Genomic DNA, 135,115 nt, shown 5'->3' on the forward strand with positions numbered 1-135,115 from the left:
CTGTTTTCTCTCTCCCTCCTTTTTTAAAAAGTGGGGTTACATTGGCTACCCTCCACTCCATAGGAACTGATCCAGAGTCAATGGAATGTTGGAAAATGACTGTCAACGCATCCACTATTTCCAAGGCCACCTCCTTAAGTACTCTGGGATGCAGTCCATCAGGCCCTGGGGATTTATCGGCCTTCAATCCCATCAATTTCCCCAACACAATTTCCCGGCTAATAAGGATTTCCCTCAGTTCCTCCTCCTTACTAGACCCCCCGACCCCTTTTATAACCGGAAGGTTGTTCGTGTCCTCCTTCGTCAATACCGAACCAAAGTACTTGTTCAATTGGTCCGCCATTTCTTTGTTCCCCGTTATGACTTCCCCTGATTCTGACTGCAGGGGACCTAAATTTGTCTTTACTAACCTTTTTCTCTTTACATATCTATAGAAACTTTTGCAATCCGTCTTAATGTTCCCTGCAAGCTTCTTCTCATACTCCATTTTCCCTGCCCTAATCAAACCCTTTGTCCTCCTCTGCTGAGTTCTAAATTTCTCCCAGTCCCCAGGTTCGCTGCTATTTCTGGCCAATTTGTATGCCACTTCCTTGGCTTTAATACTATCCCTGATTTCCCTTGATAGCCACGGTTGAGCCACGTTCCCTTTTTTATATCTATGCCAGACAGGAATGTACAATTGTTGTAGTTCATCCATGCGGTCTCTAAATGTCTGCCATTGCCCATCCACAGTCAACCCCTTAAGTATCATTCGCCAATCCATCTCAGCCAATTCACGCCTCATACCTTCAAAGTTAGCCTTCTTTAAGTTCTGGACCATGGTCTCTGAGTTAACTGTTTCATTCTCCATCCTAATGCAGAATTCCACCATATTATGGTCACTCTTCACCAAGGGGCCTCGCACAACGAGATTGCTAATTAATCCTTTCTCATTACATAACACCCAGTCTAAGATGGCCTCCCCCCTAGTTGGTTCCTCGACATATTGGTCGAAAAAACCATCCCTTATGCACTCCAGAAAATCCTCCTCCACCGTATTGCTTCCAGTTTGGTTAGCCCAATCTATGTGCATATTAAAGTCACCCATTATAACTGCTGCACCTTTATTGCACGCACCCCTAATTTCCTGTTTGATGCCCTCCCCAACATCACTACTACTGTTTGGAGGTCTGTACACAACTCCCACTAACGTTTTTTGCCCTTTGGTGTTCTGCAGCTCTACCCATATAGATTCCACATCATCCAAGCTAATGTCCTTCCTAACTATTGCCTTAATCTCCTCCTTAACCAGCAATGCTACCCCACCTCCTTTTCCTTTTATTCTATCCTTCCTGAATGTTGAATACCCCTGGATGTTGAGTTCCCAGCCCTGCTCATCCTGGAGCCACGTCTCCGTAATCCCAATCACATCAAATTTGTTAACATCTATTTGCACAGTTAATTCATCCACCTTATTGCGGATACTCCTTGCATTAAGACACAAAGCCTTTAGGCTTGTTTTTTTAACACCCTCTGTCCTTTTAGAATTTTGCTGTACAATGGCCCTTTTTGTTCTTTGCCTTGGGTTTCTCTGCCCTCCACTTTTCCTCATCTCCTTTCTATCTTTTGTTTTTGCCTCCTTTTTGTTTCCCTCTATCTCCCTGCATTGGTTCCCATCCCCCTGCCATATTAGTTTAACTCCTCCCCAACAGCACTAGCAAACACTCCCCCGAGGACATTGGTTCCGATTCTGCCCAGGTGCAGACCGTCCGGATTGTACTGGTCCCACCTCCCCCAGAACCGGTTCCAATGCCCCAGGAATTTGAATCCCTCCCTGCTGCACCATTGCTCAAGCCACGTATTCATCTGCGCTATCCTGCGATTCCTACTCTGACTAGCACGTGGCACTGGTAGCAATCCCGAGATTACTACTTTTGAGGTCCTACTTTTTAATTTAGCTCCTAGCTCCTTAAATTCATTTCGTAGGAACTCATCCCTTTTTTTACCTATGTCATTGGTACCAACGTGCACCACGACAACTGGCTGTTCTCCCTCCCTTTTTAGAATGTCCTACACCCGCTCCGAGACATCCTTGACCCTTGCACCAGGGAGGCAACATACCATCCTGGAGTCTCGGTTACGGCCGCAGAAACGCCTATCTATTCCCCTTACAACTGAATCCCCTATCACTATCGCTCTTCCACTCTTTTTCCTGCCCTCCTGTGCAACAGAGCCAGCCACGGTGCCATGAACTTGGCTGCTGCTGCCCTCCCCTGATGAGTCATCCCCCTCAACAGTACTCAAAGCGGTGTATCTGTTTTGCAGGGGGATGACCACAGGGGACCCCTGCACTACCTTCCTTGCACTACTCTTCCTGCTGGTCTTCCATTCCCTTTCTGGCTGTGGACCCTTCTCCTGCAGTAAGACCAACTCGCTACACGTGATACTCACGTCATTCTCAGCATCGTGGATGCTCCAGAGTGAATCCACCTTCAGCTCCAACTCCGCAACGCGGACCGTCAGTAGCCGGAGGTGGACACACTTCCCGCACATGTAGTCGTCAGGGACACTGGTGTTGTCCCCGTGTTCCCACATGGTACAGGAGGAGCATATCACGTGACCGAGCTGTCCTGCCATGACTTAACCCTTAGATACACTTAAATTGCCGACAACAATGTTAAAAGTTACTGACTAATAAAGAAAAAGAAAAACTACTCAGCAATCAGCAGCCAATCACTTACCACGTTGGCTGTGACGTCACCTTTTGATTTCTTTCTACTTCTTTTTTGCCTTCTCTCCCAGCTGGAGCTGCACCGGTACGTCTCTCTCGACTCCCGCCCTCTCGACTCCCCGGACTGCTGAGCCTTTTATAGGCCGCTGCCTCTCTCGACGCTCCCCGGACTGCTGAGCCTTTTATAGGCCGCAGCCTCTCTCGACTCCCGCCTCTCTCGACGCTCCCCGGACTGCTGAGCCTTTTATAGGCCGCTGCCTCTCTCGACTCCCGCCTCTCTCGACGCTCCCCGGACTGCTGAGCCTTTTATAGGCCGCTGCCTCTCTCGACGCTCCCCGGACTGCTGAGCCTTTTATAGGCCGCTGCCTCTCTCGACTCCCGCCTCTCTCGACGCTCCCCGGACTGCTGAGCCTTTTATAGGCCGCTGCCTCTCTCGACGCTCCCCGGACTGCTGAGCCTTTTATAGGCCGCTGCCTCTCTCGACTCCCGCCTCTCTCCAGACCCGCCGTTTCCAGAGCCCTTTATACTAAGTATAGGTTTGCCTGATGTCCTTCCTTGGTTTCTGAGGCTATTGTAAAATACTATTTCCTGCCGGTACCTCGATTTGTTTTAGTATATCCCTCATGACTCGATGGAATATGGCAGGACTATTATGGAATCCTTGCGGTAATCGGGTCCAAGTATATTGTTTATCCTCCACCGTGAAGGGAAATTTTTCTTGTGATTCTAGGTCGAGGGGAAGGGCCCAAAAACCATTGGCTATGTCCAGGACTGTAAAGATCTTATGTTCAGGTGATAATCCATTAAGGATTGTGGAGGGGCTGGCCACTATGGGGTGTAATTTGGGGGTGACCTTGTTTAGGGCAATGTAGTCGATAGTGAGTCTATAACTCCCATCTGGATTCCCTACCTGCCATGTTGGAGAGTTAGTGGTGTTAACTGTTTCTTTTACGATACCCTTTTCCACTAGCCCTTTTACTATTTCTACAACCGCTGTTCTAGCTTCAGGGCTTATAGGGTATTGTCGGTGTGGTTTATGAGGTGGTCCAGGGACTTTAATAGGGTCCATCTTCGCCTTTCCAGTAACTAATTTTGTCTGTGCCCTGACCCCGGGCACACAGGCACATATGCCTCCATACCCTCCAGTCCCGATAAGCCAGTCAGTTTTTGTGGCTGTAGCTACACCTATACTTTCCACATGGTGGGCTATCTGTCCTAAATCTTCCTTACTGCCATCCGCCTTTGGCCATGTCAGTTTCCCCTTGCCGCAATCAATCAGGGCCTTAAATTCCCTCATTACATCATTCCCCAATAGTGTTCCCTCACGATTCTTGCATACATAAAATCTCATGGGTATATATAAGCTATCAATTTCCACCAATTGGGTGCTGCTCAGGTAGGCCAGTGTGGGCCGTCCATCTATTCTGTTTATCAGAGCCTTCTTGTCGGTGACGAGAAGGGACATATTGGTAATGGATATTGAGGCTCCCGTGTCCACTAGCATTTCACACTGTCGGCCCCCTACTAGTGCAGACACATATATCCTTACCTCCTTTTTACTTTGTACAGGGGCCGCCCGACATCACCGGTGGCTTTGTATGCCTGCCACTTCTGGTATTCCTGTTCTGAAGGGTCCTTGCTTTATTAGGATAGCCATTTTTACCATAGCATGTCGCTTCCAGGTGCCCTTTCTTAACACAATACGTACATTGCTTTTCACTGCCTTTCTCTTTGCATTCCTTGGCAAAATGGCCCGGTTTTCCTCAATTATGGCAAGTCCCGCTTTTCTGCCCTCCTCCTGTTCCCGTGGCAGAGACCTTTTCCTGCTTTATCTATGTCTGAGATTTTTCATCGCCCCCTCCCTGGACGCCACTAGCCCACTCGACCAGTTCATCATAATCCTGGGTTACAATTACTCCCATTTTTATAATGGTCTGGTGTAAAGCGGATAGTCCGTCCTTGAATGCCTGAATAAATGTTCGGTCACCGCGGCCTGGGTTTCCCTGTCCAGAGCATTCTTGATATATCGGGAACAATCGTTCCCCATACTCTGAGGCTCCTTCCCCTTTTTGCTGTTTGGTTGTAGTAATTTTAACCCAATTATTAGGGGCGTTGCCTAAAACCCGTTGGATCTCGGTTTTAAAAGGGCCAAAGGCCGCCTGTTGACCATCTATTTCGGTGGTTAAATGTACCGCGTGTGACCAACGTCCCCCTGAAAGGTCGACATTGGCTGCTACCGCGGCTCCTCCGGCCACTACTCCCCACCGATCTGCCGGGCAAGCCGCTCGGACTAGTTGGTGGATATCTCTGAGGTGTAGTTGGTGGCCCAACAAACTGTATCCAGCTCTGCCAAAAGTTTAATATTCGCACATCGGGGCTGAAATTTACCCAGTGATGCCATTATCTGCTGTCTTTTGCCGGGGGTAAAGGGCTTATAGGTCGCAGTGGGATTTACGGCCGTCCCCCCTCTTGTTACCGGTGCCACCGGGAGGGTTTCTAAATCTTCCTGACCTGGGACGGTTGCTTCACATTGATAATTCTCGGAAGGGGGCAGCGATCCCCCCCATTGAGATCGATCCTGGATTTGTTGTTCCAGCGCCAGGCATTTCTTTACCCACTCTAAATTTTTCCTTTTTGCCTGGTTTAATTGTTGACTTTTTTCATCCATTTTCTCTTTAACCCCCTTAACCTGTTCAATTAGTCCTGCTAACAGATGCACCAATAATACTCCGGCTTTTTTAGTTGTATCTTTCTTTTGTTTAACTATCCAACTTCGCTGTTCTTCTAACGTCTGGGATACATCCCAACCGTACTTTTGCATTTTCTTGATTAAGACCTGTCGATCGGTCATATAGGAATTAATTAATGACCCAGGTGGCCCGTGTTTTACATTTCCTTCCTTACCTTCCATCTTTGCCAGTCTCGGACGTTTCCCTTTGTTCCTGTAATACTCACGGCCACGACTACTCTGTGGGGACTCTTTGTCTTCACAACAAAGCTAGCGTGTTTCCTTTCACCAGAGTTTTTCGGCTCTAGGTTGGAGTGATCAGTTCCCTTCCGCACCGAACTTATTTACCAAAGGGTAAAATCAAATTGTTATTCAGCCTCTTCCCGCTATCTACTTACTCGTATCTTTTATACTATCCCGTCGTGCCAGTACACCTCTCTTTTCAATCTCTAACACCAGATTCCAGATACTGTCTTACGTAATCACGTCTGATCGGACAGTATCCTGTCGTGACGCCATTTTTTTGTGGAAAAATATTTCCGAGACTGTATAATATATAAAGAGAGGTTTATTAAATCGGAGACAAAGCTTTGGGAGAAGTAATAAAGACCTCTGTCTTTGAACCAGCTTCTCAATTTGGTATCTCCAGTGAGGTTCTTTTTTCTTACAAATTACATCACTTAACATCACATGCCCTATCATCGCATTGCAAGATTTACAAAGCTTTTCCTCCAAGGCTGAGGTTTTTTGATATAAACCAGTCTGCATTGTGACAGAGCATTATAAACGAGGGCAGACTCTTTGGCACCGGTATAGAAAAACATCCCACTTAATTATCTCTCCAGTCATTCATTATCACACTTTCCTATCTCAATAACTCAAGGCCAGCATACCTTAATGTCTAACTGTGTTTTTTATATAAAGCATATTGCAACAGTATTGTCCCTTACAAAATTCATTAAAGGGGAAAATAAAACAAACGTTTGGTCCCATATACTAGTCAAGTATATGTCCAAAAATACGCTCCAACATCCATTAGTAAGGGTTCCATTATTTGTCTATCTAAGAGACAATTATTCCCCTTGAACACCGAGCTGATTATTGAGACAAGCAGGGAGTGCAGTTTATTTTCCGCCTAAAGTGATTCAGCCTATCCCGCTTTCTACTGCGTAATACAGTGACATCAAATTGTACTGTCTTTCTCGGATTGGTCTTTGTCTGTTTAAAATGGTTGTGCTGTCAGTGCTGCTTCACTCGGTGTGTCTTTAAAAATGCAACGTGCTATCTGCAGTGGTAATGTGCTTAAATCGTTGGATTTGGAATTTAATGGAATTGTTCCCGAGTAGGTTAGAGCCCTACTCGTAGTGTATCAGTAGGTGTAGGCATTTGCTCGTAATCCGCTCTGATTGGAGTTCATTTGAGCTGAAATTCTACTGAATTATTTTGCTGTAACTTTTAGGCCACCTGTTACGTCTCACTCCCCCAATCATCCACTCGTGTGAGTCCAGAGGATTGGGACATTTTTAAAATCCAACCAAGAACTACTAAAAATATGATTAAAAGTGGATAGATTATGAATGTTAACTTACACGAAATATAAAATTAGATAGTAAGAGTTTCTACAGGTGTATAAAAAGGAAAAGAGTGGCTAAAGTAAATGTTGGTCTCCTGGAGGATGAGAATGAGGATTTAATAATGGAGAACAGGGAAATGGCAGAGACTTTGAAAAAATATTTTGAATCAGTTCTCAGGGTAGAAGTGACAAAAAACATCCCAAGAGTGGATTATCCATGGGCTATAGGGAGGGAGGCACTTAATACTATCATTATCACGAATGAAGTAATCAGAGGTAAAATAATGGAACTAAAAGCGGACAAGTCCCCTGAATCTGATGGCTTATATCCTAGGGTCTTAAGAGAAAAGGCAGCAGAGATACTGGATGGTTTGGTTGTAATCTACCAAAATTCCCTCGATTCTGGGTTCGTCCCAGCGGATTGGAATGCCACAAACGTAAAGCCCCTATTTAAATAAAGAGGCAGACGCAAAGCAGGAAACTATAAACCAGTTAGACTAACACCTGTCGTTGGGAAAAAGCTGAAGTCCATTATTAAGGAAGCAGTAGCAGGACATTTGATAAAACATGATTGAATCAAGCAGAGTCAACATGATTTTATGAAAGGGAAGTCATGTTTGACAAATATCCTGCAAATCTTTGACGATATATCGAGCAGAGTGGGTAAGGGGGAACAAGTAGATGTGGTGCATTTGGATTTCCAGAAGGCATTCTATAAAATGCCACATAAGGGATTACTGCACAAGATAAACGCTCATGGGGTTGGCGGTAATATATTAGCATGGATAGAGGATTGGCTTATGAACAGAAATCAGAGAGTCAGGATAAACGGGTAATTTTCCGGATGGGAAATAGTGACTAATGAGGTTCCGCAGAGATTTGTGCTGGGTCCTCAACTATTTAAAATCTATATTAATTACTTGGATGAAAGGACCGAGTGTAATGTAGCCAAGTTGGCTGATGAAACAAAGATGGGTGGGAAAGCAAATCGTGTGCAGCACAAAAAAAATCTTCAAAGGGATATAGACAGGCTAAGTGACTGGGCAATAATTAGGCAGATTGATTATAATGTGGGAACATGTGAGGTTATCAACTTTGGCAGAAATAATAGAAAAGCAAATATTGGCCCAGAAATTCAGGCTTCCCCGGGTCTGTACGGAGTTCCTATGGACCCGGGAAGGCATCGGAAATGCCGGTTTTCAGTGTGCAAGTTTCTGACTTGTGAGATGGCCGTATCTCTGGAGCAAGGACACTTGTGGGTGGAAATTTCCGATATTTATTCTTACTAATGTCCTCAAAAAGCTTGCGCCTGAAAAAGCAGGCGCATAGCCGACTTTTACAGGCGCAGGTATTTTAAAAAAACACAAAAACATGTAAAAATAAATTTATTAAAACATTTTATAATTAAAAGCCCTCCCCACAACGGTAAGGTTGTTAAAGAAAATGTTAAAAAATCGTGAATTTTTCAAAGATATTATTAACTTTAATTTAAATGAAGTATTGTAATTATTTTTGTAATAAGTGTTTTAGCTGTTTGGGGCTGTGTTTTTATTGTTTCAGGCTCTATCACAATCATAGTAACAGGAGTATAGGATCCTGCGGAACTCCTATTACTATGATATCTCACCTGATTGGCTGCCCAAAGCCATGTGACTCCAGCTCCAGGCCGTGCACACGCTGCGAAGCACAGTCGAAGGAGTCCTCAAGAAAGTCGAACGTGGTCAACAGCTTAATGTACATGCGTATTTTATCTCTAAAATTCCATAGGAAGGCCAAAACGGAATTTCATGGCCCACAATTTAACTGGAGAAACGTTGCAACGTGATGCAATAAAGGGAGACCTGGGGGCCCTTATGCATTAAACACAAAAACGTTATTATTCAGTTACAGTAAGTAATCAGGAAGGCATATAGCTTGTTGGTATTGATTGCAAGGGAGATAGAGTATAAAAACAATGAAGTCCTGCTAGAACTGTACAGGGCACCACGTGGAGTACTGCGTATAGTTTTGTTCTCCGTATTTAAGGAAGGTTATACTTGCATTGGAGGCTGCTCAGAGAAGGTTCACGAGGTTCATTCCGGAGATGAGGGCGTTGATTTGAGGATAGGTTTGGTAGATTGGCCCTGTACACATTGGAGTTCTGAAGAATGCGAGGTGATCTGATTGAAACGTATAAGATCGTTAGGGAGCTCGACTAGGTGCATGCAGAGAGGATATTTCCACTCATAGGAGAAAATAACACAAGGGGATATAGTCTTAAAATAATGTGCCGCCGATTTAAAACTGAGATGTGGAAACATTTCATGTCTCAGAGTTTTGTTAAACAATGTCCCAGAGCGCTGTGGAGGCTTGGTCTGAATATATTTAAAGCGGAAATAGTAAGTTTTTGAGCAATAATTGGGTAAAGGGTTATGGAGTGCGGACAGGGAAGTGGAGCTGATTCCATTATCAGATCAGCCATCATCTTATTGAATAGCCGAGCAGGGCCAAATAGCCTACTCCTGCTCCTATTTCTTATGTTCTTATGTTCCAAATACAACACATCTTCTGGCAACGGCAGTGGGATATGGCTCAATGGATAAGGCGTCTGACTTCGGTGCTAACCAATATCCTGTCGGGGCCGTATAACTCACCGGGTAGTACCTTTTCTATTCTGCTGTGAAACTGTCTCAAAACTGGCCATTTCTGATACTCCCTCACCTGAAGTATTGGAAGGGCTTTTGCTTACAGAAGCTGATTGTAGACTTTGAACTTTGTCGACCTGGATGCTCGGGCCATACAAGTGGTGAACTGGACTTTGTCGCAGGGTATATATGTTTGGATGCAAAAAACAGGAAACCGAAGGGCAGATCAAATTGTGGCTTCAGACGAGGTGGCCGTGTGGTTAAGTCGATGTACTACTAATCCCTTATACTCTGCACGTGTTGGTTCGGATCCCATTCTCGTAGTTTTTTTGTCGAATGTTTCATGCCTCTGTTTTTTTCTTTGTACTTTTACCATGAAGCGCATGTCCAAATTCATCTTTTTCTACCAAGCATGTTGCACTCAACTCATGAAATTTCTCAAATTAATAACCGAGCCTCCATGGCTTTTAGATAAATGTAAATATAAACTTAAAATTTGCTCCATTTTCCCCACATTTTCCGAAATCTCAGAACTTCACGTGAGCAACGTGAAAACTAATCAACTGAGTAAAGTTAAATGTTTCCCTGTGTATGCGGCGCTGTGTCGACTTGGCGTCTGACACCCGTGTTCCATTCAGCACGCAGGAACTCGCATGAATTTGGATATATTTAAATTAAGCGTCAATCTCAAAATAATCTTGAAAAATCCTCTGCACTATATTTTAGTCAGTGCCCATTCTCTAGTGCTGAAGGTAGTAAGGAGCTGGCCTTTGAATTAGTATTATGTGTGCCGAATGCATACAATTATATAGGATATACAGAGCAGGAGCAGGCCATTCGACCCAACCAGTCGATTCCCACCTTTATGGTCCACTGGACATTCTCTCATCAGAATAACACTATATTCTTTTTACGCACATATACTTATCTAACTGTCCCTTAAATGATTATATCCTACTTACTTCAACAAATCCCTGTGATAGTGAGTTCCATATTCTCAATCTCTGATAAATAAGTTTCTTGTGAATTCTTTATTGGATTTGTTGGTAACGATCTTATATTGATACCCTCCAGTGACGGTCCTCCCCACATGTGGAAACTCTCTCTCTGTGCATTTAACGTATCAAACCCTTTCATGTCTAGCAGACCTCTATTAGGTCACTCTCAGACTTCTCTTTTCAAGCGAAAAGAGACGCGGCCTGTTCATCCTCTCCTAATATATATTTCCTCGCATTTCATGTATACTCCTTGTAAATCCTCTCTTTATCCTGTTCAGTTCCATTATATCAATTTTGTAAATAATATGGCGACGAGATTTGCACACAGTACGCCAAATATGGTCTATCTGTAGAGAATACTGTAATGACTGGGAATCAAACACGCGTCGCCAGCCTGTCTGATCAGAGTAAAAGGCTTCATTCGATGAGGTAGTTTATAGCATTCAGGAAGGCATTTTGCTTGCAGAATCTGATTCTACATTTTGAACTTTGTGAATCTGGGTGCAGGGGCAGGACTTTTAAAGTGAGCGGGACATTCTAGCAGAGTATTTCTGGTCGGAGATTAACAGTACCAGATTGAAGAGCTGAGTTGTCTCAGACAGTAGACGAAATGTTAAGGCGATGGCCGCCTAAACCATTGTGCTCATTTATTGTGGTAAACTTTTGATGCTGATGAATCATCTCAGAATTTGACTGAAACTTACATACAATAGGCATTGAATCCAAATCTCTATAAAACCACTGGTCTCTGCCCCAGCATTGTTCACGTCATGTTAAAATGTACACTGACTATTGGAATTCTTCACTTCTTGAATGAAGGAGGAACAGAGATCCGGATGGGAGATGGAACTTTTCCTCACTTCTTCCTTCAGATCATTCTTCTGGAGTGAACTGACAAAGATGTTTTAAGAAATGACATTCAAAGAGAAAAGAGGCTGGAATTATATCCGAACTGTGCTGATCTCTGTTTTAAATGGGTGGCCACTTATTCGAAGATCATGCCCTCTAATTCTAGTCTCTCCCATCAGTGGAAAGATCCTCTCTGCATTCACTTTGACAAGCTCCCTCATATCTTATACTCTTCAATATGATCACCTCTCATTCTTTGTGAATTCCAAAGAGTTAAGGCCCGGCCAGCTCAAACTTTCCTCATAAGTCAACCCCCTCATCTCCGGAATCAATCCAGTGATGTTTCTCTGAACTGCCTCCAAAGCAAGTATATCCTTTCATTAATATGGAAAACAAAACTGCACGCAGTATTCCTAGTGTGGCCTCACCAATAACTTACATAGCTGTCGCAAGACTTCCCTGCTTTTATACTCCATCCCCTTTGCAATAAAGGCCAAGATACCATTGGCCTACCTCATCACTTGCTGTACTTGCATACTATCCTCTTGTGTTTCATGCAAGAACCCTCGGGTCCCGCTGTATTGCATCACTTTGCCATCTTTCTCCAATTAAATAATAATTTGCTCTTGCATTTTCTGCAAAAGTGCATGATCTCACACTTTCAAACATTATACTCTATCTGCCAAATGTTTGCCCACTCACTTAGCCTGCCTTTGTCCTTTTGCAGGTTTTTTGTGTCCTCCTCACACATTGCTTTTCCTCCCATCGTTGTATCGTCAGCAAACTTGGCTGCATTACACTCAGTTCATTCTTCCTTTCGCTAATATAGATTGTAAATAGTTGCAATCTTCTGATAACATCGCGGAGACAATCGAAGTCAGACGCCTTATGCATTGGGCCACACGGCCGCTGCCGTCGGCACAAAATTTGTTGTTTTTTATATTAAGAGCAAATTTGGGACAAGGGTGATGTCAAGGAGTGGATTTAGGAAAATATGAGCATATTTCGAGTAATGAATAGATGCGCTGCGATATGGATGCACACGGACACAGGCAACGTCAATGTAGCTTGAAACTCAACAGTTTAACAATTCGGTTATCGCAGCTGAAATCACACTCCTTTTAAAATATACAGGATGATCCGGATAATGAGAAAATACGTCTTATAGGGGCAATTGATGAAACGGAAATGACAACCGTCCCGTTTGAACAGACACCGAATGATCCTGGACGGGAAGCACATCCCTACTACACAGCTGTAGAATGGCCCTTCATGGACAGCAGTTCCCTTTTAAAAGAATAAAGTGGGATTTCTCTCATTCCTAGACAGGCAGGAAGGAGGGAGGGAAGTAAAACCAACCCAGACAAAAAGACAATTTAAAACATATATATATTTATCATAATCAGAAGTTAAATAAATTGACAATTTTATTGCAAAAAATTGAATTTGATTTGATTTAAATAAATAAATAATTGTTTCTTAATCTATATATTTTTGATTGAAAGAAGGCTGTGTGTCAGCATGAACTCCATTGGAAATCCGGGCGTGCAGTCAGAAAATACCCAAATATAGTAAGCCCATGGTGGAAGACAAGCCACGATGGAAGATGTGGGCAACAAATGCGATCTTTTAAAGTCGCGAGTGCCTTTCTGCTGGACCTGACAGCAGCTGCGTGTGCTGTGAAAGAGGTCAAATGTAATAGAGCCCAGTGCAGGCAGAGCAGAAAAAGCACATTTATTGTGAAAGTTAAAAAGTAGGGAATGTATATAAATATACGCATATATAAATATTCATACATATATATATATATAAACAAAGTCAGTCAGTCAGTCAGTCGTGTCTTGTCTTGTCTTGATTTGATTTGTATTTGAAAATAAGGGGGAAGGAGGTCATCATGTCACACAGCCCATCCGCAAGCTCTCGCTAAAATCGCTATGTTTCTAACTTATGTGATTTGCCTTCTTTCAGATGTCGAATAGCAAAATCCCACAGCAGATTCTTCTCCTGTCAGGCAGTCATCGAATGCGTGTTGAATCAAATCAGTGTGGCTTCAAGTTGCATTTAATGCATTTTTTCTCTCATTACATGGAATGCACAGTAAGATCGCACAGAACGTTTCCACGCAATATCTCACTTACACAAACACACCAACAAACTGAAAATCCTGCACCCTCCAAAGGCAGTTTTTGAAAATTGAAATTTGAAATCCGGGACAGACATTAAATCCCTTTTAAACAGATACATAATGATCTGGTACTGATAGCATACCATTTTGGAGAGACAGAGAATGACCCCGGACAGACCAGCACATCACCTTAAAAGGGATACAGAAACACAATGAACAAAAACAAAGAAACTTGTAAAACTCAGCAGGCCGTGAACATTATGTGGATGAAGATCCAGGGCTCACGTTCAGTCAGATGATCATTCCGATATTTTAAGAAAAATGTACAGTTTACAGATGTTTTCCACGAAAAAAGCGCCTGGAAAAAAATAGGCAGCGAGGAAGGACAAAAGGGAATGTCTGTGATACAGTGGAGCGTAGGAGGCATTCAATAATAAATGGCACAATGACAAAAGGCATAGTGGGTGGTAAGCGGGCAATAAAGTAACAAAGGATGGACCAGAGGAGGTGTTAGTGGGAACAGCAGAACCATTACCAGACAATGGGAGCGGTGCTTATGATCCGATACGTTGAACCGAAAGTTGAGGCCAGAACACTATAACATGCCTGAAATGCAGGGTGTGAATGCCTTTTAATCAGACCAGGCAGCTTGGCCACCCCGAATTGATTTCCTGTACGGTTTAAATTCGCCAGCCAAGGGACTAATTCCAAAGCCAGCTTCTCACATCTTTGTAGCGCCAGAGAAACAGCACGCACCCATATTCAGGGCAGAGTCTGTTTCACGTTGAAGTTGAGATTGATGCTGAATGTACGCTTATCCCAATGGAGGTGAGCTCATGCGTGCAGAAAGGAAGATATACTGATCAAGTATTGGCCGGAATCAAACCCGGGTTTAGGTTGTCCAATGAGACACAGAGCCGAGTACATCTGAGATACTTTAATGTTACTCAGTTCGGTGAGTTTCACTTTGCTCCTGGGAATCTCCAGGATTTTGGACTCTGTGGGAACAACGGAGCGAAATCAAACGTTTTAATTTGAAACATGTCAGTTTTCTCACATTTAAACCAGCTGAGAAGTAGTTTTTTGACTAAAAGTTGGCAGGGCTCGTCCGGGATCTCTTGCATTTCAATTATTTAAATCCCTAAGCAAGAATCATACCCCTAGACCAACGAGCCTTAGACAATGAAGGACGTAGCTCTCATATTCTGACGTTAGTTTGCTATTTGGCCCATCGTGCATTTGCTGAATCTCAGAGATCTATCTAATGAGTCCCCCTCTCCATAGTCCTGCTCATGTTTTCCCTTTGATGAATAGATTATTTTTTGAGCCATTACTTTACCAACGAGATGCGTCCTTGTCAGTAAAAGTTGAATTTGGCAATGAGGTTAAGTGTGATTGACGAAAGAAAACGAGGGGTCAAATGTTTAACACAATAACGACGAAGCTGAGGGCAGACTGGATCAGCAGTCCATCGCCTGAACCTCTCAGTCACCTCGTCTCCTACTTACTGCAAAGTCAGACATCCAACCCCTACTTTTTGCATTCAAACAGAAATAATGTGCACGAAAGTCTACTTCACCGCTTGTTCTGCCCGTGCAACCAGATCGACAGTGATGAATATGTGCCATTAGCTTCTTAAAGCAAACAGCCTTCCTTTGCTTCAGGTGAGTGACTGTCCGAGATGGTTGGTTTTGAGGCAGAATCAAAAAAAATAATATAACATTTCACGCGGCGAGTTGGTTGACCGCAGCAGGACTCAAACCTGAAATCTTCTGATAATATCACAGTTACCATCGAAGTCACACTCCTTATCCATTATGCCACGCGGCCGCTGCCATCGGAGGAAAATTTGTTGTTTTTTATATTGGGAGCAAATTTGGGACAAGGGTGATGTCAAGGAGTGGATTTCGGAAACCATGAGCATATTTCGAGTAATGAATCGATGCGCTGCTATATGGATGCCCACGGACTCAGGCAACGTCAATGTAGCTTGAAACACAACAATTTAACAATTCAGTTATCGCAGCTGAAATCACAATCCTTTTAAAATATACAGGATGATTCGGATTATGAGAAAATACATATTCAAGGGGCAATTGATGAACCTGAATTGACAACCATCTCATTTAAACAGGCACCCAATGCTCCTGAACAGGAAGCACATCCCTCTTACACAGCTGTATAAAAGCCCTTGACGGACAGCAGTTGCCATTTAAAAGAATAACGTGGGATTTCTATCATTCCTGAAGGCAATTGTGCTGTGCGTGAGTGAGCGTGGGTCTCAGGACCACGCGGGGCTGGGACGGTTGTTGAAGCCACAGGTGATAGACAGGCAGGAAGGAGGGAGGGAAGTAAAACCAACCTAGACAAAAAGACAATTTAAAACATATATATATATTTATCATAATAAGAAAATAAATACATTTACAATTTTATTGCAAAAAGTTGAAATTTATATGATTTAAATTAATAAATAATTGTTTCTTAATCTATATATTTTTGATTGAACGAAGGCTAACAGCACCAGGTTGAGTGGCTGAGTTGTCTTAGACAGTAGACGGGACGTTAAGGCGATTGGCGCCTAAATCGTTGTGCTCATTTATTGTAAACTTCTGATGCTGATGAATCTTCCCAGAATTTGACTGAAACTTACATACAATAGGCATTGAATCCACATCTCCTTAAAACCATTGGTCTCTGTCCCAGCATTGTTCACGTCTTGTTAAAATGAACACTGACTATTGGAATTCTTCACTTCTTGAATGAAGGTGGAACAGTGATCCGTATCGGAGATGGAACTTTTCCTCACTTCTTCCTTCAGATCATTCGTCTGGAGTGAACTGACAAAGATTTTTAAAGAAATGACATTCAAAGAGAAAACGTGCACGACATTTCACTTTACCACAAGACCTGCCCGTGCACTCCGATCAACAATGTGAAAAACTGACAGTTAGCTTCTATGAGCAAAATTAATTTCGCTAAATTCGTTACGTAATGTCAGAGACTGTTAGAAATGGTCGGGTAAAAACAGTTCCTTTCCACGTTGGAAGCCACTGGGCAAACCGACCTCAATAGACACGAAACCGCAATGTTATGTTCCATGAGGAGAGGTTGTGAATACTCGGCCTATATTCTACAGAGTTTAGAAGAATAGGAGGTGATTTCATTGCGGAGCAGGCTCGAAGGGCAGAATGACCGACCCTTTCTACTAATGCTTAATTTCTTAATTCGTCGCATGCCTTGCAGATGCCCCCAGATCGACAATGTGGAAAACGCAGAATCAGTCTCGGTAAGCAGGCGTTTCCATAACTTCAGTTGAGTAACTGTCAGAATTGGTCGCTTTTTGCGGAGATTCGGAACACAGAAGCATAAGTTTTGCCCGGTCAGTTAAACAACCGGAGCACAACCCGAACCTGCAATCTTCTGACAACATCACGATTAAAACTGAACGCGGATGCCTTATCCATTCGGCAATGTGTCCACAGCTGGTCACTTTGTTGTTGAGAGAATTGGGAGCTTTTTCAGAGCTTCAGCTATGATTAGAGAAAGGGTTTTACTCAAATATAAAAACATTTTGAATTATTCAACAGATGCGCTGTCAACTGGGTTCACTCCTACGCAAGGAAACCCATTTCGCTTTCAAATATATCACCTTAGAAATTCGGTCTTCACAGCTGTAATCAGACTAATATTAAGCAGACACACGCACAGAATGATCCTGGACAGACAGCTCATCCCTTTTATACTGACAAAGAATGAACTGAACTGACAGCATATCCATTTAAAGAGACACAGAATGATCCGGGACTGACAGCACAGACATATTTAACCATATATTATTCTACTTTGCTAAATCCTAAAATTCCCCCATCATCATAGGCAGTCCATCGAAATTGAGGAGGAGTTGCTTCCACTCCCAAAGTGAGTTCTTTCATGGCTGAACAGTCCGATGCGAGATCCACAGACTCTGTCACAGGTGGGACAGACATTCGTCCGGGAAGGGGTCGGTTGGGCTGGATTGCCGCGCGCTCCTTCCGCTGCGTGCGCCTGGGCTCTTCATGCACCTTGCGTCAAGCCTTAAAGAGCTCAACGCGCTCCCGGATGGAGTTTCTCCACCTCGGGCGATCTGCGGCCAGGATCTCCCAGTTGTCAGATGTCACAGTTTACCAGGGAGGCTTTGAGGATGTCCTTATAACGTTTATGTTGTCCTCCTTTGGCTCGGTAACCATGAAGGAGCTCCGCCTAAAGCATTTGCTTTGGGAGCTCGTATCTGGCATGCGTACTATGTGGTCTGCACAGCGAAGCTGATCGAGTGTGGGCAGTGCTTCAATACTGTGGATTTCAGCCTCGTCGAGGGCACTGATGTTGGTGTGCCTGTCGTCCCCGGAGATTTTCACGATCTAGCGGAGACATCGTTGGTGATATATCTCCAGCGACTTGAGGTGCCTTCTGTACATCGTGCATGCCTCAGACCCATACAGGAGGGCGGGTATTTCTACAGCCCTATGAACCATGAGTTTGGTAGTAGATTTGTTAAGATCTGATCTTAAAACACTTCTTTCCGCAGGCGGCCGAAGGCTGTTCTGGCGCACTGGAGTCGATGCTGAATCTCTGCATTCACATATGCCTTTGTTGATAAGAGGCTGCCGAGATATGTGAAATGCTCCACGTTATCCAGGGCCGTGCCTTGGGCCTTGATGATTGGAGGGCAGTGCTGTGCGGCGATGTCAGGCTGGTGAAGGAATTTTGTCTTACGGATGTTCAGCGTAAGGCCCATGCTTTCATATGCCTCAGGGAATACAGTGATTATACCCTGGAGTTCAGCCACTGATTGTGCACAGACGCAGGCGGCGTCCGCACAGTGCAGCTCAATGACAGAGGTAGGGGTGATCTTGTACCTGCCCTGGAGGCAGCGTTGTTTAAACAGCTTCCGACTGGTCCTGAGTTTAAATGGGGAGCTTGTTGATTGTGAGGTGGAGCATGGCGGCGAGGAAAATTGAGATACGCATATGAGGGAGAAGGGAATAGAACATTAGGTTGATAGAGTTGACGAAGAAGGACAGGATAACGTTATTTTAATTCCAGATGTATTTAATGAATTCAATTCAAATTCCACACCTGCCATGGTTGAATGTGTACACATGCCTCTGAATTACTAAACCAGTAACATAACCACTGTGCAACCGTACTCTTAACTTCATCCTTTACTTGTGCAACTGGGTCAAGGGGGTGAATAGCCTCCTTCAGCTCCGATGTAACAGACTTGAGTAGCTGAATGGCCTGCTCCGTTTCCTAAATACAAGGGTCGAGGGCTTGAATCGCCTCCTCCTGGATCGACTGGCTTATATTAACTGGAATTTAGTAGAATGAGAGGGGATTGCATAGAAACAGATACAATTCTGACGGGATTGGACAGGTTAAATGCAGGAAGAATGTTCCCGATGTTAGGAAAATCCAGAACTAGGGATCAGAGTCGAAGGATAAGGGATAAGCCATTTAGGACTGAGATGAGGAGAAACTTATTCACTCAGAGAATTGTGAACCTGTGGAATTCTCTATCACAGAAAGTTGTTGTTGCCAGTTCGTTAGATATATTCAAAAGGGAGTAAGATGTGCCACTTACTGCTAAAGGGATCAAGTGGTATGGAGAGAAAGCAGGAATTGTGTACTGATTTTGCATGATCAGCCATCATCTAATGAATGGTGGTGCAGGCTCGAAGGGCCGAATGGCGTACTCTTGCATCCATTTTCTATTTTTGTATGTTTCTATGTATCCTGTTGATGTCTAAAAGGCTGAACAGCGTTTAATCATCCTCTCTATTCCAATGCAAGTGTTTTGAGGTGCCGAATAGTGTGCTTCTGTGCAACAATTTATGGGGGCTGAATGACGTCCTCTTGTTCCACTGCCACAGGCTCGAAGGACTGAATCGCCTCGACCCGTTCCAGTGTCATAGGCTCAAGTGGATGAATGGCCTCCTCCTATTCTTGTGTAACAAGCTCGAGTGGCTGAATGCCCTCCTGCTGGCTTGTCTACAAAGCTTGAGGGAGTGAATGAACTCCTCCTGTTCCTGATTAACCAGCCTCTGTGGGTTGAATATTCTTCTCCTGTTCCTATGTAACCGGCTCGGGAGATTGAATGTCCTCCTGTTTTTCTAGTGTATCAGCATCTATGGGCTTAATGACAACCTCCTGTTCCTATGCAACGGATTCGAGGGGCAGAATTGCCTTTTCCTATAACTATAAAAATGTCTGGAAAGTGCTGAATGACCCACATCCTGTTCTTATTTAAAACGCTTCAAAAGTTGAATGGTGGCCACCTGTTATTATTTAACATGTATGAGGGGATGAATAGCCTGCTCCTGCGTACAAGGTTCAAGGTACTGAAAGGCTTCTTCCTTTGCAATAGCCTCACATCATCATCATCATCATAGGCAGTCCCTCGGAATCGAGGAAGACTTGCTTCCACTCTTAGCATGAGTTGGTAGGTGGCTGTACAGTCTAATACGAGAACCACAGTCTCTGTCACAAGTGGGACAGACAGTGTTTGTGGTAAAGGTTGGGAGTGGAGTCTGGTTTGCTGCACGCTCTTTCCGCTGCCTGCGCTTGATGTCTGCATGCTCTCGGGGATGAGACTCGAGCAGCTCAGTGCCCTCTCGGATGCACTTGCTCCACTTAGGGCGGTCATGGGCCAGTGACTCCCAAGTGTCAGTGGGAATGTCACACTTTATCAGGGAGGCTTTGAGTGTGTCCTTGTAACGTTTCCACTGCCCACCTTTGGCTCGTTGGCAGTGGACGAGTTGCGAGCAGAGCGCTTGCTTTGGGTGTCTCGTGTCTGGCATGCGAACTTTGTGGCCTGCCCAACGGAGCTGATCATATGTAGTCAGTGCTACAATGCTGGGTATGTTGGCCTGGACGAGGCTATTAAATTTGGAGCGTTTTTCCTCCCAGGAGATTTGTAGGATCTTTCGGACAAATCGTTGGTGGTATTTCTCCAGCGACGTGCGGTGTCTACTTTACATGTTCCACATCTCTGAGCAGTACAGGAGGGCGGGTATTACTACGGCCTGTCGACCATGAGCTTGGTGAAAGTATTGAAGTTCTGGTCTTCAAACACACTTTTCCACAGGCGGCCCAAGGCTGCACTGGCGCACTGGAGACGTTGTTGGAACTTGTCATCAATGCCAGCTATTGTTGATAGGAGGCGCCCGAAATAATGAATTGGTCCACGTTGTCCAGGGCCGTACCATGGATGTTGATGACTGGGGGGCAGTGCTGTGCAGCGAGGACTGGTTGGTGGAGGACCTTTGTCTTACTGATGTTTAGCGCAAGCGCCATGCTTTCGTGTGCCTCAGTAAATACCTCGACTGTGTCCTGGAGTTCAGCCTCTGTGTGAGCACAGACGCAGGCGTCATCTGCGTACTGTAGCTCACGACAGTGGTTGGGATGGTCTTGGACTTTCCCTAGGGATGGCGAAGGATGAACAGGTTTCCCCTGGTTCTGTAGTTTAGTTTCACTCCAGCGGGGAGCTGTGGACTGTGAGGTGGAGAATGGCAGCGAGGAAGAATGAGAAGAGGGTTGGAGCGTTGACGCAGACTGCTTGACCCCGATCCGGAAGTGGATTGCGTCTGTGATGGATCCGTTGGTAAGTATCACGGCCTGCATGTCATCGTGGAGCAGGAGGAGGATGGTGACGTACTTTTGATGGCGTCTGAAACGGAGGAGGACGCTGCTTCAGCTCTCGTGGTTGAGTGGGAAAGGCATTTGTAAGGTCGAAGAAGGCCATGTTACCTTCATTTTTCATGCAGCTTTCGTGCTGCAACAAATCATGTCCGTTGTTCCCCGGAGGGGACGAAATCCGCTCTGCAACTCCGTGAGGAGCTCCTCGGCCACAGGGAGAAGTCAGTTGAGGAGGAGTCTAGCGACGACTTTCCAAGTGGCTGATAGCAGGGAGATTCCCCTTTAGTTGCTGCAGTCGGACTTATTGCTTTATTAAAAATGTTCACGATCACTGAATCACTAAGATCTGCCGGCATGCTTTCCTCCCTCCAGATGAGAGAAAGAAGGTCAGGTATTCGCGCCAGCAGTGCCTCACCACCATACCTTAGTGCCTCAGCAATGATTCCGTCAGCCCCCGTAGCCTTGTTATTTTTTAGCTGTCTTATGGCGTTTTCTACCTCGCGCAGTATTGGGGTCTCATTGAGGTGGTGGCTGGAATGGAGGCAAGTACACTCATGTCAAGCATTGGATTACATTGGATATACAGCACTGAAACAGGCCATTCCCCTCAGCCAGTCTTTTATGCTCCACTGGAGCCTCCACTCAACATTCCTCAACAGCCTAATGCTCTGTTCCCTTCTCTCTCCTATGCCTGTCTAGCCCCTCCATAAATACTTCCATACTATTCTCTTCAACCACTCCCTGTGGTACCGAGTTCCACAATATCACCACTCTTTGGGTAAATAAGTTTGTTCTGAATTCCCTATTTTGATTTCATGGTGACTAGCTTATACTGATAGCGTCTAGTTATTCTGATCCCCACAAGTTGAAACATTCTAACTGTATCCACTCCCTCAAAATCTTTCATAATTTTAAATGTCTGTATCATGTCACGCCTCAGCCTTCCTTTTTCAAGAGAAAAGAGACACTGCCTGTTCATCCTTTCCTAATTTGTATACGCTGGCTTTTCTTGTATCATCCTTGTAAATCTTCTCTGCATCCTCTGAAAGGCCTCTATGTCCTTTTTATAATATGGCGACCAGAACTGTACGTAGTACTCTAAGCGTGATCTAATGAAGGTTAAATACAGGTTTAGCATAATGTCGCTACTTTTCAATTCTGTATGTCTAGAAATAAATCAGCGTGTTTGGTTTGCTTTTTATGGCCTTGCTAACTTATGCCGTTATTTTTTTTGAGTTTTTGTATTTTGTACTCCGAGATCTCTTTGTTCCTGTGCACCACCCAGACTGTCAACTTCCATTAATAAGTTACCTCGTTAAGTCTCCTACTTAAATGTAACACCTCACATTTATATGGTTTGAAATTCATTTGCCAATTATATGCCCTTTCTGCAAGTTTATTAATGTCCTCTTGTAAGTTGTTGCAGTGTTCCTCCGTATTGACTATCCCTCCTAATTTGGTGTCACCCGCACATTTAGAAATGTTTTTTTTGATTCCAAAATCTAAATCTTTAATATAAATTTTGAACAACAGTGGTCCCAGCACCGATCCTTGTGGAACGCCACTACACCTTCTGCGGCTAAGAAACGCTAACTTTTACACATATTCTTTGATTTCTGTCTTGAAGCTAGCTAGCTATCCTTTCTGCTCGTTGTCACCTGACTCCGCATTCTCTGACCTGGCTTGAGGCATTACTTGTTCCGATGTAACAATCTATTTTTTTTTATTTTATTCATTCAAGCTTGTCGACATCGCTAGCAAGGGACGGATTTGTTGCCCATCTCCATCTGCCCTTGTGAAATTGTTGGTGAGTCACTTTACGCAACCGACTGGCTCGCCAGGCCATTTCAGAGGTCAGTTAAGAGCCAACGACATTGCTGTAGGTTTGGAGTCCCATGTAGGCCCAGACCGGTAAGGACGGCATAATTCTTTCCCGAAAGGAGACAAGTGAACCAGATGAGGAGTTTGTTACAATGGTCATCATTATTGATACTTTTAAAATTCCAGATTTACTTAATTGAATTTAAATTTCCCCACTCTCGTGGTGGGCTATGATTTCTTCTCTCTGGATTATTAGTTCAGTGACATAACCATTATGCTACTATGATTGACCTCCATCTATGTAATGCGCTCAAGGGGCTGAGTGACACCTCCTATTCTTTTGCAACAGGTTGAGTGAAGGAATGGTGTGCCCTGTTCCTATGCAAGAGGATCGGGAGATTGATTAGCCTCCTCCTGTTCCTGTATAACAGGTTCTTGAGTCGCAAATGCCTCATCCTCAGCCTTTCGAATGGCTACATTGACTTCTACTCTTATTATAGATAAGTCTCAAGGAGCTGAATGGCTTCCGCCAGACCTATGCCTCAGGTTCGAGGGGTTAATGGCCTTCCCCTGTCCTTGTGCAACAGACTGGAGAGGCTCAATTCCATCCTCCTATTTCTGCTCAACAGCTTCATTGGTTTGGCATTGCCTTCTGGTCAACTATGCGAAAGGTTCAAACGACCGAATGGAGTTCGACATTTCTTGTAAAACAGGCGCACACAGCTGAATGGCTTCCTCCTGCCCTTTGCAATTGGTTTGAGGAATTAAGTGAGTCATTGGCCTCCACCTGTCCCTGTGTAACAGGCTCGATTGCTTGCATCTGTTACTGTGCAAAATATTCAGATGATACTTGGGAAGGACTGGAGCCACTTGTGCAACAGAAAGTGCAGGGACCACAGTTAGCCTTCTCTGAAGTATTGCTTTGATGCAAAGTTCACTGTGCGGCCCAGGCTCAAATCCTGACTCTGGTGGGAGTCGAGCACAAAAACTTTGAATGTTTAATATGCCAAGAATTAAAAATCTAACGTGCTATCCATTGCGCCTCAGTGCCGCCAAATTGTGCATCAATACAAAAGTAAAATAGTGTTGCTGCGTAATCTGAGCTAAAAAAAAATCTGGAAACACTCAGCAGATGAGGCAGAATCTGCGGAGAGAGAAACAGAGTGAACGTTTCAGGTCGATGAACTTTCATCGCCACTGGATCAACCTCCACCGTCTAAAACGGATGCCCTGTCAGACACGAATCATTATGTTTGAAAGCAATGTGTTGTCATGGACTCGTAGAAGTTTTCAGCACGGAAGGAGGCTACTTCGGCCCAGCGTGTCCGCACAGTCCGGAAATTGCTATCCCGCCTAATCCCACTTTCCAACTCTTCTTGTAACCATGTAACAATCTATTTTTTTATTTTATTCTTTCAAGCATGTTGTCATCGCTAGCAAGTGGCTAATGGCCTTCTCCTGTTCTTGTGTAACCGACTGGAGAGGCTCAATTGCCTCTTACTATTTCTGTGCAACAGGTTAGTTGGTTTGGCATTGCCTTCTCGTCATCTATACAACAGGTTTTTGCGATCGAATTTACTGCAGTCATCCTCAGTATTGAATATCCAACTAATTTGGCGTCATCCGCAAATTGAGAAATTGTGTTTTTGATTCCCAGGTAGAAGTCATTAATATAAATGGTAAACAACAGTGGTCCCAGCACCGATCCTTGTGGAACAGCACTATCCACCTTCTGCCACTCTAAAAAGCTAACTTTTACACCTACTCTCTGCTTTCTGGCTTAAAGCCAGCTAGCTATGCATTTATCTAGTTGTCTCCAGACTCCACATTCTCTGACCTACCTTGCGGTTCTTCTTTTTCCTGTGTAACAATCTAGACATCCTATTGTTTCTTTTATTCATTCTAGCATGTGGACAATACTAGCAAGGGCAGCCTTTGTTGCACTTCCCTAATTGCCCTTGTGAAGGTGATGGTTAGCCACCTTAAGCAAATTAATTTCTCGCTAGGCCTTTTCAGAGAGCCGTAAAGAGCCAACCACGTTGCTCTGGATCTGGAGCAACATTTGGGCCCAGACCAGTAAGGACTGCAGATTTCCTTCACTAAAGGAGATTATTGAGCGAGATGGGTGTGTTGCGTCAATGGTCTTTTAAAATTCTAGTTGTATTTAAATGAATTTAATTTGTCCTACTCTCTTGGTGAACTATGATTTTCTCTCACTGGATTACTAGTCCAGTGCCACAGGCCTCCGGCTGTGTAATGTGCTAGAGGGGCTGAATGACTCAGGCTGTTCCTGTGCAATAGTTTGAGGGACGGAATGTCACCCCCCGCGTCCTATGTAACAGGGTCTAGGGGTTAATTAGTCTCAACCTGTTCCTGTATAACAGGTCGGTGTGTCTGAAATGCCTCGTCCTAATCCTATGCAACATCTTCTATTAAGGGGAGAGTGGAGTGGGGGAGGGGAGGCGTTGGGAGGACGGCCGCAATGCAGAGAAATCTAGACTGCTAAAGAGAAATGAAAAGGAAGCAATGCCGGAAAATGATTGTTGTAATGTAACCACATTATATCAAGAAGGGACAGAGTATACAATCAAAAGAGTGCACTAAAAAATAGGATCCTGATAAGAAAAAAAGCGATAAGATAAATCGAGCTATAGTGCAAAAAAATGTTATGATCTCTAATAATGTTAAAAAGACCAATCCAAAAGCATTGTATCTGAATGGACGAAGCATCTGTGATAAGATAGAAGAATTAACAGCGCAAACAGATGTCAACAGATACAATATCGTTGCAATTACAGACATATGGTTGCACGGTGACCAGGGTTGGGAACTGAATATCAACCATTATCCGGTATTTAGGAAGGACAGGCAAAAAGGAAGAGCGGGTTGTGTTGCGTTGTTGGTAAGGAATGATATCAGCGCAATAATGAGAAAGGTATTCGGCTCAGAAAGACACGATGTAGATTCAGTTGGATGGCGCTAAGTAGAACGAAGGACCAGAAAAGATTGGTGTGAGTTGTCCATAGGCCTCCAAACAGTTGTGGTAGTGTAGAGGATAACATTAACAGGAAATTAGAGCTGCATGTAACAAGGGTACTACCATCATCGAAGGTGACTTTAAACTACATATAAATTAAAGTAATAATAATGTGGCCGATGAATTCCTGGCGTTTGTACCAGTTGTTTTTTTAGCCCAGTATTTTGCGGAGCCTACTAGGGAACAGAATATCCTAGATTGGGTCTTGTGTAATGAGAAGGGGTTAATTAAAAGTCAAGTTGTCCTGGGTCCTTTAGCGAAGAGTGGCAAAAACTCGATTAAACTCGTTATTAAGATGGAAAGTGAAGTAGCCCAATCCGAATCTATGGTCCTAAATCTAAGCTAAAGAATCTACGAATGCATGGGGAATGAATTGCATGGGGTATGATAGATTGGGAAGAGTCAATAAACGTCATGTTGGTGGATGGGCAAGGACTAACATTTCAGGAACGAGTGTATCAATTGCGGCAGTTATACTTTCCTTTCTGGTGTAAACAAAAAGGATGCTGGCCCAACCATGGTTAACAAAATAAATTAAGGATAGTATTAGATTCAAAGAAGAGTTATACAAAGCTGCCAGAGAAAGTACAACCCTGAGGATGGGGAACAATTTAGAATTCAGCAAAAATGTGCCAAGAGATTGATTGAGAGGCGAGAAATAGAGTATAAGAGTGAACTTGCAAGGAACATAAAAACCGGCTGCAGTAGATTCTACAAGTTCGTAAAAAGGAAAAGATTCGTGAATTTACAATGTGGAACAAGGACATGGCAGAATAATTAAATAAATACTTCGGTTCTGTCTTCACGGAGGACATAAATAACATCCCATAAATGATTGTGAACCAAAGGTCTCGTGAGCAAGAGGAATTAACGGACATGATTATTTGTAAGAAACTAATGGGAAACTAATGGGAATGAAGGCCGATAAATCCTCAGGGCCTGATGATCTGTATCCCAGAGTAATAAAAGAGGTTGCAATGGAAATAGTGCATGCATTGGTTGACAACTTCCAAACATCTATAGATTATGGAACAGTTCCTGCAGTTTGCACGGTGGCAAATGTAACCCCACTGTTTAAAAATGGAGGGAGAGAGAAAATAAGAACTACAGACTGGTTAGCCGAACACCAGTTGTAGGGAATATGCGAGAATCTATAGTAAAGGATATTATAACGGAACACTAAGATAATACCAAAGGGATTAGACAAAGTCAACATGAATTCATGAAAAGAAAATCATGTTTGACAAACCTACTCGAGTTTTTGAGGATGTAACTGAAAGAAATTAAAGGGAAACCAGTGGATATAGTGTATTTGGATTTTCAGAAGGGCTCTGATAAAGTCCCACGTAAGATGTAGTGTGCAAAATTAAAACATATATGATTGGGAGTAATTTACTAGCATGGATTGAAAATTGGTTAATGGACAGGAAACAGGATCGATGGGCAGAGGGACCTGGTGTCCTTGTAAAATTGTCTATTGAAAGCATACATGCAGGTGCAGCAAGCAGTGAGGAGGCAGATGGTATGTTGGCCTTCATTCCAAGAGGATGTGAGTAAATGAGTAAAGATGTGTTACTACAGTTCTACAGGGCCTTGGTGAGACCGCACCTGGAGCATTGTGTGTAGTCTTGGTTTCGTTGCCCAAGAAAGGATATACTAGCCATAGAGGGAGTGCAGCGAAGGTTCAGCAGATGGATTATTGGGATGGCAGGACTGTCGTATGAGCAAAGATGGGGTCGACTCGGCCTGTATTCTGTAGAGTTTAGAATAATGAGAGAGGATCTCATTGAAACGTATACCATTCTGAAAGGGTTGAATAGACTGGATGCGGGGAAGATGATGCACCTGATTGGGAAGGTTATAACAAGGGGTCACAGTCTCAGGATACGGGGTAGGAAATTTAGGAAAGAGAAGGCGAGATTTTCTTTTCATTCAGAGAGTGGTGCAGCTGTGGAATTCCCTACCACAGAAGGCTGTGAATGCCGAGTCACTGAATATATTTAAGAGGGAGATAGATTTCTAGACACAAAAGACATCAAGTGATACGGGGGAAAAGCGTGAATATGGTGTTGAGATAGAGGAGTAGGAATGATCATATTAAATGGCGGTGCAGACTCGAAGGCCCGAATGGACTATTACTGCTCCCGTTTTCTATGTTTCTATGTTCTAGGATCTAAATGGACTTATACTCTTCTTGTAGAGCAAGCTCAAGGAACTGATCGGCTTCTGCCTCTCCTAAGGCTCAGATTTGAGGCGTTAATGGCCTCCTCCTTTCCCTGTGCAACAGTGCGGTGCGGCTGAATGGCCTCCAGCTAATTCTATGTAACAGGAAAGTGTGCCTCCTCGTCATCTATGCAGCAGGTACGAGCGGCTGAAGGCGTTCTACTATTCTTGTATAAAAAGCCGAAGAATCTGAATTACTTCCTCTTGTCCTTTGCAACTGGCTTGAGGGGCGCATGGAACCCTGCTGTCCTTCTGTAACAGGTTCGATGGCTAGCTCCTGTTCCTGTGTAATAGACTCAGGTTCTAAGAGAACTCAATGGAAAAGTAGGTGGGATTGGAGCCACTTGTGTAGCAGGAATTGCAGGGAACGCAGTTTCCCTTCTCTGAAGTATTGATTTGCTGCAAAATGCACTGAGCTGCGAAGAAACACCAGATCATGACCTAAATTCCGACTAAAATCCGACCTATCCAGACTAATGCCACTTTCCAGCTCTTGGTCCATAGCCTTTTAGGTTACTGGAATTGAAGTGCACATTCAAGGACTTTTAAAAGTCGTGAGGACTTGTGCCTCTAAATCACTTTCAGGAGTGGGTTCCAGACTCTCACCACACCTGGGTGAAAACATTGTACCTCAAATTCCGGAAAACCTCCTACCAATTACTTTAAATCTATGACGCCTGGTTGTTGGCCACTCTGCGAAGGGAAATAGATCCTTTCTATGCACTCGATTTAGGCCACTCATAATTTTATTCACTTCAATACGGACCCACTTAGCCTCCTCTGTTCCAAAGAAAACAAACCCAGCCGATGCAATATTTACTCAGAGCTAAATTCACCATCCGCCTAAATCTAACCTGTATGCTCACGAGTGCTGTCTGATCATTCCTGTAATGCGGTGACCAGAGAAGCATGCAATAATCTAGCTGTGGCCCAACTACAGTTTGATACATTTGAAGCATAACTTCCCCGATCTTATATTCTATGGCTCATCTAATGAAGGCAAGTATTCCGTGTTGCTTCTCAACATAGAAACATCGAAACTAGATTCAGCAGTACGCCATTCGACACTTCGAGCCTGCACCACCACTCAATAAGATCATGGCAGATCATTCCCTCAGTACCGTTTTCCTATTTCCTCCCTACCTCTTGATCCTTTTAGCCATAAGGGCCACAATACCTTCCTGTTGAATATATCCAATGAACTGGCATCAAGAACTCTTTGCGGCAGGGAATTGCAAAGGTTAACAATTCTCTGATTCTAGACAATTCACGCCTCATACCATCGAAATTACCTTTCCTAAAGTTCAGGTCCCTAGTTTCTGAATTAACTGTGTCACTCTCCATCTTATAAAGAATTCTACCATGTTATGGTCACTCTTCCCCAAGGGGCCTCGCACAACAAGATTGACAATTAGTCCCTTCTCATTACACATCACCTAGTCCACGATGGCCAGCTCTCTAGGTGGTTCCTCGACATATTGGTCTGGAAAACCATCCCTAATATACTCCAGGAAATCGTCCTCCACCGCATTGCTACCAGTTTGGTCAGCGCAATCAATATATAGATTAAAGTCGCCCATGGTAACTGCTGTACCTTTATTGCACACATCCCTTATTTCTTGTGTGATGCTGTCCCCAACCTCACTACTACTGTTTGGAGGTCTGTACACAATTCTTACTAGCGTTTTCTGCCATTTGGTATTCTGCAGCTCCCCCCATACCGCTTCCAAATCATCCAAGCTAATGTCGCTCCTTATCATTGCATTAATTTCATCTTTAACCAGCAACGCCACCCCGCCTCCTTTTCCTTTCTGTCTATACTTCACAAGCATCTTATCGACCTGCCCTGCTACCGTCAAGGATTCTGTGGACATGCACTCCAAGGTCATTTGCACCTCTACACTCATCAGTGGCCTAACATTTAAGGTTTATTCGCTTTCCCTATAAGCACTCCCCAAATTCATTATCTAACACTTCTTCGGGTTGAATTCCATTAAACCCCTGACAAGTTCTTTGATATCTACCTGCAATGTACAGCTTTCTTCCTCATTATCAAGCATACCTGGTTGATCAATCTTTCAGTCACCTGCGCTAATTTGTATTTAGTGGTTCGGTGTCAAATTTGTATCGCATAATAAGTCACTGGAGAGCGTAGTTTATAGGCCCCCAAATAATAGCTTCACGGTGGGGCGGGCAATAACCAAGGGAATAATGGAGGCATGTGAAAAAGGAACGGCAGTAATCATGGGGGATTTTAACCTACATATCGATTGGTCAAATCAAATCGCACTGCGCAGCCTTGAGGAGGAATTCATAGAATACATACGAGATTGTTTCTTAGAACATTATGTTACAGAACGTAAAAGGGAGCAAGCTATCTTAGATCTGGTCCTGTGTAATGAGACAGGAATAATAAACGATCTCCCAGTACAAGATCCTCTCGGAATGACTGATCACAGTATGGTTGAATTTGTAATACAGTTTGAGGGTGACGAAGTAGTGTCTCAAACGAGCGTACTATGCTTAACCAAAAGTGACTATAGTGGGATGAGGGCAGAGTTGGCGGACGTAGACTGGAAACACAGACTAAACGGTGGCACAATTGAGGAAGAGTGGAGGACTTTTATGGAGATCTTTCATAGTGCTCAACAAAAATATATTCCAGTGAAAAAGAAGGGCGGTAAGAGAAGGGATAACCAGCCGTGGATAACCAAGGAAATAAAGGAGAGTGTCAAAATAAAAACCAATGCGTATAAGGTGGCTAAGGTTAGTGGGAAATTAGCAGATAGGGAAAATTTTAAACGACAGCAAAGAATGAAGAAGAAAGCAATAAAGAAAGGAAAGATAGATTACGAAGGTAAACTTGCACAAAACATAAAAATAGTTAGTAAAAGCTTTTACCGATATATAAAACGGAAAAGAGTGACTACAGTAAATGTTGGTCCCTGAGAAGGTGAGAAGGGGGATTTAATAATGGGAAATGTGGAAATGACTGAGACCTCAAACAATTATACTGCTTCGGTCTTCACAGTGGAACACGCAAAAATCATGCCAAAAATTGCTGGTCACGGGAATGTGGGAAGGAAGGACCTTGAGAGAATCACTATCACTAGGGGGCTAGTGCTGGACAGGCTAATAGGACTCAAGGTAGAAAAGTCCCCTGATTCTGATGACATGCAACCCAGGGTATTAAAAGAGATGGCGGACGTTCTAGCAGATGCTTTCGTTATAATCTACCAAAATTCTCTGGGGAGGTACCAGTGAATTAAAAAGCAGCAAATGTAACGCCTCTGTTTAAAAAAGGGGGCAGACAAAAGGCAGGTAACAAGAGGCCGGTTAGTTTAACATCTGTAGTGGGGAAAATGCTTGAAGCTATCATGAAGGAAGAAAGAGCGGGAACCTAGATAGGAATAGTGCAATCAAGCAGACGCAACATGGATTCAGGAAGGGGAAAGCATGTTTAAATAATTTACTGGAATTCTTTGAGGATATAACGGGCATGGTGGATAGAGGTGTACCGATGGATGTGGTGTATTTAGATTTCCAAAAGGCTTTCGATAAGGTGCCACACAAAAGGTTACTGCAGAAGATAAAGATACGTGGAGTCATAGGAAATCTATTAGCATGGATAGAGAATTGGCTAACGAACAGAAAGCAGAAAGTCTGGATAATTGGGTCCTTTTCGGGTTGGAAATCGGTGGTTAGTGGTGTGCCACAGGGATCGGTGCTGGGACCACAACTGTTTACAATATACATAGATGACCTGGAAGAGGGGACAGAGTGTCGTGTAACAAAATTTGCAGATGACACAAAGATTAGTGGGAAAGAGGATTGTGTAGAGGACACAGTGAGGCTGCAAAGAGATTTGGATAGGTTAAGCGAATGGGCTAAGGTTTGGCAGATGGAATACAATGTCAGAAAATGTGAGGTCATCCACCTTGGGGAAAAAAAACAGTAAAAAGGAATATTATTTGAATGGGGAGAAATGACAACATGCTGAGGTACAGAGGGTCCTGGGGGTCCTTGTGCATGAATCCCAAAATGTTAGTTTGCACGTGCAGCAAGTAATCAGGAAGGCGAATGGAATGTTGGCCTTCATTGCGAGAGGGATGGAGTAGAAAAGCAGGGAGGTCCTCCTGCAACTGTATAGGGCATTGTTCAGGACGCACCTGGAGTACTCCGTGCAATTTTGATCACCTTTCCTTAGGAAGGATATACTTGCTTTGAAGGGGGTACAGAGAAGATTTAATAGGCTGATTCCGGAGAAGAGGGGGTTACCTTATTATGATAGATTGCGTAGACTGGGTCTTTACTCGTTGGAGTTCAGAAGGATGAGGGGTGATCTGAACGAAACATTTAAACGAATGAAAGGGAGAGACAAGATAGAGGCAGAAAGGTTGTTTCCACTGGTCGGGGAGACTAGAAGTAGGGGCACAGCCTCAAAATAAGGGGGAGCCAATTTAAAACCGAGTTGAGAAGGAATTTGTTCTCCCAGAGGGTTGTGAATCTGTGGAATTCTCTGCCCAAGGAAGCAGTTGAGGTTAGCTCATTGAATGTATTCAAATCACAGATAGATACATTTTTAACAAATAAGGGAATTAGCGGTTACGGGGAGCGGGCGAGTCCGTGGAGCTGAGTCCTCGGCCAGATCAGCCATGATCTTGTTGAATGGTGGATCAGGCTCAAGGGGCTAGATGGCCTACTCCTGTTCCTAATTCTTATGTTCTTATAATGAGGGATTATGCAGTGGAATTGTATTTAGATCAGTTCCATACTTTGCACTGCAAACCAATCAGCGGCAGTGAGCCTTTCACTGATTGAAATACGAGAAGTCACAAATCCCCGGAGGGTATGGAATTATTCATTTAATGCTGGAAACACTCCGCAGGGCCACCAGCTCTCGGCAGAACTAATGTTTTGCAGCATTGCTTCAATGTATTACAGGTTTGGTGTGAGTTTCGTCCCTGAATGTTTAAGCTGCTCTAAAATACTTGCAGGCCAACCGCACCACCAAAAATAAAATAAATGGCCTGTAATGGGTTCGAACTCGCCAATTTGGCGTTAGTAACACCCAGCGCTAACCAAGTGAGGCAACCGGCCTTAATGGTATGCACTTTCTTATGGCACTCTTACATTAAAATGATAGTATTCCTATAGTGACTTTTACCTCAGCACTTCCCAAAGCAGTTCAGAGCAAATTCATTACTTTTAAAATGTGATCAATTTGTAGTGTAGGAAATGCAAAAATGTACAGCATGGAAGTAGGCCCTTTCAGCCAATAGTGCCCGAGGAAGCCGATCAAGAGCTTTCCAGCCTAGTTCCCACTTCTCAGCTCTAAGTCCGTCCTATGGGTTACAGCAATTTAAGTGGCATTCAAGTATTTTTAAAATGTGTGAGGATTTCTGCCGCATTGAGGCATTGAGTTTCCGACTACCATGACGCCTTGGGTAAAGACATTTATCCTCACAGCTCGTCGAACCTTCCCCCTAATTCATCATCATAGGCAGTCCCTCGGAATCGAGGAAGACTTGCTTCCACTCTTAGCATGTGTTCTTAGATGGCTGTACAGTTCAATACGGGAACCACAGTCTCTGTCACAGGTCAGACAGACCGTCGTTCAGGGAAAGAATGGGCAGGGAGCCTGGTTTACCGCAGCTTCTTCCGCTGCCTGCACCTGATTTCTGCATGCTCTCTGCGACGATACTCGAGGAGCTCAGCACACTCCCACAGTCACTTCCTCCACTTCGGGCGATCTATGGCCAAGGACTCCCAGGTCACAGTGGGGATGTCACACTTTATCAGGGAGGCTTTGAGGGTGTCTTTTTAACGTTTCCTCTGTCTGCCTTTGGCTCATTTGCCGTGGACGAGTTCCAAGAAGAGCGCTTGCTCTGGCAGTCTCGTGTGTGGCATATGGCCTGCCCAGCGGAGCTGATCAAGTGTGGTAAGTGGTGCAATGCTGGCGATGATGTCTTGGACGAGGATGCGAATGTTTGCGCGTCTGTCCTGCCAGGGGATTTGCACGATCTTGAGGAGACATCGCTGGTGGCATTTTTCCAGCGACTTGAGGTGTTTACTGTACATAGTCCACGTCCCTGAGCCATACAGGAGGGCGGGTATTACTACAGCCTTGTAGACCATGAGCTTGGTGACAGTTTTGAGGGAATCATCTTCAAAGACTCTTTTCCTCAGGCGGCCGAAGGCTGCACTGGCGTACTGCAGGCGGTGTTGGATCTCGTCATCAATGCCTGCTCTTGTTGATAGGAGGCGCCCGAGATAGGGGAATTGGTCCATCCCGAAATTAGTTTAAATCTATTCCTCCTGATTGTTGACCACTCTGCAAACGGAAACAGGACATTCCTTCCAACTCTATCTAGGGCCGTCATAAAGTTATGCACCTCAATATAGTCTCCCCTCAGCCTCCTCTGGTCCAAAGAAAACAGACTCAGCATTACCAATCTTTCCTCATCACCAAAATTCTCCATTCCAGGCAACTTTTTTTGTAAATCTCCTCAGTACCCTTTCCAGCGTAATCACATCTTTTTTTTAAAATGTGGTGACCAGAACTGCACACAGTACTCCAGCAGCGGCCTAACCAATGTTTTATACAGTCAAGTACAATGTCCTTGCTGTAACTAGCAGAGTTACGGACCGAGAGCTGGTAAGTGGGATTAGGCTGGATAACCTTTTGTTGGCTGGCGCAGATACGATGGTAAGTACTGCAGGAATTCCAATACGGCCAAGTTGAGTTCTTGGACTAATTTGATCGCGTAGATGGAGAGGAATTTTAACAGATTTTTTCCCCACAATTAGCCTGGGGGATTTTTCTGCTTTTTTGCTTCTCCCATGCGTTCGCATGGCTCGGGTTGGGGTGGTGTCAATAATCTTTCGGTGCAAGGGTTGTAGAAGTTGTGTGGGGCGGACTTATTGGGCTGGGCGTTCTTTATCTTTCCGCCATTGTCATACTTCACAGGTTCATATATAGCCTTCAGGGGTGTTGAACAAAGGGCCTTGTGGCTTTTTGTCGGCTGGCATGTATACTATGGGCCGAAATGGCCTCCTTCAGCGCTGTGGATTTCTAGATTTCTATGTACTTTCACAGCCCCAGACTATTCCTTCACAGAGCCAGACAGCTGCAACACATATTCAGACGGCTCTTTCACAGTCCCAGACTCTACCTTCACAGATTCACAATCTTCCGACACAGTACCACAATCTACCTTCACAGATCCAAACTTTTCCTGCACCGACCGAGACAGCGGCTAAACAGAACCATGCAGCTCCCGCACAGAGGGGTACTGATCCTACACCGAGTCAGACATTACTGCACAGATCCAGACACTCCTGTGCAGACAGGCAAAGCGCATACACAGCATCAAAATGCTTGTGTACAGACTGAGACAGTTCCTTACAGAGACCCAGCATCACCTACACAGGAGCAAACATGTCCTCATCAGCCGCAGACAACACCAACACATTTCCAGAGAGCTTCGACAGAGACACTGACATTTCCTTCGCGAAAGTAGGCAGCTCCTGTACAGAACCAGGCATGTGCTACACTGAAGCAGGGATTAACAGCACAGGCACAAACTTTCCTACACAAACCCATACAGCTCAGTTCAGAGACATTGGGACCTCCGAGACAGATTAATTCCCTCCTACATAGACATAGACAGCTCTACCCTGGCCAAGGCATCACCAACACAGATCCAAGAACTCCTACATAGATATAAGCAGTTCTTGCACGGGCGCAGACTGCTCCGACAAAGGACCAGACTGCTCGTTCACCGAGCCAGACAGCTCGCTTCGGAGATGCAGACATCTCATTTAAAGATAAAGACAGCACCGGTACTGAATCAAAAAGCTCAATGCAGAACCACACTGACCCATGGAGATCAACCAGAGACAGACACACTCCATCACAGATGCAGACTCTCCGGCACAAAAAGAGACAACTCTTGCAGAGACCCAGTCAGCTCCAAACCTGACACATGGAGCTGCAACACAAAGCCCGACGCTCCTCCACAAACCCGGAAAACACTTAAACAGACACAGTCAGCTCAAATTCTGACACAGGCAGCTGCAACACAGACCCAGACAGCACCTAAAGAGACTCAGAAACTATTACACAGAAACAGAAGGCTCTTACAGTGACACAGACACTCCTACCTATACTCAGAGAGCTTGTCATTGAATCCAATGCATAATGCCGCAGATAACTGAATTAAATAGGCTTACAATGGACAGCATAGCGTATACAGCCTTTCTCGAATATTCTGGAGTCTTTCTTGATTTAAATCTATCAGCATAGCCATCTATTCCTTTCTACCTCATATGCTTGTATAGCTTCTCCGTAAATGTATCTATAATATTCGCTGGAACCACTCCTACGCTTTTGAGTTCCACATTCTCATCACTCTTTCCAGAAGGAAGTTGCTTCTGAATTCTCGATTTGATTTCTGGATTTCTTGATGACTATCTTATATTGGTGGCCTCCAGTTATGCTCTTCCCCACATGTGAAAACATTCTCTCTGTAAACACTCTATCAAAATCTTTCATAATTTTAAATAAATCTATTAGGTCACCCCTATAGATCAATCTTCAAGAGAAAAGAGACCCAGCTTGTTCAGTATTTCCACTTATGAATAACCTCCCATTTCTGGTAGCATCCGTGTAAATCTTCTCTGCACCCTCCCAAATGCCTCTATATCATCTTTATCATAGGATGACCAGAACTGCATGCAGAACTCTAAGTGTGGTCTAACCGAGGTTCAATACAGGTTTAGCATAACCTTCCTATTTTGCAATTTTATACCACTAGAAATAACCTCCACTGCTTAGTTACCTTTATTTTGTCTTGCTAAACTCTGTGACAATTTTTGTGATTTGTGTAGTTGTACTCAGATATCCTATTGTTCCTCTAACCCACCGAGAGTCGTTTGTGCCAAGTAATTAGTGACCTCCATATTCTTCCTACCAGAATGTAATACCTCACATGTGTGTGTGTGGAACTTAATTGAAAATTATATGCCCATTCTGCGTGTTATTAATGTTGTCCTTAATTTGTTGCAGCCCTCCTCAGTATAAATTTCCTCAAATTTGGTATCATTGGCAAATTTGGAAATTCTGTTTTTAGTTCCAAATTCTAAATCGTTAATATAAATTATGAACAATAGTGGTTCCGGCATTGATCCTTTTGGAATACCACTACCCATCTTCTGCCAATGTGAATATCTGCCTTTTACCTCCAATCTCTGATTTCAGTCTTGAAGCTAGCTCGCTATGCATTCTGCTGCTTATACCCTGACGTTGCTCAGCAGTTTTTTATTGGGTATCATAGCGAGGGTCTTTTGAAAATCTAGATACCTTATACTTATTGCATGATCAATGTCTACCCTCTCTATAACCTCTTCAAACATTATGAGTTTAGTCCAGCAGTACTTTCCGTATTGAAATCCATGCTGATTATTCATTTTTATACTTTTGGTTTCTAGATGTTCTTCTATTTTCTCCATTAGTAAGGGTTCCATTATTTTCCTATATAAGTGACAATCATACCCCTTGACCAACGAGCTGATTAGCTGAGACAAGCAGGGAGTACAGCATTTAATTCCCGCCGAAAGCAATTCAGCCATTCCCGCTTTCTATTGTGTAATACAGCGACATCAAGTTGTTGTACTGTCAGTCTCGGATCAGGCTTTATCTGTTTAAAAGGCTTGCGATCTCAGTGCTGCTTCATTCAGTGTGTGTTTAAAAAAATGCGACGTGCTAGCTGCCGTGGCTGGGTGGTTAAATTGTTGGATTAGGAATGCAATCGAATTGCTTCTGAGTAAGTTCGAGCCCTGTTCACAATGAATCAGTAGCTGTAGGCACTCGCACGTAATCCGCTCTGTTTGGAGGTCGTTTGAGGTGTAATTATTTTGCAGCAACTTTTCGGCCACCTGTTCCGTCACGCTCACCCAATCATCCACTCGCGTGAGTCCAGAGGATTGGGACATTTCTATAATCCAGCAAAGAATTACTAAAAATTTGGTTAAAAGAGGGTAGATTATGAATGTTAACTTGAACGAAATATAAAAACAGATAGTAAGAGTTTCTATCGGTATGTAAAAAGGAAAAGAGTGGGTAAAGTAAATGTTAGTCTCGTGGAGGATGAGACTGGGGCATTAATAATCGAGAACAGGGAAATAGCAGAGACTTTGAACAAATATTTTGTTTCAGTTCTCACGGTAGAAGTCAGTAAAAACATTCAAATAGTGGATAATCCAAGGGCTATATGGAGGGAGGAACTTAATACTATCATTATCACTAATGAAGCAGTATGAGGTAAAATAATGGGACTAAAGGCGGACAAGTCCCTGGACCTGATGGCTTATATCCTATGGATGCATTGGTTGTATCCACAGGATATAAGCCATCAGGTCCAGGGGTCCTATGGAGGAGTTGCTTCCACTCCCAAAGTGAATTCTTTGATGGCTGAGCAGTCCGATACGAGAGCCACAGACCCTTTCACAGGTGGGACAGACATTCGTCAGGGGAAGGGGTCGGTTGGGCTGGTTTGCCGCATGCTCCTTCTGCTGCGTGCGCCTTGGCTCTTCATGCTCCTTGCATCGAGCCTCAAAGAGCTCAACGCCCTCCCGGATGGATTTTCTCCACCTCGGGCGATCTGCGGCCAGGGTCTCACAGGTGTCAGTGGTGATGTCGCACTTTCCCAGCGAGGCTTTGAGGGTGTCCTTATAACGTTTACACTTTCCTCCTTTGGCTCGTCTACCATGAAGGAGTTCCGCATAAAGCATTGCTTATGGAGTCTCACATCTGGCATGCGTACTATGTGGCCTGCCCAGCGAAGCTGATCGAGTGTGGTCAGTGCTTCAATACTGGGGATGTTACCCTGGTCGAGGACACTGATGTTGATGCGTCTGTCCTCCCAGGAGATTTGCAGGATCTTGCGGAGACATCGTTGGTGATATATCTCCAGCGACCTGAGGTGCCTTCTGCACATCGTCCATGCCTCAGACCCATACAGAAGGGCGGGTACTATTACAGCCCTGTAGACCATGAGTTAGGTGGTAGATTTGAGGGCCTGGTCTGCAAACAGTCTTTTCCGCAGGAGGCCGAAGGCTGCACTGGAGCACTGGAGGAGATGCTGAATCTCCACATAAATTTCTGCCTTTGTTGACAAGAGGCACCCCCTCATTTCCAATGGAATTCTTCCAGTCACACAGCCTTCGTTCAATCAAGAAATATCTAGATTATGAATCAATTATTTATTTATTTAAAACAAATCAAATTCATTTTTTTTAAATAAAAATTAAATGTATTTATTTTCTTAAGTTGTTTAATATGCATATATTTTTAAATTGGCTTTCAGTGGGCTGGTTTTACGTACATACCTCTTTCCTGTCTGTCGATCACCTGTGGCTTCAATAACCGTTTCTGCCAAGCGTGGTCCTGAGCCCCACTGCACAATTGCCTTCAGGGATGATAGAAATCTCACTTTATTCTTTTAAAAGGGAACTGCGGTCAGTCAAAGGTCATTCTGCATCTGGGTAAAAGGGATGTCCTTGTAGTCCCCGATCATTCTGTATCTGTTTAAAAGGGTTGGTTGTCAGTTCCGGTTCATAATCTTTCCCTTTAAAACGGATTTTCTAATAAACCCGGGTCATCCTGTATAGTTTGAGAAGGAGTATGATTTCAGCTGCAATGACCGAATTGTTAAACTGTTGTGTTCCAATTTACATCGGGGTTGCCTGCGCCGGGTTTGCACCCAGATCGCCGTGCATCTGTTCATTTACTCGAAATATGCTCATCTTTTCCGAAATCCACTCCTTGATTTTGCTCGCAATATACACAACAACACATTGGATGATGGTGGCAGCGGCCGCGTGGTCTAATGGATACGGCGTCTGACTTCGATTATAACCGCGAACTTATCAAAACATTGCAAATTCGTATCTTGCCGCGGTCAATTAACTCGCTGCCTGAAATTTTATATTTGTTGCGATTCTGCCGAAAAAACAACCATCTCTTAGAGTCACTCACCTGAAGGAAAGGAAGGCTGTTTGCTTTAAGAATCTAATGGCACGTGTTCATCATTGTCGATCTGCATGCACGGGCAGAGCAAGCTGTGATGTGGACTTTCTTGCACATTATTTCTGTTGGGTTACAAAAAGCAGGAGATTAAAGGCTGACGCTTGGCTGAATAAAAGACGAGGTGGCCGAGAAATTAAGGCGATGGACTACTAAGCAATTTTGTTCTGCACGCATGAGTTCGAATCCCATCCTCGTCGTATTTGTGTTCAGCTTTGAGTCCCCTGGTCACTTTGTCAATCACATTAACCTCATCGCTGAATTTCCCTTTCACTGACAAGGATGCTGCACTTTGCTCATGTCATGTCTCAAATTAATAATATATTCGTCAAATGGATAACATTTGTCGGACTGCGGAGAGGGAGACCAATTAGATCGGTCTCTGAGTGACAGCACAAGCACGATGGACCAAACATCTTTTCTCACGACCGTCAGAATCTGAGAGCTGCACTCTTCACTGTCGGCGGCTCGTTGGTCTCGGGGTATGATTCCCGCTTAGGAATGATCACATTTGAAATGCGAGAGGTCTCGGGCCAAATCCTGAACGAGCGCCGCCATTTTTATTCAAAATTCCGCGCCTCACAGCCGCTTGACATGTGAGAAAGCAGATATATTTCACATTAAAACGTGTGATTTTGCGGCGATTGTTCGCACAGCGTCCAAATCCCAGAGCAAAGTGAAACTCACACAACTGAGTAAAGTTAAAATATCTCAGAGGTACTCGGCTCTGTGACTCGTTGGATAACCGAAAGCCCAGTTTGGTTCCGGCCGATACTTGATCAGTATATCTTCCTGTCTGTACGCATAAGTTCACCTCAATTGGGATAAGCATACATTCAGCGTCAATCTCCACCTCTGCCCTGAATATGAGTGCGTCCTGTTTCTCTGGAGCTGAAAAGATGAGAGAAGTTGCCTTTTGAATTCGTCCCTTGGCTGCCGAATTCAAAGCGGACAGGAAATCAATCCGGGCTGGCAAAGCTGCCTGGTCTGATTAAAAGGCGATGACACCCTATATTGTAGGCATGTTCTCGTCTTCTGGCCTCAACATTAGGTTCAACGTATCGGATGATAAGCACCGCTCCCATTGTCTGGTAATGGTTCTGCTATTCCCACTAACACCTCCTCTGGACCATCCTTTGTTACGTTATTGCCCGATTACCACCCACTTTGCCTTTCTCCATTGTGCCATGTATTATTTATATCACTCCTGCGTTCCGCTGTATCACAGACGTTCCCATTTGATCTTTCTCCCTGCGTATTTTTTCCAGGCGCTATTTTTGTTGAAAACATCTGTAATCTTTAACTTTTTTCCTGAAATATCGGAATGATTATCCGACAGAACGTGAAATCGGATTCTTCCTCCACAAAATCTGCACGACCTGCCGAGTTTTACATATTTATCTGTTTTTATTCATTATATTTCTGTGTCCCTTTTAAGGGGATTTGCTCTCTGTCCGAGATCATTCTCTGTCTCTTTAAAATGGTGTGCTTTCAGACCCTCATCATTCTGTGTCTGTTTCAAAGGGATGTGCTGTCTGTCCCAGATTTCCAATTTCCAATTTCAAAACCTGCCTTTGGAGGTTAACGAATTTTAGTTTGCTTGTGTTTTTGTGTAAACTAGAGAGTGTGCAAACGTGCTGTGCGATCTGACTGTCATGTGAGAAAAATGCATTACATGCAACTTGAAACCGTACCGATTTGATTGATCACTCCTTCGTGGACTCTCTGGCGGTTGAAGAATCTGCTGTGGGATTTTGCTATTCCACATCTGAAAGAAGGGAAAATACACAAGTTAGAAATATAGCGATTTTAGGCAGGGCTGGCGTGTGGGCTGTGTGACATGACGACATCCTCCATCCTTATTTGCAAATTCAAATCAAATCAAACCAAAACAAGACATGACTGACAGACTGACTTTATTTATACATGTATATATATATATATGTGTATATTTATATATAATCCCAAATTTTTAACTTGCAAAATAAATATGCTTTTTCTGTTCTGCCTGCGCTGCGCTCTCTTACATTTGACCTCTTTCACAGCACAAGCAGCTGCTGTCAGATCCAGCGGAAAGACACACTCGACTTTAAAAGATCGCCCTTGCAGCCCACGTCTTCCCTCACGGCTTGTCTTCCACCATGGGCTTACTGTGTTTGGGGAGTTATTGACTGCGCCTCTCATTTCCCAATGGAATTCCTATAGTTACACAGCCTTCGTTCAATAAAAAAATACATAGATTATGAATCAATTATTTATTTCATTAAAACAACTCAAATTCAATTTTTTTTAAATACAATTTAAATGCATTTATTTTCTTAAAATGTTAAATATTTATATATTTCAGACTGGGCTGGTTTGACGTCCCTCCCTCCCTCCTTCCTGCCTGTCTATCACCTGTGGCTTCAAGAACAGTCTCTGCGCCGCGTGGTCCTGAGCCCCACTGCACAATTGCCTTCAGGGATGAGCGAAATCTCACTTTATTCTTTTAAAAGTGAACTGCTGTCAGTCAAGGGTCATTCTGCATCTGGGTAAAAGGGATGTCCTTGCAATCCCGGATCATTCTGTGTCTGTTTAAATGGGCTGGTTGTCAGTTCCGGTTCATAATCTTTCCCTTTAAAACGGATTTTCTCATAAACCCGGCTCATCCTGTATTGTTTGAGAAGGAGTATGATTTCAGCTGCAATGACCGAATTGTTAAACTACAGTGTTCCAATTTACATTGGGGTTGCCTGCGCCGGTGTGCACCCAGATAGCAGTGCATCTGTTCATTCACTCGAAATATGCTTATCTTTTCCTAAATCCACTCCTTGATATTGCAGTTGCCCCGAATATGCTCGCGATATACACAACAACACAATTATTAGTGCTGGCAGCGGCCGCGTGGCCTAATGGATAAGGCGTCTGACTTCGATTACAACCGCAAAGTTATCAGAAGATTGCAGGTTCGAGTCCTGCCGCGGTCAACTTAGCTCGCTACGTGAAATTTTATATTATTTGTTGTGATTCTGCCGAGAAACCAACCATCTCTTCCAGTCAGTCACCTGAAATGAAGGAAGGCTGTTTGCTCAAAGAATCTCATTGCAAGTTTTCATCATTTTCGATATGCATGCACGGGCAGAGCAAGCTGTGAAGTGGACTTTTTTGCACCTTATTTCTGTTTGGATACAAAAAGCAGGAGATTGAATGGCTGACGATGTCTTATAGCAGAGACGAGATGGCCGAGAGGTTAAGGCGATGGACTGCTCATCCTTTGTGCTCTGCACACATGGCTTCGAATCCCATTCTCGTCGTCGTTGACTTGCAGCTTAACCACTTTTTGACATTCACATTTAACCTCATCGCCAAATTCCCCTTTTACTTACAGGGATGCTGTACTTTCCTCATGTCACGTCTCAAATTAATAATATATTCGTGAAAAGGAGAACAGTTGCAGTACAATGGCGAGGGGCACTAATTAGATAGGTATCTGAGACAGCACATGAACGATGGGCCATAATATCATTTCTCACCACCGTCAGAATCTGGGAGCTGCGCTTTTCACTGTCGGCGGCTCGTTGGTCTACGGTTATGATTCTCCCTTCGGATTGATCACATTTGAAATGCGAGAGGTCACGGGCCAAATCCCGGACGAGCCCCGCCATGTTTTACTCAAAGTTCCGCTTCTAAAAGCCGCTCGACATGTGAGAAAACAGACGTATTTCACGTTAAAACGTGTGATTTTACGCCGATGTTCCCTTAGCATCCAAATCCCAGAGCAAAGTGAATCCCGCCAAACTGAGTAAAGTTAAAATATCTCAGAGGTACTCGGCTCTGTGACTCGTTGGATAACCTAAAGCCTTGTTTGGTTCCGGCCGATACTTGATCAGTATATCTTCCTGTCTGTACGGATAAGTTCACCTCAATTGGGATAAGCATACATTCAGCGTCAATCTCCACCTCTGCCTGAATATGTGTGCGTCCTGTTTCTCTAGAGCTGAAAAGATGAGAGAAGCTGCTTTTTGAATTCGTCCCTTGGCTGCCGAATTCAAAGCGTACAGGAAATCAATCCGGGCTGGTAAAGCTGCCTGGTCTGATTAAAAGGCGGTGATACCCTGTATTGTAAGCATGTTCTCGTCTTCTGGCCTCAACATTAGGTTCAACGTATCGGATGATAAGCACCGCTCCCATTGTCTGGTAATGGTTCTGCTATTCCCACTAACACTTCCTCTGGCCCATCCTTTGTTACGTTATTGCCCGATGACCACCCACTTTGCCTTTCTCCATTGTGCCATGTATTATTTCATCACTCCTACGTTCCGCTGTATCACAAATGTTCCCATTTGACATTTCTCGCTGCGTATTTTTTCCAGGCGCTATTTTTGTTGAAAACATCTGTAATCTTTAACTTTTTCCTGAAATATCGGAATTATTATCCGACAGAACGTGAAACCGGATTCTTCCTCCACAAAATCTGCACGACCTGCCGAGTTTTAAACATTTATCTGTTTTTATTCATTCTATTTCCGTGTCCCTTTTAAGGGGATTTGCTGTCTGTCCGAGATCATTCTCTGACTCTGTAAAATGATGTGCTATCAGACCCTCATCATTCTGTGTCTGTTTCAAAGGGATGTGCTGTCTGTCCCGGATTTCCAATTTGAAATTTCAAAACCTGCCTTTGGAGGTTAAGGAATATTAGTTTGTTTGTGTGTTTCAGACTTGGCTGGTTTTACGTCCCTCCCTCCCTCCTTGTCTATCACCTGTGGCTTCAATAACAGTCTCTGCGCCGCGTGGTCCTGAGCCCCACTGCACAATTGCCTTCAGGGATGATCGAAATCTCACTTTATTCTTTTAAAAGGGAACTGCTGTCAGTCAAGGGTGATTCTGCATCTGGGTAAAAGGGATGTCCGTGCAATCCCGGATCATTCTGTGCCTGTTTAAAAGGGCTGGTTGTCAGTTCCTTTTCATAATCTTTCCGTTTAAAACGGATTTTCTCAGAAACCCGGGTCATCCTGTATTGTTTGAGAAGGAGTATGATTTCAGCTGCAATGACCGAATTGTTAAACTATGGTGTTCCAATTTACATTGGGGTTGCCTGCGCCGGTGCGCACCCAGATCGCAGTGCATCTGTTCATTCACTCGAAATATGCTCAAATTTTCCTAAATCCACTCCTTGATATTGAAGTTGCCCCGAATTTGCTCGCGATATACACAACAACACAATGATTAGTGCTGGCAGCGGCCGCGTGGCCTAATGGATAAGGCGTCTGACTTCGATTACAACCGCAAAGTTATCAGAAGATTGCAAGTTCGAGTCCTGCCGCGGTCAACTTAGCTCGCTACGTGAAATTTTATATTATTTGTTGTGATTCTGCCGAGAAACCAACCATCTCTTCCAGTCAGTCACCTGAAATGAAGGAAGGCTGTTTGCTCAAAGAATCTCATTGCAAGTTTTCATCATTTTCGATATGCATGCACGGGCAGAGCAAGCTGTGAAGTGGACTTTTTTGCACCTTATTTCTGTTTGGATACAAAAAGCAGGAGATTGAATGGCTGACGATGTCTTATAGCAGAGACGAGATGGCCGAGAGGTTAAGGCGATGGACTGCTCATCCTTTGTGCTCTGCACACATGGCTTCGAATCCCATTCTCGTCATCGTTGTCTTGCAGCTTAACCACTTTTTGACATTCACATTTAACCTCATCGCCAAATTCCCCTTTTACTTGCAGGGATGCTGTACTTTCCTCATGTCACGTCTCAAATTAATAATATATTCGTGAAAAGGAGAACAGTTGCAGTACAATGGCGAGGGGCACTAATTAGATAGGTATCTGAGACAGCACATGAACGATGGGCCATAATATCATTTCTCACCACCGTCAGAATCTGGGAGCTGCGCTTTTCACTGTCGGCGGCTCGTTGGTCTACGGTTATGATTCTCCCTTCGGATTGATCACATTTGAAATGCGAGAGGTCACGGGCCAAATCCCGGACGAGCCCCGCCATGTTTTACTCAAAGTTCCGCTTCTAAAAGCCGCTCGACATGTGAGAAAACAGACGTATTTCACGTTAAAACGTGTGATTTTACGCCGATGTTCCCTTAGCATCCAAATCCCAGAGCAAAGTGAATCCCGCCAAACTGAGTAAAGTTAAAATATCTCAGAGGTACTCGGCTCTGTGACTCGTTGGATAACCTAAAGCCTTGTTTGGTTCCGGCCGATACTTGATCAGTATATCTTCCTGTCTGTACGGATAAGTTCACCTCAATTGGGATAAGCATACATTCAGCGTCAATCTCCACCTCTGCCTGAATATGTGTGCGTCCTGTTTCTCTAGAGCTGAAAAGATGAGAGAAGCTGCTTTTTGAATTCGTCCCTTGGCTGCCGAATTCAAAGCATACAGGAAATCAATCCGGGCTGGTAAAGCTGCCTGGTCTGATTAAAAGGCGGTGATACCCTGTATTGTAAGCATGTTCTCGTCTTCTGGCCTCAACATTAGGTTCAACGTATCGGATGATAAGCACCGCTCCCATTGTCTGGTAATGGTTCTGCTATTCCCACTAACACTTCCTCTGGCCCATCCTTTGTTACGTTATTGCCCGATGACCACCCACTTTGCCTTTCTCCATTGTGCCATGTATTATTTCATCACTCCTTCGTTCCGCTGTATCACAAATGTTCCCATTTGACATTTCTCGCTGCGTATTTTTTCCAGGCGCTATTTTTGTTGAAAACATCTGTAATCTTTAACTTTTTCCTGAAATATCGGAATTATTATCCGACAGAACGTGAAACCGGATTCTTCCTCCACAAAATCTGCACGACCTGCCGAGTTTTAAACATTTATCTGTTTTTATTCATTCTATTTCCGTGTCCCTTTTAAGGGGATTTGCTGTCTGTCCGAGATCATTCTCTGACTCTGTAAAATGATGTGCTATCAGACCCTCATCATTCTGTGTCTGTTTCAAAGGAATGTGCTGTCTGTCCCGGATTTCCAATTTGAAATTTCAAAACCTGCCTTTGGAGGTTAAGGAATATTAGTTTGTTTGTGTGTTTCAGACTTGGCTGGTTTTACGTCCCTCCCTTGTCTATCACCTGTGGCTTCAATAACAGTCTCTGCGCCGCGTGGTCCTGAGCCCCACTGCACAATTGCCTTCAGGGATGATCGAAATCTCACTTTATTCTTTTAAAAGGGAACTGCTGTCAGTCAAGGGTGATTCTGCATCTGGGTAAAAGGGATGTCCGTGCAATCCCGGATCATTCTGTGCCTGTTTAAAAGGGCTGGTTGTCAGTTCCTTTTCATAATCTTTCCGTTTAAAACGGATTTTCTCAGAAACCCGGGTCATCCTGTATTGTTTGAGAAGGAGTATGATTTCAGCTGCAATGACCGAATTGTTAAACTATAGTGTTCCAATTTACATTGGGGTTGCCTGCGCCGGTGCGCACCCAGATCGCAGTGCATCTGTTCATTCACTCGAAATATGCTCAAATTTTCCTAAATCCACTCCTTGATATTGAAGTTGCCCCGAATTTGCTCGCGATATACACAACAACACAATGATTAGTGCTGGCAGCGGCCGCGTGGCCTAATGGATAAGGCGTCTGACTTCGATTACAACCGCAAAGTTATCAGAAGATTGCAAGTTCGAGTCCTGCCGCGGTCAACTTAGCTCGCTACGTGAAATTTTATATTCTTTGTTGTGATTCTGCCGAGAAACCAACCATCTCTTCCAGTCAGTCACCTGAAATGAAGGAAGGCTGTTTGCTCAAAGAATCTCATTGCAAGTTTTCATAATTTTCGATATGCATGCACGGGCAGAGCAAGCTGTGAAGTGGACTTTTTTGCACCTTATTTCTGTTTGGATACAAAAAGCAGGAGATTGAATGGCTGACGATGTCTTATAGCAGAGACGAGGTGGCCGAGAGGTTAAGGCGATGGACTGCTCATCCTTTGTGCTCTGCACACATGGCTTCGAATCCCATTCTCGTCGTCGTTGACTTGCAGCTTAACCACTTTTTGACATTCACATTTAACCTCATCGCCAAATTCCCCTTTTACTTGCAGGGATGCTGTACTTTCCTCATGTCACGTCTCAAATTAATAATATATTCGTCAAAAGGAGAACAGTTGCAGTACAATGGCGAGGGGCACTAATTAGATAGGTATCTGAGACAGCACATGAACGATGGGCCATAATATCATTTCTCACCACCGTCAGAATCTGGGAGCTGCGCTTTTCACTGTCGGCGGCTCGTTGGTCCACGGTTATGATTCTCCCTTCGGATTGATCACATTTGAAATGCGAGAGGTCACGGGCCAAATCCCGGACGAACCCCGCCATGTTTTACTCAAAGTTCCGCTTCTAACAGCCGCTCGACTTGTGAGAAAACAGACGTATTTCACGTTAAAACGTGTGATTTTACGCCGATGTTCCCTTAGCATCCAAATCCCAGAGCAAAGTGAATCCCGCCAAACTGAGTAAAGTTAAAATATCTCAGAGGTACTCGGCTCTGTGACTCGTTGGATAACCTAAAGCCTTGTTTGGTTCCGGCCGATACTTGATCAGTATATCTTCCTGTCTGTACGGATAAGTTCACCTCAATTGGGATAAGCATACATTCAGCGTCAATCTCCACCTCTGCCCTGAATATGTGTGCGTCCTGTTTCTCTAGAGCTGAAAAGATGAGAGAAGCTGCTTTTTGAATTCGTCCCTTGGCTGCCGAATTCAAAGCATACAGGAAATCAATCCGGGCTGGTAAAGCTGCCTGGTCTGATTAAAAGGCGGTGATACCCTGTATTGTAAGCATGTTCTCGTCTTCTGGCCTCAACATTAGGTTCAACGTATCGGATGATAAGCACCGCTCCCATTGTCTGGTAATGGTTCTGCTATTCCCACCAACACTTCCTCTGGCCCATCCTTTGTTACGTTATTGCCCGATGACCACCCACTTTGCCTTTCTCCATTGTGCCATGTATTATTTCATCACTCCTTCGTTCCGCTGTATCACAAATGTTCCCATTTGACATTTCTCGCTGCGTATTTTTTCCAGGCGCTATTTTTGTTGAAAACATCTGTAATCTTTAACTTTTTCCTGAAATATCGGAATTATTATCCGACAGAACGTGAAACCGGATTCTTCCTCCACAAAATCTGCACGACCTGCCGAGTTTTAAACATTTATCTGTTTTTATTCATTCTATTTCCGTGTCCCTTTTAAGGGGATTTGCTGTCTGTCCGAGATCATTCTCTGACTCTGTAAAATGATGTGCTATCAGACCCTCATCATTCTGTGTCTGTTTCAAAGGAATGTGCTGTCTGTCCCGGATTTCCAATTTGAAATTTCAAAACCTGCCTTTGGAGGTTAAGGAATATTAGTTTGTTTGTGTGTTTCAGACTTGGCTGGTTTTACGTCCCTCCCTCCCTCCTTGTCTATTACCTGTGGCTTCAATAACAGTCTCTGCGCCGCGTGGTCCTGAGCCCCACTGCACAATTGCCTTCAGGGATGATCGAAATCTCACTTTATTCTTTTAAAAGGGAACTGCTGTCAGTCAAGGGTGATTCTGCATCTGGGTAAAAGTGATGTCCGTGCAATCCCGGATCATTCTGTGTCTGTTTAAAAGGGCTGGTTTTCAGTTCCTTTTCATAATCTTTCCCTTTAAAACGGATTTTCTCAGAAACCCGGGTCATCCTGTATTGTTTGAGAAGGAGTATGATTTCAGCTGCAATGACCGAATTGTTAAACTATAGTGTTCCAATTTACATTGGGGTTGCCTGCGCCGGTGCGCACCGAGATCGCAGTGCATCTGTTCATTCACTCGAAATATGCTCATCTTTTCCTAAATCCACTCCTTGATATTGCAGTTGCCCCGAATTTGCTCGCAATATATACAACAACACAATGAATGGTGCTGGCAGCGGCCGCGTGGCCTAATGGATAAGGCGTCTGACTTCGATTACAACCGCAAAGTTATCAGAAGATTGCAGGTTCGAGTCCTGCCGCGGTCAACTTAGCTCGCTACGTGAAATTTTATATTCTTTGTTGTGATTCTGCCGAGAAACCAACCATCTCTTCCAGTCAGTCACCTGAAATGAAGGAAGTCTGTTTGCTCAAAGAATCTCATTGCAAGTTTTCAGCATTGTCGATATGCATGCACGGGCAGAGCAAGCTGTGAAGTGGACTTTTTTGCACCTTATTTCTGTTTGGATACAAAAAGCAGGAGATTGAATGGCTGACGATGTCTTTTCGCCGAGACGAGGAGGCCGAGAGGTTAAGGCGATGGACTGCTCATCCATTTTGCTCTGCACGCATGTCTTCGAATCCCATTCTCGTCGTCGTTGACTTGCAGCTTAACCACTTTTTGACATTCACATTTCACCACATCGCCAAATTCCCCTTTTACTTACAGGGATGCTGTACTTTCCTCATGTAATGTCTCAAATTAATAATATATTCGTCAAAAGGAGAGCAGTTGCAGTACAATGGCGAGGGGCACTAATTAGATAGGTATCTGAGAGACAGCACATGAACGATGAGCCATAATATCATTTCTCACCACCGTCAGAATCTGAGAGCAGCGCTTTTCACTGTCGGCGGCTCGTTGGTCCACGGTTATGATTCTCCCTTCGGATTGATCACATTTGAAATGCGAGAGATCACGGGCCAAATCCCGGACGAACCCCGCCATGTTTTACTCAAAGTTCCGCTTCTAACAGCCGCTCGTCATGTGAGAAAACAGACGTATTTCACGTTAAAACGTGTGATTTTACGCCGATGTTCCCTTAGCATCCAAATCCCAGAGCAAAGTGAATCCCGCCAAACTGAGTAAAGTTAAAATATCTCAGAGGTACTCGGCTCTGTGACTCGTTGGATAACCTAAAGCCTTCTTTGCTTCCGGCCGATACTTGATCAGTATATCTTCCTGTCTGTACGGATAAGTTCACCTCAATTGGGATAAGCATACATTCAGCGTCAATCTCCACCTCTGCCCTGAACATGTGTGCGTCCTGTGTCTCTAGAGCTGAAAAGATGAGAGAAGCTGCTTTTTGAATTCGTCCCTTGGCTGCCGAATTCAAAGCATACAGGAAATCAATCCGGGCTGGCAAAGCTGCCTGGTCTGATTAAAAGGCGGTGATACCCTGTATTGTAGGCATGTTCTCGTCTTCTGGCCTCAACATTAGGTTCAACGTATCGGATGATAAGCACCGCTCCCATTGTCTGGTAATGGTTCTGCTATTCCCACTAACTCTTCCTCTGGCCCATCCTTTGTTACGTTATTGCCCGATGACCACCCACTTTGCCTTTCTCCATTGTGCCATGTATTATTTCATCACTCCTTCCTTCCGCTGTATCACAAATGTTCCCATTTGACATTTCTCGCTGCGTATTTTTTCCAGGCGCTATTTTTGTTGAAATCATCTGTAATCTTTAACTTTTTCCTGAAATATCGGAATTATTATCCGACAGAACGTGAAACCGGATTCTTCCTCCACAAAATCTGCACGACCTGCCGAGTTTTAAACATTTATCTGTTTTTATTCATTCTATTTCCGTGTCCCTTTTAAGGGGATTTGCTGTCTGTCCGAGATCATTCTCTGACTCTGTAAAATGATGTGCTATCAGACCCTCATCATTCTGTGTCTGTTTCAAAGGAATGTGCTGTCTGTCCCGGATTTCCAATTTGAAATTTCAAAACCTGCCTTTGGAGGTTAAGGAATATTAGTTTGTTTGTGTGTTTCAGACTTGGCTGGTTTTACGTCCCTCCCTCCCTCCTTGTCTATCACGTGTGGCTTCAATAACAGTCTCTGCGCCGCGTGGTCCTGAGCCCCACTGCACAATTGCCTTCAGGGATGATCGAAATCTCACTTTATTCTTTTAAAAGGGAACTGCTGTCAGTCAAGGGTCATTCTGCATCTGGGTAAAAGGGATGTCCTTGCAATCCCGGATCATTCTGTGTCTGTTTAAATGGGCTGGTTGTCAGTTCCGGTTCATAATCTTTCCCTTTAAAACGGATTTTCTCATAAACCCGGGTCATCCTGTTTTGTTTGAGAAGGAGTATGATTTCAGCTGCAATGACCGAATTGTTAAACTATAGTGTTCCAATTTACATTGGGGTTGCCTGCGCCGGTGCGCACCCAGATCGCAGTGCATCTGTTCATTCACTCGAAATATGCTCATCTTTTCCTAAATCCACTCCTTGATATTGCAGTTGCCCCGAATTTCCTCGCAATATATACAACAAGACAATGAATGTTGCTGGCAGCGGCCGCGTGGCCTAATGGATAAGGCGTCTGACTTCGATGACAACCGCAAAGTTATCAGAAGATTGCAGGTTCGAGTCCTGCCGCGGTCAACTTAGCTCGCTACGAGACATTTTATATTCTTTGTTGTGATTCTGCCGAGAAACCAACCATCTCTTCCAGTCACTCACCTGAAGTGAAGGAAGGCTTTTTGCTCAAAGAATCTCATGGCAAGTTTTCATATTTGTCGATCTGCATGCACGGGCAGAGCATGCTGTGAAGTGGACTTTCTTGCACATTATTTCTGTTTGGATACAAAAAGCAGGAGATTGAATGGCTGACGATATCTTATAGCAGAGACGAGGTGGCCGAGAGGTTAAGGCGATGGACTGGTAATCCATTGCGCTCTGCACGCATGGGTTCGAATCCCATTCTCGTCGTCGTTGGCTTGCAGGTTAAACACTTTTTGACATTCACATTTAACCTAATCGCCAAATTCCCCTTTTACTTACAGGGATGCTGTACTTTCCTCATGTCACGTCTCAAATTAATAATATATTCGTCAAAAGGAGAACAGTTGCAGTACAATGGCGAGGGGCACTAATTAGATAGGTATCTGAGACAGCACATGAACGATGGGCCATAATATCATTTCTCACCACCGTCAGAATCTGGGAGCTGCGCTTTTCACTGTCGGCGGCTCGTTGGTCTACGGTTATGATTCTCCCTTCGGATTGATCACATTTGAAATGCGAGAGGTCACGGGCCAAATCCCGGACGAGCCCCGCCATGTTTTACTCAAAGTTCCGCTTCTAAAAGCCGCTCGACATGTGAGAAAACAGACGTATTTCACGTTAAAACGTGTGATTTTACGCCGATGTTCCCTTAGCATCCAAATCCCAGAGCAAAGTGTAACCCGCCAAACGGAGTAAAGTTAAAATATCTCAGAGGTACTCGGCTCTGTGACTCGTTGGATAACCTAAAGCCTTGTTTGGTTCCGGCCGATACTTGATCAGTATATCTTCCTGTCTGTACGGATAAGTTCACCTCAATTGGGATAAGCATACATTCAGCGTCAATCTCCACCTCTGCCCTGAATATGTGTGCGTCCTGTTTCTCTAGAGCTGAAAAGATGAGAGAAGCTGCTTTTTGAATTCGTCCCTTGGCTGCCGAATTCAAAGCATACAGGAAATCAATCCGGGCTGGTAAAGCTGCCTGGTCTGATTAAAAGGCGGTGATACCCTGTATTGTAGGCATGTTCTCGTCTTCTGGCCTCAACATTAGGTTCAACGTATCGGATGATAAGCACCGCTCCCATTGTCTGGTAATGGTTCTGCTATTCCCACTAACTCTTCCTCTGGCCCATCCTTTGTTACGTTATTGCCCGATGACCACCCACTTTGCCTTTCTCCATTGTGCCATGTATTATTTCATCACTCCTTCCTTCCGCTGTATCACAAATGTTCCCATTTGACATTTCTCGCTGCGTATTTGTTCCAGGCGCTATTTTTGTTGAAATCATCTGTAATCTTTAACTTTTTCCTGAAATATCGGAATTATTATCCGACAGAACGTGAAACCGGATTCTTCCTCCACAAAATCTGCACGACCTGCCGAGTTTTAAACATTTATCTGTTTTTATTCATTCTATTTCCGTGTCCCTTTTAAGGGGATTTGCTGTCTGTCCGAGATCATTCTCTGTCTCTGTAAAATGGTGTGCTATCAGACCCTCATCATTCTGTGTCTGTTTCAAAGGAATGTGCTGTCTGTCCCGGATTTCCAATTTGAAATTTCAAAACCTGCCTTTGGAGGTTAAGGAATATTAGTTTGTTTGTGTGTTTCAGACTTGGCTGGTTTTACGTCCCTCCCTCCCTCCTTGTCTATCACCTGTGGCTTCAATAACAGTCTCTGCACCGCGTGGTCCTGAGCCCCACTGCACAATTGCCTTCAGGGATGATCGAAATCTCACTTTATTCTTTTAAAAGGGAACTGCTGTCAGTCAAGGGTCATTCTGCATCTGGGTAAAAGGGATGTCCTTGCAATCCCGGATCATTCTGTGTCTGTTTAAATGGGCTGGTTGTCAGTTCCGGTTCATAATCTTTCCCTTTAAAACGGATTTTCTCATAAACCCGGGTCATCCTGTTTTGTTTGAGAAGGAGTATGATTTCAGCTGCAATGACCGAATTGTTAAACTATAGTGTTCCAATTTACATTGGGGTTGCCTGCGCCGGTGCGCACCCAGATCGCAGTGCATCTGTTCATTCACTCGAAATATGCTCATCTTTTCCTAAATCCACTCCTTGATATTGCAGTTGCCCCGAATTTCCTCGCAATATATACAACAAGACAATGAATGTTGCTGGCAGCGGCCGCGTGGCCTAATGGATAAGGCGTCTGACTTCGATGACAACCGCAAAGTTATCAGAAGATTGCAGGTTCGAGTCCTGCCGCGGTCAACTTAGCTCGCTACGTGAAATTTTATATTCTTTGTTGTGATTCTGCCGAGAAACCAACCATCTCTTCCAGTCAGTCACCTGAAATGAAGGAAGGCTGTTTGCTCAAAGAATCTCATTGCAAGTTTTCATAATTTTCGATATGCATGCACGGGCAGAGCAAGCTGTGAAGTGGACTTTTTTGCACCTTATTTCTGTTTGGATACAAAAAGCAGGAGATTGAATGGCTGACGATGTCTTATAGCAGAGACGAGGTGGCCGAGAGGTTAAGGCGATGGACTGCTAATCCATTGTGCTCTGCACACATGGCTTCGAATCCCATTCTCGTCGTCGTTGACTTGCAGCTTAACCACTTTTTGACATTCACATTTAACCTAATCGCCAAATTCCCCTTTTACTTGCAGGGATGCTGTACTTTCCTCATGTCACGTCTCAAATTAATAATATATTCGTCAAAAGGAGAACAGTTGCAGTACAATGGCGAGGGGCACTAATTAGATAGGTATCTGAGACAGCACATGAACGATGGGCCATAATATCATTTCTCACCACCGTCAGAATCTGGGAGCTGCGCTTTTCACTGTCGGCGGCTCGTTGGTCCACGGTTATGATTCTCCCTTCGGATTGATCACATTTGAAATGCGAGAGGTCACGGGCCAAATCCCGGACGAACCCCGCCATGTTTTACTCAAAGTTCCGCTTCTAACAGCCGCTCGACTTGTGAGAAAACAGACGTATTTCACGTTAAAACGTGTGATTTTACGCCGATGTTCCCTTAGCATCCAAATCCCAGAGCAAAGTGAATCCCGCCAAACTGAGTAAAGTTAAAATATCTCAGAGGTACTCGGCTCTGTGACTCGTTGGATAACCTAAAGCCTTGTTTGGTTCCGGCCGATACTTGATCAGTATATCTTCCTGTCTGTACGGATAAGTTCACCTCAATTGGGATAAGCATACATTCAGCGTCAATCTCCACCTCTGCCCTGAATATGTGTGCGTCCTGTTTCTCTAGAGCTGAAAAGATGAGAGAAGCTGCTTTTTGAATTCGTCCCTTGGCTGCCGAATTCAAAGCATACAGGAAATCAATCCGGGCTGGTAAAGCTGCCTGGTCTGATTAAAAGGCGGTGATACCCTGTATTGTAAGCATGTTCTCGTCTTCTGGCCTCAACATTAGGTTCAACGTATCGGATGATAAGCACCGCTCCCATTGTCTGGTAATGGTTCTGCTATTCCCACCAACACTTCCTCTGGCCCATCCTTTGTTACGTTATTGCCCGATGACCACCCACTTTGCCTTTCTCCATTGTGCCATGTATTATTTCATCACTCCTTCGTTCCGCTGTATCACAAATGTTCCCATTTGACATTTCTCGCTGCGTATTTTTTCCAGGCGCTATTTTTGTTGAAAACATCTGTAATCTTTAACTTTTTCCTGAAATATCGGAATTATTATCCGACAGAACGTGAAACCGGATTCTTCCTCCACAAAATCTGCACGACCTGCCGAGTTTTAAACATTTATCTGTTTTTATTCATTCTATTTCCGTGTCCCTTTTAAGGGGATTTGCTGTCTGTCCGAGATCATTCTCTGACTCTGTAAAATGATGTGCTATCAGACCCTCATCATTCTGTGTCTGTTTCAAAGGAATGTGCTGTCTGTCCCGGATTTCCAATTTGAAATTTCAAAACCTGCCTTTGGAGGTTAAGGAATATTAGTTTGTTTGTGTGTTTCAGACTTGGCTGGTTTTACGTCCCTCCCTCCCTCCTTGTCTATTACCTGTGGCTTCAATAACAGTCTCTGCGCCGCGTGGTCCTGAGCCCCACTGCACAATTGCCTTCAGGGATGATCGAAATCTCACTTTATTCTTTTAAAAGGGAACTGCTGTCAGTCAAGGGTGATTCTGCATCTGGGTAAAAGTGATGTCCGTGCAATCCCGGATCATTCTGTGTCTGTTTAAAAGGGCTGGTTTTCAGTTCCTTTTCATAATCTTTCCCTTTAAAACGGATTTTCTCAGAAACCCGGGTCATCCTGTATTGTTTGAGAAGGAGTATGATTTCAGCTGCAATGACCGAATTGTTAAACTATAGTGTTCCAATTTACATTGGGGTTGCCTGCGCCGGTGCGCACCGAGATCGCAGTGCATCTGTTCATTCACTCGAAATATGCTCATCTTTTCCTAAATCCACTCCTTGATATTGCAGTTGCCCCGAATTTGCTCGCAATATATACAACAACACAATGAATGGTGCTGGCAGCGGCCGCGTGGCCTAATGGATAAGGCGTCTGACTTCGATTACAACCGCAAAGTTATCAGAAGTTTGCAGGTTCGAGTCCTGCCGCGGTCAACTTAGCTCGCTACGTGAAATTTTATATTCTTTGTTGTGATTCTGCCGAGAAACCAACCATCTCTTCCAGTCAGTCACCTGAAATGAAGGAAGTCTGTTTGCTCAAAGAATCTCATTGCAAGTTTTCAGCATTGTCGATATGCATGCACGGGCAGAGCAAGCTGTGAAGTGGACTTTTTTGCACCTTATTTCTGTTTGGATACAAAAAGCAGGAGATTGAATGGCTGACGATGTCTTTTCGCCGAGACGAGGAGGCCGAGAGGTTAAGGCGATGGACTGCTCATCCATTTTGCTCTGCACGCATGTCTTCGAATCCCATTCTCGTCGTCGTTGACTTGCAGCTTAACCACTTTTTGACATTCACATTTCACCACATCGCCAAATTCCCCTTTTACTTACAGGGATGCTGTACTTTCCTCATGTAATGTCTCAAATTAATAATATATTCGTCAAAAGGAGAGCAGTTGCAGTACAATGGCGAGGGGCACTAATTAGATAGGTATCTGAGAGACAGCACATGAACGATGAGCCATAATATCATTTCTCACCACCGTCAGAATCTGAGAGCAGCGCTTTTCACTGTCGGCGGCTCGTTGGTCCACGGTTATGATTCTCCCTTCGGATTGATCACATTTGAAATGCGAGAGATCACGGGCCAAATCCCGGACGAACCCCGCCATGTTTTACTCAAAGTTCCGCTTCTAACAGCCGCTCGTCATGTGAGAAAACAGACGTATTTCACGTTAAAACGTGTGATTTTACGCCGATGTTCCCTTAGCATCCAAATCCCAGAGCAAAGTGAATCCCGCCAAACTGAGTAAAGTTAAAATATCTCAGAGGTACTCGGCTCTGTGACTCGTTGGATAACCTAAAGCCTTCTTTGCTTCCGGCCGATACTTGATCAGTATATCTTCCTGTCTGTACGGATAAGTTCACCTCAATTGGGATAAGCATACATTCAGCGTCAATCTCCACCTCTGCCCTGAACATGTGTGCGTCCTGTGTCTCTAGAGCTGAAAAGATGAGAGAAGCTGCTTTTTGAATTCGTCCCTTGGCTGCCGAATTCAAAGCATACAGGAAATCAATCCGGGCTGGCAAAGCTGCCTGGTCTGATTAAAAGGCGGTGATACCCTGTATTGTAGGCATGTTCTCGTCTTCTGGCCTCAACATTAGGTTCAACGTATCGGATGATAAGCACCGCTCCCATTGTCTGGTAATGGTTCTGCTATTCCCACTAACTCTTCCTCTGGCCCATCCTTTGTTACGTTATTGCCCGATGACCACCCACTTTGCCTTTCTCCATTGTGCCATGTATTATTTCATCACTCCTTCCTTCCGCTGTATCACAAATGTTCCCATTTGACATTTCTCGCTGCGTATTTTTTCCAGGCGCTATTTTTGTTGAAATCATCTGTAATCTTTAACTTTTTCCTGAAATATCGGAATTATTATCCGACAGAACGTGAAACCGGATTCTTCCTCCACAAAATCTGCACGACCTGCCGAGTTTTAAACATTTATCTGTTTTTATTCATTCTATTTCCGTGTCCCTTTTAAGGGGATTTGCTGTCTGTCCGAGATCATTCTCTGACTCTGTAAAATGATGTGCTATCAGACCCTCATCATTCTGTGTCTGTTTCAAAGGAATGTGCTGTCTGTCCCGGATTTCCAATTTGAAATTTCAAAACCTGCCTTTGGAGGTTAAGGAATATTAGTTTGTTTGTGTGTTTCAGACTTGGCTGGTTTTACGTCCCTCCCTCCCTCCTTGTCTATCACGTGTGGCTTCAATAACAGTCTCTGCGCCGCGTGGTCCTGAGCCCCACTGCACAATTGCCTTCAGGGATGATCGAAATCTCACTTTATTCTTTTAAAAGGGAACTGCTGTCAGTCAAGGGTCATTCTGCATCTGGGTAAAAGGGATGTCCTTGCAATCCCGGATCATTCTGTGTCTGTTTAAATGGGCTGGTTGTCAGTTCCGGTTCATAATCTTTCCCTTTAAAACGGATTTTCTCATAAACCCGGGTCATCCTGTTTTGTTTGAGAAGGAGTATGATTTCAGCTGCAATGACCGAATTGTTAAACTATAGTGTTCCAATTTATATTGGGGTTGCCTGCGCCGGTGCGCACCCAGATCGCAGTGCATCTGTTCATTCACTCGAAATATGCTCATCTTTTCCTAAATCCACTCCTTGATATTGCAGTTGCCCCGAATTTCCTCGCAATATATACAACAAGACAATGAATGTTGCTGGCAGCGGCCGCGTGGCCTAATGGATAAGGCGTCTGACTTCGATGACAACCGCAAAGTTATCAGAAGATTGCAGGTTCGAGTCCTGCCGCGGTCAACTTAGCTCGCTACGAGACATTTTATATTCTTTGTTGTGATTCTGCCGAGAAACCAACCATCTCTTCCAGTCACTCACCTGAAGTGAAGGAAGGCTTTTTGCTCAAAGAATCTCATGGCAAGTTTTCATATTTGTCGATCTGCATGCACGGGCAGAGCATGCTGTGAAGTGGACTTTCTTGCACATTATTTCTGTTTGGATACAAAAAGCAGGAGATTGAATGGCTGACGATATCTTATAGCAGAGACGAGGTGGCCGAGAGGTTAAGGCGATGGACTGGTAATCCATTGCGCTCTGCACGCATGGGTTCGAATCCCATTCTCGTCGTCGTTGGCTTGCAGGTTAAACACTTTTTGACATTCACATTTAACCTAATCGCCAAATTCCCCTTTTACTTACAGGGATGCTGTACTTTCCTCATGTCACGTCTCAAATTAATAATATATTCGTCAAAAGGAGAACAGTTGCAGTACAATGGCGAGGGGCACTAATTAGATAGGTATCTGAGACAGCACATGAACGATGGGCCATAATATCATTTCTCACCACCGTCAGAATCTGGGAGCTGCGCTTTTCACTGTCGGCGGCTCGTTGGTCTACGGTTATGATTCTCCCTTCGGATTGATCACATTTGAAATGCGAGAGGTCACGGGCCAAATCCCGGACGAGCCCCGCCATGTTTTACTCAAAGTTCCGCTTCTAAAAGCCGCTCGACATGTGAGAAAACAGACGTATTTCACGTTAAAACGTGTGATTTTACGCCGATGTTCCCTTAGCATCCAAATCCCAGAGCAAAGTGAAACCCGCCAAACGGAGTAAAGTTAAAATATCTCAGAGGTACTCGGCTCTGTGACTCGTTGGATAACCTAAAGCCTTGTTTGGTTCCGGCCGATACTTGATCAGTATATCTTCCTGTCTGTACGGATAAGTTCACCTCAATTGGGATAAGCATACATTCAGCGTCAATCTCCACCTCTGCCCTGAATATGTGTGCGTCCTGTTTCTCTAGAGCTGAAAAGATGAGAGAAGCTGCTTTTTGAATTCGTCCCTTGGCTGCCGAATTCAAAGCATACAGGAAATCAATCCGGGCTGGTAAAGCTGCCTGGTCTGATTAAAAGGCGGTGATACCCTGTATTGTAGGCATGTTCTCGTCTTCTGGCCTCAACATTAGGTTCAACGTATCGGATGATAAGCACCGCTCCCATTGTCTGGTAATGGTTCTGCTATTCCCACTAACTCTTCCTCTGGCCCATCCTTTGTTACGTTATTGCCCGATGACCACCCACTTTGCCTTTCTCCATTGTGCCATGTATTATTTCATCACTCCTTCCTTCCGCTGTATCACAAATGTTCCCATTTGACATTTCTCGCTGCGTATTTGTTCCAGGCGCTATTTTTGTTGAAATCATCTGTAATCTTTAACTTTTTCCTGAAATATCGGAATTATTATCCGACAGAACGTGAAACCGGATTCTTCCTCCACAAAATCTGCACGACCTGCCGAGTTTTAAACATTTATCTGTTTTTATTCATTCTATTTCCGTGTCCCTTTTAAGGGGATTTGCTGTCTGTCCGAGATCATTCTCTGTCTCTGTAAAATGGTGTGCTATCAGACCCTCATCATTCTGTGTCTGTTTCAAAGGAATGTGCTGTCTGTCCCGGATTTCCAATTTGAAATTTCAAAACCTGCCTTTGGAGGTTAAGGAATATTAGTTTGTTTGTGTGTTTCAGACTTGGCTGGTTTTACGTCCCTCCCTCCCTCCCTCCTTGTCTATCACCTGTGGCTTCAATAACAGTCTCTGCGCCGCGTGGTCCTGAGCCCCACTGCACAATTGCCTTCAGGGATGATCGAAATCTCACTTTATTCTTTTAAAAGGGAACTGCTGTCAGTCAAGGGTCATTCTGCATCTGGGTAAAAGGGATGTCCTTGCAATCCCGGATCATTCTGTGTCTGTTTAAATGGGCTGGTTGTCAGTTCCGGTTCATAATCTTTCCCTTTAAAACGGATTTTCTCATAAACCCGGGTCATCCTGTTTTGTTTGAGAAGGAGTATGATTTCAGCTGCAATGACCGAATTGTTAAACTATAGTGTTCCAATTTACATTGGGGTTGCCTGCGCCGGTGCGCACCCAGATCGCAGTGCATCTGTTCATTCACTCGAAATATGCTCATCTTTTCATTAATCCACTCCTTGATATTGCAGTTGCCCCGAATTTGCTCGCAATATATACAACAACACAATGAATGTTGCTAGCAGCGGCCGCGTGGCCTAATGGATAAGGCGTCTGACTTCGATGACAACCGCGAAGTTATCAGAAGATTGCAGGTTCGAGTCCTGCCGCGGTCAACTTAGATCGCTACGAGACATTTTATATTCTTTGTTGTGATTCTGCCGAGAAACCAACCATCTCTTCCAGTCACTCACCTGAAGTGAAGGAAGGCTGTTTGCTCAAAGAATCTCATGGCAAGTTTTCATCATTGTCGATCTGCATGCACGGGCAGAGCAAGCTGTGAAGTGGACTTTCTTGCACATTATTTCTGTTTGGATACAAAAAGCAGGAGATTGAATGGCTGACGATATCTTATAGCACAGACGAGGTGGCCGAGAGGTTAAGGCGATGGACTGCTAATCCATTGTGCTCTGCACGCATGGGTTCGAATCCCATTCTCGTCGTCGTTGGCTTGCAGGTTAAACACTTTTTGACATTCACATTTAACCTCATCGCCAAATTCCCCTTTTACTTACAGGGATGCTGTACTTTCCTCATGTCATGTCTCAAATTAATAATATATTGGTCAAAAGGAGAACAGTTGCAGTACAATGGCGAGGGGGACTAATTAGATAGGTATCTGAGAGACAGCACATGCACGATTGGCCATAATATCATTTCTCACCACCGTCAGAATCTGAGAGCTGCGCTTTTCAATGTCGGCGGCTCGTTGGTCCACGGTTATGATTCTCCCTTCGGAATGATCACATTTGAAATGCGAGAGTCACGGGCGAAATCCCGGACGAGCCCCGCCATGTTTTACTCAAATTTCCGCTTCTAACAGCCGCTCGACATGTGAGAAAACAGACGTATTTCACGTTAAAACGTGTGATTTTACGCCGATGTTCCCTCAGCATCCAAATCCCAGAGCAAAGTGAAACCCGCCAAACTGAGTAAAGTTAAAATATCTCAGAGGTACTCGGCTCTGTGACTCGTTGGATAACCGAAAGCCTTGTTTGGTTCCGGCCGATACTTGATCAGTATATATTCCTGTCTGTACGCATAAGTTCACCTCAATTGGGATAAGCATACATTCAGCGTCAATCTCCACCTCTGCCCTGAATATGTGTGCGTCCTGGTTCTCTAGAGCTGAAAAGATGAGAGAAGCTGCTTTTTGAATTCGTCCCTTGGCTGCCGAATTCAAAGCATACAGGAAATCAATCCGGGCTGGCAAAGCTGCCTGGTCTGATTAAAAGGCGGTGACAGCCTATATTGTAAGCATGTTCTCGTCTTCTGGCCTCAACATTAGGTTCAACGTATCGGATGATAAGCATCGCTCCCATTGTCTGGTAATGGTTCTGCTATTCCCACTAACACTTCCTCTGGACCATCCTTTGTTACGTTATTGCCCGATTACCACCCACTTTGCCTTTCTCCATTGTGCCATGTATTATTTAATTACTCCTTCGTTAAGCTGCATCACAAACGTTCCCATTTGACATTTCTCGCTGCGTATTTTTTCCAGGCGCTATTTTTGTTGAAAACATCTGTAATCTTTAACTTTTTCCTGAAATATCGCAATTATTATCCGACAGAACGTGAAACCGGATTCTTCCTCCACAAAATCTGCACGACCTGCCGAGTTTTACATATTTATCTGTTTTTATTCATTCTATTTCCGTGTCCCTTTTAAGGGGATTTGCTGTCTGTCCAAGATCATTCTCTGTCTCTGTAAAATGATGTGCTATCAGACCCTCATCATTCTGTGTCTGTTTCAAAGGGATGTGCTGTCTGTCCCGGATTTCCAATTTGAAATTTCAAAACCTGCCTTTGGAGGTTAAGGAATATTAGTTTGTTTGTGTGTTTCAGACTGGGCTGGTTTTACGTCCTTCCCTCCCTCCTTGTCTATCACCTGTGGCTTCAATAACAGTCTCTGCGCCGCGTGGTCCTGAGCCCCACTGCACAATTGCCTTCAGGGATGATCGAAATCTCAATTTATTCTTTTAAAAGGGAACTGCTGTCAGTCAAGGGTCATTCTGCATCTGGGTAAAAGGGATGTCCTTGCAATCCCGGATCATTCTGTGTCTGTTTAAATGGGCTGGTTGTCAGTTCCGGTTCATAATCTTTCCCTTTAAAACGGATTTTATCATAAACCCGGGTCATCCTGTATTGTTTGAGAAGGAGTATGATTTCAGCTGCAATGACCGAATTGTTAAACTATAGTGTTCCAATTTACATTGGGGTTGCCTGCGCCGGTGCGCACCCAGATCGCAGTGCATCTGTTCATTCACTCGAAATATGCTCATCTTTTCCTAAATCCACTCCTTGATATTGCAGTTGCCCCGAATTTGCTCGCAATATATACAACAACACAATGAATGTCGCTGGCAGCGGCCGCGTGGCCTAATGGATAAGGCGTCTGACTTCGATGACAACCGCAAAGTTATCAGAAGATTGCAGGTTCGAGTCCTGCTGCGGTCAACTTAGCTCGCTACGAGACATTTTATATTCTTTGTTGTGATTCTGCCGAGAAACCAACCATCTCTTCCAGTCACTCACCTGAAGTGAAGGAAGGCTGTTTGCTCAAAGAATCTCATGGCAAGTTTTCATCATTGTCGATCTGCATGCACGGGCAGAGCAAGCTGTGAAGTGGACTTTCTTGCACATTATTTCTGTTTGGATACAAAAAGCAGGAGATTGAATGGCTGACGATATCTTATAGCGGAGACGAGGTGGCCGAGAGGTTAAGGCGATGGACTGCTAATCCATTGTGCTCTGCACGCTTGGGTTCGAATCCATTTCTCGTCGTCGTTGGCTTGCAGGTTAAACACTTTTTGACATTCACATTTAACCTAATCGCCAAATTCCCCTTTTACTTACAGGGATGCTGTACTTTCCTCATGTCATGTCTCAAATTAATAATATATTGGTCAAAAGGAGAACAGTTGCAGTACAATGGCGAGGGGCACTAATTAGATAGGTATCTGAGAGACAGCACATGCACGATGGGCCATAATATCATTTCTCACCACCGTCAGAATCTGAGAGCTGCGCTTTTCAATGTCGGCGGCTCGTTGGTCCACGGTTATGATTCTCCCTTCGGAATGATCACATTTGAAATGCGAGAGTCACGGGCGAAATCCCGGACGAGCCCCGCCATGTTTTACTCAAATTTCCGCTTCTAACAGCCGCTCGACATGTGAGAAAACAGACGTATTTCACGTTAAAACGTGTGATTTTACGCCGATGTTCCCTCAGCATCCAAATCCCAGAGCAAAGTGAAACCCGCCAAACTGAGAAAAGTTAAAATATCTCAGAGGTACTCGGCTCTGTGACTCGTTGGATAACCGAAAGCCTTGTTTGGTTCCGGCCGATACTTGATCAGTATATCTTCCTGTCTGTACGCATAAGTTCACCTCAATTGGGATAAGCATACATTCAGCGTCAATCTCCACCTCTGCCCTGAATATGTGTGCGTCCTGGTTCTCTAGAGCTGAAAAGATGAGAGAAGCTGCTTTTTGAATTCGTCCCTTGGCTGCCGAATTCAAAGCATACAGGAAATCAATCCGGGCTGGCAAAGTTGCCTGGTCTGATTAAAAGGCGGTGACAGCCTATATTGTAAGCATGTTCTCGTCTTCTGGCCTCAACATTAGGTTCAACGTATCGGATGATAAGCATCGCTCCCATTGTCTGGTAATGGTTCTGCTATTCCCACTAACACTTCCTCTGGACCATCCTTTGTTACGTTATTGCCCGATTACCATCCACTTTGCCTTTCTCCATTGTGCCATGTATTATTTAATTACTCCTTCGTTAAGCTGCATCACAAACGTTCCCATTTGACATTTCTCGCTGCGTATTTTTTCCAGGCGCTATTTTTGTTGAAAACATCTGTAATCTTTAACTTTTTCCTGAAATATCGCAATTATTATCCGACAGAACGTGAAACCGGATTCTTCCTCCACAAAATCTGCACGACCTGCCGAGTTTTACATATTTATCTGTTTTTATTCATTCTATTTCCGTGTCCCTTTTAAGGGGATTTGCTGTCTGTCCAAGATCATTCTCTGTCTCTGTAAAATGATGTGCTATCAGACCCTCATCATTCTGTGTCTGTTTCAAAGGGATGTGCTGTCTGTCCCGGATTTCCAATTTGAAATTTCAAAACCTGCCTTTGGAGGTTAAGGAATATTAGTTTGTTTGTGTGTTTCAGACTGGGCTGGTTTTACGTCCTTCCCTCCCTCCTTGTCTATCACCTGTGGCTTCAATAACAGTCTCTGCGCCGCGTGGTCCTGAGCCCCACTGCACAATTGCCTTCAGGGATGATCGAAATCTCAATTTATTCTTTTAAAAGGGAACTGCTGTCAGTCAAGGGTCATTCTGCATCTGGGTAAAAGGGATGTCCTTGCAATCCCGGATCATTCTGTGTCTGTTTAAATGGGCTGGTTGTCAGTTCCGGTTCATAATCTTTCCCTTTAAAACGGATTTTCTCATAAACCCGGGTCATCCTGTATTGTTTGAGAAGGAGTATGATTTCAGCTGCAATGACCGAATTGTTAAACTATAGTGTTCCAATTTACATTGGGGTTGCCTGCGCCGGTGCGCACCCAGATCGCAGTGCATCTGTACATTCACTCGAAATATGCTCATCTTTTCCTAAATCCACTCCTTGATATTGCAGTTGCCCCGAATTTGCTCGCAATATATACAACAACACAATGAATGTCGCTGGCAGCGGCCGCGTGGCCTAATGGATAAGGCGTCTGACTTCGATGACATCCGCAAAGTTATCAGAAGATTGCAGGTTCGAGTCCTGCCGCGGTCAACTTAGCTCGCTACGAGACATTTTATATTCTTTGTTGTGATTCTGCCGAGAAACCAACCATCTCTTCCAGTCACTCACCTGAAGTGAAGGAAGGCTGTTTGCTCAAAGAATCTCATGGCAAGTTTTCATCATTGTCGATCTGCATGCACGGGCAGAGCAAGCTGTGACGTGGACTTTCTTGCACATTATTTCTGTTTGGATACAAAAAGCAGGAGATTGAATGGCTGACGATATCTTATAGCAGAGACGAGGTGGCCGAGAGGTTAAGGCGATGGACTGCTAATCCATTGTGCTCTGCACGCATGGGTTCGAATCCCATTGTCGTCGTTGGCTTGCAGGTTAAGCACTTTTTGACATTCACATTTAACCTAATCGCCAAATTCCCCTTTTACTTACAGGGATGCTGTACTTTCCTCATGTCATGTCTCAAATTAATAATATATTGGTCAAAAGGAGAACAGTTGCAGTACAATGGCGAGGGGCACTAATTAGATAGGTATCTGAGAGACAGCACATGCACGATGGGCCATAATATCATTTCTCACCACCGTCAGAATCTGAGAGCTGCGCTTTTCACTGTCGGCGGCTCGTTGGTCCACGGTTATGATTCTCCCTTCGGAATGATCACATTTGAAATGCGAGAGTCACGGGCCAAATCCCGGACGAGCCCCGCCATGTTTTACTCAAATTTCCGCTTCTAACAGCCGCTCGACATGTGAGAAAACAGACGTATTTCACGTTAAAACGTGTGATTTTACGCCGATGTTCCCTCAGCATCCAAATCCCAGAGCAAAGTGAAACCCGCCAAACTGAGTAAAGTTAAAATATCTCAGAGGTACTCGGCTCTGTGACTCGTTGGATAACCGAAAGCCTTGTTTGGTTCCGGCCGATACTTGATCAGTATATCTTCCTGTCTGTACGCATAAGTTCACCTCAATTGGAATAAGCATACATTCAGCGTCAATCTCCACCTCTGCCCTGAATATGAGTGCGTCCTGGTTCTCTAGAGCTGAAAAGATGAGAGAAGCTGCTTTTTGAATTCGTCCCTTGGCTGCCGAATTCAAAGCATACAGGAAATCAATCCGGGCTGGCAAAGCTGCCTGGTCTGATTAAACGGCGGTGACAGCCTATATTGTAAGCATGTTGTCGTCTTCTGGCCTCAACATTAGGTTCAACGTATCGGATGATAAGCACCGCTCCCATTGTCTGGTAATGGTTCTGCTATTCCCACTAACACTTCCTCTGGACCATCCTTTGTTACGTTATTGCCCGATTACCACCCACATTGTCTTTCTCCATTGTGCCATGTATTATTTAATTACTCCTTCGTTCCGCTGCATCACAAACGTTCCCATTTGACATTTCTCGCTGCGTATTTTTTCCAGGCGCTATTTTTGTTGAAAATATCTGTAATCTTTAACTTTTTCCTGAAATATCGGAATTATTATCCGACAGAACGTGAAACCGGATTCTTCCTCCACAAAATCTGCACGACCTGCCGAGTTTTACATATTTATCTGTTTTTATTCATTCTATTTCCGTGTCCCTTTTAAGAGGATTTGCTGTCTGTCCAAGATCATTCTCTGTCTCTGTAAAATGGTGTGCTATCAGACCCTCATCATTCTGTGTCTGTTTCAAAGGGATGTGCTGTGTGTCCAGGATTTCCAATTTGAAATTTCAAAACCTGCCTTTGGAGGTTAAGGAATATTAGTTTGTTTGTGTGTTTCAGACTGGGCTGGTTTTACGTCCTTCCCTCCCTCCTTGTCTATCACCTGTGGCTTCAATAACAGTCTCTGCGCCGCGTGGTCCTGAGCCCCACTGCACAATTGCCTTCAGGGATGATCGAAATCTCACTTTATTCTTTTAAAAGGGAACTGCTGTCAGTCAAGGGTCATTCTGCATCTGGGTAAAAGGGATGTCCTTGCAATCCGGATCATTCTGTGTCTGTTTAAATGGGCTGGTTGTCAGTTCCGGTTCATAATCTTTCCCTTTAAAACGGATTTTCTCATAAACCCGGGTCATCCTGTATTGTTTGAGAAGGAGTATGATTTCAGCTGCAATGACCGAATTGTTAAACTATAGTGTTCCAATTTACATTGGGGTTGCCTGCGCCGGTGCGCACCCAGATCGCAGTGCATCTGTTCATTCACTCGAAATATGCTCATCTTTTCCGAAATCCACTCCTTGATATTGCAGTTGCCCCGAATTTGCTCGCAATATACACAACAACACAATGAATGTTGCTGGCAGCGGCCGCGTGGCCTAATGGGTAAGCCGTCTGACTTCGATGACAACCGCAAAGTTATCAGAAGATTGCAGGTTCGAGTCCTGCCGTGGTCAACTTAGCTCGCTACGAGACATTTTATATTCTTTGTTGTGATTCTGCCGAGAAACCAACCATCTCTTCCAGTCACTCACCTGAAGTGAAGGAAGGCTGTTTGTTCAAAGAATCTCATGGCAAGTTTTCATCATTGTCGATCTGCATGCACGGGCAGAGCAAGCTGTGAAGTGGACTTTCTTGCACATTATTTCTGTTTGGATACAAAAAGCAGGAGATTGAATGGCTGACGATATCTTATAGCAGAGACGAGGTGGCCGAGAGGTTAAGGCGATGGACTGCTAATCCATTGTGCTCTGTACGCATGGGTTCGAATCCCATTCTCGTCGTCGTTGTCTTGCAGCTTAACCACTTTTTGACATTCACATTTAACCTCATCGCCAAATTCCCCTTTTACTTACAGGGATGCTGTACTTTCCTCATGTCATGTCTCAAATTAATAATATATTGGTCAAAAGGAGAACAGTTGCAGTACAATGGCGAGGGGCACTAATTAGATAGGTATCTGAGAGACAGCACATGCACGATGGGCCATAATATCATTTCTCACCACCGTCAGAATCTGAGAGCTGCGCTTTTCACTGTCGGCGGCTCGTTGGTCCACGGTTATGATTCTCCCTTCGGAATGATCACATTTGAAATGCGAGAGTCACGGGCCAAATCCCGGACGAGCCCCGCCATGTTTTACTCAAATTTCCGCTTCTAACAGCCGCTCGACATGTGAGAAAACAGACGTATTTCACGTTAAAACGTGTGATTTTACGCCGATGTTCCCTCAGCATCCAAATCCCAGAGCAAAGTGAAACCCGCCAAACTGAGTAAAGTTAAAATATCTCAGAGGTACTCGGCTCTGTGACTCGTTGGATAACCGAAAGCCTTGTTTGGTTCCGGCCGATACTTGATCAGTATATCTTCCTGTCTGTACGCATAAGTTCACCTCAATTGGGATAAGCATACATTCAGCGTCAATCTCCACCTCTGCCCTGAATATGTGTGCGTCCTGGTTCTCTAGAGCTGAAAAGATGAGAGAAGCTGCTTTTTGAATTCGTCCCTTGGCTGCCGAATTCAAAGCATACAGGAAATCAATCCGGGCTGGCAAAGCTGCCTGGTCTGATTAAAAGGCGGTGACAGCCTATATTGTAAGCATGTTCTCGTCTTCTGGCCTCAACATTAGGTTCAACGTATCGGATGATAAGCATCGCTCCCATTGTCTGGTAATGGTTCTGCTATTCCCACTAACACTTCCTCTGGACCATCCTTTGTTACGTTATTGCCCGATTACCACCCACTTTGCCTTTCTCCATTGTGCCATGTATTATTTAATTACTCCTTCGTTCCGCTGCATCACAAACGTTCCCATTTGACATTTCTCGCTGCGTATTTTTTCCAGGCGCTATTTTTGTTGAAAACATCTGTAATCTTTAACTTTTTCCTGAAATATCGGAATTATTATCCGACAGAACGTGAAACCGGATTCTTCCTCCACAAAATCTGCACGACCTGCCGAGTTTTACATATTTATCTGTTTTTATTCATTATATTTCCGTGTCCCTTTTAAGGGGATTTGCTGTCTGTCCAAGATCATTCTCTGTCTCTGTAAAATGGTGTGCTATCAGACCCTCATCATTCTGTGTCTGTTTCAAAGGGATGTGCTGTCTGTCCCGGATTTCCAATTTGAAATTTCAAAACCTGCCTTTGGAGGTTAAGGAATATTAGTTTGTTTGCGTGTTTCAGACTGGGCTGGTTTTACGTCCTTCCCTCCCTCCTTGTCTATCACCTGTGGCTTCAATAACAGTCTCTGCGCCGCGTGGTCCTGAGCCCCACTGCACAATTGCCTTCAGGGATGATCGAAATCTCACTTTATTCTTTTAAAAGGGAACTGCTGTCAGTCAAGGGTCATTCTGCATCTGGGTAAAAGGGATGTCCTTGCAATCCCGGATCATTCTGTGTCTGTTTAAATGGGCTGGTTGTCAGTTCCGGTTCATAATCTTTCCCTTTAAAACGGATTTTCTCATAAACCCGGGTCATCCTGTATTCTTTGAGAAGGAGTATGATTTCAGCTGCAATGACCGAATTGTTAAACTATAGTGTTCCAATTTCCATTGGGGTTGCCTGCGCCGGTGCGCACCCAGATCGCAGTGCATCTGTTCATTCACTCGAAATATGCTCATCTTTTCCGAAATCCACTCCTTGATATTGCAGTTGCCCCGAATTTGCTCGCAATATACACAACAACACAATGAATTTTGCGGGCAGCGGCCGCGTGGCCTAATGGATAAGGCGTCTGACTTCGATGACAACCGCAAAGTCATCAGAAGATTGCAGGTTCGAGTCCTGCCGCGGTCAACTTAGCTCGCTGCGAGACATTTTATATTCTTTGTTGTGATTCTGCCGAGAAACCAACCATCTCTTCCAGTCACTCACCTGAAGTGAAGGAAGGCTGTTTGCTCAAAGAATCTCATGGCAAGTTTTCATCATTGTCGATCTGCATGCACGGGCAGAGCAAGCTGTGACGTGGACTTTCTTGCACATTATTTCTGTTTGGATACAAAAAGCAGGAGATTGAATGGCTGACGATATCTTATAGCAGAGACGAGGTGGCCGAGAGGTTAAGGCGATGGACTGCTAATCCATTGTGCTCTGCACGCATGGGTTCGAATCCCATTGTCGTCGTTGGCTTGCAGGTTAAGCACTTTTTGACATTCACATTTAACCTAATCGCCAAATTCCCCTTTTACTTACAGGGATGCTGTACTTTCCTCATGTCATGTCTCAAATTAATAATATATTGGTCAAAAGGAGAACAGTTGCAGTACAATGGCGAGGGGCACTAATTAGATAGGTATCTGAGAGACAGCACATGCACGATGGGCCATAATATCATTTCTCACCACCGTCAGAATCTGAGAGCTGCGCTTTTCACTGTCGGCGGCTCGTTGGTCCACGGTTATGATTCTCCCTTCGGAATGATCACATTTGAAATGCGAGAGTCACGGGCCAAATCCCGGACGAGCCCCGCCATGTTTTACTCAAATTTCCGCTTCTAACAGCCGCTCGACATGTGAGAAAACAGACGTATTTCACGTTAAAACGTGTGATTTTACGCCGATGTTCCCTCAGCATCCAAATCCCAGAGCAAAGTGAAACCCGCCAAACTGAGTAAAGTTAAAATATCTCAGAGGTACTCGGCTCTGTGACTCGTTGGATAACCGAAAGCCTTGTTTGGTTCCGGCCGATACTTGATCAGTATATCTTCCTGTCTGTACGCATAAGTTCACCTCAATTGGAATAAGCATACATTCAGCGTCAATCTCCACCTCTGCCCTGAATATGAGTGCGTCCTGGTTCTCTAGAGCTGAAAAGATGAGAGAAGCTGCTTTTTGAATTCGTCCCTTGGCTGCCGAATTCAAAGCATACAGGAAATCAATCCGGGCTGGCAAAGCTGCCTGGTCTGATTAAACGGCGGTGACAGCCTATATTGTAAGCATGTTGTCGTCTTCTGGCCTCAACATTAGGTTCAACGTATCGGATGATAAGCACCGCTCCCATTGTCTGGTAATGGTTCTGCTATTCCCACTAACACTTCCTCTGGACCATCCTTTGTTACGTTATTGCCCGATTACCACCCACATTGTCTTTCTCCATTGTGCCATGTATTATTTAATTACTCCTTCGTTCCGCTGCATCACAAACGTTCCCATTTGACATTTCTCGCTGCGTATTTTTTCCAGGCGCTATTTTTGTTGAAAATATCTGTAATCTTTAACTTTTTCCTGAAATATCGGAATTATTATCCGACAGAACGTGAAACCGGATTCTTCCTCCACAAAATCTGCACGACCTGCCGAGTTTTACATATTTATCTGTTTTTATTCATTCTATTTCCGTGTCCCTTTTAAGAGGATTTGCTGTCTGTCCAAGATCATTCTCTGTCTCTGTAAAATGGTGTGCTATCAGACCCTCATCATTCTGTGTCTGTTTCAAAGGGATGTGCTGTGTGTCCAGGATTTCCAATTTGAAATTTCAAAACCTGCCTTTGGAGGTTAAGGAATATTAGTTTGTTTGTGTGTTTCAGACTGGGCTGGTTTTACGTCCTTCCCTCCCTCCTTGTCTATCACCTGTGGCTTCAATAACAGTCTCTGCGCCGCGTGGTCCTGAGCCCCACTGCACAATTGCCTTCAGGGATGATCGAAATCTCACTTTATTCTTTTAAAAGGGAACTGCTGTCAGTCAAGGGTCATTCTGCATCTGGGTAAAAGGGATGTCCTTGCAATCCGGATCATTCTGTGTCTGTTTAAATGGGCTGGTTGTCAGTTCCGGTTCATAATCTTTCCCTTTAAAACGGATTTTCTCATAAACCCGGGTCATCCTGTATTGTTTGAGAAGGAGTATGATTTCAGCTGCAATGACCGAATTGTTAAACTATAGTGTTCCAATTTACATTGGGGTTGCCTGCGCCGGTGCGCACCCAGATCGCAGTGCATCTGTTCATTCACTCGAAATATGCTCATCTTTTCCGAAATCCACTCCTTGATATTGCAGTTGCCCCGAATTTGCTCGCAATATACACAACAACACAATGAATGTTGCTGGCAGCGGCCGCGTGGCCTAATGGATAAGCCGTCTGACTTCGATGACAACCGCAAAGTTATCAGAAGATTGCAGGTTCGAGTCCTGCCGCGGTCAACTTAGCTCGCTACGAGACATTTTATATTCTTTGTTGTGATTCTGCCGAGAAACCAACCATCTCTTCCAGTCACTCACCTGAAGTGAAGGAAGGCTGTTTGTTCAAAGAATCTCATGGCAAGTTTTCATCATTGTCGATCTGCATGCACGGGCAGAGCAAGCTGTGAAGTGGACTTTCTTGCACATTATTTCTGTTTGGATACAAAAAGCAGGAGATTGAATGGCTGACGATATCTTATAGCAGAGACGAGGTGGCCGAGAGGTTAAGGCGATGGACTGCTAATCCATTGTGCTCTGCACGCATGGGTTCGAATCCCATTCTCGTCGTCGTTGGCTTGCAGCTTAACCACTTTTTGACATTCACATTTAACCTCATCGCCAAATTCCCCTTTTACTTACAGGGATGCTGTACTTTCCTCATGTCATGTCTCAAATTAATAATATATTGGTCAAAAGGAGAACAGTTGCAGTACAATGGCGAGGGGCACTAATTAGATAGGTATCTGAGAGACAGCACATGCACGATGGGCCATAATATCATTTCTCACCACCGTCAGAATCTGAGAGCTGCGCTTTTCACTGTCGGCGGCTCGTTGGTCCACGGTTATGATTCTCCCTTCGGAATGATCACATTTGAAATGCGAGAGTCACGGGCCAAATCCCGGACGAGCCCCGCCATGTTTTACTCAAATTTCCGCTTCTAACAGCCGCTCGACATGTGAGAAAACAGACGTATTTCACGTTAAAACGTGTGATTTTACGCCGATGTTCCCTCAGCATCCAAATCCCAGAGCAAAGTGAAACCCGCCAAACTGAGTAAAGTTAAAATATCTCAGAGGTACTCGGCTCTGTGACTCGTTGGATAACCGAAAGCCTTGTTTGGTTCCGGCCGATACTTGATCAGTATATCTTCCTGTCTGTACGCATAAGTTCACCTCAATTGGGATAAGCATACATTCAGCGTCAATCTCCACCTCTGCCCTGAATATGTGTGCGTCCTGGTTCTCTAGAGCTGAAAAGATGAGAGAAGCTGCTTTTTGAATTCGTCCCTTGGCTGCCGAATTCAAAGCATACAGGAAATCAATCTGGGCTGGCAAAGCTGCCTGGTCTGATTAAAAGGCGGTGACAGCCTATATTGTAAGCATGTTCTCGTCTTCTGGCCTCAACATTAGGTTCAACGTATCGGATGATAAGCATCGCTCCCATTGTCTGGTATTGGTTCTGCTATTCCCACTAACACTTCCTCTGGACCATCCTTTGTTATGTTATTGCCCGATTACCACCCACTTTGCCTTTCTCCATTGTGCCATGTATTATTTAATTACTCCTTCGTTCCGCTGCATCACAAACGTTCCCATTTGACATTTCTCGCTGCGTATTTTTTCCAGGCGCTATTTTTGTTGAAAACATCTGTAATCTTTAACTTTTTCCTGAAATATCGGAATTATTATCCGACAGAACGTGAAACCGGATTCTTCCTCCACAAAATCTGCACGACCTGCCGAGTTTTACATATTTATCTGTTTTTATTCATTCTATTTCCGTGTCCCTTTTAAGGGGATTTGCTGTCTGTCCAAGATCATTCTCTGTCTCTGTAAAATGGTGTGCTATCAGACCCTCATCATTCTGTGTCTGTTTCAAAGGGATGTGCTGTCTGTCCCGGATTTCCAATTTGAAATTTCAAAACCTGCCTTTGGAGGTTAAGGAATATTAGTTTGTTTGTGTGTTTCAGACTGGGCTGGTTTTACGTCCTTCCCTCCCTCCTTGTCTATCACCTGTGGCTTCAATAACAGTCTCTGCGCCGCGTGGTCCTGAGCCCCACTGCACAATTGCCTTCAGGGATGATCGAAATCTCACTTTATTCTTTTAAAAGGGAACTGCTGTCAGTCAAGGGTCATTCTGCATCTGGGTAAAAGGGATGTCCTTGCAATCCCGGATCATTCTGTGTCTGTTTAAATGGGCTGGTTGTCAGTTCCGGTTCATAATCTTTCCCTTTAAAACGGATTTTCTCATAAACCCGGGTCATCCTGTATTCTTTGAGAAGGAGTATGATTTCAGCTGCAATGACCGAATTGTTAAACTATAGTGTTCCAATTTACATTGGGGTTGCCTGCGCCGGTGCGCACCCAGATCGCAGTGCATCTGTTCATTCACTCGAAATATGCTCATCTTTTACGAAATCCACTCCTTGATATTGCAGTTGCCCCGAATTTGCTCGCAATATATACAACAACACCATGAATGCTGCTGGCAGCGGCCGCGTGGCCTAATGGATAAGGCGTCTGACTTCGATGACAACCGCAAAGTTATCAGAAGATTGCAGGTTCGAGTCCTGCCGCGGTCAACTTAGATCGCTACGAGACATTTTATATTCTTTGTTGTGATTCTGCCGAGAAACCAACCATCTCTTCCAGTCACTCACCTGAAGTGAAGGAAGGCTGTTTGCTCAAAGAATCTCATGGCAAGTTTTCATCATTGTCGATCTGCATGCACGGGCAGAGCAAGCTGTGAAGTGGACTTTCTTGCACATTATTTCTGTTTGGATACAAAAAGCAGGAGATTGAATGGCTGACGATATCTTACAGCAGAGACGAGGTGGCCGAGAGGTTAAGGCGATGGACTGCTAATCCATTGTGCTCTGTACGCATGGGTTCGAATCCCATTCTCGTCGTCGTTGTCTTGCAGCTTAACCACTTTTTGACATTCACATTTAACCTCATCGCCAAATTCCCCTTTTACTTACAGGGATGCTGTACTTTCCTCATGTCATGTCTCAAATTAATAATATATTGGTCAAAAGGAGAACAGTTGCAGTACAATGGCGAGGGGCACTAATTAGATAGGTATCTGAGAGACAGCACATGCACGATGGGCCATAATATCATTTCTCACCACCGTCAGAATCTGAGAGCTGCGCTTTTCACTGTCGGCGGCTCGTTGGTCCACGGTTATGATTCTCCCTTCGGAATTGTCACATTTGAAATGCGAGAGTCACGGGCCAAATCCCGGACGAGCCCCGCCATGTTTTACTCAAATTTCCGCTTCTAACAGCCGCTCGACATGTGAGAAAACAGACGTATTTCACGTTAAAACGTGTGATTTTACGCCGATGTTCCCTCAGCATCCAAATCCCAGAGCAAAGTGAAACCCGCCAAACTGAGTAAAGTTAAAATATCTCAGAGGTACTCGGCTCTGTGACTCGTTGGATAACCGAAAGCCTTGTTTGGTTCCGGCCGATACTTGATCAGTATATCTTCCTGTCTGTACGCATAAGTTCACCTCAATTGGGATAAGCATACATTCAGCGTCAATCTCCACCTCTGCCCTGAATATGTGTGCGTCCTGGTTCTCTAGAGCTGAAAAGATGAGAGAAGCTGCTTTTTGAATTCGTCCCTTGGCTGCCGAATTCAAAGCATACAGGAAATCAATCTGGGCTGGCAAAGCTGCCTGGTCTGATTAAAAGGCGGTGACAGCCTATATTGTAAGCATGTTCTCGTCTTCTGGCCTCAACATTAGGTTCAACGTATCGGATGATAAGCATCGCTCCCATTGTCTGGTAATGGTTCTGCTATTCCCACTAACACTTCCTCTGGACCATCCTTTGTTACGTTATTGCCCGATTACCACCCACTTTGCCTTTCTCCATTGTGCCATGTATTATTTAATTACTCCTTCGTTCCGCTGCATCACAAACGTTCCCATTTGACATTTCTCGCTGCGTATTTTTTCCAGGCGCTATTTTTGTTGAAAACATCTGTAATCTTTAACTTTTTCCTGAAATATCGGAATTATTATCCGACAGAACGTGAAACCGGATTCTTCCTCCACAAAATCTGCACGACCTGCCGAGTTTTACATATTTATCTGTTTTTATTCATTCTATTTCCGTGTCCCTTTTAAGGGGATTTGCTGTCTGTCCAAGATCATTCTCTGTCTCTGTAAAATGGTGTGCTATCAGACCCTCATCATTCTGTGTCTGTTTCAAAGGGATGTGCTGTCTGTCCCGGATTTCCAATTTGAAATTTCAAAACCTGCCTTTGGAGGTTAAGGAATATTAGTTTGTTTGTGTGTTTCAGACTGGGCTGGTTTTACGTCCTTCCCTCCCTCCTTGTCTATCACCTGTGGCTTCAATAACAGTCTCTGCGCCGCGTGGTCCTGAGCCCCACTGCACAATTGCCTTCAGGGATGATCGAAATCTCACTTTATTCTTTTAAAAGGGAACTGCTGTCAGTCAAGGGTCATTCTGCATCTGGGTAAAAGGGATGTCCTTGCAATCCCGGATCATTCTGTGTCTGTTTAAATGGGCTGGTTGTCAGTTCCGGTTCATAATCTTTCCCTTTAAAACGGATTTTCTCATAAACCCGGGTCATCCTGTATTGTTTGAGAAGGAGTATGATTTCAGCTGCAATGACCGAATTGTTAAACTATAGTGTTCCAATTTACATTGGGGTTGCCTGCGCCGGTGCGCACCCAGATCGCAGTGCATCTGTTCATTCACTCGAAATATGCTCATCTTTTCCTAAATCCACTCCTTGATATTGCAGTTGCCCCGAATTTGCTCGCAATATATACAACAACACCATGAATGCTGCTGGCAGCGGCCGCGTGGCCTAATGGATAAGGCGTCTGACTTCGATGACAACCGCAAAGTTATCAGAAGATTGCAGGTTCGAGTCCTGCCGCGGTCAACTTAGATCGCTACGAGACATTTTATATTCTTTGTTGTGATTCTGCCGAGAAACCAACCATCTCTTCCAGTCACTCACCTGAAGTGAAGGAAGGCTGTTTGCTCAAAGAATCTCATGGCAAGTTTTCATCATTGTCGATCTGCATGCACGGGCAGAGCAAGCTGTGAAGTGGACTTTCTTGCACATTATTTCTGTTTGGATACAAAAAGCAGGAGATTGAATGGCTGACGATATCTTATAGCAGAGACGAGGTGGCCGAGAGGTTAAGGCGATGGACTGCTAATCCATTGTGCTCTGTACGCATGGGTTCGAATCCCATTGTCGTCGTCGTTGTCTTGCAGCTTAACCACTTTTTGACATTCACATTTAACCTCATCGCCAAATTCCCCTTTTACTTACAGGGATGCTGTACTTTCCTCATGTCATGTCTCAAATTAATAATATATTGGTCAAAAGGAGAACAGTTGCAGTACAATGGCGAGGGGCACTAATTAGATAGGTATCTGAGAGACAGCACATGCACGATGGGCCATAATATCATTTCTCACCACCGTCAGAATCTGAGAGCTGCGCTTTTCACTGTCGGCGGCTCGTTGGTCCACGGTTATGATTCTCCCTTCGGAATGATCACATTTGAAATGCGAGAGTCACGGGCCAAATCCCGGACGAGCCCCGCCATGTTTTACTCAAATTTCCGCTTCTAACAGCCGCTCGACATGTGAGAAAACAGACGTATTTCACGTTAAAACGTGTGATTTTACGCCGATGTTCCCTCAGCATCCAAATCCCAGAGCAAAGTGAAACCCGCCAAACTGAGTAAAGTTAAAATATCTCAGAGGTACTCGGCTCTGTGACTCGTTGGATAACCGAAAGCCTTGTTTGGTTCCGGCCGATACTTGATCAGTATATCTTCCTGTCTGTACGCATAAGTTCACCTCATTTGGGATAAGCATACACTCAGCGTCAATCTCCACCTCTGCCCTGAATATGTGTGCGTCCTGGTTCTCTAGAGCTGAAAAGATGAGAGAAGCTGCTTTTTGAATTCGTCCCTTGGCTGCCGAATTCAAAGCATACAGGAAATCAATCTGGGCTGGCAAAGCTGCCTGGTCTGATTAAAAGGCGGTGACAGCCTATATTGTAAGCATGTTCTCGTCTTCTGGCCTCAACATTAGGTTCAACGTATCGGATGATAAGCATCGCTCCCATTGTCTGGTAATGGTTCTGCTATTCCCACTAACACTTCCTCTGGACCATCCTTTGTTACGTTATTGCCCGATTACCACCCACTTTGCCTTTCTCCATTGTGCCATGTATTATTTAATTACTCCTTCGTTCCGCTGCATCACAAACGTTCCCATTTGACATTTCTCGCTGCGTATTTTTTCCAGGCGCTATTTTTGTTAAAAACATCTGTAATCTTTAACTTTTTCCTGAAATATCGGAATTATTATCCGACAGAACGTGAAACCGGATTCTTCCTCCACAAAATCTGCACGACCTGCCGAGTTTTACATATTTATCTGTTTTTATTCATTCTATTTCCGTGTCCCTTTTAAGGGGATTTGCTGTCTGTCCAAGATCATTCTCTGTCTCTGTAAAATGGTGTGCTATCAGACCCTCATCATTCTGTGTCTGTTTCAAAGGGATGTGCTGTCTGTCCCGGATTTCCAATTTGAAATTTCAAAACCTGCCTTTGGAGGTTAAGGAATATTAGTTTGTTTGTGTGTTTCAGACTGGGCTGGTTTTACGTCCTTCCCTCCCTCCTTGTCTATCACCTGTGGCTTCAATAACAGTCTCTGCGCCGCGTGGTCCTGAGCCCCACTGCACAATTGCCTTCAGGGATGATCGAAATCTCACTTTATTCTTTTAAAAGGGAACTGCTGTCAGTCAAGGGTCATTCTGCATCTGGGTAAAAGGGATGTCCTTGCAATCCCGGATCATTCTGTGTCTGTTTAAATGGGCTGGTTGTCAGTTCCGGTTCATAATCTTTCCCTTTAAAACGGATTTTCTCATAAACCCGGGTCATCCTGTATTCTTTGAGAAGGAGTATGATTTCAGCTGCAATGACCGAATTGTTAAACTATAGTGTTCCAATTTACATTGGGGTTGCCTGCGCCGGTGCGCACCCAGATCGCAGTGCATCTGTTCATTCACTCGAAATATGCTCATCTTTTCCTAAATCCACTCCTTGATATTGCAGTTGCCCCGAATTTGCTCGCAATATATACAACAACACCATGAATGCTGCTGGCAGCGGCCGCGTGGCCTAATGGATAAGGCGTCTGACTTCGATGACAACCGCAAAGTTATCAGAAGATTGCAGGTTCGAGTCCTGCCGCGGTCAACTTAGATCGCTACGAGACATTTTATATTCTTTGTTGTGATTCTGCCGAGAAACCAACCATCTCTTCCAGTCACTCACCTGAAGTGAAGGAAGGCTGTTTGCTCAAAGAATCTCATGGCAAGTTTTCATCATTGTCGATCTGCATGCACGGGCAGAGCAAGCTGTGAAGTGGACTTTCTTGCACATTATTTCTGTTTGGATACAAAAAGCAGGAGATTGAATGGCTGACGATATCGTATAGCAGAGACGAGGTGGCCGAGAGGTTAAGGCGATGGACTGCTAATCCATTGTGCTCTGTACGCATGGGTTCGAATCCCATTCTCGTCGTCGTTGTCTTGCAGCTTAACCACATTTTGACATTCACATTTAACCTCATCGCCAAATTCCCCTTTTACTTACAGGGATGCTGTACTTTCCTCATGTCATGTCTCAAATTAATAATATATTGGTCAAAAGGAGAACAGTTGCAGTACAATGGCGAGGGGCACTAATTAGATAGGTATCTGAGAGACAGCACATGCACGATGGGCCATAATATCATTTCTCACCACCGTCAGAATCTGAGAGCTGCGCTTTTCACTGTCGGCGGCTCGTTGGTCCACGGTTATGATTCTCCCTTCGGAATGATCACATTTGAAATGCGAGAGTCACGGGCCAAATCCCGGACGAGCCCCGCCATGTTTTACTCAAATTTCCGCTTCTAACAGCCGCTCGACATGTGAGAAAACAGACGTATTTCACGTTAAAACGTGTGATTTTACGCCGATGTTCCCTCAGCATCCAAATCCCAGAGCAAAGTGAAACCCGCCAAACTGAGTAAAGTTAAAATAACTCAGAGGTACTCGGCTCTGTGACTCGTTGGATAACCGAAAGCCTTGTTTGGTTCCGGCCGATACTTGATCAGTATATCTTCCTGTCTGTACGCATAAGTTCACCTCAATTGGGATAAGCATACATTCAGCGTCAATCTCCACCTCTGCCCTGAATATGTGTGCGTCCTGGTTCTCTAGAGCTGAAAAGATGAGAGAAGCTGCTTTTTGAATTCGTCCCTTGGCTGCCGAATTCAAAGCATACAGGAAATCAATCTGGGCTGGCAAAGCTGCCTGGTCTGATTAAAAGGCGGTGACAGCCTATATTGTAAGCATGTTCTCGTCTTCTGGCCTCAACATTAGGTTCAACGTATCGGATGATAAGCATCGCTCCCATTGTCTGGTAATGGTTCTGCTATTCCCACTAACACTTCCTCTGGACCATCCTTTGTTACGTTATTGCCCGATTACCACCCACTTTGCCTTTCTCCATTGTGCCATGTATTATTTAATTACTCCTTCGTTCCGCTGCATCACAAACGTTCCCATTTGACATTTCTCGCTGCGTATTTTTTCCAGGCGCTATTTTTGTTGAAAACATCTGTAATCTTTAACTTTTTCCTGAAATATCGGAATTATTATCCGACAGAACGTGAAACCGGATTCTTCCTCCACAAAATCTGCACGACCTGCCGAGTTTTACATATTTATCTGTTTTTATTCATTCTATTTCCGTGTCCCTTTTAAGGGGATTTGCTGTCTGTCCAAGATCATTCTCTGTCTCTGTAAAATGGTGTGCAATCAGACCCTCATCATTCTGTGTCTGTTTCAAAGGGATGTGCTGTCTGTCCCGGATTTCCAACTTGAAATTTCAAAACCTGCCTTTGGAGGTTAAGGAATATTAGTTTGTTTGTGTGTTTCAGACTGGGCTGGTTTTACGTCCTTCCCTCCCTCCTTGTCTATCACCTGTGGCTTCAATAACAGTCTCTGCGCCGCGTGGTCCTGAGCCCCACTGCACAATTGCCTTCAGGGATGATCGAAATCTCACTTTATTCTTTTAAAAGGGAACTGCTGTCAGTCAAGGGTCATTCTGCATCTGGGTAAAAGGGATGTCCTTGCAATCCCGGATCATTCTGTGTCTGTTTAAATGGGCTGGTTGTCAATTCCGGTTCATAATCTTTCCCTTTAAAACGGATTTTCTCATAAACCCGGGTCATCCTGTATTCTTTGAGAAGGAGTATGATTTCAGCTGCAATGACCGAATTGTTAAACTATAGTGTTCCAATTTACATTGGGGTTGCCTGCGCCGGTGCGCACCCAGATCGCAGTGCATCTGTTCATTACTCGAAATATGCTCATCTTTTCCGAAATCCACTCCTTGATATTGCAGTTGCCCCGAATTTGCTCGCAATATACACAACAACACAATGAATGTCGCTGGCAGCGGCCGCGTGGCCTAATGGATAAGCCGTCTGCCTTCGATGACAACCGCAAAGTTATCAGAAGATTGCAGGTTCGAGTCCTGCCGTGGTCAACTTAGCTCGCTACGAGACATTTTATATTCTTTGTTGTGATTCTGCCGAGAAACCAACCATCTCTTCCACTCACTCACCTGAAGTGAAGGAAGGCTGTTTGCTCAAAGAATCTCATGGCAAGTTTTCATCATTGTCGATCTGCATGCACGGGCAGAGCAAGCTGTGAAGTGGACTTTCTTGCACATTATTTCTGTTTGGATACAAAAAGCAGGAGATTGAATGGCTGCCGATATCTTATACAGACACGAGGTGGCCGAGAAGTTAAGGCGATGGACTGCTAATCCATTGTGCTCTGCACGCATGGGTTCGAATCCCATTCTCGTCGTCGTTGGCTTGCAGGTTGAACACTTTTTGACATTCACATTTAACCTAATCGCCAAATTCCCCTTTTACTTACAGGGATGCTGTACTTTCCTCATGTCATGTCTCAAATTAATAATATATTGGTCAAAAGGAGAACAGTTGCAGTACAATGGCGAGGGGCACTAATTAGATAGGTATCTGAGAGACAGCACATGCACGATGGGCCATAATATCATTTCTCACCACCGTCAGAATCTGAGAGCTGCGCTTTTCAATGTCGGCGGCTCGTTGGTCCACGGTTATGATTCTCCCTTCGGAATGATCACATTTGAAATGCGAGAGTCACGGGCGAAATCCCGGACGAGCCCCGCCATGTTTTACTCAAATTTCCGCTTCTAACAGCCGCTCGACATGTGAGAAAACAGACGTATTTTACGTTAAAACGTGTGATTTTACGCCGATGTTCCCTCAGCATCCAAATCCCAGAGCAAAGTGAAACCCGCCAAACTGAGTAAAGTTAAAATATCTGAGAGGTACTCGGCTCTGTGACTCGTTGGATAACCGAAAGCCTTGTTTGGTTCCGGCCGATACTTGATCAGTATATCTTCCTGTCTGTACGCATAAGTTCACCTCAATTGGGATAAGCATACATTCAGCGTCAATCTCCACCTCTGCCCTGAATATGTGTGCGTCCTGGTTCTCTAGAGCTGAAAAGATGAGAGAAGCTGCTTTTTGAATTCGTCCCTTGGCTGCCGAATTCAAAGCATACAGGAAATCAATCTGGGCTGGCAAAGCTGCCTGGTCTGATTAAAAGGCGGTGACAGCCTATATTGTAAGCATGTTCTCGTCTTCTGGCCTCAACATTAGGTTCAACGTATCGGATGATAAGCATCGCTCCCATTGTCTGGTAATGGTTCTGCTATTCCCACTAACACTTCCTCTGGACCATCCTTTGTTACGTTATTGCCCGATTACCACCCACTTTGCCTTTCTCCATTGTGCCATGTATTATTTAATTACTCCTTCGTTCCGCTGCATCACAAACGTTCCCATTTGACATTTCTCGCTGCGTATTTTTTCCAGGCGCTATTTTTGTTGAAAACATCTGTAATCTTTAACTTTTTCCTGAAATATCGGAATTATTATCCGACAGAACGTGAAACCGGATTCTTCCTCCACAAAATCTGCACGACCTGCCGAGTTTTACATATTTATCTGTTTTTATTCATTCTATTTCCGTGTCCCTTTTAAGGGGATTTGCTGTCTGTCCAAGATCATTCTCTGTCTCTGTAAAATGGTGTGCTATCAGACCCTCATCATTCTGTGTCTGTTTCAAAGGGATGTGCTGTCTGTCCCGGATTTCCAATTTGAAATTTCAAAACCTGCCTTTGGAGGTTAAGGAATATTAGTTTGTTTGTGTGTTTCAGACTGGGCTGGTTTTACGTCCTTCCCTCCCTCCTTGTCTATCACCTGTGGCTTCAACAACAGTCTCTGCGCCGCGTGGTCCTGAGCAACACTGCACAATTGCCTTCAGGGATGATCGAAATCTCACTTTATTCTTTTAAAAGGGAACTGCTGTCAGTCAAGGGTCATTCTGCATCTGGGTAAAAGGGATGTCCTTGCAATCCCGGATCATTCTGTGTCTGTTTAAATGGGCTGGTTGTCAGTTCCGGTTCATAATCTTTCCCTTTAAAACGGATTTTCTCATAAACCCGGGTCATCCTGTATTCTTTGAGAAGGAGTATGATTTCAGCTGCAATGACCGAATTGTTAAACTATAGTGTTCCAATTTACATTGGGGTTGCCTGCGCCGGTGCGCACCCAGATCGCAGTGCATCTGTTCATTCACTCGAAATATGCTCATCTTTTCCTAAATCCACTCCTTGATATTGCAGTTGCCCCGAATTTGCTCGCAATATATACAACAACACCATGAATGTTGCTGGCAGCGGCCGCGTGGCCTAATGGATAAGGCGTCTGACTTCGATGACAACCGCAAATTTGTCAGAAGATTGCAGGTTCGAGTCCTGCCGCGGTCAACTTAGATCGCTACGAGACATTTTATATTCTTTGTTTTGATTCTGCCGAGAAACCAACCATCTCTTCCAGTCACTCACCTGAAGTGAAGGAAGGCTGTTTGCTCAAAGAATCTCATGGCAAGTTTTCATCATTGTCGATCTGCATGCACGGGCAGAGCAAGCTGTGAAGTGGACTTTCTTGCACATTATTTCTGTTTGGATACAAAAAGCAGGAGATTGAATGGCTGACGATATCTTATAGCAGAGACGAGGTGGCCGAGAGGTTAAGGCGATGGACTGCTAATCCATTGTGCTCTGCACGCATGGGTTCGAATCCCATTCTCGTCGTCGTTGTCTTGCAGCTTAACCACTTTTTGACATTCACATTTAACCTCATCGCCAAATTCCCCTTTTACTTACAGGGATGCTGTACTTTCCTCATGTCATGTCTCAAATTAATAATATATTGGTCAAAAGGAGAACAGTTGCAGTACAATGGCGAGGGTAACTAATTAGATAGGTATCTGAGAGACAGCACATGCACGATGGGCCATAATATCATTTCTCACCACCGTCAGAATCTGAGAGCTGCGCTTTTCACTGTCGGCGGCTCGTTGGTCCACGGTTATGATTCTCCCTTCGGAATGATCACATTTGAAATGCGAGAGTCACGGGCGAAATCCCGGACGAGCCCCGCCATGTTTTACTCAAATTTCCGCTTCTAACAGCCGCTCGACATGTGAGAAAACAGACGTATTTCACGTTAAAACGTGTGATTTTACGCCGATGTTCCCTCAGCATCCAAATCCCAGAGCAAAGTGAAACCCGCCAAACTGAGTAAAGTTAAAATATCTCAGAGGTACTCGGCTCTGTGACTCGTTGGATAACCGAAAGCCTTGTTTGGTTCCGGCCGATACTTGATCAGTATATCTTCCTGTCTGTACGCATAAGTTCACCTCAATTGGGATAAGCATACATTCAGCGTCAATCTCCACCTCTGCCCTGAATATGTGTGCGTCCTGGTTCTCTAGAGCTGAAAAGATGAGAGAAGCTGCTTTTTGAATTCGTCCCTTGGCTGCCGAATTCAAAGCATACAGGAAATCAATCTGGGCTGGCAAAGCTGCCTGGTCTGATTAAAAGGCGGTGACAGCCTATATTGTAAGCATGTTCTCGTCTTCTGGCCTCAACATTAGGTTCAACGTATCGGATGATAAGCATCGCTCCCATTGTCTGGTATTGGTTCTGCTATTCCCACTAACACTTCCTCTGGACCATCCTTTGTTATGTTATTGCCCGATTACCACCCACTTTGCCTTTCTCCATTGTGCCATGTATTATTTAATTACTCCTTCGTTCCGCTGCATCACAAACGTTCCCATTTGACATTTCTCGCTGCGTATTTTTTCCAGGCGCTATTTTTGTTGAAAACATCTGTAATCTTTAACTTTTTCCTGAAATATCGGAATTATTATCCGACAGAACGTGAAACCGGATTCTTCCTCCACAAAATCTGCACGACCTGCCGAGTTTTACATATTTATCTGTTTTTATTCATTCTATTTCCGTGTCCCTTTTAAGGGGATTTGCTGTCTGTCCAAGATCATTCTCTGTCTCTGTAAAATGGTGTGCTATCAGACCCTCATCATTCTGTGTCTGTTTCAAAGGGATGTGCTGTCTGTCCCGGATTTCCAATTTGAAATTTCAAAACCTGCCTTTGGAGGTTAAGGAATATTAGTTTGTTTGTGTGTTTCAGACTGGGCTGGTTTTACGTCCTTCCCTCCCTCCTTGTCTATCACCTGTGGCTTCAATAACAGTCTCTGCGCCGCGTGGTCCTGAGCCCCACTGCACAATTGCCTTCAGGGATGATCGAAATCTCACTTTATTCTTTTAAAAGGGAACTGCTGTCAGTCAAGGGTCATTCTGCATCTGGGTAAAAGGGATGTCCTTGCAATCCCGGATCATTCTGTGTCTGTTTAAATGGGCTGGTTGTCAGTTCCGGTTCATAATCTTTCCCTTTAAAACGGATTTTCTCATAAACCCGGGTCATCCTGTATTCTTTGAGAAGGAGTATGATTTCAGCTGCAATGACCGAATTGTTAAACTATAGTGTTCCAATTTACATTGGGGTTGCCTGCGCCGGTGCGCACCCAGATCGCAGTGCATCTGTTCATTCACTCGAAATATGCTCATCTTTTCCTAAATCCACTCCTTGATATTGCAGTTGCCCCGAATTTGCTCGCAATATATACAACCACACCATGAATGTTGCTGGCAGCGGCCGCGTGGCCTAATGGATAAGGCGTCTGACTTCGATGACAACCGCAAAGTTATCAGAAGATTGCAGGTTCGAGTCCTGCCGCGGTCAACTTAGATCGCTACGAGACATTTTATATTCTTTGTTGTGATTCTGCCGAGAAACCAACCATCTCTTCCAGTCACTCACCTGAAGTGAAGGAAGGCTGTTTGCTCAAAGAATCTCATGGCAAGTTTTCATCATTGTCGATCTGCATGCACGGGCAGAGCAAGCTGTGAAGTGGACTTTCTTGCACATTATTTCTGTTTGGATACAAAAAGCAGGAGATTGAATGGCTGACGATATCTTATAGCAGAGACGAGGTGGCCGAGAGGTTAAGGCGATGGACTGCTAATCCATTATGCTCTGCACGCATGGGTTCGAATCCCATTCTCGTCGTCGTTGTCTTGCAGCTGAACCACATTTTGACATTCACATTTAACCTCATCGCCAAATTCCCCTTTTACGAACAGGGATGCTGTACTTTCCTCATGTCATGTCTCAAATTAATAATATATTCGTCAAAAGGAAAACAGTTGCAGTACAATGGCGAGGGGCACTAATTAGATAGATATCTGAGAGACAGCACATGCACGATGGGCCATAATATAATTTCTCACAACCGTCAGAATCTGAGAGCTGCGCTTTTCACTGTCGGCGGCTCGTTGGTCCACGGTTATGATTCTCACTTCGGAATGATCACATTTGAAATGCGAGAATCACGGGCCAAATCCCGGACGAGCCCCGCCATGTTTTACTCAAATTTCCACTTCTAATAGCCGCTCGACATGTGAGAAAACAGACGTATTTCACGTTAAAACGTGTGATTTTACGCCGATGTTCCCTTAGCATCCAAATCCCAGAGCAAAGTGAAACCCGCCAAACTGAGTAAAGTTAAAATATCTCAGAGGTACTCGGCTCTGTGACTCGTTGGATAACCGAAAGCCTTGTTTGGTTCCGGCCGATACTTGATCAGTATATCTTCCTGTCTGTACGCATAAGTTCACCTCAATTGGGATAAGCATACATTCAGCGTCAATCTCCACCTCTGCCCTGAATATGTGTGCGTCCTGGTTCTCTAGAGCTGAAAAGATGAGAGAAGCTGCTTTTTGAATTCGGCCCTTGGCTGCCGAATTCAAAGCATACAGGAAATCAATCCGGGCTGGCAAAACTGCCTGGTCTGATTAAAAGACGGTGACAGCCTATATTGTAAGCATGTTCTCGTCTTCTGGCCTCAACATTAGGTTCAACGTATCGGATGATAAGCACCGCTCCCATTGTCTGGTAATGGTTCTGCTATTCCCACTAACACTTCCTCTGCACCATCCTTTGTTACTTTATTGCCCGGTTACCACCCACTTTGCCTTTCTCCATTGTGCCATGTATTATTTAATCACTCCTTCGTTCCGCTGCATCACAAACGTTCCCATTTGACATTTCTCGCTGCGTATTTTTTCCAGGCGCTATTTTTGTTGAAAACATCTGTAATCTTTAACTTTTTCCTGAAATATCGGAATGATTATCCGACAGAACGTGAAACCGGATTCTTCCTCCACAAAATCTGCACGACCTGCCAAGTTTTACATATTTATCTGTTTTTATTCATTCTATTTCCGTGTCCCTTTTAAGGGGATTTGCTGTCTGTCCAAGATCATTCTCTGTCTCTGTAAAATGGTGTGCTATCAGACCCTCATCATTCTGTGTGTTTTAAAGGGATGTGCTGTCTGTCCCGGATTTCCAATTTGAAATTTAAAAACCTGCCTTTGGAGGTTAAGGAATATTAGTTTGTGTGTTTCAGACTGAGCTGGTTTTACGTCCCTCCCTCCTTGTCTATCACCTGTGGCTTCAATAACAGTCTCTGCGCCGCGTGGTCCTGAGCCCCACTGCACAATTGCCTTCAGGGATGATCGAAATCTCACTTTATTCTTTTAAAAGGGAACTGCTGTCTGTCAAGGGTCATTCTGCATCTGGGTAAAAGGGATGTCCTTGCAATCCCGGATCATTCTGTGTCTGTTTAAATGGGCTGGTTTCTCAGTTCCGGTTCATAATCTTTCCCTTTAAAACGGATTTTCTCATAAACCCGGGTCATCCTGTATTGTTTGAGAAGGAGTATGATTTCAGCTGCAATGACCGAATTGTTAAACTATAGTGTTCCAATTTACATTGGGGTTGCCTGCGCCGGTGCGCACCCAGATCGCAGTGCATCTGTTCATTCACTCGACATATGCTCATCTTTTCCTTAATCCACTCCTTGATATTGCAGTTGACCCGAATTTGCTTGCAATATATACAACAACACAATGAATGTCGCTGGCAGCGGCCGCGTGGCCTAATGGATAAGGCGTCTGACTTCGATGACAACCGCAAAGTTATCAGAAAATTGCAGGTTCGAGTCCTGCCGCGGTCAACTTAGCTCGCTACGAGACATTTTATATTCTTTGTTGTGATTCTGCCGAGAAACCAACCATCTCTTCCAGTCACTCACCTGAAGTGAAGGAAGGCTGTTTGCTCAAAGAATCTCATGGCAAGTTTTCATCATTGTCGATCTGCATGCACGAGCAGAGCAAGCTGTGAAGTGGACTTTCTTGCACATTATTTCTGTTTGGATACAAAAAGCAGGAGATTGAATGGCTGACGATGTCTTATAGCAGAAACGATGTGGCCGAGAAATTAAGGCGATGGACTGATAATCCATTCTGCTCTGCACGCTTGGGTTCGAATCCCATTCTCGTCGTCGTTGGCTTGCAGCTTAATCACTTTTTGACATTCACATTTAACCTCATCGCCAAATTCCCCTTTTACTTACAGGGATGCTGTACTTTCCTCATGTCATGTCTCAAATTAATAATATATTCGTCAAAAGGAGAACAGTTGCAGTACAATGGCGAGGGGCACTAATTAGATAGGTATCTGAGAGACAGCACATGCACGATGGGCCATAATATCATTTCTCACCACCGTCAGAATCTGAGAGCTGCGCTTTTCACTGTCGGCGGCTCGTTGGTCCATGGTTATGATTCTCCCTTCGGAATGATCACATTTGAAATGCGAGAGGTCACAGGCCAAATCCCGGACGAGCCCCGCCATGTTATACTCAAAGTTCCGCTTCTAACAGCCGCTCGACATGTGAGAAAACAGACGTATTTCACGTTAAAACTTGTGATTTTACGCCGATGTTCCCTTAGCACCCAAATCCCAGAGCAAAGTGAAACCCGCCAAACTGAGTAAAGTTAAAATATCTCAGAGGTACTCGGCTCTGTGACTCGTTGGATAACCGAAAGCCTTGTTTGGTTCCGGCCGATACTTGATCAGTATATCTTCCTGTCTGTACGCATAAGTTCACCTCAATTGGGATAAGCATACATTCAGCGTCAATCTCCACCTCTGCCCTGAATATGTGTGCTTCCTGTTTCTCTAGAGCTGAAAAGATGAGAGAAGCTGCCTTTTGAATTCGTCCCTTGGCTGCAGAATTCAAAGCGGACAGGAAATCAATCCGGGCTGGCAAAGCTGCCTGGTCTGACTAAAAGGCGGTGACAGCCTATATTGTAAGCATGTTCTCATCTTCTGGCCTCAACATTCGGTTCAACGTATCGGATGATAAGCACCGCTCCTATTGTCTGGTAATGGTTCTGCTATTCCCACTAACACCTCCTCTGGACCATCCTTTGTTACGTTATTGCCCGATTACCACCCACTTTGCCTTTCTCCATTGTGCCATGTATTATTTAATCACTCCTGCGTTCCGCTGCATCACAAACGTTCCCATTTGACATTCTCGCTGCGTATTGTTTCCAGGCGCTATTTTTGTTGAAAACATCTGTAATCTTTAACTTTTTCCTGAAATATCGGAATGATTATCCGACAGAACGTGAAACCGGATTCTTCCTCCACAAAATCTGCACATCCTGCCGAGTTTTACATATTTATCTGTTTTTATTCATTCTATTTCCGTGTCCCTTTTAAGGGGATTTGCTGTCTGTCCGAGATCATTCTCTGTCTCTGTAAAATGGTGTGCTACCAGACCCTCATCATTCTGTGTCTGTTTCAAAGGGATGTGCTGTCTGTCCCTGATTTCCAATTTGAAATTTCAAAACCTGCCTTTGGAGGTTAAGGAATATTAGTTTGTTTGTGTGTTTCAGACTGAGCTGGTTTTACGTCCCTCCCTCCCTCCTTGTCTATCACCTGTGGCTTCAATAACAGTCTCTGCGACGCGTGGTCCTGAGCCCCACTGCACAATTGCCTTCAGGGATGATCGAAATCTCACTTTATTCTTTTAAAAGGGGACTGCTGTCAGTGAAGGGTCATTCTGCATCTGGGTAAAAGGGATGTCCTTGCAATCCCGGATCATTCTGTGTCTGTTTAAATGGGCTGGTTGTCAGTTCCGGTTCATAATCTTTCCCTTTAAAACGGATTTTCTCATAAACCCGGGTCATCCTGTATTGTTTGAGAAGGAGTATGATTTCAGCTGCAATGACCGAATTGTCAAACTATAGTGTTCCAATTTACATTGGGGTTGCCTGCGCCGGTGCGCACCCAGATCGCAGTGCATCTGTTCATTCACTCGACATATGCTCATCTTTTCCTAAATCCACTCCTTGATATTGCAGTTGCCCCGAATTTGCTCGCAATATACACAACAACACAACAAATGTGGCTGGCAGCGGCCGCGTGGCATAACGGATAAGGCGTCTGACTTCGATTACAACCCCAAAATTATCAGAAAATTGCAGGTTCGTGTCCTGCCGCGGTCAACTTAGCTCGCTACGTGAAATTTTATATTCTTTGTTGTGATTCTGCCGAGATACCAACCATCTCTTCCAGTCACTCACCTGAAGTGAAGGAAGGCTGTTTGCTCAAAGAATCTCATGGCAAGTTTTCATCATTGTCGATCTGCATGCACGGGCAGAGCAAGCTGTGACGTGCACTTTCTTGCACATTATTTCTGTTTGGATACAAAAAGCAGGAGATTGAATGGCTGACGATGTCTTATAGCAGAGACCAGGTGGCCGAGAGATTAAGGCGATGGACTGCTAATCCATTATGCTCTGCACATAGAAACATAGAAACATAGAAAATAGGTGCAGGAGCAGGCCATTCAGCCCTTCTAGCCTGCACCGCCATTCAATGAGTTCATGGCTGAACATGAAACTTCATTACCCACTTCCTGCTTTCACGCCATACCCCTTGATCCCCCGGGTAGTAAGGACTTCATCTAACTCCCTTTTGAATATATTTAGTGAATTGGCCTCAACTACTTTCTGTGGTAGAGAATTCCACAGGTTCACCACTCTCTGGGTGAAGAAGTTTCTCCTTATCTCGGTCCTAAATGCCTTACCCCTTATCCTTAGACTGTGACCCCTGGTTCTGGACTTCCCCAACATTGGGAACATTCTTCCTGCATCCAACCTGTCCAAACACATCAGAATTTTAAACGTTTCTATGAGGTCCCCTCTCACTCTTCTGAACTCCAGTGAATACAATCCCAGTTGATCCAGTCTTTCTTGATAGGTCAGTCCCACCATCCCGGGAATCAGTCTGGTGAATCTTCGCTGCACTCCCTCAATAGCAAGAATGTCCTTCCTCAAGTTAGGAGACCAAAACTGTACACCATACTCCAGGTGTGGCCTCACCAAGGCCCTGTACAACTGTAGCAACACCTCCCTGCCCCTGTACTCAAATCCCCTCGCAATGAAGGCCAACATGCCATTTGCTTTCTTAACCGCCTGCTGTACCTGCATGCCAACCTTCAATGACTGATGTACCATGACACCCAGGTCTCGTTGCCCCTCCCCTTTTCCTAAACTGTCACCATTCAGATAATAGTCTGTCTCTCTGTTTTTACCACCAAAGTGGATAACCTCACATTTATCCACATTATACTTCATCTGCCACGCATTTGCCCACTCACCTAACCTATCCAAGTCACTCTATAGCCTCATAGCATCCTCCTCGCAGCTCACACTGCCACCCAACTTAGTGTCATCCGCAAATTTGGAGATACTACATTTAATCCCCTCGTCTAAATCATTAATGTACAATGTAAACAGCTGGTGCCCCAGCACAGAACCCTGCGGTACCCAACTAGTCACTGCCTGCCATTCCGAAAAGTACCCATTTACTCCTACTCTTTGCTTCCTGTCTGACAACCAGTTCTCAATCCACGTCAGCACACTACCCCCAATCCCATGTGCTTTAACTTTGCACATTAATCTCCTGTGTGGGACCTTGTCGAAAGCCTTCTGAAAGTCCAAATATACCACATCAACTGGTACTCCTTTGTCCACTTTATTGGAAACATCCTCAAAAAATTCCAGAAGATTTGTCAAGCATGATCTCCCTTTCACAAATCCATGCTGACTTGGACCTATCATGTCACCATTTTCCAAATGCGCTGCTATGACATACTTAATAATTGATTCCATCATTTTACCCACTACTGAGGTCAGGCTGACCGGTCTATAATTCCCTGCTTTCTCTCTCCCTCCTTTTTTAAAAAGTGGGGTTACATTGGCTACCCTCCACTCGATAGGAACTGATCCAGAGTCAATGGAATGTTGGAAAATGACTATCAATGCATCCGCTATTTCCAAGGCCACCTCCTTAAGTACTCTGGGATGCAGTCCATCAGGCCCTGGGGATTTATCGGCCTTCAATCCCATCAATTTCCCCAACACAATTTCCCGACTAATAAAGATTTCCCTCAGTTCCTCCTCCTTAATAGACCCTCTGACCACTTTTATATCCGGAAGGTTGTTTGTGTCCTCCTTAGTGAATACTGAACCAAAGTACTTGTTCAATTGGTCTGCCATTTCTTTGTTCCCGTTATGACTTCCCCTGATTCTGACTGCAGGGGACCTACGTTTGTCTTTACTAACCTTTTTCTCTTTACATACCTATAGAAACTTTTGCAATCCGCCTTAATGTTCCCTGCAAGCTTCTTCTCGTACTCCATTTTCCCTGCCCTAACCAAACCCTTTGTACTCCTCTGCTGAGTTCTAAATTTCTCCCAGTCCCCAGGTTCGCTGCTATTTCTGGCCAATTTGTATGCCATTTCCTTGGCTTTAATACTATCGCTGATTTCCCAAGAGAGCCACGGTTGAGCCACCTTCCCTTTTTTATTTTTACGCCAGACAGGAATGTACAATTGTTGTAGTTCATCCATGCGGTCTCTAAATGTCTGCCATTGCCCATCCACAGTCAACCCCTTAAGCACGCAAGGGTTCGAACCCATTCTCGTCGTCGTTGTCTTGCAGCTTAACCACTTTTTGACATTCACATTTAACCTCATCGCCAAATTCCCCTTTTACTTACAGGGATGCTGTACTTTCGTCATGTCATATCTCAAATTAATAATATATTGGTCAAAAGGAGAACAGTTGCAGTACAATGGCGAGGGGCACTAATTAGATAGGTATCTGAGAGACAGCACATGCACGATGGGCCATAATATCATTTCTCTACCACCGTCAGAATCTGAGAGCTGCGCTTTTCACTGTCGGCGGCTCGTTGGTCCACGGTTATGATTCTCCCTTCGGAATGATCACATTTGAAATGCGAGAGTCACGGGCCAAATCCCGGACGAGCCCCGCCATGTTTTACTCAAAGTTCCGCTTCTAACAGCCGCTCGACATGTGAGAAAACAGACGTATTTCACGTTAAAACGTGTGATTTTACGCCGATGTTCCCTTCGCATCCAAATCCCAGAGCAAAGTGAAACCCGCCAAACTGAGTAAAGTTAAAATATCTCAGAGGTACTCGGCTCTGTGACTCGTTGGATAACCTAAAGCCTTGTTTGGTTCCGGCCGATACTTGATCAGTATATTTTCCTGTCTGTACGCATAAGTTCACCTCAATTGGGATAAGCATACGTTCAGCGTCAATCTCCACCTCTGCCCTGAATATGTGTGCCTCCTGGTTCTCTAGAGCTGAAAAGATGAGAGAAGCTGCCTTTTGAATTCGTCCCTTGGCTACCGAATTCAAAGCATACAGGAAATCAATCCGGGCTGGCAAAGCTGCCTGGTCTGATTAAAAGGCGGTGACAGCCTATATTGTAAGCATGTTCTCGTCTTCTGGTCTCAACATTAGGTTCAACATATCGGGTGATAAGCACCGCTCCCATTGTCTGGTAATGGTTCTGCTATTCCCACTAACACTTCCTCTGGACCATCCTTTGTTACGTTATTGCCCGATTACCACCCACTTTGCCTTTCTCCATTGTGCCATGTATTATTTAATTACTCCTTCGTTCCGCTGCATCACAAACGTTCCCATTTGACATTTCTCGCTGCGTATTTTTTCCAGGCGCTATTTTTGTTGAAAACATCTGTAATCTTTAACTTTTTCCTGAAATATCGGAATTATTATCCGACAGAACGTGAAATCGGATTCTTCCTCCACAAAATCTGCACGACCTGCCGAGTTTTACATATTTATCTGTTTTTATTCATTCTATTTCCGTGTCCCTTTTAAGGGGATTTGCTGTCTGTCCGAGATCATTCTCTGTCTCTGTAAAATGGTGTGCTATCGGACCCTCATCATTCTGTGTCTGTTTCAAAGGGATGTGCTGTCTGTCCCCGATTTCCAATTTGAAATTTCAAAACCTGCCTTTGGAGGTTAAGGAATATTAGTTTGTTTGTGTGTTTCAGACTGGGCTGGTTTTTCGTCCCTCCCTCCCTCCCTCCCTCCTTGTCTATCACCTGTGGCTTCAATAACAGTCTCTGCGCCGCGTGGTCCTGAGCCCCACTGCACAATTGCCTTCAGGGATGATCGAAATCTCACTTTATTCTTTTAAAAGGGGACTGCTGTCAGTCAAGGGTCATTCTGCATCTGGGTAAAAGGGATGTCCTTGCAATCCCGGATCATTCTGTGTCTGTTTATTGGGCTGGTTGTCAGTTCCGGTCCATAATCTTTCCCTTTAAAACGGATTTTCTCAGAAACCCGGCTCATCCTGTATTGTTTGAGAAGGAGTATGATTTCAGCTGCAATGACCGAATTGTTAAACTATAGTGTTCCAACTTACATTGGGGTTGCCAGCGCCGGTGCGCACCCAGATCGCAGTGCATCTGTTCATTCACTCGAAATATGCTCATCTTTTCCTAAATCCACTCCTTCATCTTGCAGTTGCCCCGAATTTGCTCGCAATATACACAACAACACAATGATTGGTGCTGGCAGCGGCCGCGTGGCCTAATAGACGAGGCGTCTGACTTCGATTTTAACCGCAAAGTTATCAGAAGATTGCAGGTTCGAGTCCTGCCGGGGTCAACTAAGCTCGCTACGTGAAATTTTATATTCTTTGTTGTGATTCTGCCGAGAAACCAACCATCTCTTCCAGTCACTCACCTGAAGTGAAGGAAGGCTGTTTGCTCAAAGAATCTCATGGCAAGTTTTCATCATTGTCGATCTGCATGCACGGGCAGAGCAAGCTGTGAAGTGGACTTTCTTGCACATTATTTCTGTTTGGATACAAAAAGCAGGAGATTGAATGGCTGACGATGTCTCATAGCAGAGACGAGGTGGCCGAGAGATTAAGGCGATGGACTGCTAATCCATTATGCTCTGCACACATGGGTTCGAATCCCATTCTCGTCGTCGTTGTCTTGCAGCTTAACCACTTTTTGACATTCACATTTAACCTCATCGCCAAATTCCCCTTTTACTTACAGGGATGCTGTACTTTTCTCATGTCATGTCTCAAATTAATAATATATTCGTCAAAAGGAGAACAGTTGCAGTACAATGGCGAGGGGCACGAATTAGATAGGTATCTGAGAGACAGCACATGCACGATGGGCCATAATATCATTTCACACCACCGTCAGAATCTGAGAGCTGCGCTTTTCACTGTCGGCGGCTCGTTGGTCCACGGTTATGAATCTCGCTTCGGAATAATCACATTTTAAATGCGAGAGATCACGGGCCAAATCCCGGTGTAGCCCCGCCATGTTTTATTCAAAACTCCGCTTCTAACAGCCGCTCGACATGTGAGAAAACAGACATATTTCACGTTAAAACGTGTGATTTTACGCCGATGTTTCATTAGCATCCAAATCCCAGAGCAAAGTGAAACCCGCCAAATTGAGTAAAGTTAAAATATCTCAGAGGTACTCGGCTCTGTGACTCGTTGGATAACCTGAACCCTTGTTTGGTTCCGGCCAATACTTGATCAGTATATCTTCCTATCTGAACGCATAAGTTCACCTCAATTGGGATAATCTTACATTCAGCGTCAATCTCCACCTCTGCCCTGAATATGAGTGCGTCCTGTTTCTCTAGAGCTGAAAAGATGAGAGAAGCTGCCTTTTGAATTAGTCCCTTGGCTGCCGAATTCAAAGCGGACAGGACATCAATCCGGGCTGGCAAAGCTGCCTGGTCTGATTAAAAGGCGGTGACACCCTATATTGTAGGCATGTTCTCGTCTTCTGGCCTCAACATTATGTTCAACGTATCGGATCATAAGCACCGCTCCCATTGTCTGGTAATGGTTCTGCTATTCCCACTAACACCTCCTCTGGACGATCCTTTGTTCCGTTATTGCCCGATTACCACGCACTTTGCCTTTCTCCATTGTGCCATGTATTATTTAATCACTCCTGCGTTCCACTGTATCACAGACGTTCCCATTTTACCTTTCTCGCTGCGTATTTTTTCCAGCCGCTATTTTTGTTGAAAAAATCTGTAATCTTTAACTTTTTCATAAAATATCGGAATGATTATCCGACAGAACGTGAAACCGGATTCTTCCTCCACAAATTCTGCACGACCTGCCGAGTTTTGCATATTTATCTGTTTTTATTCATTCTATTTCCGTGTCCCTTTTAAGGGGATGTGCTTTTTGTCCGAGATCATTCTCTGTCTCTTTAAAATGGTGTGCTATCAGACCGTCATTATTCTGTGTCTGTTTAAAAGGGATGTGCTGTCTGTCCCTGATTTCCAATTTCAAATTTCCAAACCTGCCTTTGGAGTTTAAGGAATTTTAGTTTGTTTGTGTATTTGTGTAAGCTAGAGAGTGTGCAAACGTGCTGTGCGATCTTACTGTCATGTGAGAAAAATGCATTACATGCAACTTGAAACCGTACTGATTTGATTGAACACTCCTTCGTGGACTGTCTGACGGTAGAAGAATCTGCTGTGGCATTTTGCTATTCCACATCTGAAAGAAGGGAAAATACACAAGTTAGAAATATAGCGATTTTAGCCAGGGCTTGCGTGTGGGCTGTGTGATATGATGACATCCTCCATCCTTATTTTCAAATTCAAATCAAATCAAACCAAGACAAGACAAGACAAGAATTGACTGACTTTGTTTATCCATGTATATATATGTGTGTATATTTAAATATAATCCCAAATTTTTAACTTCCAAAATAAATATGCTTTTTCTGTTCTGCCTGCGCTGGGCTCTATTACATTTGACCTATTTCACAGCACAAGCAGCTGCTGTCAGATCCAGCAGAAAGACACACGCTACTTTAAAAGATCGCCATTATTGCCCACATCTTCCCTCATGCTTGTCTTCCACCATGGGCTTACTGTGGTTGGGTATTTATTTACTGCACCACTCATTTCCAATGGAATTATTCTCGTTACACAGATTTCGTTCAATCAAAAAATACATAGATTATGAATCATTTATGTATTTATTTAAAACAACTCAAATTCAATTTTTTTTAAATACAATTTAAATGCATTCATTTTCTAAAAATGTTAAATATATATATATTTCAGTCCAGACTGGTTTTACGTCCCTCCCTCCTTCCTGCCTGTCTATCACCTGGGGCTTCAATAACCGTCTCTGCCCCGCGTGGTCCTGAGCCCCACTGCACAATTGCCTTCAGGGATGATAGAAATCTCACCTTATTCTTTTAAAATGGAATTGCTGTCAGTCATGTGTCATTCTGTATCTGGGTAAAAGGGATGTCCTTGCAGTCCCGGATCATTCTGTGTCTGTTTAAACAGGCTGGTTGTCAGTTCCGATTCATAATCTTTCCTTTTAAAACGGATTTTCTCATAAACCCGTGTCATCCTGTATAGTTTGAGAAGGAGTATGATTTCAGCTGCAATGACCGAATTGTTAAACTGTTGTATTCCAATTTGCATTGGGGTTGCCTGCGGCGGTGCGCACCCAGATCGCAGTGCATCTGTTCATTCACTCAAAATATGCTCATCTTTTCCGAAATCCACTCCTTGCTATTGCAGTTGCCCCGAATTTGCTCCCAATATACACAACGACACAATATCCCATCATGGCAGAGGCCACGTGGCCTAATGGATAAGGCGTCTGACTTGAATTATAACCGCGAAGTTAGCAAATTATTGCAGTTTCGAGTTCGACTGAGGTCGCTGCGTGAAATTTTATATTCTTTGTTATGATTCTGCCGAGAAATCAACACTCTCTTCCAGACACTCACCTGAAGTAAAGTAAGGCAGTTTGCTAAAATAATCGAATGGCACGTTTTCATCATTGTCGATCTGCATGCACGGGCAGAGCAAGCTGTGAAGTGGACTTTCTTGCACATTTTTTCTGTTTGGATACAAAAAGCAGGAGATTGAATGGCTGACGATGCGAGACAGAATAGACGAGGTGGCCGAGAGGTTAAGGCGATGGACTGTTAATTCATTGTGGTATACACGCATGGGTTCGAATCACGTCCTCGTCGTCGTTGTCTTGCAGCTTTGATCTCCCTGGTCGTTTTTTCATTCAAATTTACCTCAGCGCCAAATTCCCCTTTTACTTGCATTGATGCTGTCCTTTGCTCATGTCATGTCTCAAATTAATAATATATTCATCTAAATGATAACATTTGCAGGACAATGGCGAGGGGGACTAATTAGATCGGTCTGTGAGGGACAGCACAAGCACGATGGGCCGAATATCTTTTCTCACTACCGTCAGAATCTGAGAGCTGCGCTTTTCACTGTCGGCGGCTCGTTGGTCTAGGGGTATGATTCTCGCTTCGTAATGATCACACTTGAAATGCGAGAGTTCTCGGGCCAAATCCCGGACGAACCGCATAATTTTTTACGCAAAGTTCCGCTTCTCACAGCCGCTCGACATATGAGAAAACAGACGTATTTCACATTAATACGTGTGATTTTACGCCGATGTTCCCACAACTTCCAAATCTCAGAGCAAAGTGAAACCCGCCAAACTGAGTAAAGTTAAAGTATCTCAGAGGTACTCGGCTCTGTGACTCGTTGGGTCACCTACACCCTTGTTTGGTTCCGGCCAATTCCTGATCAGTATATCTTCCTGTCTGTAGGCATAAGTTCACCTCAATTGGGAGAAGCATACCTTCAGCGTCAATCTCCACCTCTGCCCTGAATATGAGTGATTCCTGTTTCTCTAGAGCCGAAAAGCTGAGAGAAGCTGCCTTTTCAATTATTCCCTTGGCTGCCGAATTCAAAGCGGACAGGAAATCAATCCGGGCTGGCCAAGCTGCCTGGTCTGATTAAAAGGCGGTAACACCCGACATTGTAGGCACGTTATAGTCTTCTGGCCTCAACGTTAGGTTCAACGTATCGGATCATAAGCACCGCTCCCATTGTCTGGTAATGGTTCTGCTATTCCCACTAACACCTCCTCTGGGCCATCCTTTGTTACGTTATTGCCCGATTACCACCCACTTTGCCTTTCTCCATTTGTGCCATTTATTATGTAATCACTCCTGCGTTCCACTGCATCACAGACGTTCCCATTTGACCTTTCTCGCTGAGTATTTTTTCCAGGCGCTATTTTTGTTGAAAAATCTGTAATCTTTAACTTTTTCCAAAAATATCGGAATGATTATCCGACAGAACATGAAACGGATTCTTCCTCCACAGAATCTGCACGACCTGCCGAGTTTTAAGAACATAAGAACATAAGAGCATAAGAATTAGGAACAGGAGCAGGCTATCTAGCCCCTCGAGCCTGCTCCGCCACTCAATAAGATCATGGCTGATCTGGCCGTGGACTCAGCTCCCCTTACCCGCCCGCTCCCCGTAACCCTTAATTCCCTTTTTGGTTTTAAATCTATCTATCTGTGATTTGAATACATTCAATGAGCTAGCCTCAACTGCTTCCTTGGGCAGAGAATTCCACAGATTTAAAACCCTCTGGGAGAAGAAATTCCTTCTCAACTCGATTTTAAATTGGCTCCCCCGTATTTTGAGGCTGTGCCCCCTGTTCTAGTCTCCCCGACCAGTGGAAACAACCTCTCTGCCTCTATCTTGTCTATCCCTTTCATTATGTTAAATGCTTCTATAAGATTACCCCTCATCCTTCTGAACTCCAACGAGTAAAGACCCAATCTACTCAATCTTTCATCATAAGGTAGCCCCCTCATCTCCGGAATCAGCCTAGTTAATCGTCTCTGTACCCCCTCCAAAGCTAGTATATCCTTCTTTGAGATGGTGACCAAAATGCACGCAGCACTCCAGGTTGGCCTCACCAATACCCGATACAGTTGCAGCAGGACCTCCCTGCTTTTGTACTCCATGCCTCTCGCAATGAAGGCCAACATTCCATTCACCTTCCTTATTACCTTCTGCACCTGCAAACTAACTTTTTGGGATTCATGCACAAGGACCCCCAGGTCCCTCTGCACCGCAGCATGTAGTAATTTCTCCCCATTCAAATAATATTCCCTTTTACAGTTTTTTTTTCGAAGGTGGATGGCCTCACATTTTCCAACATTGTATTCGATCTGCCAAACCTTAGCCCATTCGCTTAACCTATCTCAATCTCTTTGCAGCCTCTCTGTGTCCTCTACACAACCCGCTTTCCCACTAATCATTGTGTCATCTGCAAATTTTGTTACATGACACTCTGTCCCCTCTTCCAGGTCATCTATGTATATTGTAAACAGTTGTGGTCCCAGCACCGATCCCTGTGGCACACCACTAACCACCGATTTCCAACCCGAAAAGGACCCATTATTCCGACTCTCTCCTGCCTGTTAGCTAGACAATTTTCTATCCATTCTAATACATTTCCTCTGACTCCGCATACCTTTAGCTTCTGCAGTAACCTTTTATGTGGCCCCTTATCGAATGCCTTTTGGAAATATAAATACACCACATCCATCGGTACACCTCTATCCACCATGCTCGTTATATCCTCAACGAATTCCAGTAAATTAGTTAAACTTGATTTCCCCTTCATGAAACCATGTTGCGTCTGCTTGATTGCACTATTCCTATCTAGATGTCCCGCTATTTCATCCTTAATGATAGCTTCAAGGATTCTCCCCACGACAGATGTTACTCTAACCGGCCTATCGTTACCTGCCTTTTGTCTGCCCCCTTTTTAAACAGAGGCGTTACATTAGCTGATTTCCATTCCGCTGGTACCTCCCCAGAATCCAGAGAATTTTGGTAGATTATAACGAATGCATCTGCTATAATTTCCGCCATCTCTTTTAATACCCTCGGATGCATTTCATCAGGACCAGGGCACTTGACTACCTTGAGTTCCATTAGCCTGTCTAGCACTACCCCGATAGTGATAGTGATTGTTTCAAGGTCCTCCCTTCCCACATTCCGGTAACCAACAATTTTTGGCATGGTTTTTGTGTCTTCCACTGTGAAGACCGAAGCAAAATAATTGTTTAAGTTCTCAGCCATTTCCACATTTCCTATTATTAAATACCCCTTATCATCTTCGAAGGAACCAACATTTACTTTAGTCACTCGTTTCCATATTTTTTATCGGTAAAAGCTTTTACTATCTGTTTTTATGTTTTGCGCAAGTTTACTTTCGTAATCTATCTTTCATTTCTTTATTGCTTTCTTAGTCATTCTTTGCTGTCGTTTAAAATTTTCCCAATCTGCTAGTTTCCCACTAATCTTGGCCACCTTGGCTAGGCATTGGTTTTTAATTTGATACTCTCCTTTATTTCTTTGGTTATCCACGGCTGGTTATCCCTTCTCTTACCGCCCTTCTTTTTCACTGGAATACATTTTTGTTGAACACTATGAAAGAGCTCCTTAAAAGTCCTCCACTGTTCCTCAATTGTGTCATCGTTTAGTCTGTGTTTGCAGTCGACTTTGGGCAACTCTGCCCTCATCCCACTTTAGTCCCCTTTGTTTAAGCATATTACGCTCGTTTGAGACACTACTTCCTCACCCTCATTCTGTATTTCAAATTCAACCATACTGTGATCACGCATTCCGTGAGGATCTTTTACTAGGAGATCATTTATTATTCCTGTCTCATTACACAGGACCAGATCTAAGATAGCTTGCTCCCTTGTAGGTTATGTAACATATTGTTCTAAGAAACAATCCCGCATGCATTCTATGAATTCCTCCTCAAGGCTACCCCGTGCGATTTGGTTTGACAAATTGATATATCGATTAAAATCCCCCATGATTACTGCCGTTCCTTTTTCACATGCCTCCATTATTCCTTTGATTATTGCCCGCCCCACCGTGAAGTTATTATTTGGGGGCCTATAAACTACGCCCACCAGTGACTTTTTCCATTTACTATCTCTAATCTCCACCCACAATGATTCAACATTTTGTTCATTCGAGCCGATATCGTTTCTCACAACTGGCCTGATATCATCCTTTATTAACAGAGCTACCTCACCTCCTTTTCCTTCTTGTCTATCTTTCCGAATTGTCAGATACCCCTGTATGTTTAATTCCCAGTCTTGGCCACGCTGCAACCATGATTCTGTAATGGCCACCAAATCTTACCCATTTGTAATGATTTGTGCCGTCAACTCATTTACTTTATTTAGAATGCTGCGTGCGCTTAGGTAGCGTGTTTTAATACTAGTTTTTAAACCATGATTTTTAGTTTTGACCCCTCCTGCAGCCCCTTTATATTCAGACATATTGTCCCTTCCTATCACCTTGTGGTTTACACTTACCCCAGTGCTACTCTGCTGTGTTGCCTCCTGCCTTTTGCATTCTTTCTTGGGATTCTGATCATCTGAGCTCTCATCCACTCTAACGAGCTCAGAGCCCTCTCCTGGCTTCCGAATACGCCTTGCATTGAGACACCAAGCCTTCATGATTGCTTTTTTAATACACTTTGACCCTTTAGAATTTTGCTGTACAGTGGCCCTTTTTGTTTTTTGCCTTGGGTTTCTCTGTCCTTTATATTTACTCATCTCCTTTCTGTCTTTTGCTTTTGTCTCCATTTTGTTTCCCTCTGTCTCCCTGCATTGATTCCCACCTCCCTGCCATATTAGTTTAACTCCTCCCCAACAGCACTAGCAAACACTCCCCCGAGGACATTGGTTCTATTCCTGCCCAGGTGCAGACCGTCCGGTTTGTACTGGTCCCACCTCCCCCAGAACAGGTTCCAATGCCCCAGGAATTCGAATCCCTCCCTGCTGCACCACTACTCAAGCCACGTATTCTTCTGAGCTATCCTGCGATTTCTACTCTGACTAGCACGTGGCACTGGTAGCAATCCTGAGATTACTACTTTTGAGGTCCGGCGTTTTAATTTAGCTCCTAGCTCCTTAAATTAGTCTTGTAGGACCTGAACCCTTTTTACCTATATCGTTGGTACCAATGTGCATCATGACAACTGGCTGTTCTACCTCCCTTTTCAGAATGTCCTGCACCCACTTCGAGACATCCTTGACCCTTGCACCAGGGAGGCAACATACCATCCTGGAGTCTCGGTTGCGGCCGCAGAAACGCCTATCTATTCCCAGTACAATTGAATCCCCTATCACTATCGCCACGGTGCCATGAACTTGGCTGCTGCTACCCTCCCCTGATGAGTCACCCCCCTCAACAGTACTCAAAGCGGTGTATCTGTTTTGCAGGGGGATGACCGCGGGGGACCCCTGCACTACTTTCCTTGCACTGCTCTTCCTGCTGGTCTTCCCTTCCCTAGCTGGCTGTGGACCCTTAACCTGCGGTAAGACCAACTCGCTACGCGTGCTACTCACATCATTCTCAGCATCGTGGATGCTCCAGAGTGAATCCACCCTCAGCTCCAATTCCGCAACGCGGACTGCCAGGAGCTGGAGGCGGATACACTTCCTGCACACGTAGTTGTCAGGAACACCGGAAGTGTCCCTGAGTTTCCACATGGTACAGGAGGAACATATCACATGTCCGAGCTCTCCTGCCATGACTTAACCCTTAGATTAACTTAATTGGCAACAACAGTATTAAAAGTTCCTCACTGATATAGAAGAGGAAAAAGAAAAACTACTTACAAGTGACCAGCCAATCACTTATCCCCTTGGCTGTGACATCACCTTTCTATTTCTTTCTACTTCTTTTTTGCCTCCTCCTGTAGTCGCACAAGCACAGATTCGGAAAAGGGGAGGTGCAACGACACCTGGGTGTCATGGTACATCAGTCATTGCAGGTTGGCATGCAGGTACAGCAGACGGTTAAGAAAGCAAATGGTATGTTGGCCTTCATAGCGAGGGGAGTTGAGTACAGGAGCAGGGAGGTGTTGCTACAGTTGTACAGGGCCTTGGTGAGGCCACACCTGGAGTATTGTGCACAGTTCTCGTCTCCTAATTGAGGAAGGACATTCTTGCTATTGAGGGAGTGCAACGAAGGTTCACCAGACTGATTCCCGGGATGGCGGGACTGACCTATCAAGAGAGACTGGATCAACTGGGCTTGTATTCACTGGAGTTCAGAAGAATGAGAGGGGTTCTCATAGAAACGTTTAAAATCCTGATGGGTTTAGACAGGTTATATGCAGGAAGAATGTTCCCAATGTTGGGGAAGTCCAGAATCAGGGTTCACAGTCGAAGGATAAGGGGTAAGCCATTTAGGACCGAGATGAGGAGAAACTTCTTCACCCAGAGAGTGGTGAACCTGTGGAATTCTCTACCACAGAAAGTAGTTGAGGCCAATTCGCTGAATATATTCAAAATGGAATTGGATGAAATCCTTACTACTTGGGGGATCAAGGGGTATGGCGAGAAACAGGAATGGGGTACTGAAGTTGCATTTTCAGCCATGAACTCATTGAATGGCGGTACAAGCTTGAAGGGCCGAATGGCCTACTCCTGCACCTATTTTCTATGTTTCTATATTTGTATGTTTCTCTCCAATGAACCTCCTCGACGCTGCTCCCGACTCAGTATAGGGGGAGGGGGTTGTGGGGGACTGGGGTTGTAGGGGTGGGGGTTGTGGGGGTTAGTTATAGGGGTGGGAGTTGTGGGGTGGCTTGTAAGATTGGAGCCTGTCGGGGATGGGGTTGTAAGGTGGGGGTTGTAGGGGTGGTGGTTTTGGGCGAGCAGGGTTGTAGGGGGTGGAGGGTGTATGGGAGGGGGGTGTAAAGTTGGGGTGTGAGGGGGTGTTGCAGGGGTGGGGGTTGTGGGGGGTGTAGGGGCAGGGTTTGTGGGGGGTGTATGGGGTGGGTGTTGTGTGAGGTGTACGGGCAGGTGTTCTGGGGGCTGTAGGGGGTGGGGGTTGTGGGGGTGTCGGGTGTGTGACTTGTGGGGTGTGTAGGGGTGGGGTTGTGGGGGGTGTAGGGGTTGGGGTTGTTGGGGGTGTGGGTTGTGGGGGTTGTGGGGGGTGTAGGGTGTGTGGGTTGTGGGGGGGTGTCGGGGTGGGGGTTGTGGGGGATGTAGGGGTGGGGGTAGTGGGGGTGTAGGGGTGGGGGCTGTGGTTGGGGTGTAGGGGTGGGGGTTGTGGGGGATGTAGGGGTGGGGGTAGTGTGGGTGTAGGGGTGGGGGCTGTGGGGGGGGTGTAGGGGTGGGGGTTGTGGGGGATGTAGGGGTGGGGGTAGTGGGGGTGTAGGGGTGGGGGTTGTGGGGGGGGTGTAGGGGTCGGGGTTGTGGGGGGTGTGGGGTGTGGGGGTTGTGGGGGGAGTGGGGTGTGGGGTTTGTGGGGGGAGTGGGGTTTGTGGGCGGAATTGGGTGCAGAGTTTGTGGCGGTTGTAGGGGGTGGGGGTTGTGGGGGGTGTAGAGGTGGGTTTGTGGGGGGTGTATGGGTGGGGGATGTGGGGGGTGTACGGGGTGGGGGTTGTGTGGGATGTAGGGGGTGTGGATTGTGGAGGGTGTAGAGGTGGGTTTGTGGGGGGTGTATGGGTGGGGGATGTGGGGGGTGTAGGGGGTAGGGGTTGTGGGGTGTGTCGGGGATGGTGTTTGTGGGGTTGTAGCGGTGGGTTTGTTGGGGGGGGGTTATAGTGGTGGGGTTGTGGGTGGGGTGTAGAGGTGGGTATTGTCAGGGGTGAGGGCGCGGAGGTTGGGGAACAGTTTCCTTTATGTTTAATTTCTATCTCCCTGAGGTGCGGAGGATTGGCAGAATAGTCATTCCCCCACAACACTGACCAAGTGCCACCTACACTCACTCACAAGCCCGATGTGCAATTAAACTGGTTTACCTCCTTCCTGCATGATGCATTCTCCACCCCAGCCAGTACTATCAGCCAATGGAAAGCTAAGAGTTCGATGATTGATGGGGTTGAGTGGCGTCTCATTTAGTCTTTGATTTACAGTCTTAACAACCCAAAATGTCTGCACCAACAACCCAAAAATACCCAGGCGAGCAGACTTGCCTTTGATGCTTGATGGGCCAAAGTGTCTTTTTATTCATGAAAACTGTTTGGCCACGAGTTTGGCTTCATTCTTAGAAATGGAGAAAAGAGAAGACCCAGAAAACGGAGCTTAGAGCCACCTTCATTATAATAATGGCATCACACACACGAAAACTTATGCTGGGGGAGAAGATGGATTCATGGCAGTCCATTTATCTGACGTAATTTCTGTGCAAAGCCTCCATATTATAGGTTGTGCTCTGCCGTGCCCAAGCTATGCCAGGATTGTGCCAGACTCCATATGGACCCAGGCAACTTTTAGTCGTTCAGAGCACACGCCTGAAAACAACGGCTGGTCTAACAAATACATGTAAATCAGGACTCGGCGCCTGGTTAATGATCCCTCGGCTCAATTGGATCTTGGAAGCACTGTATTTGATTTGTAACATAAAATCTGACTGCAAAAGCTTCTATAGATATGTGAAGAGAAAAAGATTAATGAAGACAAATTTGGGACCCTTGCGCTCAGAATCAGGTGAATTTATAATTGGGAACAAAGAAATGGCAGACCAATTGAACAAATACTTTGGATTTGTCTTCACCAAGGAAGACACAAAGACCTTCCGGGAATACTAGGGGTTCGACGGTCTAGCGAAAAGGAGGATTTGAATTAAATCCTTATTAGTCAGGAAATTGTGTTCGGTAATTGATGGGATTGAAGTCCGATAAATACCTAGGGCCTGATAGACTGCATCCCAGAGTACTTAAGGAAGTGGCCCTAGAAATAGTAGATACATTGGTGATCATTTTCCAACATTCTATTGACTCTGGATCAGTTCTTATGGACTGGAGGGTAGCTAATGTAAAACCACTTTTTAAAAAAGGAGGGAGAGAGAAAACAGCGAATTATAGACCGGTTAGCCTGACATCGGTAGTGGGGAAAATGTTGGAATCAATTATTAAAGATGAAATAGCAACGCATTTGGAAAGCATTGACAGGATCGGTATAATTCAGCATGGATTTATAAAAAGGAAATCATGCTTGACAAATCTTCTAGAATTTTTTGAGGATGTAACTAATAGAGTGGACAAGGGAGAACCATTGGATGTGATATATTTGGACTTCCAAAAGGCTTTTGACAAGGTCCCACACAAGTGATTAGTGTGCAAAATTAAAGCACATGTTATTGGGGGTAATGTATTGACGATTGACATGGATAGAGAACTGGTTGACAGACAGGAAGCAGAGTCGGAATAAACGGGTCCTTTTCAAAATGGCAGGCAGTGACCAGTGGGGTGCATCAGGGTTCAGTACTGGGACCCCAGCTATTTACAATATACATCAATGATTTAGATGAAGGAATTGAATGTAATATCTCCAAGTTTGCAGATGACACTAAGCTGGGTGGTGGTGTGAGCTGTGAGGAGGATGCTAAGAGGCTGCAGGGTGACTTGGACATGTTACTTTGGTGGGCAAATGCATGGCAGATGCCTATTAATGTGGATAAATGTGAGGTTATCCACTTTGATGGCAAAAACAGGAAGACATAATATTATCTGAATGTTGACAGATTAGGAAAAGGGGAGGTGCAAAGAGATCTGGTTGTCAGGGTACATCAGTCATTGAAGTTTGGCATGCAGGTACAGCAGGCGGTGAAGAAGGCAAATGGCATGTTGGCCTTTATAGCGAGGGGATTTGAGTATAGGAGCAGTGAGGTCTTACTGCAATTGCACAGAGCCTTGGTGAGACCACACCTGGAATATTGTGTTCAGTTTTGTTATCCTAATTTGAGGAAGGACGTTCTTGCTATTGAGAGAGTACAGCAAAGGTTCACCAGACTGAACCCCGTGATGGCAGGACTGACATATGTGGAGGGACTGGATCAACTGGGCTTGTATCCACTAGAGTTTAGAAGAATGAGAGGGGATATCATAGAAACATGTAAAATTCGTACGGGTTAGAGGCAGGAAGAAGGTTCCCGCTGTTGCGGAGTTCCAGAACCAGGGGTCACAGTCTAAGAATAAGGGGTAAACGATTTAGGACCGAGATGAGGAGAAACGTCTTCACTCAGAGAGTGGTTAACCTGTGGAAGCATTTACCGCAGAAAGTTGTTGAGGCCAGTTCATTAGATATATTCAAAATGGAGTTAGATATGGCCCTTCTGGCCAAAGGGATCAAGGGGTATGGAGAGAAAGCAGGAAAGAGGTACTGAGGGAATGATCATCCATGATCTTATTGAATGGCGATGCAGGCTCGAAGGGCCGAATGGCCTGCTCCTGCACCTCATTTCTATGTTTTTATGTATGATCTGTATGAAGTGTTGTATCCCAAAGCAAGCGCCCTACGCGGAACTCCTACACGGCAAGTGAGCCCCAGGTGGATAGAGGAAATGTTTCAAAGACACCCTCAAAGCCTCCCTGATAAAGTGCAACATCCCCACTGACACCTGGGGAGTCCCTGGCCAAACATCGCTCTAAGTGGAAGAAGAGCATCCGGGAGGGTGCTGAGCATCTCGAGTCTCATCGCCGAGAGCATGCAGCAAACAAGCGCAGACAGCAGAAGCAGCGTGCGGCAAACCAGACTCCCCACCCACCCTTTCCTTCAACCACTCTCTGTCCCACCTGTGACAGAGACTCTAATTCCCATATTGGACTGTTCAGTCACCTGATAACTCACTTTGAGAGTGGAAGCAATTCGATTTCGAGAGACTGTCTATGATGTTGCTTTGCTCAATAACAACAACAACTTCCATTTATATGGCGTGTTTAGTATATTCATTGTAAAACCTGCCCACAAACCCTTGATGATGAGAGTCGGGTAAAGGCTGTTATTTAACACTATTTACTGGGATGCTCAGCAACATTCGGCAAGTCTCTGGTACTTTGTAAATGTGGTGAGGTTTTCTGCCTCTACCACCCTTTCAGGCAGTGAGTTCCAGATCCCCACCATCCTCTGGGTGAAGAGATTTCACCTCAAACCCCCTGTTACCCTCCCCCCAATTAGTTTAAAGCTATGCCCGGTCTGCTCAGGGAAATAGGTCGGTCTTATCAACTCTATCTAGGCCCCTCATAATTTCCTAAACCTCACTAAGTACTTCCCTCAGCCTCCTCTGTTCCAAAGAAAACAAGCCCAATTTCTGACTGTGTTCGCTGCTCTGACTGAGTTGTAAAATTGTGAATTTGAAGCTGCAGGTCAGTCTGGCCAGGGGCTTGTGAACAAAGTCACTCTGCCCACTTTGGGCATGTTGCTCAGTCTGCCCCAGGGGCTGGAGTACAGCAAGGATGGAGAGGAGCAAAGCCTACAGATGCTGGGAAGGGAGGGCGTAGGAGGGTAGAGAGCAGGAGGGGAGGTTACAGGAAGGGAGGGTGCAGGAGGGGAGGGCATAGGAGGGCAGGGTGAAGGAGGGGAGGGTTTAGGAGGGGAGGGTGTAGGAGGGCAGGGTGTAGGAGGGGAGGGTGTAGGAGTGCAGGGTGCAGGAGGGGAAGGTGTAGGAGGGGAGGGTGCAAGTTGCCTTATACCACCCGAGTGCACAGGAGCAGAACATCTTTCCAGTGGGCATCACTCAGGTTCCGGGCAAAATCGATAGAACCCACATAAACCTGTGCGCCACTCATCAAACAATCAGCCATAGTGTGATGCCAGGCAGAGCATCATACAGGTCTGCGTTTGGTAAAGGGATCAAGGGGTATGGAGAGAAAGCAGGAGTGGGGTACTGAAGTTGCACGATCAGCCATGAACACATTGAACGGCGGTGCAGGCTCGAGGGACCGAACGGCCCACTCTCGCACACATGTACCACGTTTCTATGTTTCGTGCCAGTTGTCACAATGCCTTTAGCCTGCACAGGCCTCAATCCCAACATCTCTTCTAGCCATACCATCAGGTGTCAGGCTTGCTGCTTGTGGACAAGTGTATCTCCTGAGGACGTGGCTTCTGGCACCTGTCAGGAAGCCGACCTCAGATACAGGGAGCATTACAATCAGAGCCACGCCTCTACCAAAGCTCTAATTGAGCAAACAGTTGAAGCAGAGGTTGCGTCGCTTGGATAGATATGAAGGCATCTTGCAATATATCCCCGATAGAGTCTGCAGATTTGTTGTAATTTGCTGCATGCTCCATAACTTTGTTCTGCATTGGGGGCTCCTGGGGAGGAAGAAGTGGATGCGCGGGAGCAGGAAGAGCAGCAGACGCTGCGGTTACCGAGCAACAATAAGGGCCACTAATTCTACCCGCCGCCAGGGCTGAACAACAACAAATCATCAAACTAATAGAGGCATTTAACATTGTGAAAGGTTTTGGTAGAGTCGACACAGAGAGAATGTTTCCACTTGTGGGGTGAGCAAAACTAGAGGCCATCAATATAAGATAGTCACCAAGGAATCAAACAGGTATTTCAGAAGAACCTTCTTTACCCAGAGAGTGGTGAGAATGTGGAACCCGCTACCACAGGGAGTGATTGAAGCGAATAGTAACGATGCATTTAAGGGGAGGCTAGACAAGCATTTGAGGGGGAAGGGAATAGAGGGTTATGTTGATTGATTTAGATGAGGAAAGATGGGAGGAGGCTCGAATGCAGCATAAACGCCGGCATGGACTGGTTAAACATACAAACAAAAGGAATAGGAGCAGGAGTCGGCCATTCAGCTCCTCGAGCCCGCTCCGCCGCCCTACAAAGATCATGATCGATCTTCCACCTCAACTTCACTTTCCTGCGCTATCCTCATATCCCTTGATTCCCAAATGGTCTGTTTCTGTGCTGTATATCCTGTGTAATCCTATGATCATCATCACAGGCAGTCCCTCGTAATCGAGGAAGGCTTGCTTCCACTCTGAAAGTGTATAAAATTATGAGGTGCCTAGATCGAGTGGATAAGATCTATTTCCCTTAACAGAACGCGGCCGGGCCATTGTCAGCAGCATTGTCAGCAGCACCCGATAAGTCCAGGGTACTGCTGACAAAACTAGGTTCGGTGTGACTCCTGTGGCCCAGAAAATGTTCTGGTCAAGTTCCAAGGGTGTCGCACTGGAGAGGTTCAACTGTCTGCGTATGACCTCACTAGGCATGGTCAAGCTAATCCAATGGAACAGCGCACACAAGTAGATTGTTTCAAAATCGTTCATTTTTCAGTTGTGAACAAAAATGTCGGAGAACTAAAGGTCACTGTCAGGCAAACGCTTAGTGCCTGTCTTCAGTGCTCCATTGTCGAATCTGGTACCCCCCCGAAACGCCAGCCCAGTGGCTATGACGTGGGAGGTGGAAGGCCGTTGATCATCCCAAGAGGGCCAAAACACACGAATGTCCAGCTGCAGTCTGCAGCCTGTTGGCGTCCGCTGGGGCAGTCTTGCACCAACCCGAGCACTGGTCAATGGGCTGGCAGAGGGAGCACGTATGCTATTGATGATTGTAATGAGCAGGAATGTGAACTCTAGCTGATTTTCTCCACTCCCTAGCCCAGAGGAGCATTGGAGGTCAACAGTGACATCTTTACCGCCATTGCAGCTGAGATCCACGAACTGAACAAGAGACTGGTTGTTAAAGGAGAGACCTTTTGGTTTGCTTGGATCAATGCATTCCCTCCTGCCCCTCCCCAATGCCCCTTCTCCGCCTGAATGTTATTGGGAGTGAGAGCTAGTTTCCTTTAGACTTCATTTTTATCTCCCTGAGGTGAGACGATGGATGGGCAGTATAGTATCCCCCCTCCCCCCCACACAGCCGACCACCCAAGGGCCACCTGCACTCTTCCAGAAGCAAGGCATCCAATTGACATTGGTTTACTGTTCCCTCTTAGTCTTTGTCTCCTTCTCCCTGATTTCAAAACATGTCACTCCACCCTCCTCGCTGCAGGAACTTAGCACGGGTGAACTCCACTGTTGGCTTCACCAATTCCATCAAGCCGGACTGCTCCACTCCTGTCGTAGATTTATGTCCCCCAGTCATAGAAAATATGAGCAGGAATAGGCCATACGGCCTTTCAACTCCCAGGTCACAGCCACTGGACCAGCAACTCACAGGGGCATCAGATTAGGCAAAGTAGCACTTTAGTATTCAATAGCTTATCAGAAAATGACTGGACAATGTTCTTTTTATTATTCATTAAGTTATAACAGTGGGGATGGCTCGATTCTCTAACATAGCTGCATATTTCACAAAGGAAACAGGATGCACGCATAGAAATCAATCTACTGTCAACAGAAATGGTGATAGTTCAGGTGGATGGCAATACCTTCCTTTATTGAAATCGAAGTCCTTAAATCTATGCGACAAGGACTTTACAGATAATGCCTAACTAGAGTCTACCCATTATCACTTGCAGCTAACTGGAAACAAAAACATGAATTGTCATTAATAAAAATATTTTTATTTCGACTTTCACCAAAACTCCCCCACTCCATTACTCTCCCCACATGGGCCCACCCCCCTTCAACTGAATATGAGCCATATTTATCAGGCAACCTTTCGGCCACCTCAGCAGTTAGCTTGAGTTGTACATATGTTTCGCGTTACAGTCCCTCCTGAAGCCCGAGATCATTCAAGCATGCCCATTCTAAATTGGATGAATGCAGGGAACCCCCATGAAGCCCTGTGAGTAAGAATATTGAAGAAATCAACAGAAAGGAAGGTGGGGGGTGACAATCTAATCATTTCGGATTTATGTATGAACACCATTCTTGGTACTTAACGGCTGGGTGAAATTCTCCTTAGCATGAGGCTATGGAAGCAATTTACGCTGACATGCTATTCTAATTAAAGAATCTTCCTTAGAGAGGCTGCAAGAGTAGAGACACCGACTGTAGATGGTCCTCCGCCTTGGTTGGACTTGGTTGGGGCTGTGAAAGGTGACCTCTTTAATTCATTCGATGAACGATATACATCTAATTGGAAGCACTTAATGGAAAAATGTTGATCACGCCTTAACTTGAATGACCACATAGGCTCAATGAAGCTGTATTTTGTAATTTTATGACTATTTATAGAGGGCAATCCATTCAACCATAAGGCTAGACTAACAAGATCCTTGCTGGCAAGATAACAAAATAATCAGAAAGTTGGACAAAAATTAATAAATGTCCAAACCAGATGTTTGTCAGTGTAGTTACTTGCTTCAACTCCAGATAATTTATTTGAATGCTGATGCGATGTGAAGTTTATGCTTTGTTTCCACCGAGCTTGTGGTATTCTACCCAAGGGACCACCTTCGAGGAAGTGCCATGTTACCCTTGAGATTAACAAGAAGATTCCGAGTTGTTTCAGGCTTCAAGCCTGGATTCAAGCCCTAGCACCTTCATTCAGATCATTGGGATACGAAGTCAGATTGGTCAACACCACGTGCGTGAGCAGAGCTTTGCCAGAACCGGTTATAGCTAGCATTTTCAAACTAGGAGCCTCATCTCCAATTTTTAGAAGTCCCGAATTGGATTAAAGAAGCCAAAGTGGAAAGAAAGTTAATTCAGTTTTGATCCACAACCTCTAGATTTCTTCAGCACGGTTTGTAGGCAATAAAAGTTATTTTGCTTATTTTTTACTGAAGAACCTGGGTGAAAGGTCACGGATCATAATGTAAAGCAACAGGATTGAAAGATTAAGAGAGAAGATTAGATAAATCAATTGGTGGTTGGGTGACGCCAGGCTTGAGATTTGAATGCCGATGGAAGGGAACAAGTTCCGCAGTTCTGAATCCAAAAAAGGAATGAATTGGCGATAGTGCGATCCTGGTTAACCCAGGCCACTGGTTAAAGACCCGGCTATGGCAAGCCCGCGCGGCGGCCGATGTGCAACGGCCAAAACATAGAAACATACAAAATAGGTGCAGGAGTAGGCCATTCGGCCCTTCTCGCCTGCACCGCCATTCAATGAGTTCATGGCTGAACATGCAACTCCAGTACCCCATTCCTGCTTTCACGACATAGCCCTTGATCCCCCTAGTAGCAAGGACTTCATCTAACTCGTTTTTGAATATATTATTGAATTGGCCTCAACAACTTTCTGTGGTAGAGAATTCCACAGTTTCACCGCTCTCTGGGTGAAGAAGTTTCTCCTCATCTCGGTCCTAAATGGCTTACCCCTTATCCTTAGACTCTGACCCCTGATTCTGGACTTCCCCAACATTGGGAACATTCTTCCTGCATCTAACCTGTCTAAATCCATCAGAATTTTAAACGTTTCTATGAGGTCCCCTCTCATTCTTCTGAACTCCAGTGAATACAAGCCCAGTTGATCCAGTCTTTCTTGATAGGTCAGTCCCGCCATCCCAGGAATCAGTCTGGTGAACCTTCGCTGCACCCCCTGAATAGCAAGAATGTCCTTCCTTAAGTTAGGAGGCAAAAACTGTACACAATACTCCAGGTGTGGCCTCATCAAGGCCCTGTACAACTGCAGCAACACCTCACTGCCCCTGTACTCAAATCCCCTCGCTATGAAGGCCAACATGCAATTTGCTTTCTTAACCGCCTGTTGTAGCTGCATGCCAACCTTCAATGACTGATGTACCATGACACCCAGGTCTCGTTGTACCTCCCCTTTTCCTAATCTGTCACCATTCAGATAATAGTCTGTCTCTCTGTTTTTACCACCAAAGTGTATAACCTCACATTTATCCACATTATACTTCATCTGCCATGCATTTGCCCACTCGCCTAACCTATCCAATTCACTCTGCAGCCTCATAGCATCCTCCTCGCAGCTCACACTGCCACCCAACTTAGTGTCATCCGCAAATTTGGAGATACTACATTTAATCCCCTCGTCTAAATCATTAATGTACAGTGTAAACAGCTGCGGCCCCAGCACAGAACATTGCGGTACCCCACTAGTCACTGCCTGCCATTCTGAAAAGTAACCATTTACTCCTACTCTTTGCTTCCTGTCTGACTACCAGTTCTCAATCCATGTCAGCACACTACCCCCAATCCCATGTGCTTTAGCTTTGCACATTAATCTCTTGTATGGGACCTTGTCGAAAGCCTTCTGAAAGTCAAAATATAACACGTCAACTGGTTCTCCCTTGTCCACTCTACTGGAAATATCCTCAAAAAATTCCAGAAGATTTGTCAAACATGATTTCCCTTTCACAAATCCATGCTGACTTGGACCTATCATGTCACCTCTTTCCAAATGCGCTGCTATGATATCCTATATAATTGATTCCATCATTTTACCCACTACTGAGGTCAGGCTGTCCGGTCTATAATTCCCTGTTTTCTCTCTCTCTCCTTTTTTAAAAAGTGGGGTTACATTGGCTACACTCCATTCGATAGGAACTGATCCAGAATCTATGGAATGTTGGAAAATTACTGTCAATGCATCCGCTATTTCCAACGCCACCTCCTTAAGTACGCTGGGATGCAGTCCATCAGGCCCTGGGGATTTATCGGCCTTCAATCCCTACAATTTCCCCAACACAATTTCCCGACTAATAATGATTTCCCTCAGTTCCTCCTTCTTACGAGACCCTCTGAACCATTTTATATCCGGAAGGTTGTTTGTGTCCTCCTTAGTGAATACCGAACCAAAGTACTTGTTCAATTGGTCTGCCATTTCTTTGTTCCCCGTTACAACTTCCCCTGATTCTGACTGCTGGGGACCTACTTTTGTCTTTACTAACCTTTTTCTCTTTACATATCCATAGAAACTTTTGCAGACCGTCTTAATATTCCCTGCAAGCTTCTTCTCGTGCTCCATTTTCCCTGCCCTAATCAAACCCTTTGTCCTCGTCTGCTGAGTTCTAAATTTCTCCCAGTCCCCAGGTTCACTGCTATTTCTGGCCAATTTGTGTGCCACTTCCTTGGCTTTTATACTATCCCTGATTTCCCTCGATAGCCACGGTTGAGCCACCTTCCCTTTTTTATTTTTAGCCAGACAGGAATGCACAATTGTTGTAGTTCATCAATGCGGTCTCTAAATGTCTGCCATTGCCCATCCACTGTCAACCCCTTCAGTATCATTCGCCAATCTATCCTAGCCAATTCACGCCTCATACCTTCAAAGTTTCCCTTCTTTAAGTTCTGGACCATGGTCTCTGAATTAACTATTTCATTCTCCATCCTAATGTAGAATTCCACCATATTATGGTCACTCTTCCCCAAGGGGCCTCGCACAACGAGATTGCTAATTAACCCTCTCTCATTACACAACACCCAGTCTAAGATGTCCTCCCCCCTCGTTGGTTCCTCGACATATTGGTCTAGAAAACCATCCCTTATGCACTCCAGGAAATCATCCTGCACCGTATTGCTTCCAGTTTGGTTAGCTCAATCTATATGCATATTAAAGTCACCCATTATAACTGCTGCACCTTTATTGCATGCACCCCTAATTTCCTGTTTGATGCCCTCCCCAACATCACTACTACTGTTTGAAGGTTTGTACACAACTACCACGAACGTTTTTGCCCTTTGGTGTTCTGGAGCTCTACCCATATAGATTCCACATCATCCAAGCTAATGTTCTTCCTAACTATTGCATTAATCTCCACTTTAACCAGCAATGGTACCCAACCTCCTTTTCCGTTTATTCTATCATTCCTGAATGTTGAATACCAATGGATGTTGAGTTCCCAGCCCTAATCATCCTGGAGCCACGTCTCTGTAATCGCAATCACATCATATCTGTTAACATCTATTTGCACAGTTAATTCATTCACCTTATTACGGATATTACTTGCATTAAGACACAAAGCCTTCAGGTTTGTTTTTTTTTACACCCTTTGTCCTTTTAGAATTTTGCTGTGTCGTGGCCCTTTTTGTTTTTGGCCTTGGGTTTCTCTACCCTCCACTTTTACTAATTTCCTTTCTGTCTTTTGCTTTTGTCTCCTTTTTGATCTACATATTTATTTGTTTTTATTCATTCTATTTCCGTGTCCCTTTTAAGGGGATATGCTGTCTGTCCGAGACCATTCGCTGTCTGATAAAAATGTTGTGCGATCAGCCCCGCATCATTCTGTGTCTGTTTAAAAGCGATGTGCTCTCTGTCCCGGATTTCAAATTTCAAATTTCAAAAACTGCCTTTGGAGGTTGCAGGGATTTTAGTTTGTTTGTGTGTTTGTGCAAGCCAGAGTGTGTGCAAACGTGCTGTGCGATCTTACTGGCATGTGAGACAAATGCATTACATGCAACTTGAAACCGTACTGATTTGATTGAACACTCCTCTGACGGTATAAGAATCTGCTGTGAAATTTTGCTGTTCCACATCTGAAAGAAGAGAAAATACACAAGTTAGAAATATAGCGATTTTAGCCAGGATTGCTTGTGGGCTGTGTGACATCCTCCATCCTTATTTTCAAATTCAGATCAAATCAAACCAAGACAAGACAAGACATGAATGACTGACTGACTTTGTTTCGACACGTATATATATGTGCATATTTATATATAATCCCAAATGTTTAACTTCCAAAATAAATATGATTTTTCTGTTCTGCCTGCACCGGGCTCTATTACATTTGACCTCTTTCACAGCACAAGCAGCTGCTGTCAGATTCAGCAGAAATACACACGCGACTTCAAAATATCGCCTTTGTGGCCCACATCTTTCCTCGTGGCCTGTCTTCCACCATGTGCTCACTGTGTTTGGATATTTATTGACTGCACCCCTCATTTCCAATGAAATTCTTCTGTTCACACAGCCTTCGTTCAATCAAAAAATATATAGATTATGAATCAATTATTTATTTATGTAAAATAAATCAAATTCATTTTTTTTTAAATAAAATTAAATGCATTTATTTTCTTAAAATGTTCAATATATAAATATATTTCAATCTGGGCTGGTTTTACGTCCCTCCCTCCTTCCTGCATGTCAATCACCTGTGGCTTCAATAACCGTCTCTGCACGTGTGGTCCTGAGCCCCACTGCACAATTGCCTTCAAGGGTGATAGAAATCTCACTTTATTCTTTTAAAAGGGAACTGCTGTCATTCAAGGGTCATTCTGCATCTGGGTAAAAGGGATGTCTTTGCAGTCCCGGATCATTCTGCGTCTGTTTAAACGGGCTGGTTGTCAGTTCCGGTTCATAATCTTTCCCTTCAAAACGGATTTTCTCGTAAACCCGGGTCATCCTGTATAGTTAGAGAATGAGTATGATTTCAGCTGCAATGACCGAATTGTTAAACTGTTGTGTTCCAATTGACATTGGGGTTGCCTGCGCCGGTGCGCACCCAGATCGCAGTGCATCTGTTCGTTCACTCGAAATATGCTCATCTTTTCCTAAATCCACTCCTTGACAATGCAGTTGCGCCGAATTTGCTCCCAATATACACAATACAAGCTGCCGGTCAAAGCTGTGTGGCCTAATTGATAAGGCGTCTGACTTCGATTATAACGGCTAAGTTCTCATAATATTGCTGGTTCGAGTCGTGCTGCAGTCAACTTTGCTCGGTGCGTGAAATTTTATATTTTTTGTTGTGATTGTGCCGATAAACCAACCATCTCTTCCAGTTACTCACCTGACGTAAAGGAAGTCTGATTGCTCGAAGAATCTAATGGCACGTTTTCATCATTGATCATCTGTATGCACGGGCAGAGCAAGCTGTGAAGTGGACTTCCTTGAACATTATTTCTGTTTGGATACAAAAAGCACGAGATTGAATGGCTGCCGATCCGTTGTAGAAGAGACGAGGTGGCGGAGAGGTTCAGGCGATGGACTGCTCATCCATTGTACTCTCCACGCATGGGTTCGAATCACATCCTCGTCGTCGTTGTCTTACAGCTTTGACCTCTCTGGTCGTTTTGTCATTCACATTTAACCTCATCGCCAAATTCACCTTTTACTGACAAGGATGCTGTACTTTGCTCATGTCATGTCTCAAATTGATAATATGTTCGTCAAAAGGATAACATTTGCAGGACTATGGCGAGGGCGACTAATTTGATAGGTCTCTGAGGGACAGCACAAGCACGATGGTCCTAATATCTTTTCTCACTACCGTCAGAATCTGAGAGCTGCGCTTTTTACTGTCGGCGGCTCGTTGGTCGAGGGCTATGATTCTCGCTTAGGAATGATCACGCTTGAAATGCGAGAAGTCTCGGCCAAATCCTGCAAGGTCGACATGTGAGACAACAGATATATTTCAAGTTAAAACGTGTGATTTTGCGCCGATGTTCCCGCAGCATCCAAATCGCAGAGCAAAGATTTAATCCCCTTCCCACTGAATACTGTGGACAGACCTGGTCACCTTCGTAACGGAATGGTCATTCTGACATCACGTTCTGAACAAGCGCACACAACATAGAAACATAGAAAATAGGTGCAGGAGTAGGCCATTCGGCCCTTCTAGCCTGCACCGCCATTCAATGAGTTCATGGCTGAACATGCAACTTCAGAACTTCATTCCTGCTTTCTCACCATACCCCTTGATCCCCCGAGTAGTAAGGACTTCATCTAACTCCTTTTTGAATATATTTAGTGAATTGACCTCAACAACTTTCTGTGGTAGAGAATTCCACAGGTTCACCACTCTCTGGGTGAAGAAATTCCTCCTGATCTCGGTCCTAAATGGCTTACCCATTATCCTTAGACTGTGTATCCTGGTTCGGGACTTCCCCAACATTGGGAACATTCTTCCTGCATCTAACCTGTCTAACCCAGTTAAAACTTTAAACCTTTCTATGAGGTCCCCTCTCATTCTTCTGAACTCCAGTGAATACAAGCCCAGTTGATCCAGTCATTCTTGATAGGTCAGTCCCACCGTCCCGGGAATCAGTCTGGTGAATCTTCGCTTCACTCCCTCAATAGCAAGAATGTCCTTCCTCAGGTTAGGAGACAAAACTGTACACAATACTCCAGGTGTGGCCTCACCAATGCCCTGTACAACTGTAGCAACACCTCCCTGCCCCTGCACTCAAATCCCCTCGCTATGAAGGCCAACATGCTATTTGCTTTCTTAACCGCCTGCTGCACCTGCATGCCAACCTTCAATAACTGATGTACCATGACACCCAGGTCTCTTTGCACCTCCCCTTTTCCTAATCTGTCACCATTCAGATAATAGTCTGTCTGTCTGTTTTTACCACCAAAGTGGATAACCTCACATTTATCCACATTATACTCCATCTGCCATGCATTTGCCCACTCACCTGACCTATCCAAGTCGCTCTGCAGCCTCATAGCATCCTCCTCGCAGCTCACACTGCCACCCAACTTAGTGTCGTCCGCAAATTATCAGATACTACATTTAATACCCTCATCTAAATCATTAATGTACAGTGTAAACAGCTGGTGCCCCAGCACAGAACATTGCGGTGCCCCACTAGTCATTGCCTTACATTCCGAAAAGTCCCCATTTACTCCTCCTATTTGCTTCCTGTCTGACAACCAGTTCTCAATCCATGTCAGCACACTACCCCCAATCCCATGTGCTTTAGCTTTGCATATTAATCTCTTGTGTGGGACCTTGTCGAAAGCCTTCTGAAAGTCCAAATATACCAAATCAACTGGTTCTCCCTTGTCCACTCTACTGGAAACATCCTCAAAAAATTCCAGAAGTTTTGTCAAGCATGATTTCCCTTTCACAAATCCATGCTGACTTGGACCTATCATATCACCTCTTTCCAAATGCACTGCTATGACATCCTTACTAATTGATTCCATCATTTTACCCACTACCGAAGTCAGTATGACCTGTATATAATTCCCTGTTATATCTCTCCCTCCTTTTTTAAAAAGTGGGGTTACATTGGCTACCCTCCACTCCATCGGAACTGATCCAGAATCAATGGAATGTTGGAAAATGACTGTCGATGCATCCACTATTTCGAAGACCACCTCCTTAATTGCTCTGGGATGCAGTCCATCAGGCCCTGGGGATTTATCGGCCATCAATCCCATCAATTTCCCCAACACAATTTCCCGACTAATAATGATTTCCCTCAGTTCCTCCTCCTTACTAGACCCTCCGACCCCTTTTATATCCGGAAGATTGTTTGTGTCCTTCTCAGTGAATACCGAACCAAAGTACTTGTTCAATTGGTCCGCCATTTCTTTCTTCCCCGTAATGACTTCCCCTGATTCTGACTGCAGGGGACCTACGTTTGTCTTTATTAACCTTTTTCTCTTTAGATATCTATATAAACTTTTGCAGTCCGTCTTAATGTTCCCTGCAAACTTCTTCTCGTACTCCATTTTCCATGCCCTAATCAAACCCTTTGTCCTCCTCTGCTGAGTTCTAAATTTCTCCCAGTCCCCGTGTTCGCTGCTATTTCTGGCCAATTTGTATGCCACTTCCTTGGCTTTAATACTATCCCTGATTTCCCTTGATAGCCACGGTTGAGCCACCTTCCTTTTTTATTTTTACACCAGATAGGAATGTACAATTGTTGTAGTTCATCCATGTGGTCCCTAAATGTCTGTCATTGCCCATCCACAGTCAACCACTTCAGTATCATTCGCCAATCTATCCTAGCCAATTCACGCCTCATACCTTCAAAGTTACCCTTATTTAAGTTCTGCACCATGGTCTCTGAATTAACTGTTTCATTCTCCATCCTAATGCAGAATTCCACCATATTATGGTCACTCTTACCCAAGGGGCCTCGAACAACGAGATTGCTAATTAATCCTCTCTCATTACACAACACCCAGTCTAAGATGGCCTCCTCCCTAGTTGGTTCATCGACATATTATTCTAAAAAAACATCCCTTATGCACTCCATGAAATCCTCCTCCACCGTATTGATTCCAGTTTGGTTAACCCAATCTATGTGCATATTAAAGTCACCCATTATAACTGCTGCACCTTTATTGCACGCACCCCTAATTTCATGTTTGATGCCCTCCCCAACATCACTACTACTGTTTGGAGGTCTGTACACAACTCCCACTAAAGTTTTTTGCCCATTGGTGTTCTGCAGCTCTACCCATATAGAATCCACATCATCCAAGCTAATGTCCTTCCGAACTATTGCCTTAATTTCCTCCTTAACCAGCAATGCTACCCCACCTCCTTTTCCTTTTATTCTATCCTTCCTGAATGTTGGATACCCCTGGATGTTGAGTTCCCAGCCCTGATCATTCTCGAGCCACGTCTCTGTAATCCCAATCACATCATATTTGTTAACATCTATTTGCACAGTTAATGCATCCACCTTATTGCGGATACTCCTTGCATTAAGACACAAAGCCTTCAGGCTTATTTTTTTAACACCCTTTGTCCTTTTAGAATTTTGCTGTACAATGGCCCTCTTTGTTCTTTGCCTTGTGTTTCTCTGCCCTCCACTTTTCCTCATCTCCTTTCTGTCTTTTGCTTTTGTCTCCTTTTTGTTTCACTCTGTCTCCCTGCATTGGTTCCCATCCCCCTGCCATATTAGTTTAACTCCTCCCCACGAGCACTAGCAAACATTCCCCCGAGGACATTGGTTCCGGTCCTGCCCAGGTGCAGACTGTCCGGTTTTTACTGGTCCCACCTCCCCCAGAACCGTTTCCAATGCCCCAGGAATTTGAATCTATCCCTGCTGCACCAATGCTCAAGCCACGTATTCATCTTCGCTATCCTGCAATTCCTACTCTGACTATCACGTGCCACTGGTAGCAATCCAGAGATTACTACTTTTGAGGTCATACTTTTCAATTTAGCTCCGAGCTCCTTAAATTCGTTTCATATGACCTCATCCCTTTTTTTTACCGATGTCGTTGGTACCAATGAGCACCACGACAACTGGCTGATCTCCCTCCATTTTTAGAATGTCCTGCACCCGCTCCGAGACATCCTTGAACCTTGCACCAGGGAGGCAACATACCATCCTGGAGTCTCGGTTGCGGCCGCAGAAACGCCTATCTATTCCTCTTACAATTGAATCCCCTATCACTATCGCTCTCCCACTCTTTTTCCTGCCCTCCTGTGCAACAAGACAATGAGTCATCAACAATTGGTAAATGAATTAAATAGTCTGCAATTACATTGTAAATAATAGGAAATAAAATGCTGCCTAATAACTGGTGCAGATAATAGCTTATCTCTAGCAAAGATTAAGAATGATGTGTTTTGTTTACACACACACACGCACATAGCAATGACTCTGTGTGCATTCTTTTCAGTTGTTCTACATAACCTGATGCAATTTTATTTCTTAGAACTTTAGGAACCTGCAGGAAGCCATTCGGCGGTGTTTGCTGTGTCAGTATCTCAAGAGATAGCGCGCCGTTGCTCCTCCCACTGCCTGGGAGAATGGGGCAGCTATTTAAAGGGACAGGGACTCTCTTTTCTCTGCCTATTTATATCTAAAGGTACAGTCTAGTTTATCTCAGAGTGTCGGCGGACTTCACGAACCGAGCTCCCATTAACATTCACTCCCTTCTGTATCGCACTGTGATTGTAAAGCTGTCTATTCGAGTGACTTGAGCCTTTCTAAAATGGCACATGGTTTTTATAATCCATTTGATTTGCTTGTTTATTTTGGAAAAAATTCAGAATTGTGCAGTGTGACGAAGGTTTTGTTTAAAGGTGGAGTAAAATTTGTTTCAAAATATTCTTTCGAACACTCCCTCAACCCCCCAAATTTTAGAACACTCTGCAATACTGACTGGGAAGTTCCCAATTTCGATCCTTGATCTGGGCTGTTAGTTGATCTCAGCCAAGGCAACAGTTCAGGGGTTATAATTGTCCTCAGTACCATTGCGTTAAATATGTGTCAAAATTAGGCACTGCCCTTGCTATTGATACTGATCCAGTGACATCAATTGGGAAGTGCATGAATGTCATTTGGGGGTAGGATTGTTTTGGCTCTGATGCCTACCACAGTGGAAATCCTGCTGACACTCACTGAGTCGACTGATGGTGAATCACCAGAGGTTAACAAATTTATGTGGAATTGCACCCAGCCAGATTCAGCACTTCCTGGAGAAAGTAACTCGCAGTTGATTTTAGACAGTAAGGATGGAGGGAGAGTGTCTAGAATAAGGCATTTACAGCTTTGCAGGGACCGGAGGGGACAGAATGTCCGATAGAAACTAGACTTGTCTGTTCTGTACTCCCCGCAGGATAACAATCCAGAATGGGAATTCTTCCAGAGACCAGAACCGGGGCAGTTTGAACAATCTGTCTAATATGTCCTTACTATGGAGTCTAAATGCACACGAGGCCCATATGTGAGAGAACGTCATTCTGTGGCCACTAACATTTATTATCCAGCACTCAAGTGATGAAGGTGGGTGGAGCTTCCCCTTTTATACCTGAAAGTCCAGGTTAGGAGTGTCTCCCACAAGTTCACCCCCTTGTGGTCAATGTTCTCACGATGTACAACTTAGGTCAGTTTATACATGGGTTACAATGACAGTTGAATACATGACATCACCTCTCCCCAAAGTCTTATTGGGATCACTCGTTAAGTCTCTCTGGTGGTTTACGCTCCCTTGTAGAGCGCCTGAGATGGTGCTCCAGTTGTTGGGCGTTGGCCTGAGTGTCTGCTGTTTGCGGTGCCTCGGCCTGTCCGGACTGCCCACAGTGACTGGGCTCTCCTCCGCTTGGTTCCGGTGTTCGGTCACCTGTGTTGGAGTGAACTCTATATCGTGTTCTTCCTCTGCTTCTTCTATGGGGTTGCTGAACCTCCTTTTTGTTTGATCCACGTGTTTGCGGCAGATTTGTCCATTGGTAAGTTTAACTATCAGAATCCTATTCCACTCTTTGGGCAATCACAGTGCCTGCGAGTCATTTAAGCCCTGCAGCGTAGTTGAGGACAAAGACAGAGTCATTGACATCAATACATCGCGCCCTCGCATTCCCGTCATGGTAGTCACATTGTGACTGGCGCCTGCTCTCAACAATTTCTTTCATGATGGTGTGCATAATGGATAACCTGGTGTTGAGTGTCCTTTTCATTAGCAGCTCTGCGGGTGGTACCCCTGTGAGCGAGTGTGGTCGGGATCTATTGGCCAACAGGAGTCATGAGAAGCGGCTTTGTAGGGAACACCCTTGGATTCTGAGCATCCCCTGTTTGATTATCTGCACTGCTCGTTCCACCTGACCATTTGAGGCCGGCTTGAACGGTGCCCTTCTGACATTGTTGATACTATTTCCTGCCATGAAGTCCTGGAATTCAGTGCTTGTGAGACACAGGACATTGTCGCTGACCAAGTCGTCCGGTCGACCATGGGCAGCGAACATTGTGCATAGACTTTCTCCCTTGGCAGAGGATGTGCTTGAATTGAGAATGTCACACTCGATCCATTTGGAGTAGGCGTCTACTACAACCAAAAACATTTTTCTCATGAAAGGACCTGCGTAGTCCACATGGATGCGTGACCATGGTTTGGCGGGCCAGGACCAGGGGCTAAGGTGGGTGATCCCTTGGCGCATTGCCCCGCTGGGCACACGTGTTGCATCTGTGAACACAAAGTTCCAGGTCTTCATCTATCCATGGCCACCAAACGTGTGACCTGGCAATTGTCTTCATCATTACAATGCCCGGGTGCTCATTGTGGAGTTCTCTGATGAACATCTCTCTGCCCATCTGGGGCATGACAACACGGTTTCCCCATAGTCGGCAATCGGCCTGAATCGAGAGTTCATCCTTGCGCCTGTGAAATGGTTTGAATTCCTCAGGGAATGCCCCGTGCGTGGCTGCCCTGTTTTTCAGGACACATTTCATGACTAAAGACAGTAGCGGGTCTCTATTTGTCCAGACTTTGATCTGATGGGCTGTCACAGGTGAGCCTTCGCTTTCAAAACTACAACAGCCATGACCATCTCAGCAGCATGCTAGGTTGCCCCTCGGTGGTGGCTAGTGGGAGCCTGCTGAGTGCATCGGTGCAGTTTTCAGTGCCCGGTCTGTGCTGAATTGTATAGTCATAGGCGGCTAACCTGAGTGCCCACCTCTGTATGCGGGCCAATGCCTTTGCATGTATGGCCTTGTTGTCGGCCAAAAGGGACGTTAGGGGTTTGTCATCTGTCTCCAGCTCAAACTTCCTGCCAAACAGGTACTGGTGCATTTTTTTACAGCATATATCCATGCAAGCGCTTACTTTTATACCATCCCCTAGCCCCGTTCTGCCTGGGACAGACTTCTGGAGGCACAAGCTACCGGCTGTAACTGACCATTGGCATTCACATGCTGCAACACACACCTGACCCCATAGGACGACGCATCGTATGTTAAAACAAGTTTCTTACATGGGTCGTATCACGTTAACAGATTGTCGGAGCATAACAAATTTTGTGCTCTATCAGAATTCCTTTCCTGGCTGTTCCCCCAGAACCATTCACGACCTTTGTGCAAGAGCACGTGTAGCGGCTCTAACAGCGTGCTCAATTTGGGAAGAAAATTACCAAAATAATTCAGGAGCCCCAGGAATGAATGCAGCTCCGTCGTGTTACGGGGTCTGGGTGCTCTCTGGATCGCTTCCGTCTTGGACACAGTAGGTCTGATCCCGTCTGTTGCTACCCTCATCCCCAGGAATTCTACCTCTGGAGCTGGGAAGATGCACTTCAACTTTTACAATCGCAGACCTACCCGGTCCAGTCTGCGTAGCACTTCCTCCAGGTTGCAGAGGTGTTCTTCAGTGTCACAACCCGTGATGAGGATGTCGTCTTGAAAAACCACTGTCCTTCGAATCGACTTGAGGAGGCTTTCCATATTTCGTTGAAAGATTGCGGCGGCCAAGCGAATTCCAAACGGACATATGTTGTACTCAAACAACCCCTTGTGTGTCGTGATGGTGGTCAGCTTCTTTGACTCACTCGCCAGCTCCTGGGTCATGTAAGCAGAGGTCAGGTCCAATTCTCAAAAAGGTTTGACACCGGATAGCGTCGCAAAGAGGTCCTCCGCTCTCGGAAGCGGGTACTGGTCTTGCAGTGACACCCGATTGATGGTGGCCTTCTAATCATGACATATCATGACCGACCCATCCGCCTTGAGCACCGGCACAATCAGGCACACCCAGTAACTGAATTCGACTGGCGAAATGATGCCTTCCCTCAGCAGGCATTCCAATTCGCCTTCTATCTTATCCCGCATCACGTACAGTGCCACTTTGGCCTTTTGGTGTACTGGACTCACGTCCGGATTTATGTGAATCACTACCTTGGTCCCCATGAAAGTGCCAATGCCTGGTTGAAATAGTGAGTCAAATTTGTCCAGGGCCTGTGAGCATGATATTCGCTCCACAGAAGAAATTGCGTTGACATCGCCCCATTTCCAGTTCATGACAGGAAGCCAACTCCTCCCAAGCAGTGCGGGACTGTCCCCTGGGACAATCCAGAGTGGCAAACTGTTCTCTGAATCTTTGTGGGTCACAACTACCGTGGCACTGCCTAGCACCGTAATGATCTCCTTTGGTTATGTCCGTAGCTGTGCGTCAATTGACAATAATTTTGGCCTCCTGGCCTTGGACGCCCACAAATTGTCGAACTGTTTTATACTCATCAGGGACTGGCTGGTCCCTGTGTCTAACTCCATTGATACTGAGATGCCATTGAGGAGCACTTTCATCATTATCGGTGGCGTCCTGGTGTATGAACTGTACATGTGCTCCACATGAACTCGCTGAACTTCAGCTTCCAGCAATTTCCCCCATTGTCCCTTTGGCCTCGTAGGGCTTACATCGGGCCCGTCCTCCTCGTACATCAATGCGGCTGCAGGCTTCCTGCACATACGCAGCAAGTGACCGCTGACGTTGCAGTTTCTGCAGGTATATTGCTGATAGCTGCAAGCTCTGGCTGTGTGTTTGCCTCCACATCTCCAACATGAGCCGTTGTTGGAAACAAAAGGTCCATTACCATTCGATCGTCTCTGACTGTCTCTGTAACTGTCCTTAAGCGCACCATTGACAGGTGTTGATGGCACCATTACTGGCCGCATTGTCCCTTGCGATGGCATGGATCACGATTCAGTTAGCCATTATCTCTGTTGAATTCCCACTTTGGCTTCGACTACATGCTCGGGCATGTCCGATTGACCCTGTCTGCCTAGAGAACTGTGTGCCACGTTAACAATGTTGACTTCCTGTCCATTTGCTGCATTTAAACCAACATTTTTGTCAAACATCATTCTGGTCTCTTCCTCCCCCGAAATAAATGTCTGGGCCATCAAAGCCGCTGTCTCCAGGGTCAAGTCTTTAGTCTCAATCATTTTCCTGAAAACCCCAGTGTGCCTGATGACCCAAATATAAAAGTCTCACAGCATTTCCGCTCTGCATGCATCTGGGAACTTACATCGGCTCGCCGGTCGCTGGAGGTCTGTCATGAAGTCTGGAACACTTTGCCTTTCTCACCACTGGTGCATGTAAAACCGATGTCTCGCCATGTGCATGCTTCTCGCCAGTTTAAACTGTTCCCCGATCAACTTACTGAGCTCTTCAAAATCCTTGTCCGCCGCCTTCTCCGGCACGAGAAGGTCCTTCATCATGGGGTAGGTCCTGGATCCACAAACCATCAGTTGATGAGCCCTGCGTTTGTTGGCCGAATCCTGTCTCAGCCATTCCTTACTGACGAAACTTTGCTGCAGTCTCTCAATAAACTCGTCCCAATCATCACCAACACAGTATCTCTCGTTTGTGCTGCTAGTGGCCACGCTCGGGTGCTTTAAATCCAAGTTTCTCGCCACCAATAATATGTCCTTACTCTGCAGTATAAATGCACACGAGGCCCATACTTGAGACAAGGTCACTCTGTGACCAGTAACCTTTATTAGCCAGCACTGAAGTGATGAAGGTGGGTGGAGCGTCGCCTTTTGTACCTGAACGTCCAGGTTAGGAGCGTCTCCAAAAGTTCACCACCTCGTGGTCAATATTCTCACGGTGTACAACTTAGGTCAGTTTATGCATGGGTTACAATGACAGTTGAATACATGACACTGTCCCTCTTCCCTTTTCACAGAAGGACTCCCAGTTCTGGTCTCACTGCCGCCTTTGCGGGCGTTCGATCGACAATCTGTGAAACACAAATTTTTCAAATATTGGGTTGGAATGTGTCCGTTGCAGAATTAGTGGGGATCGACTCTCGCCCATTACAGACAGTTTGAAATAGCACCCGAATTTAATCCAGCCTGTAACTTGCAAGGGACACCTGGAAAAAGACTAAATAAATTAAAACCTGTTAGCAAATCTTTGACCAATGGTGGATTTATTAACATAATCCGCTATTTTTAAAATTGTTGGCGGGTTTTTTAATTACAAATCGTTATTCTGACTGTTGGAGACAGTAATTTCGGCCCGACTTTCATTGGTGGGCTAAATAGACTGGGATTGGTTATCAGAAAAGACCAATGAAATTCACTCGAAGCGATTAATCACAAGTTCGCTCATTGCATTTCCCCAGAAGGTTAACAAGGGCAGATGTGGGAGGAGTGTCTCATTATTTCTCTGAACATGTGGATTGTCTAGAAGAGGAAAAGCCGGCGGTAAAGCTCGGCCCAAGGCCAAGTCTCGCTCCTCCCGGGCCGGATTGCAGTTCCCTGTGGGCCGTGTTCACAGGCTCCTGCGGAAGGGGAACTACGCTGAGCGTGTGGGTGCCGGAGCCCCGGTCTACATGCATGCTGTGCTCGAGTATCTGACCGGCTGAAATCCTGGAGCTGACCGGCAACGCTGCCCGCGACAACAAGAAGACCCGCATCATCCCCAGACATCTGCAGCTGGCCATCCGCAACGACCAGGAGCTCAACAAGCTGCTGGAAAAGGTGACCATCGCTCAGGGTAGGGTGCCGCCTAATATCCAGGCTGTGCTGCTGCCCAAGTATACCACCGTTCCGTCCAAGAGCAAGTAAAGCGGACAAGATTTAATCTGGTAACCCAAAGGATCTTTTCCGAGCCACCCACAGTATCAATGTAAGGGCAGGTTAATGCTCTCTGGATCACAATTGTCCCAGATCTAAATTACCATTGAATCTCTGCAATTAAGCGGTTAGTTTCCTGATCAGAAATGACCCTCAGACATTCTCGGTTATAAACTGGTCACTGTCGACAGATAGTGCAACAGGTTTGCTGTTATAAAATCGTGCTGCAAGATACCATGAATCATTTCTGGCCTGCGAGGCGGTAAACTTACCCCGATTGTGATGGCCGGGAATGGAAGCCGGGCCCACTGCTTGGGAGGCAGCTCACTGCTCACTATAGCACCATCGCTCACATTTGAGAAAGTGACAGGAAGAGGCTGGTTTCAATACACCAAACTTAGTGTTTTCAGCAGGTTATGTCGTACAAATTAGCTAATTTACAAAAAACATTCCACATGTCTGTTGATTATTTTTTAAACTAAAAGGGCTTAAAACTAATAAATGTGGTGCGGGCTCAGCCCAAGCAAGGTAACTATTCACAGTGACCGTTTTTAATTGTAGGGAAAGTGTCCCAGCACCGTGCTTACATTCTGATTACTGAATATAATATTTGTCCCACTTAAGAGCCGCAAGAATTAGTTAGTCCGCAAAAACAAGGGCAGATGTGGGAGGAGTGTCTCATTCTTTCTCTGAACATGTGGATTGTCTAGAAGAGGAAAAACCGGCGGTAAATTTCGGCCCAAGGCCAAGTCTCGCTCCTCCCGGGCTGGATTGCAGTGGGGGATAGTGGTATAGTGGTGAGAATAGCTGCCTTCCAATCCAGGTTAAACCGGGTTTAATTCCCGGCCATCGCAGCCGATGTAACTTTAATATCCCTGTTAGATCAGAAATGAATTATGTGAGTTTCTAACAGCAGCATTTATAACTAAGAATAATTATTAATGAAATTAATTTTGACGAAAATCATTCATGTGCGTCTGCCATAGCATTAAAACGGACTTTGAACCAATAAATGAATTCTCAGTCAGAAACGTTGGACCCATCAACCGCTCATTCCCTTTATACTCGGCTCTTAACATCCGTTTATATTCGGCTCACACAACGTGTTCAATGACAGCCGGTCCCACGATCAGGTTCCGTCTGCTTTGTATTTCTCTGAAATCGGTCTCTCTCTATATTGATTCGCTGATCCGAATATCCGCTAACAGCAAACCTGCGGCAGTGTTTGTCGATCTAGATTTCTACATGTTCGATAGAGAGTGACCGATTTATTACCGAGATCAGGAAATGCACAGCGTAATTACAGAGATTTAATGTCAATTTAGATCTGGAACAATTGTGATCCAGATCACTTTTTGTTTCCTTCCATGTTTCACTTGCAAATTCCAGGCTGTTACAATCAGGAATAAATTCGGGTTCAGTTTCAAACTATATGTAATGGGAGGGAATCACTTCCCACTTATTCTGTAACGGGACACAATCCACTCAATCTTTGTAAAAGTTGGATTACATAGATTATCGATCGATCCCCCGCACAGGCGGCAGTGAGACCAGAACTGGGAATCCTTCTGTGAAAAGGGAAGAGGGACAGAGTGTTCAAACTGTCCCGGTTCTGGTCTCTAAGAACTCCCATTCTGGGTTGTTACACTCAGACTCGAAGGTTAATAAACGGTTTGACTCGTAAGAAGAATGTTCTTTTAAAATGAAAAGGGCGTGAGAGAGAACGAGGTGGCTAAAGTCTGAGTCTCATCCTAAAACAAGATTCTAATTCGTCGGCAGCCGCTGTAAATAAACGGGTCTGAGAGCAAAGAGAAAGGGCGACCAGGGACCGTGTTTGTAGTTTAAAAGGAAGAACAGGACAGTAAAATCAGTTGACTGAGAATTTAAAACTAAATCTACAGCTGGAACTGCAAAGGTTCCCACACACTTGTTCAGGAAATAATTACAGTAAATTGAGTCTAAATGGAGATGGGTTTGTGCAGCTCTTTCAGAGAGGTTGTGAGTGGCTGTTAAAAGAGCCGTTGTCTTTGGGTTTGATCTCTCAGGACAGCGTGCAGTTTTACTTGGAGCTGGTGTACTTGGTCACCACCTTTGTCCCTTCCGACACGGCGTGCTTGGCCAGCTCCCCGGGCAGCAGCAGGCGCACGGCGGTCTGGATCTCCCGGGAGCTGATGGTGCGGCGCTTGTTGTAATGGGCCAGGCGGGAAGCCTCACTCGCGATGTGCTCCAAAGTATCCTTCACAACCGAGTTCATGATGACCATGGCCTTGGAGGAGATGCCGGTATGGGGGTGACCTTTGTAGATGTAAATGGAGTAACTCTCCTTCCTCCACCTTCTGCGCTCCTTGCAGCCCTTCAATGATGTTTTCTTGATTACTTTCTTGGTGGTAACTGTTTCCCGGGCGGGGAGCCGGCTCAGCGGCCGCCATCTTGGTCAGGGCGGGTCTCACGGCGCATGTGTATTCCTTTGTGCAGGGACAACGTGTGGGCGGGGCTTCAGGGTGTAGGTCAGTTTGATTCGTCACATGTTTGTGCCCAGGTCAGTGGCCCCAGAAAGAGAGCCTTGCTGTCTGATTGTTGTCTGGTGACCCTAAGATACACTTAAATTGGCACAACAAAATAACAGTTTACTTACTGATATAAAAAAGAAAAAGAAAAGCTACTCACCACCAGCAGCCAATCACTTATCCCCTTGGCTGTGACGTCATCTTTTGATTCCTTTCCACTTCTTATTAGACTTCTCTCCCCGCTGCAGCTGCACAAGTCACGCCTTTATCGGCCGCTCCGACTCTGCTCCCGCCTCTCACCAACTGCCGCTGCATATGGAACACCCGCTGGGCCTTTTATAGGCCGCTGCGACACTGCTCCCGCTTTTCGCCAATGCACAGTATCATTCCCAAAGTAATCCTACTGCCCCGCTCTATCCCCATAGTCCTGTATCAATCTCCAAACTAATCCCACTGCCCCGCTCTCTCCCCATAGTCCTGTATCAATCTCTCTCTCTCGGTCTCTCTCTATCTGTCACTCTCTCTCTGTATCTCTCTGCCTCTCTCTCTCTCTGTCTCTCTCTCTATCTCTGCCTCTCTCTCTCTCTC

The 135,115-nt window shown here is 44.8% G+C and overlaps 40 non-coding genes across 40 annotated transcripts; all 40 read left to right on the forward strand.

Annotated features, from left to right (window-relative positions):
- The first annotated feature begins 43,330 nt into the window (after nt 1-43,330).
- Nucleotides 43,331-43,419, forward strand: trnar-ucg (transfer RNA arginine (anticodon UCG)). The gene is given in 2 exon segments: nt 43,331-43,367; nt 43,384-43,419. It is a non-coding gene; the product is annotated as a tRNA-Arg (tRNA).
- A 245-nt stretch (nt 43,420-43,664) lies between these two features.
- trnas-gcu (transfer RNA serine (anticodon GCU)) lies at nt 43,665-43,746 on the forward strand. The gene has a single exon. It is a non-coding gene; the product is annotated as a tRNA-Ser (tRNA).
- A 1,926-nt stretch (nt 43,747-45,672) lies between these two features.
- trnar-ucg (transfer RNA arginine (anticodon UCG)) lies at nt 45,673-45,761 on the forward strand. The gene is given in 2 exon segments: nt 45,673-45,709; nt 45,726-45,761. It is a non-coding gene; the product is annotated as a tRNA-Arg (tRNA).
- Nucleotides 45,762-46,006: 245 nt separating this feature from the next.
- trnas-gcu (transfer RNA serine (anticodon GCU)) lies at nt 46,007-46,088 on the forward strand. The gene has a single exon. It is a non-coding gene; the product is annotated as a tRNA-Ser (tRNA).
- Nucleotides 46,089-48,007: 1,919 nt separating this feature from the next.
- Nucleotides 48,008-48,096, forward strand: trnar-ucg (transfer RNA arginine (anticodon UCG)). Its single transcript is given in 2 exon segments — nt 48,008-48,044; nt 48,061-48,096. It is a non-coding gene; the product is annotated as a tRNA-Arg (tRNA).
- Nucleotides 48,097-48,341: 245 nt separating this feature from the next.
- On the forward strand, nt 48,342-48,423 carry trnas-gcu (transfer RNA serine (anticodon GCU)). Its single transcript has one exon. It is a non-coding gene; the product is annotated as a tRNA-Ser (tRNA).
- Nucleotides 48,424-50,350: 1,927 nt separating this feature from the next.
- On the forward strand, nt 50,351-50,439 carry trnar-ucg (transfer RNA arginine (anticodon UCG)). The gene is given in 2 exon segments: nt 50,351-50,387; nt 50,404-50,439. It is a non-coding gene; the product is annotated as a tRNA-Arg (tRNA).
- A 2,256-nt stretch (nt 50,440-52,695) lies between these two features.
- trnar-ucg (transfer RNA arginine (anticodon UCG)) lies at nt 52,696-52,784 on the forward strand. The gene is given in 2 exon segments: nt 52,696-52,732; nt 52,749-52,784. It is a non-coding gene; the product is annotated as a tRNA-Arg (tRNA).
- Nucleotides 52,785-53,029: 245 nt separating this feature from the next.
- On the forward strand, nt 53,030-53,111 carry trnat-ggu (transfer RNA threonine (anticodon GGU)). The gene has a single exon. It is a non-coding gene; the product is annotated as a tRNA-Thr (tRNA).
- A 1,927-nt stretch (nt 53,112-55,038) lies between these two features.
- Nucleotides 55,039-55,127, forward strand: trnar-ucg (transfer RNA arginine (anticodon UCG)). Its single transcript is given in 2 exon segments — nt 55,039-55,075; nt 55,092-55,127. It is a non-coding gene; the product is annotated as a tRNA-Arg (tRNA).
- Nucleotides 55,128-55,372: 245 nt separating this feature from the next.
- Nucleotides 55,373-55,454, forward strand: trnas-gcu (transfer RNA serine (anticodon GCU)). The gene has a single exon. It is a non-coding gene; the product is annotated as a tRNA-Ser (tRNA).
- A 1,927-nt stretch (nt 55,455-57,381) lies between these two features.
- On the forward strand, nt 57,382-57,470 carry trnar-ucg (transfer RNA arginine (anticodon UCG)). The gene is given in 2 exon segments: nt 57,382-57,418; nt 57,435-57,470. It is a non-coding gene; the product is annotated as a tRNA-Arg (tRNA).
- Nucleotides 57,471-59,726: 2,256 nt separating this feature from the next.
- On the forward strand, nt 59,727-59,815 carry trnar-ucg (transfer RNA arginine (anticodon UCG)). Its single transcript is given in 2 exon segments — nt 59,727-59,763; nt 59,780-59,815. It is a non-coding gene; the product is annotated as a tRNA-Arg (tRNA).
- Nucleotides 59,816-60,060: 245 nt separating this feature from the next.
- On the forward strand, nt 60,061-60,142 carry trnat-ggu (transfer RNA threonine (anticodon GGU)). The gene has a single exon. It is a non-coding gene; the product is annotated as a tRNA-Thr (tRNA).
- Nucleotides 60,143-62,073: 1,931 nt separating this feature from the next.
- trnar-ucg (transfer RNA arginine (anticodon UCG)) lies at nt 62,074-62,162 on the forward strand. The gene is given in 2 exon segments: nt 62,074-62,110; nt 62,127-62,162. It is a non-coding gene; the product is annotated as a tRNA-Arg (tRNA).
- A 245-nt stretch (nt 62,163-62,407) lies between these two features.
- trnas-gcu (transfer RNA serine (anticodon GCU)) lies at nt 62,408-62,489 on the forward strand. Its single transcript has one exon. It is a non-coding gene; the product is annotated as a tRNA-Ser (tRNA).
- A 1,928-nt stretch (nt 62,490-64,417) lies between these two features.
- trnar-ucg (transfer RNA arginine (anticodon UCG)) lies at nt 64,418-64,506 on the forward strand. The gene is given in 2 exon segments: nt 64,418-64,454; nt 64,471-64,506. It is a non-coding gene; the product is annotated as a tRNA-Arg (tRNA).
- A 245-nt stretch (nt 64,507-64,751) lies between these two features.
- trnas-gcu (transfer RNA serine (anticodon GCU)) lies at nt 64,752-64,833 on the forward strand. The gene has a single exon. It is a non-coding gene; the product is annotated as a tRNA-Ser (tRNA).
- A 1,928-nt stretch (nt 64,834-66,761) lies between these two features.
- trnar-ucg (transfer RNA arginine (anticodon UCG)) lies at nt 66,762-66,850 on the forward strand. The gene is given in 2 exon segments: nt 66,762-66,798; nt 66,815-66,850. It is a non-coding gene; the product is annotated as a tRNA-Arg (tRNA).
- A 245-nt stretch (nt 66,851-67,095) lies between these two features.
- On the forward strand, nt 67,096-67,177 carry trnas-gcu (transfer RNA serine (anticodon GCU)). The gene has a single exon. It is a non-coding gene; the product is annotated as a tRNA-Ser (tRNA).
- Nucleotides 67,178-69,101: 1,924 nt separating this feature from the next.
- On the forward strand, nt 69,102-69,190 carry trnar-ucg (transfer RNA arginine (anticodon UCG)). The gene is given in 2 exon segments: nt 69,102-69,138; nt 69,155-69,190. It is a non-coding gene; the product is annotated as a tRNA-Arg (tRNA).
- A 245-nt stretch (nt 69,191-69,435) lies between these two features.
- Nucleotides 69,436-69,517, forward strand: trnas-gcu (transfer RNA serine (anticodon GCU)). The gene has a single exon. It is a non-coding gene; the product is annotated as a tRNA-Ser (tRNA).
- Nucleotides 69,518-71,445: 1,928 nt separating this feature from the next.
- On the forward strand, nt 71,446-71,534 carry trnar-ucg (transfer RNA arginine (anticodon UCG)). The gene is given in 2 exon segments: nt 71,446-71,482; nt 71,499-71,534. It is a non-coding gene; the product is annotated as a tRNA-Arg (tRNA).
- Nucleotides 71,535-71,779: 245 nt separating this feature from the next.
- trnas-gcu (transfer RNA serine (anticodon GCU)) lies at nt 71,780-71,861 on the forward strand. Its single transcript has one exon. It is a non-coding gene; the product is annotated as a tRNA-Ser (tRNA).
- A 1,924-nt stretch (nt 71,862-73,785) lies between these two features.
- trnar-ucg (transfer RNA arginine (anticodon UCG)) lies at nt 73,786-73,874 on the forward strand. Its single transcript is given in 2 exon segments — nt 73,786-73,822; nt 73,839-73,874. It is a non-coding gene; the product is annotated as a tRNA-Arg (tRNA).
- A 245-nt stretch (nt 73,875-74,119) lies between these two features.
- Nucleotides 74,120-74,201, forward strand: trnas-gcu (transfer RNA serine (anticodon GCU)). The gene has a single exon. It is a non-coding gene; the product is annotated as a tRNA-Ser (tRNA).
- Nucleotides 74,202-76,129: 1,928 nt separating this feature from the next.
- trnar-ucg (transfer RNA arginine (anticodon UCG)) lies at nt 76,130-76,218 on the forward strand. The gene is given in 2 exon segments: nt 76,130-76,166; nt 76,183-76,218. It is a non-coding gene; the product is annotated as a tRNA-Arg (tRNA).
- Nucleotides 76,219-76,463: 245 nt separating this feature from the next.
- On the forward strand, nt 76,464-76,545 carry trnas-gcu (transfer RNA serine (anticodon GCU)). The gene has a single exon. It is a non-coding gene; the product is annotated as a tRNA-Ser (tRNA).
- Nucleotides 76,546-78,473: 1,928 nt separating this feature from the next.
- trnar-ucg (transfer RNA arginine (anticodon UCG)) lies at nt 78,474-78,562 on the forward strand. The gene is given in 2 exon segments: nt 78,474-78,510; nt 78,527-78,562. It is a non-coding gene; the product is annotated as a tRNA-Arg (tRNA).
- A 245-nt stretch (nt 78,563-78,807) lies between these two features.
- Nucleotides 78,808-78,889, forward strand: trnas-gcu (transfer RNA serine (anticodon GCU)). The gene has a single exon. It is a non-coding gene; the product is annotated as a tRNA-Ser (tRNA).
- Nucleotides 78,890-80,817: 1,928 nt separating this feature from the next.
- Nucleotides 80,818-80,906, forward strand: trnar-ucg (transfer RNA arginine (anticodon UCG)). The gene is given in 2 exon segments: nt 80,818-80,854; nt 80,871-80,906. It is a non-coding gene; the product is annotated as a tRNA-Arg (tRNA).
- A 245-nt stretch (nt 80,907-81,151) lies between these two features.
- Nucleotides 81,152-81,233, forward strand: trnas-gcu (transfer RNA serine (anticodon GCU)). Its single transcript has one exon. It is a non-coding gene; the product is annotated as a tRNA-Ser (tRNA).
- A 2,258-nt stretch (nt 81,234-83,491) lies between these two features.
- Nucleotides 83,492-83,575, forward strand: trnas-gcu (transfer RNA serine (anticodon GCU)). The gene has a single exon. It is a non-coding gene; the product is annotated as a tRNA-Ser (tRNA).
- A 1,928-nt stretch (nt 83,576-85,503) lies between these two features.
- Nucleotides 85,504-85,592, forward strand: trnar-ucg (transfer RNA arginine (anticodon UCG)). The gene is given in 2 exon segments: nt 85,504-85,540; nt 85,557-85,592. It is a non-coding gene; the product is annotated as a tRNA-Arg (tRNA).
- A 245-nt stretch (nt 85,593-85,837) lies between these two features.
- Nucleotides 85,838-85,919, forward strand: trnas-gcu (transfer RNA serine (anticodon GCU)). Its single transcript has one exon. It is a non-coding gene; the product is annotated as a tRNA-Ser (tRNA).
- Nucleotides 85,920-87,847: 1,928 nt separating this feature from the next.
- Nucleotides 87,848-87,936, forward strand: trnar-ucg (transfer RNA arginine (anticodon UCG)). Its single transcript is given in 2 exon segments — nt 87,848-87,884; nt 87,901-87,936. It is a non-coding gene; the product is annotated as a tRNA-Arg (tRNA).
- A 245-nt stretch (nt 87,937-88,181) lies between these two features.
- trnas-gcu (transfer RNA serine (anticodon GCU)) lies at nt 88,182-88,263 on the forward strand. Its single transcript has one exon. It is a non-coding gene; the product is annotated as a tRNA-Ser (tRNA).
- Nucleotides 88,264-90,182: 1,919 nt separating this feature from the next.
- On the forward strand, nt 90,183-90,271 carry trnar-ucg (transfer RNA arginine (anticodon UCG)). Its single transcript is given in 2 exon segments — nt 90,183-90,219; nt 90,236-90,271. It is a non-coding gene; the product is annotated as a tRNA-Arg (tRNA).
- Nucleotides 90,272-97,373: 7,102 nt separating this feature from the next.
- On the forward strand, nt 97,374-97,455 carry trnas-gcu (transfer RNA serine (anticodon GCU)). The gene has a single exon. It is a non-coding gene; the product is annotated as a tRNA-Ser (tRNA).
- A 2,986-nt stretch (nt 97,456-100,441) lies between these two features.
- trnan-guu (transfer RNA asparagine (anticodon GUU)) lies at nt 100,442-100,523 on the forward strand. Its single transcript has one exon. It is a non-coding gene; the product is annotated as a tRNA-Asn (tRNA).
- The last annotated feature ends 34,592 nt before the right edge of the window (nt 100,524-135,115 follow it).

This window comes from Pristiophorus japonicus, unplaced genomic scaffold (assembly GCF_044704955.1).
Source record: "Pristiophorus japonicus isolate sPriJap1 unplaced genomic scaffold, sPriJap1.hap1 HAP1_SCAFFOLD_37, whole genome shotgun sequence".
In the NCBI taxonomy this organism is placed as follows: Eukaryota; Metazoa; Chordata; class Chondrichthyes; family Pristiophoridae; genus Pristiophorus; species Pristiophorus japonicus.